Here is a 144,179-nt window from a genome sequence, read left to right as displayed (position 1 = left end):
TTCTTATTACCTTTATGTTCCAGAAGATAGATCCAGTGGTTTCAAACATTTTCACCAAAAGAAGTAACCTCTTCCAGATGCAGGTAGTTGAAATCTTCACCCTGTATGGCTAGGGATTGCAATGTTTTGGAGAACTCAGGGAGAAGCATGTGATAAGTTTGATCAGCTGATAGATTTGTAAGGTTCTGATTTGCTGTGATAACTTCCTGGTTTCCATGATCATGTGTTAAACCAGGACGTTATCACAGTCAATCAGAACCTTACAAATCTATCAGCTGATCAAACTGATCACATGCTTCTCTGTCATCGCCATCCCTATTTACAGCCTGTTATTCCTGCTGTCAATCTTGTCATCTAGGATACATTGTGGCCTCTACAGGGTGGTCCATTTATACGGACACATCTTAATATGGCTATTTATATGGAAACACCATTTTATGCAAATGGTGAAGTTAACAAACAAAACAACCACTATTGGTCTGACACTAACCCACATTGGATAGATCCCTCCAAGACTGTTGGAACAAAAAATTGATGGTATGGTGTGGTATATGAGGTGTATCCGTAGATAAGGTGTATACATATAAATGGACCACCCTGTATAATGCACTTGTTCAGCTGTCAAATGCTGGGTACACACGTTGCGATTTCCCGCTCAATCCGCGGGATCAATTGGATCGATTCGATTATTTCCAACATGTTCGATCGGGTTTCGATGGATACAGCCGTCGATTTTGCATACTTAATATGCAAAATCAACGGCTGTATCCATCGAAACCCGGTCGAACATGTTGGAAATAATCAAATTGATCCCGCGCATCGAGCGGAAAATCGCAACGTGTGTACCCAGCATAACAGACAGCTGGGCTCCGTATGCTGGTCAGGAGCATCTTTTTGAATTGCCATTGCGAGCACCTGTACCACATGACACTGTTCCATGTACTATATGAGCTGCATATTATATGGGGGATGGCCCAGAATGCAATGGCAGCACTAGTATTATTGCTCTCTGCAGTGTGTGGGCCGGCAATATATCCTTCTTTGATCAAATTGTATCAGAGTGGGATCTATCTGATAGGTGATCTGGTGGCAGATTGAGATGTGTATAGATACCTAAAGAGGAAGGTCTGCCCAAATGTAATTTCATTACAGCTAAGCAAGCTAACCCCTTAACAAACCTTCAGTGTAGATCAGATTTTCTTTAACCACTTGAGGACCCACCCTTTACCCCCCCTTAAGGACCAGCGCTGTTTTAGCTGATCTGTGCTGGGTGGGCTGTGCAGCCCCCAGCACAGATCAAACACCAGGCAGAGCGACCAGATCGCCCCCCTTTTTTCCCCACTAGGGGGATGATGTGCTGGGGGGGTCTGATCGCTCCTGCCTGCCTGGGTGTTGCGGGGGGGGGGGGGGCACCTCAAAGCCCCCCTCCGCGGCGAAATTCCCCCCCTCCCTCCCTTCCCCGGAGATCCGAGGCTGCACAAGAACGGATCTGTCCTGTGCAGCCTCTAACAGGCTCCTGCCTGTCATGTGACAGCGATCCCCGGCCGCTGATTGGCCGGGGATCGCTGATCCAGTACAACGCTGCTACTGTTAGCAGCGTTGTACGAATGAAGTGCATTTGACTATGGTGGGGATTAGACTGTGAGCTCCTCTAAGGCAGGGTTTCTCAACACGTGGTACGCGTACCCCTGGGGATACGCGAGACCACTGCTAGGGGTACGCACAGAGGCTTGTTAGTTGAGTCCGTCCATCTTGCTGCACTCTCACCACGTGTCCCAAGCAGCGCAACAAGCAAGCAGCCAGACCCGGTCTGTCTGTAGCCACCCTGCTTGATTGCGCAATGTACACGGTAAATTGCAGGCGGCAGCGCCGAGGGCAGGACGGCTGGGTCTGGAATGGCACACACAACACGTGGGTCTCGCTTGAAAGAGGAAGAAAAGTCTCGGTGGAGCAGCTGCAGGCTCCGTGCCCGATTCCTCTGTCTCACCGGAAGATCTAGTTTTTCGGCTACTAAGCTGGCAGCTGCGTGCTTATGGTAGCTGTGGCTGCCTGCAGTCACCTTTGCTGAACTCTGTCAGCATAGCGGAGATCGAGACCTGGTTTGCGTCCACACAGGGTGTCTTAACAGCGCCCAGCACTGTGCGTGATGTCTCTTCAGACGTGAGGATCGTCACCCCGTGCTGCCCTCCCTATCTGCTCACATTCCTGGGCTCTGCAGACAGTAGAAGAAGCTGCAGAGGAAACCTAGACTTTGGCTCCCACAGAACTAGGTGGGCACTGTGTGTGTGTGTGTGTGTGTGTGTGTGTGTGTGTGTGTGTGTGTGTGTGTGTGTGTGTCTTTGTCTGTCACTCAGGAGGGGTGTGTGTCTGTCTGTCTGTCTCACTCAGGAGGGGTGTGTATGTGCGTGTCTGTCTGTCACTCAGGAGGGGTGTGTCTGTGTTGTGTCAATCACTCAGGAGGGGTGTGTGTGTCTGTCACTCAGGAGGGTTGTGTGTGTGTGTGTGTGTGTGTGTGTGTCACTCAGGGTGTATGTCACTAAGGAGGGGTGTGTGTGGGTGTGGGTGTGTTTCTCTGTCACTCAGGAGGGATGTGTGTCTGTCACTCAGGAGGGGTATGTGTGTGTCTGTCACTCAGGAGGGTTGTGTGTGTGTCACTCAGGAGGGTTGTGTGTTTGTATGTCTAACTCAGGAGGGGTGTGGGTGTTACTCAGGAGGGGTGTGTGTGTGGGTGTCACTCAGGGTGTCTGTCACTAAGGAGGGGTGTGTGTGTGGGTGTGCTTTTCTGTCACTCAGGAGGGGTGTGTGTGTGTCACTCAGGAGGTGTGTGTGTGTGTGCGTGTGTGTGTGCGTGTGCGTGTGCGTGTGCGTGTGTGTGTGTGCGTGTGTGTGTGCGTGTGCGTGTGTGTGTGTAAATAGCGTATGTATGTGTATCTCTGTCTGTGTAAATTACCTGTGTTCTCATCCGCCTCCGCCAACTCGCCGGGGGTACTTTGCAAATATGGAGTAGAAGTAAGGGGTACTTGGATTAAAAAAGTTGAGAAACACTGCTCTAAGGGACAAGACTATATACTCTGGAAAGTGCAGCAGGACGTCAGGGTTCTATAAAAGCAATATAATAATATGCATTATATTTTATTTATTCCTCTTGAAATGTAAAATATGAAATGCTGTGAAACTTGTGCTTACACACATTGTAATGCATTTCTACCTGAACTGGGGTTTTCAGTGCAGTATTTATAATAATAAATACATCAGTAGCTTAAATCCTTATAAAGCGTATTATACATCGACTCTCAGGCTGCAAACTACAGCAGGATTTTCCTCAAGGCAACTGCTGATTCAAAGTGAGAGCTCACATTTATTGTAAAATATTAAGAAATAAATGTCACGTGTTCCTCTTAAAGGGAACCTAAACTAGAGGAATATGGTGGTTGCCATCTTCAGTCTCTAATAAACCATGGTTGGCCATGGAAGGTAAAAGGTAGAGCAGTGGGCATGAACCTCCACCTCCCTCTCCTACCAGGTCATACACTTTTTGACATTCTCTATCTATCTATCTATATATATAATTTAGTGGTAGTTTATTGAAGATTGTAAGCTCGCAAGGGCAGGGCTCTCCCTCCCCCTTTTGTGTCTTGGAAATCATCATACATTTTATTTATCATGTTACTTTTATCACTGCCATGACCAATTCTGTATTTTGTATATTTTTGTATTTTGTCACTAATTATGTATCTTGTACATTAGTGCACACCATTGTCTGTATTATTATGTACCCCATGTTTGTTTCTTACTTTGTACAGCACCACAGAATATGTTGGCGCTTTATAAATCCATTATAATAATAATAATTGAAGGATGATAAATTGGTGAACAGTGTTGGGGGGCCTTTTATTCAAGACTTTGCAAAGAGCTCAGAATAATACAGTTTGGATGGTCATAATAATGTATTCTTTTGTGTAGTGAGGGGGGTGGGGGCATAATAGTTTTATTATGATCTTGCACCAGCTTTCCCTAAAGAGGTTTTTTTGTGTCTTTTTGTGTATAGGTAATTTACCCCCAGGTAAAAGACTTTTACTTACCTGGAACTTCTTCCAACCCAGTAGTCTTTGAGGCCCCTCTGTGTCTTCAGTGTCCCCTATTTCATCGCTCAGATAAAACCTGGACCCATCTGGGTTGCAGCAACTGCGCACATGGGTTCCTTCATGTGTGGCTTCCTCGATCATGCCCCCATAGCTGGGATGCAACTGTACATGTGCAGTAGTATCAACCAAGCCAGGTCAGAGATTTTCATCAGGTCAGCAGCACAATGGAGGTGACCCTGAAGACACTGGGGGACCTAAAATACTACATATGGGGGCTGGAAGAAACCCAAAGGTAAGTAAAAGCCAATTTTTTTTTTACCTGATTCCGGTGGGATTAAAGAAATTGTGTTACACTTTGTTTCCTCACATCTCTTCTCTTAATCCCTCTGCATGATTCACTATGTGTCATTGGGACAGCTTTGTAGCTCCTACTTTGCACAGAATTATGAGCCAATGAGACAGTGAGAGAAAAAAATCTTTTACTTAAATCTCTGCACTATTGTCGTGGTTCTCAACAAGTTGCCTAAAATAAAATATTTAGCAACTTCAGACTGAAGTTGAATGATGATAGCTGATGACAGTCCATTACAAAGTGATTCGTAAATTGATGATATATGCTGTGTACTATGGATACATCTTAATATGGCCATTTATATGGATACACCATTTTATGTGAATGGTGAAGTTAACAAACGAAACCACCGCTATTGGTCTGGCACTAACCCACATTGGATAGATCCCTCCAAGACTGTACTATATATAGTACATTGCTGTACTATAGTGATGTAACCTTCTAAAAATGTGTTGAATTATTTTTGAATGGATAAACAATCTAAGTAATTTGGATTCAAAGTAGGCTTTTACGTTCAGCCTTCCAAACCACCCAAGAAAACTCAAGCAAACAAGTAGATCATCAATGGATGCATATGTTTGTATAGTAACGGTGGTGATGAATGAATGATAATACTGTAGCCATGTAATCATGAGCGCTTTTTGAACTCCTTTTAATCCCATGATTAATGAACTAATGAAAAGCAATCCCTTCTTAACCTAAACAAGAAAAACCCATGAGAATGGAAAAGGAATTGTAACTGACATTCCTTACATGACTTAAGTTCCTGTACCAAAGGAAGCTGTGGGTGATGATTGTATTAAAATGTCCATCCTGTTCCTGAAACTGTACTTGTAAGGAAGCTGGTTTCAAGCCATGCAGAGTGTCTAATTTTAAAGTTGTTAAATATTTCTTTTGTTCCTTAATGCTAGACTGTGGCGAGAGTTATGAATAGAAAATAAACAGTATTGTCACCCAAAAGTGCTACAAGTATAGGTTAAATTACTGGAAGTTGAGCCAATTCTTATTGCAGAGCACTGAAGATGCGATACAGCCTTTCATATGAGTCACATAGCTTCTTCTGTAATCCTTGCCCTCCCTACAACTACTTTTAGAAATAAAATTAAAAAACAACAAGACAAGTAGAGATCTCAATATTTAGAATTTTTGGACTTTTAACACTGCAGGGTACCTTGCAAGGGATGTGACAGAAAAGCCTCTTCTCCTCCCAAAGCGCCATTGTCTTTTTCAGGGACAAGCCCTTTACAAAATGGAAGTGGGGATATTTGAAAAGAAAGCTTATGGTGCTCTCTAGTCATCCTTTTTATAAGGGTTGACCATACCATCAAAGCCACCCAGAAGAACAAGTAGTTGTGATCATTTTCTGACCCACTTTTTATTAAACACAAAGGCCCATATGCAATTTACTTTTTCACCTGCGTTTTCTCATGGGTGATATTTTCACAACTTGTAAATGAAATGCTTTTTAAAACGCCAACAAGCAAACTAATATTAAATATTTTAATAAAACACATGTAACTGTTCTTAAAATCTCCCATTTCAACTTCTTGAAAACTCCTTTGGTGTTCCTTTCTGCTTCATCTGTGATTTTCTCATGTTATTGAAGAATTGGCAAGTCACCATTCACATTTGCCCTTTTACTTCCGTAACCTGATCAAGTTTGGAATAGGAATCCTTAGGGCCCTTTCACACCAGAGGGATTTTTCGGCATTTTAACGCCACAGCTGAAGTTGGCGTTTTGCTAGGTAAAAGAAAGTCCATAGACTTTCATTTTATCTTTCACATCTAACTCGGCGTTTTGAAGCGTTGCGTTTCAACGCTCCCAGGAGCTTTTTCAGGGCTGTTAACAGCCAAAGTTGGCTGTTGGCGTTTCAATGATAGTCAATGGAAAACGCCAACTTCAGCGTTTTCAAAGCCTTTTCAAAGCGTTTTACAGCTATCTTGTTCACTTATTTTTATAGAAGAAAAAAAAAAGGACGTTTTCATATGGGCTGTAAAACTCTTTCAAAAGGCTTTGAAAACGCTTTGAAAACGCTATGTATTGGCGTTAAGCAAAAGGCTGACTTTCAGCCTTTTCTACCGCAGCCTCTAGTGTGAAAGAGCCCTTAGTGTTATATTTTAATGTGGTGCTAAGGATTGCCATTGGTCGATTTATATGGACCAATTGGAACCTTGGGAAGAAATTAAAATCCATCAGATTAGTTTTCACCAGGATGCAGTGAATGCACACAGCGGTTCTTAAGCCAAGCAAGTTCAGAAATAAATTACAGATGAAGAATAGAGATGAAGAGGATAACATAAAGGATAATAAGTCTGTGATGTGACATGCAGGTCACAGCTTTCTTTCTTTTTTTTCCCTAAAAGCTGCAATCAGTATTGTTACTACTGCACAGGTTCTTAAATCAAACGGAGTCGGTGATTTCTCAATACAGAATACTGTACATTAGGGCCTGTACACACTGAAAAACGCAAGCAAAATCGCAAGCGCATGCGTTTTTAAAATCGCAAGTGCATGTAGTTTTAAAAACGTATCGTATGCGTTTTTGATGCGTTTGCGTTTTTCTTGTAATTGCTGATTGGCTAAAGAATCCTTTGTTTTTTTTCTAGTTTACATTTCATCAGGAATCAGGAAATTTCAGAGTCTTCTGGGATACTGACTTCTGAAAAACGCAGGCAAAAGCGCATGCGTTTTTAATGCGTTTTTCAAGCGCTGCACTTAAAAAAGCGCAGCAGGCACTGCGATTGCGTTTTTCTAAAAACGCATTGCACCAGTGTGTACAAGTCATCACGATTTTCATTATTTTTTAAAAGACCTTGCGATTTTAAAAACGCATGCGTTTTTAAAAACGCAGCGCAAGCGCAGCAGTGTGTACAGGCCCTTACATGTACTATTTAGAGCTGTTGATATGTAAGCCGCTGTTTTCAAGTGCTTTATTATGCAAAAATCTATGAAGTGTTCCAGTCTCAGTAATGTAAAGTCTCAGTTTGTAAACATAGTTATATATTTAATAAATGCAGGTAAAATCAAATATAAACAACTGTAGTTTTCCAGTCATTAAATAGTGATTGAGGGCAGCTTCATAAATTATAAGCAGCGTATATTTGGCACTTCTGCAGTCATTAGATTCAGCCGCAACCTCATATATAGCTAAGATTTGCACAATGCTTAACATACATATAATTAAATGGCACTGATTACTATATGTGAGAGATTCTCCACAAGACATTTTTCCAGCTTTACTTCAATGCATTGCCAGCGCAGTGTTTTGGAATATATATATATATATATATATATATATATATATATATATATATATATATATATATATATAATTAAAGCAAAGACTTAGCTTATGTATTTGAGTAATTCCTTCAGTCAACATAAGGGAGTACCCACCGTCCTCACAAGTGATTAAGGTTTGTTTTTTTTATTCCTTATTCTGTATACTAAAAGCAAGATCAAATTACAGCTAAGAATGGCTGTCATTTTGTCAGCAGGAAAGCCCCATTTTAAGGCGCATACACACGTATGATTTTATTCCCGATTATCATTCAAACCGCAATAGACTTCAATGGGGAGGCGAACTTTGAAAACTAGAAACACTTATGCTGGCCACAAAAGTGATGGAAAAGATGTTTCAAGGGGTCTAACATCTGAGTTTTTGCATGGATGAGTGGGATAGATGCCAAAAGTCCCAGGAAAAAATATGGATTTAACGCAAAGCAGCGTTTTAAGGGCAGAAATCACATTGAATGCTAATAAATTGCAGGCCTAAAGTGCTTTAAAACATCTTGCATGTGTATACATCAATTAGGGAGTGTAATTAGAGTACTGCTTCACACTGACACACTAAACTCACTGTGTAATGCCCCACAAACAGCTGTTTGTGTAGTGACAGCCTTGCTGGCCTGGTGCGCACCATGGTGAGAGTGCAGGGCGTGGCGATTTTCAAGCCCATATGGTCGCCGGGCTGTGGTAGCTCAATGAAAGAACAACAGTGACTGTCCAGCTGATCAAATTCGGTCTGTCCACAATGAAGCAACAACCTTATTATCTTGTCACACACAGACAGGTACCGGACAGGCACAGTGACACTGCGTGCGCTCACGTAGGTAGGTGGGTGCACTGAAGTGAACAACAGGTAGGTATATGCAATGATGGGTATTACAATGTGCACCTGTCACACACAGACAGGTACCGGACAGGCACAGTGACACAGCGTGCGCTTACGTAGGTAGGTGTGTGCACTGTGAACAACAGGTAGGTATATGCAGTGATGGGTATTACAATGTGCATCTGTCACACACAGACAGGTACTGGACAGGCACAGTGACACTGGATGCGCTCACGTAGGTAGGTGGGTGCACTGTGAACAACAGGTAGGTATAAGCAGTGATTGGTATTATAATGTGCACCTGGCACAGTAGTAATTATACCACCAAGGGGCCGAAGGCCAGCCGCGACTGACTGACAGGGCTGTATATAATGCAAGTGTGCCACACACACAAAAAAAAAAATAGATCACAAGAACAAGATTAGCTCTCAAAAGAGCTGTTGAGGGGTGCTTTTTTAGCAATAAGAATCAGCAAGGAACAAGTGAAGAAGTCTACAAGAGCCTAACTAAGCTTTCCCTATAGGTCTCTGCACAGCAGCTCTCCCTTCTCTAATTACTGCAGGCACACAAGTGAGTCCAATGCCTGACGCTGCCTGCCTTTTATAACGGGGGTGGGGCTCCAGGAGGGAGTGTAGCCTGATTGGCTACAATATGCCTGCTGACTGTGATGTAGAGGGTTAAAGTTGACCCTAATGATGCACTATGGGGGCGAACCGAACTTCTGGAAAAGTTTGCGTTCGTCCGTGAACCACAGAAATTCGCCGGAACCCGTTCGCCGGCAAACCGTTTGGGCCATCTCTAATTGTAAAATATGTTGGGTGTACACTACAGTATGTCTCATAGGGCTAGCCAGCCATCTGCCCAGAATCCCAGATAAAGATAGGACACATGGCTGTCCGAAACAGCAGTCTGTTGCTCTGGCTGTGCCAAGTATGTTATAACTACTAACGCTGAATTGATGTTCCACATAGAAATACCTTGCATGTATGCCTTTGTGATGAAGATGTTATTGTGAGCTCTAAAAAAAAGGAAGAGGTTTTATGCTATGAATCCAATGCAGTTTTAACTCGTACACGTATATGGAAAGCTTGCATGGTACATAGGCAGGGCCGGCCCTAGACTTTTTGCCGCCTGAGGCAAATTTAGGAGAAAATTGCTGGCGCCTCCCCCCCCCCCCCCCCCCGCCCGTCCGTGGGTGCGGGGGGGGGGGGTGGCCACCGAGCCGGAGGGGTAGCGGGCAGGTCGGGGGTATTGGGCCTAGCGGTGGGGAGGGGGGTTGGACCCCCCTCCCTCGCCCAGGTCCCCTGATCTGCGCTCCCCTCCAGCTGTAATTAGGAAGCAGCCGCTTGCAGATCGTAAGAGGCACGGGCGGGGAGGACTCACCTTATCCGTGTTCCATCGTGCGCTCCACTGATGTCACTTCCTGCATCGCCGTCCACTTACAATACAGTGGGCGGCGATGCAGGAAGTGATGTCAGTGGAGTGCTCGCTGGAACGCGGAAAAGGTGAGTCCTCCCCGCCCGTTGCCTCTTACGATCTACAAGCGGCTGCTTCCTAATTACAGCTGGAGGGGAGCGCAGATCGGGGGACCCAGGCGAGGGAGGGGGGTCTGACCCCCCTCCCCACCGCTAGGCCCAGGGGCAAACGCAGGATTTTTAAGGGGGGGGTTCCTGAAAGGTCCAGAAGCACGTATATCCCCGAGTGCTTCCGAATACAGGTGGCTCCATACTGCCCATGCACAAAAGTGCGCTGGCGTATTACGGAGCTGCCTATCTTTGGAAGTACTCAAGGACACGAGTGTTTCTGAGGGCTTCTGGTAGCAGCAAATTTGAACTGGGGACAGCGCTGGAACAACTCCCCGAGAGAGGAATGGGAGATAGACTTAGTTTGGACAATTCAGTGGAATATGCCACATAGTGTGACATAGCGCAAGCGATACCCATATGATGCAGGGATATATGCATCTGCGGAAGATGGCGGCGCTATATAAATACTAAATAATAATAATTTGCCTCACCAGGATTGCACTTTTATTTATCTTTCCTGTATGACAAGAACACACAGCCAGCTCTAGGGGAAGAGGGAAACAAAGGTGAATGAGGGAGGCTGGTGCACACCAAGAGTGCTTCTGAGCATTTTTCAAATCAACAGTGATTTGAAAAGTGCTTGGCTAATGTTACCCTATGAGGGTGTTCCCACAGCAGCGTTGTGATTTTTTCAAAATCGCAGGTATACTGCATGTAGCATGTTTTTGAGCAATTCATTCAAAAATCGCTCTGAAAATCACTTCACAAAATCACACTCACAAATTGCTAGTGATTGCTATTGTCATTTTGGCGTTGCACTAGCCCAGAGAGAGGAGTGGAGAAATTAAGAATAGCCTGAGATGGAGCAGAGAACTTTCCTGTATTGCAGTCCCACATCACACAGGCTACTTGCCTGTAATCGGACTCCTGTCCCTGTCAGTCTCTCACACAAGTCAGAAAGAAGCCCTCCTGGAGTCTAGGAACTGTCAAAAACTTTTCAGCTTGTTAAACACATTATCCACACATGCAGTCATTATAACAATGGGGAGAGACCAGACAGATGTTTGCCCACAGACCCTGAGTCCAGGCAAGCTCTGCATCATGCTGTGCATATTTACCAGCTTGCCTGCACTCTAATTTCATCATGCCTGACACTTCTGTGCTGTGGAGAGTCCAGGACTCCATAATCAACATTCTCTCACTGCAGGCTGCATCTTCTTGTGAGGGAAGCTCGGCTGCCTCTCTCATTCTATTAGCTGGAGGGAGGCACCAGAAGTAAGAAGGGAGGGAGCATGAGGCTGTTTATATTATGCGGGCTTCCCTGGCTGAATACACAGCTCAGTGTAGGGGGGAGGTTCCAGACACCCGGAATAGCCCCCTCAGTTCGCCAGTGCGGCCCAATACCCCCGACCTGCCCGCTACCCCTCCGGCTCGGCGGCCGGCCCCCCCGGGCGGGTGACGCCCCTCGAAGTTTGCCGCCTGAGGCAAATGTTTCACCCCGCCTCATGAGCGGGCCGGCCCTGTACATAGGGAAGCAGAAGCAGCACAGGGTGGGGGGTTTTGTGTAATATACTGCTTCCAATGCCTCAACCATTACCATGTATCCCATTATATATACAGTGGCTTGCAAAAGTATTCGGCCCCCTTGAAGTTTTCCACATTTTGTCACATTACTGCCACAAACATGATTCAATTTCATTGGAATTCCACGTGAAAGACCAATACAAAGTGGTGTACATGTGAGAAGTGGAATGAAAATCATACATTATTCCAAAAATGTTTTACAAATCAATAACTGCAAAGTGGGGTGTGCGTAATTATTCAGCCCCCTTGAGTCAATACTTTGTAGAACCACCTTTTGCTACAATTACAGCTGCCAATCTTTTAGGGTATGTCTCTACCAGCTTTTCACATCTAGAGACTGAATCCTTGCCCATTCTTCTTTGCAAAACAGCTCCAGCTCAGTCAGATTAGATGGACAGCGTTTGTGAACAGCAGTTTTCAGATCTTGCCACAGATTCTCGATTGGATTTAGATCTGGACTTTGACTGGGCCATTCTAACACATGGATATGTTTTGTTTTAAACCATTCCATTGTTGCCCTGGCTTTATGTTTAGGGTCGTTGTCCTGCTGGAAGGTGAACCTCTGCCCCGGTCTCAAGTCTTTTGCAGACTTCCAAGATTGCCCTGTATTTGGCTCCATCCATCTTCCTATCAACTTTGACCAGCTTCCCTGTTTCTGCTGAAGAGAAGCACCCCCAGAGCATGATGCTGCCACCACCATATTTGACAGTGGGGATGGTGTGTTCTGAGTGATCTGTAGTGTTAGTTTTCTGCCACACATAGGGCTTGATTCACAAAAGAGTGCTAACTGTTAGCATGGCCGTTTTCGCGCGAATTTTCGCATTGCGCACGACTGCGAATGTTTGCGCGAAACGATAACGTTTTTCGTGCGCAAATGCGAATTTTCGCGCGAAAACGATATCGATTTCGCGGTAAAATTCGCGTTTGCGCGCGAAAACATTATCGTTTCGCATGAAAATTCGCGATCGCGCGCAATGCGAAAATTCGCACGAAAACGGCCGTGCTAACAGTTAGCACCCTTTTGTGAATCAAGCCCATAGCGTTTTGCATTTTGGCCAAAAAGTTCCATTTTGGTCTCATCCGACCAGAGCACCTTCTTCCACATGGTTGCTGTGTCCCCCACATGGCTTGTGGCAAACTGCAAACAGGACTTCTTATGCTTTTCTGTTAACAATGGCTTTCTTCTTGTCACCCTTCCATAAGAGCCAACTTTGTGCAGTGCACAACTAATAGTTGTCCTATGGTAAGATTCCCCCACCTGAGCTTTAGATCTCTGCAGCTCATCCAGACTGAGTCACCATGGGCCTTTTGACTGCATTTCTGATTAGCGCTCTCCTTGTTCAGCCTGTGAGTTTAGGTGGACGGCCTTGTCTTGGTAGGTTTACAGTTGTGCCATACTCCTTTCATTTCTGAATAATCGCTTGAACAGTGCTCCGTGGGATGTTCAAGGCTTTGGAAATCTTTTTGTAGCCTAAGCCTGCTTTAAATTTCTCAATAACTTTATCCCTGACCTGTCTGGTGTGTTCTTTGGACTTCATGATGTTGTTGCTCCCTAGATCTTAGTACCAATACAGCTGCTCTGTGACAGAATCAGAGGTTGTCTGACATTAGATTACATATAGGTGAACTCTATTTAGTCATTAACACTCATCAGGCAATGTTTATGGGCAGTAAGTAATGTGGGTTCAGCGCTCAGGAAGACAGTCTCTGGTACGATCACTCGCAAAAACACATAGGGGGAGTATGCCAAACACCGCTCCCCCTCAAGTTGAATAAACTCACCGGATCCGCTGGCCAGATTGGGCCCGTCAGCGCATGTGGGGTATAGGCCACCCCTCAGCCACCTCGGCAACCTCAGCTGGGCACTTGTGATTCTGAGCAAGACACTGCTCTGTCCAGCGTTGAAGTAATAGTCCAGTGAATTGAACCTCAGGAGAAAGAAAGCGCTTCACATAGCGTAAAAGTATAGAGGAATTCCTGAGTTTATTAAAAAACAAGCCCCCTGATGAGTTACCATAGTAACGAAACGTGTTGGGCGGAGCTACGGAGCGGCGCGGCGTGTGACGTCATCGGACGCGGTGGTCGTCGGATACACGCTGATTACTATACGAGTGGCCCGCTGCAGGGGAAAGGCTGGGGCGGATTTTTTAACCGGCCATCACGCTAGCTGGAGCTGCGTGCTTTCCATCTCCAGCATATCCGCTTTACTCTGGACTGTATATTTTGTATGAAGCTATGTGCTGATGAATTGGCACTTTTAAGTTTTTTAATAAACTCAGGAATTCCTCTATACTTTTACGCTATGTGAAGCGCTTTCTTTCTTCTGAGGTTCAATTCACTGGACTATTACTTCAACGCTGGACAGAGCAGTGTCTTGCTCAGAATCACAAGGGCCCAGCTGAGGTTGCCGAGGTGGCTGAGGGGTGGCCTATACCCCACATGCGCTGACGGGCCCAATCTGGCCAGCGGATCCGGTGAGTTTATTCAACTTGAGGGGGAGCGGTGCTTGGCATACTCCCCCTATGTGTTTTTGCGAGTGATCGTACCAGAGACTGTCTTCCTGAGCGCTGAACCCACATTACTTACTATCCACGTTTGGCTTCCCACAGAAAGCAGGGAGCGCTCCACCTAATGAACTGGGTGTTTGATTAGTCTCATAAATTTTTAATAACTGTTTCTGGTTTACCTGTGCAGTTTTGACTCTATCTAGGCTGTGTTCGAGGCAGCCACGTCCAGTGAGCGCTATTATATGTTTGTAGCTATTTAATGTTTATGGGCAACTGACTGCACTCAGACCAAAAGGGGCGAATAATTACGCACACTCCACTTTGCAGTTATTGATTTGTAAAAAATGTTTGGAATCATGTATGATTTTTGTTCCACTTCTCACGTGTACACCACTTTGTATTGGTCTTTTACGTGAAATTCCAATAAAATTCATGTTTGTGGCAGTAATGTGACAAAATGTGGAAAACTTCAAGGGGGCCGAATACTTTTGCAAGCCACTGTATATATATATGGTTGATCATCTGTTTCTTTTGGTCTCTAAAGCCTTTCAGGATTTCTTTAAATGTAGGCAATTGTTGAAGCATTATAGCTACTCATAAATGGGTTTATTAAATAAACAAAGGTTGATGTAAAACATTCTAGGGCTAATTTATCAAGGCAGATGCCTTGAAATGTGGAGCAGCTATTCAGAATGAACAGTCATTTGTTAAATCAGTCCCTCTGTGCACAGATGGCAAGATTTATATATATGTAATACAAGCTGTACATTGCTTGTCATGCTCTTAAGGAGAATAGGAAGGAGTTACACAAGTAAGGCAATAGTTTACATATACATTGGTTACATAAACCATATATCAGTGTCTGTAAAAATGGGGTTATGCATTTATATTTAGTCATTAGGCAACAGTGCTTGACAGCCATGCATTATGCCACCATGCATGCACTGCTGAATGTATTACAATGTGAAGCTGTCTGAGCTCTGATTTGGGCTATGACTATGGGGGGCATTTTGTAAATTTGCGCTGTGGGATATATCTGTTGTATAGCACTTGTATATATGTATAGCACCATCTGAGGAAGCCTTGTTTAGGTGAAATGAGATTTAATTAGGGTTTTATGTACAGCACTATGCACTTTCCCTAATCAATATTACCTTCAAATATGTGGAGGCGCCAGAAGGATAAAAAAGTCAAATTTTAAAATGATAAAATGGTGGGAGGCAATGGTGGACTTGCCTACCCAGCAGAAAGCACAAACACTGATTCAGTGTAGTGTAAAATATAATTTAATTATTACTCCTCATAAAAAACAAACAATTTTTGCAACGCGTTTCACGGATCCCAAGTCCGCTTCCTCAGGCAAAGAAAAATATACACAGGCAGGAGCAACTAAAATGCAAACACAAAAAGATAAAAACAAAAGATCTATGTCATAGTCCGCAAGCAAAGGGAAGGAGAAAATCATCAATGTAAATCTTTGATCCAAAAATAGCAAATTCCTTTCTGTAACCATATTATCTAAGTAAAACCTTTAGATCCCATAGGGCAATGATGGCTACATATCCATAAATATAAATAAATACATCTACACACCATAGGGCAATGATGACTGCAAATCCATAATTGTAAATAAATACATCTATACACATATATATCCGTGCAGGGTCCCCATATGTACGAGCACAAAAAAAAAAAAAAAAAAAAAAAACATGCAAAAACAAAATGACATATGAAAAAACCTATGAGAGAAACATATACATATATTGCATGTGAGAACATGGAGTACTATGCATATCAGCACCCATGCGCGGGGCCCCCATATTAATTAGCATAACAGCATGAGTCCCATACATATGTGTACCCCATGCATGAGCCATGATGATCCCCTCATCATATGGGCAGTGGTCCCCCCTGTGTTCATGGGTGCGTGTCAACATGACCCCTCATCCGCATGCGCACCTGCATGCGGTGACAGGAATGTGATGGGATTCTGATAAGGAGCCCAGGGCGTTAGGGCGCACAATGAGCCCCTAGAAGAGGTGAATATACGCTCCTTCACCAGGATCTGGGGTTGTGGATGACTGGGGTGATCCATGGCGATGATGGCCCGTAAGGGAGATATAAGAAGGAGGGAGGATGTGATTGGACTTACCAGTATCTCTGTGCAGACACGAGTGGCGCCTCCGCTGTAATTTGGCGCCATTCTCACCTATGGATTTATATTCTCCATTGGTTGGGTGACAGATGACGTACTCCCAAGGGGCGGGGTATAGCGGGCTGTGAAGCACGCTATGTATTCCGCTGGTAGGACGTACGTCCTAGCGGAAATGCGTCATGTGTGGGCAAGGAGTCTATGACTCCATTTGTATTGTGGGCAGGCTGCGCTTCCCATGGATATAGTGTGGAGTTGTAGCACATAGGGGAGGAACTGGTCTATGGCCATCTATGTAGAGGGCGCTACTGACGAGGTTTACATGGTAGGGGAATATATCGCGGACATGTAGTAATTTTTGTGCGGGGGTCGGAGTCTCTGCTTTTACTCCATTGGGGCTAATGAGCTATTGGTCAAAAAGTAGCTCAGCATAGATATAGGGGAAGGAGGGAGGGTAGGAGATAATGATTATTGTTAAATTTTTAAAAAAAGTTATTATTAGAAAAACGTAGTGACCAGTGGGGGGGGGGGGGGGGGAGGGAAGAGTTCTTATGAACGTAAAATTGTGTAGTCACCTCATGAGTGACTGTCCATAATGCATATATCTTTTTACATCCATTACATGTAACACATACATGCTCCATTATCATATAAATGCCAATGTGCATGCGAGCAAATGGCCATACACCTCCCCATACATGCATATGCTGGTATTCGTACTAGGGAGCTCTATACTACCTCTAGTAGCTGATAATGCTAGATGGCAGTAGTGTGTTGCACCAGCCTGTTTATGGTTTTGTCTCACAGATGACAAGTTAGGACGCAAGAGAAGTATATACAATATATAAGAAGGTACAAATTAGGAATTGAAAAATATATGAACATACAAAAATATGTGAGCATATAGAAAAGCATATAAAAATGCATATAAAAACACATATAAAACCATATATATATATATATATATATATACACATACACATATATACACATATATATATATACATACATACATATACACATGTACACGTGTACACAAAACCATACACATATAATCAATATTACCTATTTGCCTCCCCTTGTGCAGTGGAGTGGGTAACCATACATTTTGAGGTGTCAGAAGTTAGTTGTGTGACGTTATCCCATGTCTGTACACCTTGGTCGCACCCATTGTAGCTAGTGTATGTCCGGCAACCCTTGGATGGGATAGCTACACCTCACTCGCAGTGTCAGGTGGAGGGGGATCAGCCAAGACCCTCATTACTTGAGGTTGCAGTCCCTATTTGAGGGCTTCACTGGGGACCGGCCAATACTCGTTTTAATATTATCTATTATAATAAAGTTAATAATACTTGCCTATAGGTGCCCATACACTCGTCAGATTGGCAGCAGATAGATAAGAAATGCATCTGATGATCTATCTGATGCGTTTTTAGAACATTTTTTACCAGGATAGAATTCCAATAGATTTCAGTTTGAAATCTATTGAAATTCGATCTGATGGCATTTTTTTGCCATCAGATTTCCATTAAGGCCAATGCAAACTGATAAGCAATCTCATCAGATCGACCTAAATTTTCCACCTTGCCAGTTCGATGGAAATCCATCGTAATCGATCAAAATCGGCCATCGATCGGTCGATTGGCCAACCGATTTGCAAACGATCAATCAATCGATCGATCGGCCAGAAAATCGGCTGAGTGTATGGGCCCCTTATTTGTACCTATAGGGCATGTCAGTCAGACAGTAGTGTTTGTGAAGCTGTCTAGAACTAAGGTAATTCTGTTTGACCCACGAGTAATGCAGTGAACTTATTAAGTTGTCTGATTCACTGATCTAATGATAAGAGAATGTGTTTCTGACATACAGTTATTATTGCACAGGAGCCACAAATGAGTAGATGTACCATTGGCTGGATAGCGTACCGGTTAAGGGCTCTGCTTCTGATAGAGGAGACCTAGGTTCAAACTTTGACTTTTCCTTTCAGAAAGCCAGCAATTATTCAGTAGGAGACTGTGAGAAAACGTGGAAACGCCACCGCGTGTGCTCAGAACAAGGCGGCTGATTCCGCATCTAACGCGGCGGTTTGCACACGTAGGCCTACATCTGCTAGTATGGCTGAACGCGGAGAAACCGCCGCATGCCCGGATAGCGGTGCGGCTGGTTCCGCGTCCAGCACGGTACACAACACATGTCTGGTGTGGCTGGGACTGATAGTCCACACAGGTTCAGAAGGAGAGGCAGAACTTTTATGACAGCCAGAAGGGAGTCAGCTGACCAAGCCGGTCAGCTGACGATTCAACCAGTTCCCATTGGTCCAGCACTTAGGGGAGGCACTGGAGAGCGCTGTGCTATATATACCGGGTGCTGGTCATTCACTGGTTGTCTACCGTTGTGATCACTACATGGAAGCACTCAGACCTTTTTGTCAGAATCTGTGTTATCATTCTGTTATACTTCAGACTAGTTCCAGGGTGTTGATGATCACGGACCTCACACCCAAGATTAGGGACTTGTGTTACCATTCTGTTATACTTCAGACTAGTTCCAGGGTGTTGATGATCACGGACCTCACACCCAAGATTAGGGACTTGTGTTACCATTCTGTTATACTTCAGACTAGTTCCAGGGTGTTGATGATCACGGACTTCACACCCAAGATTAGGGACTTGTGTTACCATTCTCTTATACTTCAGACTAGTTCCAGGGTGTTGATGATCACGGACCTCACACCCAAGATTAGGGACTTGTGTTATCATTCTGTTATATGTCAGACTAGTTCCAGGGTGTTGATGATCACGGAGCTCACACCCAAGACTAGGCATTGTTTATTTTCTTTTATGACTTACTGCTTTCCTGACCACTCTTCTGTTCACTGATTCGGCACTTCGCTATATCTGATACTCTGTTGCCAAACCCTGCGTGCCTTAGGATTACCGAATCAGCCCCCTGTCTTTGTACTTGTATGTCCGTGTGTTGCCGACCTGGCTTGCCCGACCTTGAGAACTATCTCCCCAGTTAAGAGATAGTTCACAGATCAGTCAGTGACATCCTCCTATTGGTGTCGCTCACGCTCTGGTCCTTCCTTCTCCCAGCCTGACTCCGCCCTGCGGGAGATTCTCAGGCTGCTGAGAGGTACTCGTTCTCTAGTGCAGTATTCCTTACTGCCTTTGTACCTGTCCTCCAGATATTGTCCTCAAAGTATTACTGTTGCACCAAACACTCATATCACTCAGGTGTCCAGAGGTTAGTAATATATCTGATTGTCGGTGATACTGCAGATCATCAATAATCAGGTATATATCTGTATTTTTGGTGATACTGCAGATCACCAAAAATCAGACCCTCTCTGCGTTACACCGATTGTTACAGAACGGCAGACCAAAATGCAAATGAACGCACTCACCAGCCGTCTGGGCACACTTACCACTTCGGGGAAAAACATCAATCAAGTGCTGGGCAGCCACCAGACGTTAATTGACGCTTTGTCTGGATCTATACAAACCCTCCAGACGGCTGTGAAGGAAGTGCGATCTCCTCTTAGCACAGACATACGTATGCCTGTACCTGAAAAATTTTCTGGTCACAGATCTGACTTCCGAAATTTTAGGAGTAGAGTGTTATCATACTTTGAGTTAAGACCTAATTCTTCAGGAACTATGGCCCAAAGGGTTACCTTTATTAAAACCTTGTTATCAGGCGATTCTCAGACCTGGGCGTATAGCCTTCCCATCAGTCACCAGGCCCTAACCTCTGTAGAGGAATTTTTTAAAGCTATGGCTATAATTTACGATGACCCGGACATTGCCTCGACTTCTGAGCGGAAGCTCAAACTTTTACGTCAAGGCAAGAGTCCGGTTGAAGATTATGCTGCTGAATTTAGGAGATGGTCAGTATCGGCCAGGTGGGACACATTTGCCCTTTTAGATTGTTTTTTATCAGGGTTGTCAGACGAGGTCTCCGATCTTATGTTAAGTCAGCCTGAATCTAAGTCCATCGATGAGGCCATTTAATCGGCCATCAGGATAGATCGCCGGCTGCGCTATCAGAGACAGACCCGGGGTAAAAACCACGTGAGAATGGTGTCCCACGCTGCACCCCCAGTGACTCCACCTCCACCCACTTCACCTCCACCGGAGCCAAAGCTTTGGTCGGTCAAAGTTGTCTCAAGTGGAGCGGAAACGCAGAATATCAGAGCAGCTCTGTCTTTATTGTGCAGAGAAGGGTCATAGAGTGCAGAATTGCCCTAAGAAGTCGGGAAACGCTACTGCCTAGGTGTAGTCGGGGGTAATACCCTAGGCATGCAATTTTTACCCCTAGATGATAAACGTTTGCTTCTTCCCTGTACTGTTTCGTGGGAAGATAGGTCTGAAGTCACTGAAGCCTTCATTGACTCGGGTTCAGCGGCTAATTTTATGGATTACGAATTTGCAAAAAAAAATTGGGTATTCCGGTCACCCCGGTAAAACCACAGATTCAGGTTACTGCAGTGGATGATTCCCCTCTGCAGGGAAACAGTCCTCTGTCACAGACTCCAGAAGTGGGAGTCACTATCGGGGTGTTGCATAGAGAGAATTTGTTTTTTTTTGTGTTACGAATGACAACCTCCACAATCATTCTTGGCATGCCTTGGTTACAACTTCACTCACCTCAGATTAATTGGGCCACTGGTCAGCTAACGAGCTGGTCTTCCCATTGTTTTCATCATTGTTTAGCGAAGGTAACCTTTGGTGAGACCAAGATTCACGTTGAAGGATTTCCAGATCAGTATTCTGAGTTTGCAGACGTATTTTGTCCTAAGTCGGCCGATAAACTTCCTCCACATCGCCCTTTCGATTGTCCTATTGATCTCCGGTCTGGTTGTATGCCCCCTAGAGGTCATCTCTACAATTTATCTGGGCCCGAAAAGTTGGCCATGCAGGAATATATCCGTGAAAACTTAGCTAAAGGGTTCATTCGCCCTTCCTGGTCGCCTGCTGGAGCAGGTTCCTTTTTTGTAAAGAAAAAGGACGGAGGCCTTCGGCCGTGCATTGATTATCGGGGCCTGAATAAAATCACAGTAAAAAATCGCTATCCATTGCCTTTGATAGACAATTTGTTTACTCAGGTCACCAATGCTAAGATTTTCTCAAAGTTGGATTTGCGGGGTGCATACAACCTGGTACGGATCAGAGAGGGCGATGAATGGAAGACGGCCTTTAACACACCCGATGGGTATTACGAGTACCTGGTGATGCCCTTCGGGTTGTGTAACGCCCTGGCCGTCTTTCAGGAGCTCATTAATGAGGTGTTCAGAGAGGTATTAGGCAAATTTGTCCTGGTATATTCGGATGATATACTAATCTTCTCAGCCAACCTCTCAGAGCATAGGGATCATGTCAGGTTTGTGTTGCGCAAGCTAAGACAAAACATGTTATATGCCAAGTTGGAGAAATGCATTTTTGAGGTAACATCTGTCACCTTTTTGGGGTACATAATTTCTACCTCGGGCCTTTCTATGGACCCTGCCAAGGTCTCTGCTGTTCTGGAGTGGCCTCAGCCGGTGGGACTGAAGGCTCTCCAGAGATTCTTAGGGTTCGCTAACTACTATAGAAGGTTCATAAAGGGGTACTCCACAGTCATCGCACCCCTCACCAGCCTCACAAAGAAAGGGGCAGATACTAACCACTGGTCCTCCGAAGCTCTTGCTGCTTTCTCCACCCTGAAGGAATTGTTTTGTACTGCACCCATTTTGAGACACGTCGACATCTCCTATCCCTTTATGGTGGAGGTAGATGCCTCAGAGGTTGGGGTAGGGGCTGTGCTGTCTCAGCTCTCTGGGTTGCAGGGAAGGTTACACCCATGTGCCTATTTCTCTCATAGAGTTTTACCCGCAGAGAAAAACTACGATATAGGCAACAGGGAGCTCTTAGCCATTAAACTGGCCTTTGAAGAATGGTGTCATTGGCTAGAAGGAGCAGAACATACGATTACAGTTTACACTGATCACAAAAATTTGGAATACATCGAGGGGGCTAAGAGATTGAGTCCCCGACAGGCTCGGTGGTCACTGTTTTTCTCGAGATTCAGATTTATAATTACGTATACTCCGGGTAGTAAAAACATTAAAGCAAATGCTTTATCCAGATGTTTTGAGCCAGAGACAGCACAGCCCTCAGACCCAGAGACTATTCTCCCACAGAAAGTGGTGTTGGCAGCCACAGAGACCTGGAGGAACTGGACTGAAACTTTAAGTCCCTTCCAGCAGGATGTCCCTGAAGGAAAGCCTGCAGGGGTCATGTTCGTACCGTTGCCATTTTGCCTCCAGATATTGCAGATGTTCCACTCCCACAAAAATGCTGGGCATCCTGGTGCCACCAGAACACAGGACCTTGTTGCTAGGTGTGCATGGTGGCCTTCCTTGGCAACTGACTGCAAGGAGTATGTGAGAGAATGTGCAGTGTGTGCAAGAAGTAAACCCTCCCGTCAGGCACCTGTGGGAACATTGCAGCCTTTACCCACCCCGAGTGAACCATGGACCCATTTGTCCATGGATTTTGTGGGCGAACTCCCGAAGTCTGAGGGCATGTCGGTCATTTGGGTGGTAGTCAACAGATTCAGTAAAATGGCCCATTTCGTGCCCCTAAAAGGACTCCCTTCGGCCCAGGAGTTGGCCGATCTCTTCATCCTGCATATCTTCCGGCTACATGGCATTCCGGAAAATATAGTGTCAGATCGGGGAGTCCAATTTGTTTCTAAATTTTGGAGGGCATTCTGTCATCAGTTGGGCATGGAACTTTCGTTTTCGTCGGGCTACCACCCACAGACCAATGGTCAGACCGAGAGAATGAATCAATCTCTGGAACAGTTTCTAAGGTGTTATGTTGCGGATGCACAGACTGATTGGATCAAGTTCTTGCCGTTTGCAGAATTTGCACACAATAATTTGAAAAGCTCTTCTTCTGGATTCTCTCCATTCCAGGTGGTAACAGGAAGGTTGCCTAGGTTCTCCCCATTGCCAGTAGCTTCTACTCCGTTTCCAGCTCTGGAGGCTTGGCAAAAGTCATTTAAAAACATTTGGGGAATTGTGAGAAAGAATCTATAGAAGGCTTTTCAGAGTCAGAAAGGACAAGCTGACAAGAAACGTTCCATAGAGTGGAAGTTTCGTCCAGGAGACTTGGTCTGGGTGTCCACGCGTCATTTGGCTCTAAAACAGCCTTCACCCAAGCTAGGACCCAGATTTGTGGGTCCTTTCCCAGTAACCAGGAAAATCAACAATGTTACTTATGCCATTGATCTTCCTGCCAGCATGCGTGGTGTGAGATCGTTCCATGTATCCCTGCTTAAGCCAGCAGTGCATGTAGATTCCACTCCTCCTCCCCCTGTGATGGTGGATGACCAACCTGAGTATGAAGTGGAAAAGATTTTAGACTCACGTATTGTACAGAACTTAGTACAGTATTTGGTTCACTGGAAGGGTTATGGCATTCAGGAAAGGACATGGGTACCTGATTGCCGCATGCATGCGGATGAATTAAAGAGGGAGTTCCACGCCCTACATCCTGAGAAACCGGGTAGGAGCTGTCCGGAGTCCACTCCTCAGGGGGGGGGAATACTGTGAGAAAACACGGAAAAGCCACCGCGTGTGCTCAGAACAAGGCGGCTGATTCTGCATCTAACGCGGCGGTTTGCACGCGTAGGCCTACATCTGCTAGTATGGCTGAACGCGGAGAAACCGCTGCATGCCCGGATAGCGGTGCGGCTGGTTCCGCGTCCAGCGCGGTACACAACACATGTCTGGTGTGGCTGGGACTGATAGTCCACACAGGTTCAGAAGGAAGCGCGCGCTGAGAGGCAGAACTTTTATGACAGCCAGAAGGGAGTCAGCTGACCAAGCCGGTCAGCTGACGATTCAACCAGTTCCCATTGGTCCAGCACTTAGGGGAGGCGCTGGAGAGCGCTGTGCTATATATACCGGGTGCTGGTCATTCACTGGTTGTCTGCCGTTGCGATCACTACGTGGAAGCACTCAGACCTTTTTGTCAGAATCTGTGTTATCATTCTGTTATACTTCAGACTAGTTCCAGGGTGTTGATGATCACGGACCTCACACCCAAGATTAGGGACTTGTGTTACCATTCTGTTATACTTCAGACTAGTTCCAGGGTGTTGATGATCACGGACCTCACACCCAAGATTAGGGACTTGTGTTATCATTCTGTTATATGTCAGACTAGTTCCAGGGTGTTGATGATCACGGAGCTCACACCCAAGACTAGGCATTGTTTATTATCTGTTATGACTTACTGCTTTCCTGACCACTCTTCTGTTCCCTGATTCGGTACTTCGCTAAATCTGATACTCTGTTGCCAAACCCTGCGTGCCTTAGGATTACCGAATCAGCCTCCTGTCTTTGTACTTTGTATGTCCGTGTGTTGCTGACCTGGCTAGCCCGACCTTGAGAACTATCTCCCTAGTTAAGAGATAGTTCACAGATCAGTCAGTGACATCCTCCTATTGGTGTCGCTCACGCTCTGGTCCTTCCTTCTCCCAGCCTGACTCCGCCCTGCGGGAGATTCTCAGGCTGCTGAGAGGTACTCGTTCTCTAGTACAGTATTCCTTACTGCCTTTGTACCTGTCCTCCAGATATTGTCCTCAAAGTATTACTGTTGCACCAAACACTCATATCACGCAGGTGTCCAGAGGTTAGTAATATATCTGATTGTCGGTGATACTGCAGATCATCAATAATCAGGTATATATCTGTATTTTTGGTGATACTGCAGATCACCAATAATCAGACCCTCTCTGCGTTACACCGATCGTTACAGAGACCTTTGGCAAGACTCCCTAACACTGTTACTGCCTACTGAGCGTGCCCTTGTGGCTGCAGCTCTGGCGCTTTGAGTCCACCAGGACCAGGAGAAAAGCACAATATAAATGTTCTGTCTGTATTTAGATGCTACCTTTCACCACATTAGGCTAACACTAGAGAAGATGTGTTCTTCCAGAGGAAATAGAACAATCTGAAGATAATGTTTAATTTATGTTGTGTTCTATGTATACTTTTTTTGAACCTGCAATTTTTTGGGGGTTATTTTTTTTCTTCAAAATAAAACAAGTATTAATTTGTATGCAAAACTTCCTCATATTTTTGGTAGTTTCTGAGATAAAAAAAATTACACAGTTATCACTGATGTTTCGCTTTAGGAAGAGTGTAAAGCACTTTGGCTCATATCCTATTAACTTTTCTCCAATTATATATTTTCAAACCATACACATAAAATACCTTTAAAGCTCCCAGTATGAAAGAAAATACTCAATAGATGTTTAATATTACTTTTTACCTACTTTTTAATACTTCTTCAATTGCTAAGTGCTAAAAAGTTATTTTTTTTAGAACTCAGGACAAAAAGTTCATTGGATAAGGGCCTTTGTGTGTGACTTAAAATTATTCCACCAACAGGAAGTGGTGCTCATTCATTCCAACTGGCAACCATTTGTACTCCAATAAACATTTGGATTTTTATCCAGGGGAGGGAAATGACACGCCCATATTGTTTCTCTCAGCTTTGTTTTGGGTTGAGAAAGGGCCTTGCTTGCTTTACAATTATGCTTTACACCTAACAGGCTAATCATTACTTACAAAGTAAGGAATTCACAGGCTTGACCAAAGAGCTTAGATAGTTGTTATAAAGGTCTCACTATTGTTGGCAAAGCTAATGTGTAGAAATCATTTTGATTTCATCACCTTTAGCAATGATGCACATGGTGCAACCCATACACAATGTGCTAGTTTGCACTGTAGATTGTTAATGATATATGACTTGGAAAGAGATCCTTTGAAGATGCAGATCATGGGCCATTCTATACCAACTATCTCACGACTTGACCTTATGTCCCCTGTATCTCCATCATCAGTTTGCATTGTCTCTGTCCCAGATCTGTGTGTTGCATTTAAGCACATCATACAGCAGATGGTGCAGAATACTCCCACACAGACCCATTGTTTTAAATGGGGCCATTCTAATCTCTACCTTTGCAGCACATAACACACTGCTGCACACATTTTTTTACGTACAATGGATGCTTTGTTGTTCCATCAAATAAATGGCATTTGAGCTGCAACAGACCTGCTATTGTGTTGGGTTACAACTTAAAGGGCAACTGAAGTGAGAGGTATATGGTGGCTGCCATATTTATTTTGTTTTAAGCAAAACCAGTTGCCTGGCTATCCTGCTGATCCTCTGCGTCTATTACTTTTAGCCATAGACCCTGACCAAGCATATGCAGATAAGGTGTTTCTGACATTATTGTCAGATCTGACAACATTAGCTGCATGATTATTCCTGGTGTGATTCAGACACTACTACAGCCAAATAGATCAGCAGGACTGCCAGGCAACTGGAATTGTTTGAAAGGAAATCAGTATGGCAGCCTCCATATACCTCTCACTTCAGTTGTCCTTTGATACACAAGCATAATGTAAGCTGTACCTAAATCTCTGTTCCTGTGCTTATCCTTGAGAAGAGGTCCAATCCTGTCAGATGACAGACCTACAGGGCTGTAAAACTGACCTTACACAACTCTGCCAGTATAATACTATTCAATCTGTCTATTATGTGGTATGACATTTTTTGTAAGCAACCTGTTCAATAAAAAGCCTCTTCAGGTCCCAGTGCATAAAATGCATCCCAAATAAGTGGTCCCAATTCCCACTGACTACGGCGAATTCCGCCATAAATTAAATTTCTGTTTTTGAAAACATGCAGGCAAAACAAAACTGGCTAATTATGTTTATCGCTAGTAACCAGTAGGGATGTACTACAGCGCTCCACAGGAACTGACACTGTTGTGAGCAGGACCAGATCTTTGTACATGGTGTAAGGCCTGGGACCCACTAGGAATCACTACAGCATGTTAAAGTCACTGCAGCTATATGTGCAGCGATTCCTAGGGCATTTGTGATGTCGATTACCTGACGTTTTGAAGCACTGTACATTAACATTTGCAATTTGCGAGTTGTTTTTTTTAAATAAAACTTTATTATACTTACCAGGCATCCTTTTTCTGTCCATAGCTCTGCCCCCTAAAGGAAGAGGTCATATGTGCTTCTCTATGACCAATCAGAGAAGCGCCTTTGACCTCTTTCTTTAGGGGGCAGAGCTACATATGTAAGAAAGAAATACAGAGACCCGATGAGTTTATTAAAGTTTTATTTAAAGCTAATCGCTTGGGCCCCCAAAGAGCTGCATAATTGCTTTGATAATCCATTTATGCAGCACTTATATACTTTGCATTGAGTGCTAACACGCTCAAAATGTTGCATGTCCTGCGATTGCGATTACCCCTAATCACAATCGCTCTAATGGGTTTCCCCTCACTCACGTTCATTGGCAAAGCATTTTTGGGAATCGCCTGGGATTGTCGGTAATCTCAAAACGCTGCCAAAAATGCCCTAGTGGGTTCCTACCCTTATGCTGGGAATACACGGTTCGTTTTTGCCTTCGTTTAAACCTTCGTTTCGATTGTGCCTTTTGTCCTTTTCGATCCCGAAATAATCGATCATACGGTTAATATCACCACCCACGGTTTCGTTTTTTTTCGATTCTGATGGTTTCGTTTTTCCAATGATCGAAGGCTGCAAAGAAACGAAACGAAAATCCCTTTTTACAGGGACGGACTAGCATAAACGAATATATAATCGATCTGAACAGCCATCAAGCCTACCAATGGCTCGATTAGATGGATAAAGAGAGATAATATCAAACATGTTCGATCACTAGTCGTTCGTTTTTGGGGTCTATTAATCGAAACTATAATGAGATTATGACTATTTTCACATACGTTTTCAACACTCGATTCGTTTACCGAACGAATCGAAGGTTTAAACGAAGGCAAAAACGAACCGTGTATTCCCAGCATTACACAGGATTAGTTAGTAGGTGCTACCGTATTGCCTTCTGGGACAGGCACAGTGTGAAAAAAAGTCTGGAGACAGTCTTTGTGGTTCACCAACACCATTGATTTATTTGTGCTGCACAGGCTCTTTATATTTACAATAAACAGGTGCCAAAAAATAAACAAGAATCATCTCTACTGCGTGCAAGCCTACTGTTTGTCTCCTCAAATAATTATAGAAAACACAGCACAAACCTCTGATACCTTTGTTTGTGCAGTCCACTACAACTTTAAGGATCCCAGAGCAGGACAGCTATTGTCTTGGCTAATTAGTATTTTATTATCTCCCGAGCACCATTCCAGAGGGAATTTGATAAAATGGCAGTACAGAGGAGAGAATCTGAAACGTAAACATCACTTACTTTCCCATACACTCTCCCCTTGCAACTGCCAAAAGAGCTAATCAGATTTTTAAACATGTTGATTAGTTACCAGTCAAGCTGACCGGCAACACTCTAGCCATCTAAAGGTGCCCATACACTCGTCAGATTGGCCGCAGATAGATAAGAAATGCATCTGATGATCTATCTGATGCATTTTTAGAACATTTTTTACCAGGATAGAATTCCAATAGATTTCAGTTTGAAATCTATTGAAATTCGATCTGATGGCATTTTTTTGCCATCAGATTTCCATTAAGGCCAATGCAAACTGATAAGCAATCTCATCAGATCGACCTAAATTTTCCATCCTGCCAGTTCGATGGAAATCCATCGAAATCGATCGAAATCGGCCGTCGATCGGTCGATTGGGCAACCGATTTTCAATCGATCAATCGATCGATCGATCGGGATCGATCGATCGGCCAGAAAATCGGCTGAGTGTATGGGCCCCTTAAATGTAACTAGTAATGTGAATTGGAAGTACAGATGTAAGTCCACCTGGAATGGTGGCCAAAGTAGCCTAACAAAACCTTGCCATTTTTATCACATCAGATATATGGGCGTTAAACACATCCCAAGTTTGCAGTGACTTTTTTTACTTTAAGGCTTCACATTGGCTGCTTTAGGCAGTGCATCCAGCCCCGTCAGCTGTTTCCACGCACCTGTTTGGCACTTGCAAGTACTTGGTATAGTGGGCAAGCATCTGTATTTGCATCAAGTCTGTAACTCTCAAATATGCCATCAGAAATGCCTCTCCTGCATGGCTTTCACAGTGATGGCTGACATCACTTCCCGTAAGGGGTAACTCCACATTAGTCAATGAAAATGCTCAGCACAGTACCAAAGCAGTCTCTACATCACTAGCTACCCACTACAGAGGTCTATAGTTATACATTGCAGGCTGGCAGCAAAGGGGCTATCGAGCTGGGGCCCGCGTGAGACTCAGGAAGAGGGGCTTGAGGTCAGCCATCCCCTCGGTACTGTGGCAAATGTCCGCTCTCTCCCTAACAAACTGGACGAACTGCGTCTCCTCTGCGGCAGGTGGGAGCTCGGGAGGAACACCCCAGTACTCTGCTTCACGGAGACTTGGCTACATGAGAACATCCCGGAGAACGCCCTAAACCTCCCAGGCTTCAGCCTCATACGGGGGGACCGGGACCCTTCCCTCTCTGGGAAGAAAAGAGGCGGTGGCATCTGCTTCTACGTCAGCTCCTCATGGTGCCCCACCAGTACTCGACAGGAAGTGCTCCCCAGACCTAGAGCTTCTTCTCGTGAACTGCAGGCCAGTATACTCACCACGGGAGTTCTCCTCCTATGTCCTTGTTGGAGTGTATATTCCCCCTAATGCCGACGCCAAATCTGCCTTGAATTCCCTCAGCGACACCATTTCGCAGTGGGAAATATCCCTCCCAGACTCGCTGTTCATAGTCATGGGGGACTTCAGCAGGGCAAACCTTCGACAAGAGCTGCCACGCTACCGCCAGCATGTTGCCTGCCCTACCAGAGGCCCGAACACCCTCAATCATTGTTACATGCCACTGAAGAATGCCTACAAAGCTATCCCTGGGGTGGCACTTGGCTCCTCCGACCACTGCCTTGTTCATCTCATCCCCACCTACAGAAGGCTCCTGGAATCAGCAAAACCGGTCGTGAAGTCCTCCAAGGTGTGGTCCAGCGAGGCCAAGCTTCACCTTCAAGCCTGCTTTGATTGCACAGACTGGGAATCCCTGGCAGCTCCAGACCTGGACGAGTGGGCGGACAACGTCACCTCTTACATCAGCTTCTGCGAGGCCTCCTGCGTCCCAACCAAATCCTTCAAGGTCTACCCGAATAACAAACCGTGGTTCTCCAACAAGCTACGGCTACTGTGGAAACGTAAGGAGGCGGCTCACAGGGTGGGAAACCAGGAGTAATTCAGGAAGGCGAGGAACGCTCTGAAGCGAGAGCTGATGGCCTCAAAGAAGGAGTTTGCTGAGAGGATGAAGCAGAACCTGCGCTCGAACAACTCACGAGCCGTATGGCAAGGGCTTAAGGCTGCCACCAACTACAAGCCTCCCCCGCAACATGCTACACCAAACCCCGAATTAGCTGAAGAACTAAGCAAATTCTACCGCAGGTTTGAAAGGCAGACCGAGCCTGGGGGGCAGCCACCACCTCCTCCTCCCCCAGCCCCCGCGCATAGCGACCCAAGTGAGGACTTACTCTCTCTGGAAGTGAGGGAGGCAGACGTTCGGCACCTCCTGCCCACGCTAAATGCCAGGAAAGCCTCGGGACCTGACGGCGTGTCCCCAGCCTGCCTCAAAACCTGTTCGGAGCAACTTGCCCCCATCCTATCTGCCATCTTCAGCAGGTCCCTGACAGAGGGCAAAGTCCCAGCCTGCTTCAAGAGTTCCACCATCATTCCAGTCCCTAAGAAACAGGGAATCTCCGACCTCAACAACTACAGGCCTGTAGCCCTGATGTCCGTCATCATGAAGTCCCTAGAGAGAGTGGTCTTATCCACCCTCAAGCTATCCACCTTGCCCCTACTAGACCCACTCCAGTTCGCCTACAGGGCAAATAGGTCCACTGATGATGCTCTAAACATCTGTTTGGAATACATCTACAACCATCTAGACAGGAGGGATGCTTATGCCAGAGTACTGCTACTAGACTTCAGCTCGGCATTTAACACTATATACCCACGCACCCTCCAGAATATCCTGACCACACTGGGGGTCCACTCCACCCTACGGCTATGGATCACCGACTTTCTTTCTAACAGATCACAAGTTGTCAGGCTGGGGGACATCTACTCACGGGTAGAGATAACAAGCACAAGGGCACCCCAGGGCTGTGTCCTGTCCCCGCTGCTCTTCTAGTTTACACAAATGATTGCAGATCCACGGCAGACTCTGTCAAAGTCATAAAATTTGTGGATGACACCACCATTGTTGGCCTCGTCACCAAGGACAACATCCGGGAGTACCAGCAGCAGGTGGAAAGACTATGCCACTGGTGTAAAGAGAACAGTCTGGTGCTCAACACGGCCAAAATCGTCGAACTTATAATTGACTTTAGGAAGTCGGCACCTACCCCACCTCCCATCTACATCAATGGCACCGAGTGGCCAGAGTGCCCTGTGCTCGCCTGCTGGACACTACCATCTCCAGTTGGAGAGCCAATATCACGCTAACCCAACGGAAAGCCCAGCAGAGACTCTACTTCCTCCGCCAACTGTGGAAGTTCGGCATGGCTCAGGAGATTCTAACATGCTTTTACACTGCCACCATTGAATCGATCCTCTGCTTCGCCATCTTGGTTTGGTATGTGGGAGCCACCGCCAGCGACAGGCACAAACTACAGAGGATCATTAGGTCGGCGGAGAGGATCATTGGGAGACCTCTGCCCCCACTTGACCACCTGTATGACACAAGACTGCAAGCTAGGGCATTGAGGATTGCAAGTGACCTCTCTCACCCAGGCCACTGTTTTTTCACCCCATTTCCACTGGGTCGGAGACTTCGGGCCATCCCCACCAAGACCACCAGACACAAGAACTCTTTCTTACCGATGGCCGTTAGCCTCCTGAACTCCCTGAACATTCTACCACCCTCTATCAGCGCCCTACCACCTACATAGGAGCGGCAGACTTTGGCTGTGTATATCTAATTGTTGATTGTATGTTGATTGTATATTCGTGTATGCTTATACTTGAGTATGAGATACTACTGTCATTCTAATGTTTTCCTGCCTTTCTTTCTATGTATTGCTTCATTGTGCCAAACCCAATTCCGGGCTTGACCCAGTCATGCTTGGCGAAATAAAACTGATTCTGATTCTGACATTTGCATGCTGTAAGTGTAACCCCTCCTTCCTGATCAATTTAAGTACAAGTGCCTAAAGGTCACAGGGTATGGAAATACAAAAAAGAGGAGGATATTGACAGACCGGGCCTCTACCTGCTACAAGGCACCTTAGCAGTTGTTATGGCTATTGCTTTGCCCCTATAATCAGCACTAGTTAGTCTGTTATCGTTTTGTATTTTTGCAAGCTATAATGTCCCACAATGTACACAAGCTTACTGAAAGCAATTAACATTTTTAGAGATCTAACTGCTCCACCTAGAGGCAGCATCTAGAAAAGCAAAGTAATAATATTTCTTTAACTTTCAAAAGCTTCTGGTAAATTAAGGTAGCTGACAAGAGCATGGTGCTCTAGTAGTCATAATATATTACTGGCATACTGGAATAATACAAAGCAAGATTAAAAAAAGAAAGGAAAAAAGCTGAAAAGAAAACAGAAGACAAAGTTACTGGACACGTTTTAAGTGTGTGCAATTAGAAGACAAATATTTTATTATTATTAGTTATTGCTCCAACATATTATGCAGCACTGGACAATAAATAAAGTTACAGACAATGATAATAGGGGTGACGGGCAATGCAATACAGGCACTACATGGGGCATATCAGAATATAGCAAAGACTGCTGGAAGGTGCATTAGGACGTGAGGTTTCAGATAAATGTATGCACTAACTCATGTTAGCCAGGATTTAGCAAAAAAAAAAAAAAAAAAAAGTTGTTACTGTTGTGTACCGTATATGTCACACAAAAATGTATCTACTAAACTGTCAGCAACCCAAACTATGTTTTGACATTACCCGGGCAATGGCTACAATCATTTATCACCTAACAGCTCACAATTCAAAAAATAAAAACCTGTCCAGTTGTGCTGGATCACTTTCGTTCTCTGGTGTTCTCCAACCTTAGTAAATCCCATCCATAGCTCTCAGCTGCCTCTTGTTTGCTGGGATGGTCTCTGTTATGGAACCATGTCCTCTTGTCTCTCTTTCTTCCATAATCTAATGTAAAGATTTTTGTAAATATATGTATTTTTCTGCTCAAAAGCAGTTCTTGTGAGTAGACATAATTCTCATTCTCTGAATTGAAGAATAACTTGAACAGAGGAATGAAATTGAATTTGGTGCATAATGTAATGGCTTTGTTGCTCTAATAGGATGATTTGCAACTCATTACAATGCAATAATATTATCTCTCCTTAAAGGGAAGGTTCAGGGAGGGTGGGGAAAAAATAAAAATCAATTTCCACTTACCTGGGGCTTCCTCCAGCCCGTGGCAGGCAGTAGGTGCCCTCGCCGCCGCTCCGCAGGCTCCCGGTGGTCTCCGGTGGCCGACCCGACCTGGCCAGGCCGGCTGCCAGGTCGGGCTCTTCTGCGCTCCAAGTCCTTGTACTTCTGCGTCCCATGCCGGTGCTCTGACGTCATCGGACGTCCGCCGGGCTGTACTGCGCATGCGCAGAACTACTAGGTAAGTGGAAATTGATTTTTATTTTTTCCCCACCCTCCCTGAACCTTCCCTTTAAAGAGTAACTGTCGCAAAAATCTTAAAATTTAAAACACATACAAATAAGAAGTACATTTTTTCCAGAGTAAAAAGAGATATAAATTACTTTTCTTCTATGTTGCTGTCACTTGCAGTAGGCAGTAGAAATCTGACAGAAGCGAAAGGTTTTTTGGATTAGTGTATCTCTTCTTGGGGAATTCTCAGCATGGCCTTTATTCTTTATAAAGACATTCCCTGAAAAAGATTTATACAAAGATGCTGGGCATCCGCCCTGCTTGCTGCACACTGTTTTGGCAGTTGGACGGAGCAACTGCCATTCACTAAGTGCTTTTAAAAATAAAGAAAACACTGAGAACCCCCCATGAGAAGATAGGCTAGTCCAAAATCTGTCGGTAATCTCGGAGCTCTACTACTTACTGTAAGTGACAGCAACATAGGAGAAAAGTAATTTATGGCTCATTTTACTCTGGAAGAAACATACTTCTTATTTGTATAGGTTTACATGTAATTAAAATTTAAAGATTTTCGCAACAGGAGTACCTAAAGTAAAAGAAATGTGTCCAATTTAACTTTACCGAGGCTTCTTCCTGCTCCCTGTAGTCTTTCGGGTCCCTCGCCTTTGGTCTGCTCAGTTACATTCTATAGCTGTGCCCCTCTTAAAGCTGGCCGACTGAGCCAGTCATGACCTACTGCACATGCGCATCCCCAGACGCATTCCTCGCCCCAGTGTTTGGGAGCATTCGGAGCAGTTGTAATGTTTGCAAACTGTGCAAGAACAGAATGCTCCTGGAAATTGGAGCACAATCAAGGAGTTGCACGGCCCAGGGTGGCACATGCAGCTTTTGGAGGACACAGCTGCTAAATGGTATAGAGCGGAACAATGGCAGTGACCAGAAGGACTATTGGGGGTTGGAAACAGTCCCAGGTAAGTTACTTCTTTCACTTTAGGTTACCTTTAAGTGATTCTCCACTTTAAAAGTGAACCCTGTCTTTGTGTTTAAAAGGGGGCAGGATTACCTCAAGCACTGCCTTCTTAAAGTATTGCAAAATGAAATGTGGCAATACTACCTCAGTAAAAGTACATACTTTTACATGAACTTTAGTGAAAACTGCATGAAAAACAATGTTTTATGTTATAGAGAAATAACTTTGCTAAAGCTTGAGAGGTATACCTGCATGTGGTGCCCCCTGCTGGTGATATAGTCTATGATTATGTACAACCGAACCTCTCACCTGTTTTTTGCTGAATCTATGCAATTCCTGCTAGATTTGGTACTACAGACAGGTGTATACCATTACACTTGATTGATTGGCTGACAGGCTGTCTGTAGTCTATATAAAATGGCAGATTGCTGGCTGGGAGTGAGCATTTGCTTCTCATTTTTAACTGGCGTTAGGATTACCTGATTCATGTAAAACAACCTGCACTAACCGGAGAATGTAGGACACAGCCTGTGCTTAGAAACAATGAGGATTTCTGCTACAAGGATCAGAGGGGAAAGTTCGAATGGACTATTGAGAGCAATATATCTCATAAGAAAGAACATCATTTACTCATATGACAGTTTTGATCCTGAAGAGAAAGCTGATGACACATCATAGAACAGTTGAGCCATCCATCATGTCTTTGTACAATCTCAAAGTAAAGGGGAGACAGTGCAAACCAGGGCAGCTGAAAGGATTTTTTTAAAGGGGTTCTTTGGCAAGTTAAAAAAAAACTGACACTTACCTGGGGCTTCTATCGGCCCCCTGCAGCTGTCATTTCCCGTGCCGTCCTCCTACGATCCTCCGTTGCCCCCGCAATCACCGGTCAATTATTCATCTAACAAGACGAGTAGTGCACGCTCTTGCTCGCGTCTACGGGAGCTTACTGCGCAGGCGCAGTACAAGGTTTTCTCATACTCCACCTGCGCAGTAAGCTCCCAGAGATGCTAGCGGGAGTGAGCAGCCGCAGTCGCATTAGATGAATAATTAGACTGGGACAGGCTGCGGGGAATGGATGATCGTAGGAGGACGGCACGGGAAATGACAGCTACAGGGGGCAGAAGCCCCAGGTGTCTGTTTGTTTTTTTAACATGCCACAGAATCCCTTTAAGGCAAAACTGCCTTTTTCTGTCCTCTTGTTGAGCCTATGGCTAATAGACATCAGTTCCCCACGTTTTAATTATTTAATCAAAAAGGGGACTGGGAGATACTGGTTTACATGAGCTTTAGGAAAAATTCCTACCGATAGGTGTGGGATCACATTTAAATAGCTCCTCCCAAAAGTTACCCCTATGATCAGACTTTCTCAGCCAGGCAATGTCCATACACAAGGTGGTCAGTAACAAGCCATCAGGAATATGTACAGTATATCTGTGCTGAACTGAGTATCATAAATTGACATTTTGCCTATAGTTACAAGTTGCTGCACTTTGCACATCATGATCCTGAAGACGGTTGAATAGCAAAACGGATGTTAGGCGGGCCCCCGCCTTTTTAATTGTGGAAACTTAGTACTGGACTATCCATATTTTTTTTCACAGGATCCTGAATAAACCTGCTGAGACAGTAACTGGACCCTCTACTTCCCTCACAGATTTGCTTTTAGAATATAATAGGGATACTAGACTTTAGATTATAACCCGATTTGGCAAAGCCCTCGTCCCCGTCTGCTCTTCTCCACCACCAAATGGACACAGTGGCCCATATGCAATTCACTTTTTCACCTGAGTTTTCTCCTAGGAGATAATGTTTCAACTTCTTTTTATAATAACTTTTCATCATTTTGCATTCAAAAAAGTACAAAAAAAATAGGTGAAAAAGTACTTACAAAATTATTTTGAGTATTTTCTTGCTTGCTGGTGGCTTAAAAGGCATTTTATGACAGGTTGTGAAAATATCACCTAGGAGAAAACTCAGGAGAAAAAGGTAATTGCTTATGGCCCAGTGACTGCTGCTAAAGTTATCCCTACATTGGCCTCAATTCACGAAGATCATGCTGGAGATAATAAGGCAAGAGAATATGTACCACCACACATCAATGGTATTTTCCGTGTTATTTCACTAAAGAAGCTTGCCTTGTTAAGGTGTAGAGATACTTTTTCACAGTGAGAGAGTTAACTTATCATTTCTGTCCTTAAGGTACCTCCTCTGTAGTTATTTTCACATGCAGTTAATTAACAGCCTGTCTTTAACTTTAGAATTCTGTAGTTATTTTATCCACTTCCCGACCGCCGTATTGACAAATGGCGGCCGGGAAGTGGACTCCGCAAGGACCGCCGTATAGACAAATGGCGGTGGTCCTTGTAGGGGCATGGGCGGAGCAATCACGTCATCCGTGACGCGATCCTCCGCCTCTGCCTGTCGCCGCTCACCCGCCGCAACATCCCGCCGGCCATACGGAAGCGCCGGCGGGATGTTAACCCGACGATCGCCGCATACAAAGTGTATAATACACTTTGTAATGTTTACAAAGTGTATTATACAGGCTGCCTCCTGCCCTGGTGGTCCCAGTGTCCGAGGGACCACCAGGGCAGGCTGCAGCCACCCTATGTCGCACCCAAGCACACTGATTTCTCCCCCCCCCCGCCCCAGATCGCCCACAGCTGCTAACCTGCCCCTTGCGGGCAATCTGATCCCCCACCCACACCAATAGATCGCCCGCAGATCCGACATCAGATCACCACCCAAGCGCAGTGTTTACATCTATTGTCTCCTCTAAACACCCACTAATTACCCATCAATCACCCCCTATCACCACCTGTCACTGTTACCCATCAGATCAGACCCCAATCTGCCCCTTGCCGGCACCCAATCACCCGCCTACACGCTCAGATTGCCCTCAGACCCCCCCTTATCAATTCGCCAGGGCATTATTTACATCTGTCCTTCCCTGTAATAAACCACTGATCACCCATCAATCACCCCCTGTCACTGCCACCCATCAATCACCCCCTGTCACTGCCACTCATCAATCAGCCCCTAACCTGCCCCTTGCGGGCAATCTGATCACCCACCCACACCAATAGTTCGCCCGCAGATCCGACGTCAGATCACCTCCCAAGTGCAGTGTTTATATCTGTTCTCTACCCTAAACACCCACTAATTACCCATCAATCACCCCCTGTCACTGCTACCTATCAGATTAGACCCCTATCTGCCCCTAGGGCACTCAATCACCCGCCCACACCCTCAGAATGCCCTCATGCCCCAGCCCTGATCACCTCGCCAGTGCATTGCTTGCATCTATTCCCCCCTCTAATCACACCTTGAGACACCCATCAATCACCTCCTGTCACCCCCTAGCACACCTACCCATCAGATCAGGCCCCAATTTGCCCCGTGTGGGCTCCTGATCACTAGGCCAAACCCTCAGATCCCCCTCAGACCCCCTTCCGATCACCTCCCCAGTGCATTGATTGCATCTATTTTCCCCTCTAACCACCCCCTGAGACACCCATCAATCACGTCCTGTCACCCCCTAGCACTCCTATCCATCAGATCAGGCCCAATACAACCTGTCATCTAAAAGGCCACCCTGCTTATGACCGGTTCCACAAAATTCGCCCCCTCATAGACCACCTGTCATCAAAATTTTCAGATGCTTATACCCCTGAACAGTCATTTTGAGACATTTGGTTTCCAGACTACTCACGGTTTTGGGCCCGTAAAATGCCAGGGCGGTATAGGAACCCCACAAACTGACCCCATTTTAGAAAAAAAGACACCCCAATGTATTCTGTTAGGTGTATGACGAGTTCATAGAAGATTTTATTTTTTGTCAAAAGTTAGCGGAAATTGATTTTTGGTTTTTTTTCACAAAGTGTCATTTTTCACTAACTTGTGACAAAAAATAAAATCTTCTATGAACTCGCCATACACCTAACGGAATACCTTGGGGTGTCTTCTTTCTAAAATGGGGTCACTTGTGGGGTTCCTATACTGCCCTGGCATTTTAGGGGCCCTAAACCGTAAGGAGTAGTCTAGAAAACAAATGCCTCAAAATGACCTGTGATTAGGACGTTGGGCCCCTTAGCACACCTAGGCTGCAAAAAAGTGTCACACATGTGGTATCGCCGTACTCAGGAGAAGTAGTATAATGTGTTTTGGGGTGTATTTTTACACATACCCATGCTGGGTGGGAGAAATCTCTCTGTAAATGGACAATTGTGTGTAAAAAAAAATCAAACAATTGTCATTTACAGAGATATTTCTCCCACCCAGCATGGGTATGTGTAAAAATACACCCCAAAACACATTATACTACTTCTCCTGAATACGACGGTACCACATATGTGGCACTTTTTTTGCACCCTAAGTACGCTAAGGGGCCCAAAGTCCAATGAGTACCTTTAGGATTTCACAGGTCATTTTGCGACATTGTTGGTTTCAAGACTACTCCTCATAGTTTAGGGCCCCTAAAATGCCAGGGCAGTATAGGAACCCCACAAATGACCCCATTCTAGAAAGAAGACACCCAAGGTATTCCGTTAGGAGTATGGTGAGTTCATAGAAGATTTTATATTTTGTCACAAGTTAGCGGAAAATGACACTTTGTGAAAAAAAAACAATTAAAATCAATTTCCGCTAACTTGTAACAAAAAAATAAAAACTTCTATGAACTCACCATACTCCTAACGGAATACCTTGGGGTGTCTTCTTTCTAAAATGGGGTCATTAGTGGGGTTCCTATACTGCCCTGGCATTTTAGGGGCCCTAAACCGTGAGGAGTAGTCTTGAAACAAAAATGACCAGTGAAATCCTAAAGGTACTCATTGGACTTTGGGCCCCTTAGCGCAGTTAGGGTGCAAAAAAGTGCCACACATGTGGTATCGCCGTACTCGGGAGAAGTAGTATAATGTGTTTTGGGGTGTATTTTTACACATACCCATGCTGGGTGGGAGAAATACCTCTGTAAATGACAATCTTTTGATTTTTTTACACACAATTGTCCATTTACAGAGTTATTTCTCCCACCCAGCATGGGTATGTGTAAAAATACACCCCAAAACACATTGTACTACTTCTCCCGAGTACGGCGATACCACATGTGTGGCACTTTTTTGCACCCTAACTGCGCTAAGGGGCCCAAAGTCCAATGAGTACCTGTAGGATTTCACAGGTCATTTTGAGAAATTTTGTTTCAAGACTACTCCTCACGGTTTAGGGCCCCTAAAATGCCAGGAAAGTATAGGAACCCCACAAATGACTCCATTTTAGAAAGAAGACACCCCAAGGTATTCTGTTAGTAGTACGGTGAGTTCATAGAAGATTTTATTTTTTGTCACAAGTTAGCGGAAATTGATTTTTATTGTTTTTTTTTTCACAAAGTGTCATTTTACGCTAACTTGTGACAAAAAATAAAATCTTCTATGAACTCACCGTACTACTAACGGAATACCCTGGGGTGTCTTCTTTCTAAAATGGGGTCATTTGTGGGGTTCCTATACTGTCCTGGCATTTTAGGGGCCCTAAACCGTGAGGAGTAGTCTTGAAACGAAATTTCTCAAAATGACCTGTGAAATCCTAAAGGTACTCATTGGACTTTGGGCCCCTTAGCGCAGTTAGGGTGCAAAAAAGTGCCACACATGTGGTATCGCCGTACTCGGGAGAAGTAGTACAATGTGTTTTGGGGTGTATTTTTACACATACCCATGCTGGGTGGGAGAAATAACTCTGTAAATGGACAATTGTGTGTAAAAAAAATCAAAAGATTGTCATTTACAGAGGTATTTCTCCCACCCAGCATGGGTATGTGTAAAAATACACCCCAAAACACAACATACTACTTTTCCTGAGTACGGAAATACCACATGTGTGGCACTTTTTTGCAGCCTAACTGCGCTAAGGGGCCCAATGTACAATGAGCACCTTTAGGCTTTACAGGGGTGCTTACAAATTAGCACCCCCCAAAATGCGAGGACAGTAAACACACCCCACAAATGACCCCATTTTGGAAAGTAGACACTTAAAGGTATTCAGAGAGGGGCATGGTGAGTCCGTGGCAGATTTCATTTTTTTTTGTCGCAAGTTAGAAGAAATGGAAACTTTTTTTTTTTGTCACAAAGTGTCATTTTCCGCTTACTTGTGACAAAAATTAATATCTTCTATGAACTCACTATGCCTCTCAGTGAATACTTTGGGATGTCTTCTTTCCAAAATGGGGTCATTTGGGGGGTATTTATACTATCCTGGAATTCTAGCCCCTCATGAAACATGTCAGGTGGTCAGAAAAGTCATAGATGCTTGAAAATGGGAAAATTCACTTTTTGCACCATAGTTTGTAAACGCTATAACTTTTACCCAAACCAATAAATATACACTGAATGGTTTTTTTTTATCAAAAACATGTTTGTCCACATTTTTCGCGCTGCATGTATACAGAAATTTTACTTTATTTGAAAGATTTCAGCACAGAAAGTTAAAAAAAATCATTTTTTTGCCAAAATTCATGTCTTTTTTGATGAATATAATAAAAAGTAAAAATCGCAGGAGCAATCAAATAGCACCAAAAGAAAGCTTTGTTAGTGACAAGAAAAGGAGCCAAAATTCATTTAGGTGGTAGGTTGTATAAGCGAGCAATAAACCGTGAAAGCTGCAGTGGTCTGAATGGAAAAAATGTGGCCGGTCCTTAAGCGGGGTAAAGCCCTAGGTCCTCAAGTGGTTAAGGATTAAAATGTTAACTTAAAGAGACTCCGTAACAAAAATTGCATCCTGTTTTTTATCATCCTACAAGTTCCAAAAGCTATTCTAATGTGTACTGGCTTACTGCAGCACTTTGTACTATCACAGTCTCTGTAATAAATCAACTTATCTCTCTCTTGTCAGACTTGTGAGCCTGTGTCTGGAAGGCTGCCAAGTTCTTCAGTGTTGTGGTTCTGCTATGAACTCCCCCTTCCAGGCCCCTCTATGCACACTGCCTGTGTGTTATTTAGGATTAGAGCAGCTTCTCTCTTCTCTCTTATCTTTTACAAGCTGGATAAATCGTCCTCTGAGCTGGCTGGGCTTTCACATAGTGAGGAATTACAGACAAGGGCAAAGCTGTTTGCAGGAAGAAAAGAGTAGCCTGAAACTTCAGTGCATGAGAGATGCAGGGGGAAAGAAACACACAAATGATCTCTTGAGATTCAAAAGGAATGCTGTATAGAGCCTGCTTGTGTATGGATGTATTTTCTATGTGTGGACATACTGTACATCAACCTACTTCCTGTTTTGGTGGCCATTTTGTTTGTTTATAAACAAACTTTTTAAAACTGTTTTTAACCACTTTTAATGCGGCGAGCAGCGGCGAAATTGTGACAGAGGGTAATAGGAGATGTCCCCTAACGCACTGGTATTTTTACTTTTGTGTGATTTTAACAATACAGATTCTCTTTAAGAGATCTCTCCCTAACTAGAAACAGCTCAGAAACGTTATTATAGACAGGAGACAAGCTTAGTGAATTGAGTCCATTGTTACACCACTATTTTATGTACCTGTAAATATAAACAAAGGAAGACAAATTGGTTGGCACTTATTGGTCAGCAGAAGAGGGGATGCAGGTATATTGCTGTGCTTGCTGCTAGAATCACCATAACTCAAAACAATAGAACCATAGATCCGGACACCAGCCCAACTTCAATAAAATCGATCCAAATTCTTATCTTTTCTTCTCAATTTCCATTCACTTCTATGAAAAATCGATCAGAAAAACAATTGAAAAATAAGATCGGACATGTCGAAAATTATCGACCCATCTATCTACTGAAAAACTTATGGTGTATTCCCAGCATAATGCTAGGTACACAACATACAATTTTCTGTTAGATTTACCTAGCAGATAGATTTTTTCCAACATGTTTGAAAAAATCTATCTGGCAGGTAAATCTGACAGATACTCTTAACAGAAAATTGTATGGTGTGTACCTAGCATAAGAATGAAAGTACGTGTGGCAATTAAAAACTAAATTATTAAATTATACACATACTGTATATACAATTCCAATAATGTAGGCAAACAAATATTATTTCTATTAAAAAAAAAAGCTAAAAGAAAAAATTAAACATCAAAAACCTTTCTCATATCGTGGAGTCTGAGAGCATACTGAAAATACAGATCTGGCTAATTTAGGCATAAACGAAAATATATACAGGGGCTTGAAAATGTATTCGGCCCCCTTGAAGTTTTTCCCATTTTGTCATATTACTGCCACAAACATGAATTAATTTTATTGGAATTCCACGTGAAAGACCAATACAAAGTGGTGTACATGTGAGAGGTGGAACGAAAATCATACATGATTCCAAACATTTTAAAAAACAACAACTGCAAAATGGGGTGTGCGTAATTATTCAGCCCCCTGAGTCAATACTTTGTAGAACCACCTTTTGCTGTAATTACTGCTGCCAGTCTTTTAGGGTATGTCTCTACCGGCTTTGCACATCTAGAGACTGAAATCCTTGCCCATTCTTGTTTGCAAAACAGCTCCAGCTTAGTCAGATTAGATGCATGGGCGTCCGCAGAAAATTTTCCAGGGGGGGGCAAAAAGTGGGGAGCAAAAAGCGCCGCAAATTTGGGTTGGTAGCTACGTCGCGCCAAAAAATGGGTGTGGTCATGAACCAGAATGTGGGTGTGGTCGTGGGTGGAGACAAGTTTACATGAACTATGCAATGGTGGGACATTAGATTAGGACAGTGGTGGCGAACCTTTTGGAGGTTGAGTGTCCAAACTGCAAAGTCACTTTACTATCACAAAGTGCCAACAGCAATTTAAACTAAATGCAAACGTTTTAACTCATACATGATCATTATGGAAAATTAAGTTGAATATAAACTGTGAAGATAAACAATTTCATCCATCGTACTCCTGAAAAAAATTATTCATTTTTTTTAGAACCTCCCAGTTTCATTTTCTGTTTTAAAAAGCGGAAAAAGTAGGTTTAATGCTATTGTCTCATATGATGATGATTCAGCTTTTTCCATAGTCTCGCAGTTAGCAATCATGTGACCCCCAACAAGACAAATTCAGCAATCATGAGCCCCCCCCCCCCCCCCCCCATCAAGACAAATTCAGCAATCATGAGGCCCCCAACATGACCAACTCAGCAATCATGAGGCCCCCAACAAGACAAATTCAGCAATCATGAGGCCCCCAACAAGACAAATTCAGCAATCATGAGGCCCCCAACAAGACAAATTCAGCAATCTTGAGGCCCCCAACAAATCATGAGGCCCCCAACAAGACAAAGTCAGTAACCATGAGGCCCACAACAAGACAAATTCAGCAGTCATGAGGCACATAAATAGACAGCTTTTCACATAAATAGGCAGAATGCCCCCTTAATATGTAGACACCTCTCACCTGGCAGCAGTTCCCCAAAATACACTCAATCTGACAGCAGTGGTTCCCCAAAAATAGGTAGCCCCAGGTCTATAGGTGTCCCCAGAATAGGTGGCCAGCGGTATAGATGTCCCCAGAACTGGTAGCCAGGGGTAGAGATGTCCCCAGAACAGGTAGCCAGGGGTATATGTGCCCAGTATATGTAGGCAGGGGTATAAGTGCCCAGTATATGTAGGCAGGGGTATATGTGCCCAGTATATGTAGGCAGGGGTATATGTCCCCAGTATATGTAGGCAGGGGTATATGTCCCAGTATATGTAGGCAGGGAGATATGTCCCAGTATATGTAGGCAGGGGTATATGTCCCAGTATATGTAGGCAGGGGGTATATGTCCCAGTATATGTAGCCAGGGGGATATGTCCCAGTATATGTAGGCAGGGGTATATGTCCCAGTATATGTAGGCAGGGGTATATGTCCCAGTATATGTAGGCAGGGGTATATGTCCCAGTATATGTAGGCAGGGGTATATGTCCCAGTATATGTAGGCAGGGGTATATGTCCCAGTATATGTAGGCAGGGGTATATGTCCCAGTATATGTAGCCAGGGGGATATGTCCCAGTATATGTAGGCAGGTGTATATGTCCCAGTATATGTAGCCAGGGGGATATGTCCCAGTATATGTAGCCAGGGGGATATGTCCCAGTATATGTAGGCAGGGGTATATGTCCCAGTATATGTAGGCAGGGGGTATATGTCCCAGTATATGTAGGCAGGGGTATATGTGCCCAGTATATGTAGGCAGGGGTATATGTCCCCAGTATATGTAGGCAGGGGTATATGTCCCAGTATATGTAGGCAGGGGTATATGTCCCAGTATATGTAGGCAGGGGTATATGTCCCAGTATATGTAGCCAGGGGGATATGTCCCAGTATATGTAGCCAGGGAGATATGTCCCAGTATATGTAGGCAGGGGGTATATGTCCCAGTATATGTAGGCAGGGGGTATATGTCCCAGTATATGTAGGCAGGGGGTATATGTCCCAGTATATGTAGCCAGGGGGATATGTCCCAGTATATGTAGGCAGGGGTATATGTCCCCAGAAAAAGTAGCCAGGGGTATATGTCCCAGTATATGTAGGCAGGGGTATATGTCCCAGTATATGTAGGCAGGGGCAGTGGCGGGACAAGGTCCTCCAGCACCCAAGGCTGAGACACCAAAGTGCGCCCCTCCATCCCTGCCACCCCAGCCGTCACACACTGATTGCTATTAGACTAAGAGGTGCCACAGGGCCCCCAACCTCCCCAACACCTTAATATCTAGTTATCTGGCTTGCAGTCACTGCTATGTATCCCCTTTTCTTATTTATTTCTGCTTCAAACACAATTAGGAATGACAGCTGAATGAATTGTGCGCCCCCTCCTTCACTGCGCCCTGAGGCTGGAGCCTCTCCAGCCTATGCCTCGGCCCGGCCCTGGGCAGGGGTATATGTCCCAGTATATGTAGGCAGGGGTATATGTCCCCAGAAAAAGTAGCCAGGGGTATATGTCCCAGTATATGTAGGCAGGGAGGGGTATATGTCCCATTATATGTAGGCAGGGGGTATATGTCCCAGTATATGTAGCCAGGGGGATATGTCCCAGTATATGTAGCCAGGGGGATATGTCCCAGTATATGTAGGCAGGGGTATATGTCCCAGTATATGTAGGCAGGGGGTATATGTCCCAGTATATGTAGCCAGGGGGATATGTCCCAGTATATGTAGGCAGGGGTATATGTCCCAGTATATGTAGGCAGGGGTATATGTCCCAGTATATGTAGGCAGGGGGTATATGTCCCAGTATATGTAGCCAGGGGGATATGTCCCAGTATATGTAGGCAGGGGTATATGTCCCAGTATATGTAGGCAGGGGTATATGTCCCAGTATATGTAGGCAGGGGTATATGTCCCAGTATATGTAGGCAGGGGTATATGTCCCAGTATATGTAGGCAGAGGTATATGTCCCAGCATATGTAGGCAGGGGGTATATGTCCCAGTATATGTAGCCAGGGGTATATGTCCCAGTATATGTAGCCAGGGGGATATGTCCCAGTATATGTAGGCAGGTGTATATGTCCCAGTATATGTAGGCAGGGGGTATATGTCCCAGTATATGTAGCCAGGGGGATATGTCCCAGTATATGTAGCCAGGGGTATATGTCCCCAGAAAAAGTGGCCATGTGTGCAGGAGGAGGGGAGCAGCGCAGGGAAGAGGGAGAGCTATGGGCACTCACCTTAGGGGGCTCTCCCTCCCTCTCTCGCTCTCCCCTCCGGAGTCCGGAATGAAGTGTGCAGCGGCTGGCAGCGGGTGGAACTTACCTCCTCTCGTCGCACGCGCCGGATGGATTAGCCGCTACTCTGGTCTGATCCAGACCAGAGTGCGGCACCAGAACTTCCGGCGCAGGAGAGAGACGAGGTAAGTTCCGCCTGCTGCCAGCCGCTGCACACTTCATTCCGGAGGGGACAGCGAGGGAGAGAGAGCCCCCTAAGGTGAGGGAAGGGGGGGGAGACGTCCGCCCTTCCCCACTGTGCCCATAGCTCTCTCTCTTCTCTGCGCCGTTCCCCTCCTGCTGGCTGCACGGGCACGCGGCCAGGGGGGCAGCGGGCGGCCAGGCTCGGGCAGATGCCCGGTTTTGCCGTATGTGCAGATGCCCATGATTAGATGGACAGCATTTGTGAACAGCAGTTTTCAGATCTTTCCACAGATTCTCAATTGGATTTAGATCTGTACTTTGATTGGGCCATTCTAACACATGGATATGTTTTGTTTTAAACCATTCCATTGTTGCCCTGGATTTATGTTTAGGGTCGTTGTCCTGCTGGAAGGTGAACCTCCGCCCCAGTCTCAAGTCTTTTGCAGACTCCAAGAAGTTTGTCCTGTATTTGGCTCCATCCATCTTCCCATCAACTCTGACCAGCTTCCCTGTCCCTGCTGAAGAGAAGCACCCCCAGAGCATGATGCGGCCACCACAATATTTGACAGTGAGGATGGTGTGTTCAGAGTGATGTGCAGTGTTAGTTTTCCACCACACATTGGGCTTGATTCACAAAGCGGTGCTAACCTACTTAGCACGTCTAAAGTCTTTAGACGCGCTAACCAGGGTGCTAAGTAGGTTAGCACCGGATTTCTCAATCAGATTGCGCGCTAACTTTGCGCGCGCAAAGTTTTACGCGCGCTAAGTCCCATAGGCTTTAATGGGCACTTCGCGCGGAGCGCCCTGCGCTCTGTGCAGTACGCGCGTAAAGTTTTACGCGCATAAGGTTTTGTGCGCGTAAAGTTTTATGCACGAAAAGCTTGTTTAGACGTGCTAAGGGGTTTTTCACAGGCGTGCTAACAGTTAGCACCGCTTTGTGAATCAAGCCCATAGCGTTTTGCATTTTGGCCAAAAAGTTCCATTTTGGTCTCATCTGACCAGAGCACCTTCTTCCACATGTTTGATGTGTGCCCCACATGGCTTTTGGCAAACTGCAAACAGGACTTCTTATTCTTTTCTGTTAACAATGGTTTTCTTCTTGCCACTCTTCCGTAAAGGCCAACTTTGTGCAGTGCACGACTAATAGTTGTCCTATGGACAGATTACCCCACCTGAGCTGTAGATCTCTGCAGCTCATCCAGAGTCACCATGGGCCTCTTGACTGCATTTCTGATCAGCGCTCTCCTTGTTCGACTTGTGAGTTTAGGTGGACGGCCTTGTCTTGGTAGGTTTACAGTTGTGCCATACTCCTTCCATTTCTGAATGATCGCTTGAACAGTGCTCCGTGGGATGTTCAAGGCTTTGGAAATCTTTTTGTATCCTAAGCCTGTTTTACATTTCTCAATAACTTTATCCCTGACCTGTCTGGTGTGTTCTTTGGACTTCATGGTGTTGTTGCTCCCAATATTCTCTTAGACAACCTCTGAGGCCGTCATAGAGCAGCTGTATTTGTACTGACATTAGATTACACACAGGTGCACTCTATTTAGTCATTAGCACTCATCAGGCAATGTCTATGGGCAACTGACTCCACTCAGACCAAAGGGGGCTGAATAATTATGCACGCCCCACTTTGCAGTTATTTATTTGTAAAAAATGTTTGGAATCATGTATGATTTTCGTTCCACTTCTCACGTGTACACCACTTTGTATTGGTCTTTCACATGGAATTCCAATAAAATTGATTCATGTTTATGACAGTAATATGACAAAATGTGGAAAACTTCAAGGAGGCCGAATACTTTTGCAAACCACTATATATATGACTAGTATTATTTCAAATCACAAGGCATAATTAACATATTTAACAGAAAAAAAATATTACGTAGCATTTTCCTTTTTGCACATGAATGACTTTCTTTAAATTGTTTGTTTTGAAGCTCAGTGCCACTGATAACCTTTACCTTATCCATTCTAGTACTAAATAAAAGGAACAACAAAGTCATATCATACATTTAATGGCTTCTGTGTGTTCTGTTATAGAGGTCACACCATCCTTTGATATAAGTTGTAAAGACCAGTGATCCACTTCACTAGCTAAATAGCCTAGTTTCCAAAACTCAAACACACCAGAGAAGCAGCAGAATCGGCCCTGCTGAATTAAATGATTTAAAAAATAGGAGAGTTAAAGGGTAAGTGAACATATGGTGAAAAGCACATTTATCCTTTTGGTCTGCCCTGCTGTGCTGAAAACTGTGGATGTTACACTGGCCTCATTTTTATAAAAAAACAAAAATAAAAAAGAAGAAGGACTTTAACAACTGGTTAAAATTGACTATATAAGTGGTAACAGTAAAAAAGGGCGCAGGTGGCTAGTGGACAAATCGGGCGCCGCCATTCACTACCATAATAAATATTGTTTACTGGGCGCGGAAGAGGAAAAAAGGGCGCCCGAGAATAATAATGTTTTCCAACGGCACCCGAAGATTTTTAATGTTTTATAACTGCTTGTGATGATTTACGTTTCCTATTTCAATAAAACATTATTTTAAATGTTATCCCTTACTGTTTGTAAAACATTATTATTCACAAAATAAAGCGACCAGTACGTAACGTAAATTGTAATATATTTTATCCCTTACTGTTTCTAAAACATTATTCTACACACAATACAGTGATCACTAAGGAGGGTCTTAGGTTTAGGCACCACCAGGGGGGTCTTAGGTTTAGGCACCATCAGGGGAGTCTTAGGTTTAGGCACCACCAGGGGGGTCTTAGGCTTAGGCACCACCAGGGGGGTCTTAGGTTTAGGCACCACCAGGGGGGTCTTAGGTTTAGGCACCACCAGGGGGGTCTTAGGTTTAGGCACCATCAGGGGAGTCTTAGGTTTAGGCACTACCAGGGGGGTCTTAGGTTTAGGCACCATCAGGGGAGTCTTAGGTTTAGGCACCACCAGGGGGGTCTTAGGTTTAGGCACCAATACGGGGGTCTAGGGGTTAGGGGTAGGTACAGGGAGGGTTACTTACTATTTTTTTTTTGTTAAACGTTATTATACATTTAACTTTTTAAATGGAAGATTAACGTTTTCACAATTGCCGATTTCATGCACATTATTTAATGATTTATAACTTGATAAAACATTATTGTTAAACGAAATATAGTACAATATTTTTTTAAACGTTATCCATGTTTATCGTTTAAAACCCAGCGCCCTTTTTCCCAGTGCCCCTTTTTAACGTACGCATATAAGTTGTTTTCCCAACACTATTTAAAGTTTTGGGAACTGAGGAAACCAGCTGCTATAGTTTTGAAAGTAAATAGCAGATTTAGGGGCGCACGTAGGCAAAGGCAGTCCAACCCCTTGCCTAGAGCGCCGTTCACTGTCAGGGTGCGGTGGCCGCTGGATCTTGTAGTGCGCCTGACACACACTCACTAATATAATGTCGGCATCCATTAAAACGCTGTCATAGGGGCACCTTCTCCCCCCCCCCCCCCACCAATAGATGCAGAGCAAATTTGCTCTGCCCCTCCTACCCCTTCCTTCTGGGCCAATTGAAAACTATGAGATGTTGCTCCGCCCCCCAACACAAGTTCGGGGTAGTAGCAGGTGCTGCTGAGCAAGGCATTGACTTGACCTGCTTTTGCTGCCTGGCTTGCCCACTTATTGAAATGGCAAGCAGGAGAAGAATGGGCTTGGGACATGATTCGCAGTGCAGCCCTGGCCAACTCGCCCTGCCTGAGTCACCAAGAGTGTGTGGAAAGTGTGCGTTCGGGGGTCCAGCGCTCATAGACTTTGAAAAGTTCTGCCAGAAGGAGGTTACCATCATATCAGCCGTTCAGTCTGCCCTGGAGAGAAGGAATGAGGTGCAGGATCTGGTAAGATACAGGCTGCAGGAAAGGCAATGGGGAGACAGAAGCAGCAGCAGCTGTATGTAGCAGAGTGACACAGTAAATAACACACGTGCACTACTGAAGTGCTTATGCTGTTCCCAGCTCCAGTCTGAGGCTCCTCTCACCTCTGATGTCCCCCCCCCCCCCCCTGTCGCCACCTACACATGACCTTGCAGCGTTCATACCTCACTGCATCTTACCTTAACTACCAACCTTAAATGGCTGAGGTTGTAGTCTAATGTTCCAACAGCAAACCTTATCTTACTCTAACTAATCACGACGCTACTACTCTTGACTGTTGGAACGATACAATTTTATTGTAACCGGCCACAGCAAAACATCATTATACAAACCAATATCATAAAATATAACATTCTTTTCTTACACATATGCATATTACATAACATCACAATATATGCAATAACAATACAACATATTAAATCACAATCAAAAAGTGCTTAAATCTTCATCCCTTTGCTAGTCAAGAACCGAGGGGCACTCCAACACACTCCTTTTAGCATGAAACCAACAACCCCCCAGCCGCAACCTTTTGGCTCGGGGGTTCTCTGAGCTTGCATGCTTCACCATCACCACCAGTAACCAAACAACCCAGGCTTCTCCAAGCCAGCGTAGCCCCTCGATCCAATCTGTATCCACCGCCCCTAGCAATCGGACCGCCCAGCTATGACAACCTGCAAAACAAGAACAAATTCCAATACCCACCCCTATTTAATAAACTATCTAACCCCCCCCCCCCCGAGAACGTGTGTACCCACTCCCGCAGGTGCCATGGATAGCGGCAGCTGCCTAGCAAAATAAAAAAGCCGCCTCCCCCCAACATAACAAACTATAACGCCTAAATGGCGGGTGGGTGGGCCGTTCACTCTCGCTGCCAGACTGAGGTAACGGACGTTACCTCCTCCCTCCCACTCCTAGCCTCCTAACACTCCACCCCCCTCCCCGCCTGTTCAAATTACCCAATCCTGGCCCCCTGACGTCAGCAGGTTCGAAGAACCCGCAATGGTCATGGTGTTGCTGTTAAAGGAACAGCACACCTCTTTCCAGCTCTTCCTCTCACAGACAGCAGCACATGCAGACTCTGCTGATGACAAGGCTCTGCCTCCTCCCTCCCTAGCTATCCAGCCTGCAGGGACGTTTGGGCAGGTATCTCACTATGCACCCTGCTGTACAGTTGCTGCTACTAAGGTATTGGGGATTATTGGGCAGAGCATGCGCTATGACTTTTTATGATATGTATTTTATTTATGTGAATGTGATTTGTTAACTGGCGGGGCTAAACCATAATTCCCTCTGATCCCCTCCCCCAGCAGTGGTTGTCATGTTGCCCCAGTTTACCCCACCCTCCCTGATCCACATGTTAAAATATTTAAGTACCCCTTAACTGAGACACCTGACAAATGAATGAAGCCCATGGTGGGCTAGATAACCGCTTCCTGAGAGTGCTGGTACTGCTTGTTGTTGTCGGGGTACCCTGTCCCTCCCCAGTGTCACTGCATGACAAACCTGTGCAGGTGCAGTTATGAACTGTGCGAACACAGCGAAAGCAAGCGCTTGTTCATGGGTGCTTTCTTTAACTGCACAGATGCAGTCTGAAACTCCTGCCTGCGCAGTTCCTAATCACTATGTGCCGCTCTGAGGAACTTCCTGGCAGTCCGTCCCTGTTCATGGCTCTGACTGAAAACAATTGAATGGAAGCTGAGTGTGGCATGTCCCATCTACTCCATGCTCCCTGAGAGTCAGCAATCCAGCATGGCTGTGTACTGCAGCTGCAACTGGGAGCGTTCTGGAAATGCATACTTCAAAAGCATCACTGAATGTTTCCGGCAGCAACTGTTGTGCACAGGCAGGTGGGAGAGCTCACATACAGGGAGAGTGGAGTGGACAGAGCGTTCTACACTCACTCACCTTCAGTCAGAGCTATGAATGAAGGGGGAAAGTAAAACAGTGCCAGGGACGTGAGCCCTTCCAAACTGTGCACTTTGGGAAAGTTCAAGAGGTGTTCTTAACTCCTTTTTTTGCCAATGTATATACTGTCAGTTATAATGATGTGCAGAATGTCCTCTTTTGATCTGTGGGGGACAAGTTGTCTGAATATTATCTATGGGACGGGGCATAATATATGCATTTGATTTGTGGGGGACTGCCTGCAACTAGTACAGAATGTTGCTGTCACACGGCTGTCCCCAGTACAGCGCTGCTGCAGATTGCAGCGCTGTACACATTTATTAGACGGAGGTTTTGCAGCGTGTCGCCAGCAGGCTGTTTACCTCTGAAGTGTTGGAGGGAAGGGACGCAGGCGGAGAGCGGCGCTATGGAGGAGGCGGGGTAGCGATGTCGCTAGCACAGCATTTGATTTATGGGGGCAGAGCACAGGGGGGAGACTGGGGGAAACAGTATAGCAACAGAGGCTGGGTATTATATGCAGACCCAGCCTGTGTGCTAATTGGATTCTTAGAACCCACCTAGGGTTCTTTTTAAGTATTAGCATACTGACATGTTAATGTTGTCGATGAGCAGATGTTTAATGCAAAACCAACTGTGCAGCTAATTCACCATTCTATTTAGCAAATATGCATTTTTACTAGTGATGAGGGATAGTCAACAAGATGCGCAATTATGCACATTTTTATATGAATTTATGCAGAAAACTGAACAATTGAATACCACCTCAAATTCCTTTGATTGGTCCATGCATTTTCATGCTGTATACATTTGCATAAAATATGCATAATTTTGCATTAACTCTGAACTATCTGCATCTCATTAACATTCATTACCAGTGAGAATGCACGGTTAGAGAGACACCTTATAGGCCTTATTTTTGTTCTACCTTTTTCATTCTCTCTAGCAACTCTAGCATTATCCAGAGGACAACCCCTAAAGGGAATCCATTCCCTTCCTACTTTGTTTAGCGCTCAGCACTGATTAACCCCCATGTCGGTGTCAATGAATAGTCATAAATGACCCATTGGCTATGGGGAAGCACCACTGCATAAATTACAGGTGAGAGTCTTTGGTAGAGGTCAACAAATACACAGTGGCCCTTATTCAATTTACTTTATCTTTTAGATTATCTACTAGGAAATATTTTTTTCTTCTGTTTCTAATAACTTTTCATCACTCAGCAATTCAACAAATACCAAAACATAGGGGGAAAAGTAGTGTCAAAATGATTTTGTTGATGTAACGATTGCGGAATCGTTTCCGTGGTCAGCGCACAAGATGCGCGCTGACACAGGGAAAATCCTCCACAAGCGTATAATTAAGGTAGGACCCAGGTTAGGTGCTATGCACCTGTAGAGGGCAATTCCCACCGGCAGATGGCGCTGTGGAGTGCAGACGAGCACAGCCTCTGCACGGCCACAGATGCCAGATGGGAATTGTATAGATTTAAAGCAATGCAGGGCTGAACAGCCCTTAAAGAGAAGAGCACAGAGACAGGATGAATGTGTGTCCACCAATCTAGTCACTACTCCGTGACGGCGAAAACACATCCGCAGAAACAAGAGTGGGAACGCAATCGCAAGAGATGCGATTGCCAGAAGTGACAGAAGACCGAATCAAGACAGAGCTCGAGAGGAGAAAAGGCACAGAAAACCACAATGAGAGATAAGGAAAACAACAAACGCTAGCTAAACGCGAACACCGCACTCATTCGCAACAGCGAACGTGTTTACGGCGCAGTCTCCGCACGTTAAGCACAACAGAGACAAGCACACCACCCTAACTAACCAATGACACACAAACACGAAAATAGAGAACGCGAGCGCTTGCTTAACGGTTACCTTAACGGTTACCTCACCGAGCCTACAGCAAGCGTTCGTATCAGACAAGACAGACAGACGAACGACAAACAGGAATAGGACAGATAAGATCCGCCGCTCTTCCGCCAGAGCGAGTGCGATCTGGGTTCAGGGACAGGACAGGAAAGATCCACTGCTCTTTCCACCAGAGCGAGTGTGAACCAAGTACTGAAACAGAGATAGCAGGATCCACTGCTCTTTCCACCAGAGTGAGTGTGAACCAAGTACAGAAACAGGCTAGCAGGATCCACTGCTCTTTCCGCCAGAGTGAGTGTGAACCAAGTACAGAATAGGTTTAGCAGGATCCACTGCAAGAGAGATAGTTGAGGTAGGTAGTAGCAACCGCTGCTCCAGCTTACACTCCAGGAACACAGATCAGAAGGATCCACAGCCGCTACCGCTAGAGGCTAGTGCGATCCAAACAAGACAGACAGATGAGGTAGCTAGTAGCAACTGCTGCTCCAGCTTACACTCCAAGAATACAGATCAGAAGGATCCACAGCCACTAACGCTAGATGCTAGTGCGATCCAAACAGATGAACAGAAGGGGCTACCAGTAGCAACCGCTGCTCTGGTTAGCACCCCCAGACAGATAGAACGATTTCCTGTCGACCACTGCTGGCGACAGGACAATTGCAGCAAAGAGGCAACACAGACAAAACAGATAAAGCAATCTAACTGCACTAGAGGAGCTGCCTAGTGCAGTCCCAAGAATTACTCTAAGATAAACTTTAGCAAACAAACAAGGCTGATACTCTAGAAGAGTTCATCGGTAATAAACCATGAAGGATGACCAGCAAAGGATTCTGGGAGAACCTAGCTTTTATACTGCCAGCCTTCAAAGGAGGCAGCTAGGCGATTTGCATAACAAATGTATGCAAATCCCTCAGCAGCAGAGCAGATCTGAAACTTGAAAAGAAAAGACAGGTCTCTCTTCCAGAGACCTGCAGCCCACAGACTAGAGGAATGGCCAAACAGCTGTTTGCCTGTGCAGCCAGCTGAGCGGATCATTACAGTTGATGGCTTAAAGGCATTTTGCTCCCTTATCTGGTCACTTTGGCCCATATGCAATTCACTTTTTCCCCTTACTTTTCTCCTAGGAGATAATTTTTCATCTTCTGTTTAAAAGAATTTTTCAGCACTTCACAGATGAAAATGTGCCAAAAAGAAGGTGAAACAGGACTATCAAAATTATTTTCAGTATTTTCTTGCTTGCAGGTAGTTTAAAAAGCATTTAATTAACAAGTTGTGAAAATATCACCACGAAGAAAAGTCAGGAGAAGTTAATTGCATATGAGCCCTTGTTCATAAAATGCCCTTTAAACCATTGGCAAGCAGGAAATTACTTAAAATATTTTATAGTACTTTTCACTTTCTTTTTGAACTACAAATTGCTGAAAATTAGTTTTAAAGAGAATATGAAAAATAATCTCCTAGGAGAAAACTCAGTTGAAAAAAGTTAATTGCATATGGGCCCAGCGTCCAGGTGAGAGATTAATAAGACTTAGGGGCCATAATGCAATTCACTTTTTCTCCTGAGTTTTCTCCTGAGTGATATTTTCAAACTTGTCAATAATATGCCTTTTAAACAACCAGCAAACAAACAAATAATCAAAATAATTTTGATAGTACTTTTTCATCTACTTTTTGGTACTGTTTTCATTGCAAAGTGCTGAAATAGTATTATAAATTGAAGATGATAAATGATCTCCTAGGAGAAAACTCAAGAGGAAATGTTAATTGCATATTTTGCTGTATGATCGACTGTTCGATTTGATAATTTCATTGAATTGAGATTGAATCGAGAGAGAAACAAGTGTGTTTCCGTATGCCCAATTAATGAAAAGTGGCTGATATCATGTCGAATCAACCAGCTTAGTTGATCAAGCAGGATGCAAGATATCAGTCGATCGCACAGGAATCGGTTACTGTTCAGTTCACATGTCCTTCGATCGACTCAGAATCAGTTTTTGCATTCAGGCCATTGGAGACACAACATTGGTCAGATCGATTAGTGAAGGTGAATCGCATAAGATATCGCTTGTAGTGTGTGGGTCACTAGTTGATTGACTTTCGATCAACCAGAAAGGAACTTTCAGATGTCACACCATTTCAGCAATTTAATATCTGCTTCATTGTAAAAGTTTGTGTACATTTGCTTCTGAATGAAGAATAAGGCAATAGATTTGCTGTTGTAATTCTCATTAATCACAATGTTAAGCTCCAACTTTTATACAGATTTTCTAAGTTCCAATTTATAGGTTTTAGCTAAAAGTAATTCTTTTTCATCTTAGTTAGCTTGTCTTACCATTAGAATTAACAGGTCTTCTAGCTGAGCAGGCTTTGCTTTATTACACCAGATGGTTCATCCACTCAGGCTTTGTTGGATGGTCATATTAACCTTCTGCCGCCAGTGGGCGTGGCCGCGGCGGCAGCCCCAGGACCGCCTAACGCCAATTGGCATAAAGTCCTGGGGCTCTGTTTTGCATGAGATCGCGCGCATGGTGCGCGCGCATCTCATGCTCGGAGGGCGGAGCTCCGCCCTGCCTTCAGTCTCCGAGCGGCTATTGCCGCTCGGGAGACTGTTAGACGGCGATCACGCCGTCTATTTACTAGGTGCAGCGCTGCAACGAGCAGCAGCGCTGCACTGGGGACAGCCGTGTGACACGGCTGTCCCCATGGGGGACAAGAGAGCGATCGGCTCTCATAGGCAGAAGCCTATGACAGCCGATCGCCATATTTGGCTGGCTGTGGGGAGGGAGGGAGGGAGGGAGGGAAGAAATTTAAAGAAACATGGGGTTTTTAGAGAAAAAAACAAACAATAATATTTATTTAAAAAAAAATAAACATGGGGGGAGCGATCAGACCCCACCAACAGAGAGCTCTGTTGGTGGGGAGAAAAGGGGGGGGGGAATCACTTCTGTGCTGAGTTGTGCGGCCCTGCAGCTTGGCTTTAAAGCTGCAGTGGCCAATTTTACTAAAAATGGCCTGGTCACTAGGGGGGTTTAGCCCTGCAGTCCTCAAGTGGTTAAGACTCTCATAGGGTTATCTCCCAGAGGCTTTTAGAAGATCAAGAGGTGAATATTTTTTCAGCGGTAGAAACAATGTCCTGTCAGTCTACACTGGTGATTGGATGAAGCTTATAGTCCACTTCCTAGTTGCCAGAGCAGCAGAGATTCTGTATACTCTGTACAGCATTTCTGCAGGATCGAACCCGTAGGGTTTTACCACTTCCAAATAGTATGTAAGCTTACCTACACAATCTGTTCATAGTATTCAAAAAAAGTTGTCCCGCTTACTACTAGGAAGTGGTAAAATTGGTTAATCAAAATTGGATGTATGTTCCAAGCTTTATGCCCCAGTAAAGACTATCTAGGCTGGCAAAGATCTTAACAGATCTTCTGAATATAGTGATTAAAACAATAATAATCAACCTCCATGTTGACTATGGCCTAGAAAAATGCCTTGTCCTAACTCTACATTCTTGTTTTCAGTTTTTCTCCTGGAGTTACAGATTACCCAGCAAGCTCCTGGTGAGCCAGAACTCCTAAGAGTGTGTCCTGTGAGCCTCCTACTCTTTAAGTGACAGCATGCAGTATCCTGACTACTGTCACTAATTTCTGAAAAGAAACAGAACGAAGAGTTCAGCTCATCATCAGGTTAGTACCCTTGAGGACAACAAGAGCTTTTATGAGTCAGCCTCGGGCCTGGACAGTGGACTATCTTGAAATACAGAAACTGCCATACTTGAACACTTTAAATGAGTAAAGAAAGACCTTTTTTAGCAGACCTTGGATTAGTGAAAAAATAAACTCTTCTATTGACACACTGAGACACAAGATGACAATCACTCAATCCAACCTTTGTCTGATTGAATGCCTGTGGTTCCCTGACCTAAGGAGATTTCTGACACACCAGTTGTAGGAATATTAACAATCGGGCAAACTAGAGAAACTTCAGCCCTGCCATTTGTTTTCACTCTCTAATTAACTAGTGTCAACAGCATCTGTTTTCTCACTGTTTTTCTTTCCTCTGTTGGCATGAATTTATATACTTCGTAATTATATGAAGATGTTTATGTCCTGAAGTGGCTTAGATTAGTTTTGTAGGTACTTATATATTATGTACTGGAGTCCCCTGCAATGCCCAATGAGCTATTTCCGAGCACTTAAACTAAGGAACACAATTACTACCGTTACTGAAATCCCTTTTACCTATAACCAGTCTGGAATAAAAAGAGGACTCTTACTTGATAATCACATACCTCATTTTTTTTTAGAGCTCTTTTAGAAATAATATTTAGCGCTCTTTTAGAAATAGCCATGTGTCCTATTATGTCCCCAAAACTTAATATGTTATACATAATTACAAGTGAAAGAGAAATATTACCACAACAAACCATAAAATACACATGATTGCCAGGCTAGAAAAAAAATGTAGTCCTCATGAGATTTGAAGAGGTCAGCAAAAAGCTGGGAAAAACTGGTGTAATACAGAGAAGGGAGTCATTAGCCACACACATTACGCTATAAATCCTGAGGAAAAAATATAAAACTGTCAAACTGCTGTAACTATTGCAATGAAACAAATAGCTTTATATACGTCTTTGTTTTCTTAATTAGCATAAGTGACATTTCTGCTAATTAAAAAGAAAAACAAAGGCTTTGAGCAAATTCAGCATGCAAGAACAATGTGTTCAGCTTTCACATTTACTTGGAAGCAAGGTCTGCACCAGGATTAAATGGAAAGCATGATTTCCTGCTAATCCTCCGAATTCCAGACTAAATACTGAATTTACTAACACCATCAAGCTGTGATCAGACCACTCACTAATTACTGCCTGGCCAGATGTGAACAGATCCAGCAATGTTTAAGCAGTGGATTATAATATTGTGTCAACTATTGCTCATGGGACAAGATTGTGCAGTAAAGGACTCTTTGCAATTTATTTCTGTGAAACACCATTCAGAATGATATGTTCTTCTGTGTTATTTTGCATTTTGAATGTAGATTGAGTATTATGCTACTCAAAATCAAAGGCAATGGGTTTGTACATTAGTCAAGGTAAATGTGTGTAGGAATAAAAGTAATAATAACCAAGAACAAGATAAATGGTGATCTTATTATTGAGACTGAATTATCTTAAAAATGACAATCAGGGAGGCCTTTATTTGCAGAGAGTCCCTGTAGGACAGACAATTGTTTTAGGAGCTCGTGTAGTTATTGAGGGAAACAGACAAGATTCAAGGGGTAAAAAACTAGGTCTCTGATTGACCATCCCTTTCCATATAAATGATAGCTAATCATAAGGTTTGTTTATGTCCTCATGCCCACCTCTAGAGTTAGAATTCATGATTCTGTCCATTGCACATCATTTCCAATTTACTGGACTAAGCCTTGCCATCTGTCCACTGCACATAATTTTCAATTTACTGGACTAAGCCTTGCCATCTGTCCACTGCACACCATTTTTATTTTACTTGAGTGCTCCTTACCTTATTTTCATATTAAATTGAGATTCACACGAATGGGGGATCCCTCCTTTCATTTGGACCCCCTCAATCAGATAAAATATATTTAAAAGCCTACTTAGTTCATTTCCATATGGCTGTTAGACTTCAATGGGCAGGCGAACTTTAAAAACTACAAACACTGTTTCTGCCCACAAAAGTGATGGAAAAGATGTTTCAAGGGGTCTAACACCTGGAGGGGGGCATGGCGGAGTGGGATACATGCCAAAAGTCCCTGGGAAAATTACGGATTTGACGCACAGCAGAGTTATAATCCCTAAAGGGCAGAAATTACATTGCATTCCTAAATTGGAGGCATAAAGTGCTTGAAAACATCTTGCGTGTGTAGACATGGATCAGCAGGTAGTGTAAGTAGTGTACTGCTTCACACTGACAGATCAAACTCACTGTGTAACGCTCCGCAAACAGCTGTGATGGCCGTGCTGGACTGGTGCGCACGATGGCGAGAGTGCAGGCGATGGCGGTTTTCAAGCCCAAATGGTCGGCCTGAGGTAGCTCAATGACAGAACCACAGTGACTGTCCAGCTGATCGAATTTGGTCTGTCCACAATGAAGCAATGACCTTATTATCTTGGGTGTGCCCCCCAACACACTTATATAGCCGGTCATTGCTTCATTGTGATACACAAGCCCCTTCAACGCGGCAAGGTAACGATCACGAAGGGGAATTGACACATGTACATGTCTTTTGTTTTGTTGTTGCAGCAGCAGTGCAGCCAGAAAAATTAGGCAGGCATGTACATGCACCAGAAAAATTATTATTGTTTTTGTTAGCGGCCACTGCTAGCAGCGGCCTTAAAAATTCAGGAATCCACCTGGAGTCCTGAACCCTGTTGCAGGAAGAGATGCTGTATGGGGACCGACTTAGTCTTGGGGCAGGCAGTCACTCGGCGTGCAGTCAGAGATGCTGTGTGTGGGGACTGACTTAGTCTTCAGGCAGGCAGTAGCCCTCCGGGATCCATGCCTCATTCATTTTAATAAAGGTGTGGTACTGAACACTTTTTTGACCTAGGAGACTTCTCTTCTCACTGACAATGCCTCCAGCTGCGCTGAAGGTTCTTTCTGACAGGACGCTTGAGGCAGGGAAGCCAGAAATTGGATGGCAAATTGTGACAGCTCTGGCCACAGGTCAAGCCTGCGCACCCAGTAGTCCAGGGGTTCATCGCTGCTCAGAGTTTCTATATCCACACTTAAGGCCAGGTAGTTGGCTACCTGCCGATCGAGGCATTGGTGGAGGGCGGTAGTTGGCTACCTGCCGGTCGAGGCGTTGGTGGAGGACGGATCCAGAAGGGCTAAGGCGAGGTGTTGCACTGAAGAATGTCCGCATGTCTGACATCACCATGAGATCGCTAGAGCGTCCTGTCCTTGCCTGCGTGGACATAGGAGGAGGAGGAAGATTACTGGCAGTGGCACCTTTATTCCGTTGTGCTGTGACATCACCCTTAAATGTACTGTAAAGCATACTTGCCAGCTTGTTGTGCAAGTGTTGCATCCTTTCTGCCTTCTGTAAATTTGGTAACATCTCCGCCACTTTGTGCTTATACTGAGGGTCTAGTAGCGTTGCCACCCAGTACAGGTCATTCCCCTTGAGTTTTTTTATACGGAGGTCCCTCAACAGGCTGGACAGCATGAAAGACCCCATCTGCATAAAGTTGGATGCCGACCTACTAGCCATCTCCTCTGGCTCTTCCTCAGTGATGTCAGGTAAGTTCTCTTCCTCCCCCAAGCCACGAACAATACCACGGGAAAGGTGAGCAGCACAAGCCCCCTGCGATGCCTGTTCTTCCGCCTCCTCCTAAAAAAAACCCCTTCCTCATCTGACTCCTCTTCCCCAGATGACTCCTCCTCTTCCTCCTCCTCCCCTCTCCTCTGCGCTGCCGCAGGTGTTGATGACAAATCTGGTTCTGCAGATGATTGTTCCCACTCTTCCTCCTCTTCTTGTTCACCCTCCTCTACAGCTTGATCCACCACTCTATGCACAGCACGCTCTAGGAAAAAAAACATATGGGATCAAGTCGCTGATGGCGCCTTTACTGCGACTGACCAGGTTTGTCACCTTCTCAAACGGATGCATGAGTACCTCAGCAAGAAAATCCCCAGCTCCCTAGAGCCTGCTCTAGCACCGTAGCTGTACAGATACTTGTTAACAGCTTTCTCCTGTTGTAGCAGGTGGTCAAACATGAGGAGCGTTGAATTCCAGAAAGTTGGGCTATCGCAAATCAAGCGCCTCACCGGCAAGTTGTTTCTCTGCTGAATATCGGCCAAGCGTGCCATGGCCGTGTAGGAACGCCTGAAATACCCACACACCTTCCTGGACTGCTTCAGGACCTTCTGTAAGCACACAAATCTTTGGATTATTATATTTAGCACATGTGCCATGCAGGGTACATTTGTCAACTTTCCCAAACTCAAAGCCAAAATGAGATTGCTGCCATTGTCACACACCACGTTGCCGATCTCCATTGTGTGCGGGGTCAGCCACTGATCCAACTGTTTGTTCAGAGCAGCCAGGAGAGCTGCTCCAGTGTGACTCTCGGCTTTGAGGCAAGACATGTCCAAGATGGCGTGACACCGCCGTACCTGGCATGCAGCGTAGGCCCTGGGTAGCACTGCCACTCAACCAAGGAGGAGGAGGATGACAGCGAAGAGGATGTAGCAGGAGGAGAAGGAGAGGAGGTGGCAGCAGGCCTGTCTACAAGCCGTGGAGGTGTCACAACTAGGTCCGCTGCACAGCAACGTACTCCCTGCTTGCCAGTAGTCACCAGGTTGACCCAATGTGCTATATAAGTAATGCACCTACCCTGACCGTGCTTTGCAGACCAGGCATCCATGGTCAGATGGACCCTTGACCCAACGCTGTGTGCCAGAGATAACACCATTTGCCTTTCAAAATCACAGTACAGTTTGGGTATCGCCTTTTTTGAGAAATAATTGCGGCCTGGTATTTTCCACTGTGGTGTCCCAATGGCCACAAATTTTCGGAAGGCTTCAGAGTCCACCAGCTGGTATAGTAACAGCTGGCAAGCTAACAGCTCTGCCAAGCCAGCTGTCAGATGCCGGGCAAGAGGGTGACTGGCAGACATTGGATTCTTACCACTCAAAGACTAGTACTAGTAACTAGTACTCTATTCAGCCAGTCAGTGTATACCTTTCACTGCATCTGTATGACTGCACATTGTATTATACCAGCAGTCAATACAATGTGTGACTGCACATTGTATTCTACCAGCAGTCAGTACCTTTCACTGCATCTGTGTGACTGCACATTGTATTATACCAGCAGTCAATACAATGTGTGACTGCACATTGTATTCTACCAGCAGTCAGTACCTTTCACTGCATCTGTGTGACTGCACATTGTATTAAACCACCAGTCACTGCATACCTTTCACTGCATCTGTGTGACTGCACATTCTATTATACCAGAAGTCAGTGTATACCTTTCACTGGCACTGCATCTGTGTGACTGCACATTGTATTACACCAGCAGTCTGTGTATACCTTTCACACTGCATCTGTGTGACTGCACATTGTATTATACCAGCAGTCAGTGTATACCTTTCACTGCATCTGTGTGACTGCACATTGTATTAGTCAAGTAACTGACAGTGCATATCTTTCACTTCATCCCCCCTAATATGGACAAAACAACAGGCAGAGCCAGAGGCAGGCCACCCGGCAGGTCTGTTCGAGGTCGTGCTGACGTGATTTCATGCGGCCCTCGTCCAAAGTACAGTGTTCAGAAGGCACGTGCCATCAACTCCCAAGATTGTCAGGACGTAGTTGACTATTTAACACAGAACACCTCATCTTCCTCAGCTTCCGCACGGAACCGTGACATAACTTCCTCCTCCTGCTCTGATTCTGTTACACCACTTAACACCCAGCCGGCAGCCACCAGTGCTATTACTAGCACCACATCCCCTCCATTTGACAGTTCGCAGGAGCTATTTGGTGAGGAATTAACTGATTCACAGCCATTATTGTTACAACAAGATGAAGGCGCTAAGCATGTTATACCACCTTATATGTCTGAGTTAGGCGTCAGTATAGACATAAGGTGTGAGGATGATGAAGTACCTGCTGTTGGTGCAGTTTTGGAGGTGTCTGATACAAGCGAAGCTGGGGAGGATGATTATGATGATGATGATGATGATGATGATGATATTGCGAGATGAACAGGGGGACAGTTCAGATGGGGAGTCAGAGAGGAGTAGGAGGATACGAGTTGCTGAAAGAATCAGGGGGAGCTTATCATCAGAAACAGCTAGTGGCAGTGTCCAGCGGCATGTATCGCCACCTATGGACAACCAGCCAACATGCCCTTCAAGGTCAGCTGCTGCCACCACCACCACAATGCCATCATCCCAGGGCTCAGTGGTGTAGAAATTTTTGTGTGTGTCTGCCTCAGATGAGAGCGATGCCATCTTTACTCTCTGCCACCAAAAATTGAGTCATGGAAAGACCAAGACCCGCGTAGGGACAACTGCCTTATGAAGGCACATGATGAAAAAGCACAAACTGCAATGGGATGACCACCTGAGGAAAAGCAGCACACAAAAGCCAAGCCACCCTCCGCCTCCTCTTCCTCCTTCAGCTGCAGCATCTTCAGCCACTTTATCCCTTGCACCTTCACAGCCACCCTCCTCCACTCCGCCTCTCACCTTGAGCGGTTCCTGCTCCTCTGCACACAGCAGCCAGGTGTCCGTTAAGAAAATCTTTTAGCGGAAGAAGCCAATGTCTGCCAGTCACCCCTTTGCCCAGTGTCTGACAGCTGGCTTGGCAGAACTGTTAGCTAGCCAGCTGTTACCATACCAGCTGGTGGACTCTGAGGCCTTCCGAAAATTTGTAGCGATTGGGACACCGCAGTGGAAGATACCAGGCCGCAAATATTTCTCAAAATAGGCGATACCCGAACTGTACTGTGATTTTGAAAGGCAAATGGTGTTATCTCTGGCACACAGCGTTGGGTCAAGGGTCCATCTGACCATGGATGCCTGGTCTGCAAAGCACGGTCAGGGTAGGTGCATTACTTATATAGCACATTGGGTCAACCTGGTGACTACTGGCAAGCAGGGAGTACGTGGCTGTGCAGCGGACCTAGTTGTGACACCTCCACAGCTTGCAGGCAGGCCTGCTGCCACCTCCTCTCCTTCTCCTCCTACTCCTCCTGCTACATCATATACGCTGTCGTCCTCCTCCTCGGCTGAGTGGCAGTGCTACTCTACTAGTGCTGCATTCTCCTCTCCAACTACACACCCCCAGCTCTCCAGGGCCTATGCTGCATGCCGGGTATGACGGTGTCACGCCATCTTGGACATGTCTTGCCTTAAAGCCGAGAGTCACACTGGAGCAGCTCTCCTGGCGGCTCAGAACAAACAGTTGGATCAGTGGCTGACACCGCATCAACTGGAGATCGGCAACGTGGTGTGTGACAACGGCAGCAATCTCATTTCAGCTTTGAGTTTGGGAAAGTTGACACATGTACTCTGCATGGCACATATGCTGAATCTAATAATCCAAAGATGTGTGTGTAAGTACCCAGGCTTACAGGAGGTCCTGAAGCAGTCCAGGAAGGTGTGTGGGCATTTCAGGCGTTCCTACACGGCCATGGCGCGCTTGGCCGATATTCAGCAGAGAAACAACTTGCCGGAGAGGTGCTTGATTTGCTATAGCCCGACTCGATGGAATTCAACACTCCTCATGTTTGACCGCCTGCTACAACAGGAGAAAGCCGTCAACAAGTATCTGTACAGCTACGGTGATAGAGCAGGCTCTGGGAAGCTGGGGATTTTTTGGCCAAGGTACTGGACACTCATGCGTAATGCCTGCAGGCTCATGCATCCGTTTGAGGAGGTGAAAAACCTGGTGAGTCGCAGTGAAGTCGCCATCAGCGACTTGATCCCATATGTTTTCTTCCTGGAGCGTGCCATGTGTAGAGTGGTGGATCAAGCTGTAGAGCAGCGTGAACAGGAAGAGGAGGAAGAGTTGTGGGAACCATCACGACCACAAGCAGGTTTGTCATCAACACCTGCAGCACAAAGGAGGGGGGAGGAGGAGTCGTCTAGGGAAGAGGAGTCAGATGAGGAAGGTGTTTTTTTGGAGGAGGAGGCAGAAGAACAACCGCAGCAGGCATCGCAGGGGGCTTGTGCTGCTCACCTTTCCCGTGGTATTTTTTGAGGCTGGGGGGGGGGGGGAGGAGAACTTACCTGACATCACTGAGGAAGAGCAAGAGGAGATGGCTAGTAGATCGGCATCCAACTTTGTGCAGATGGGGTCTTTCATGCTGTCCAGCCTGTTGAGGGACCCCTGTATAAAAAAAAACTCAAGGGGAAGGTCCTGTACTGGGTGGCAACGCTACTAGACCCTTTGTATAAGAACAAAGGGGCGGAGATGTTACCAAATTTACAGAAGGCAGAAAGGATGCAGCACTTGCCCAGCAAGCCGGCAAGTATGCTTTACAGTGCGTTTAAGGGTGATGTCACAGCACAACGGAATAAAGGTGTCACTGCCAGTAATCTTCCTCCTCCTCCCATGTCCACGCAGGCAAGGACAGGACGCTCTAGCGAATTCATGGTGATGTCGAACATGCGGACATTCTGTAGTCCAACGCCTCGCCTTAGCCCTTCTGGATCCACCCTCCACCAACGTCTCGCCTGGCAGGTAGCCAACTACCTGTGTGGATATAGACACTCTGAGCAGCGATGAACCCCTGGACTACTGGGTGCACAGGCTTGACCTGTGTCACAATTTGCCATCCAACTTCTGGCTTGCCCTGCCTCAAGCTTCCTGTCAGAAAGGACCTTCAGCGCAGCTGGAGGCATTGTCAGTGAGAAGAGAAGTCGCCTAGGTCAAAAAAGTGTTCAGTACCTCACCTTTGTCAAAATGAATGAGGCATGGATCCCGGAGGGCTACTGCCTGCCCCAAGACTAAGTCGGTCCCCATACAGCATCTCTGCCTGCAGGCTTGACTGCCTTCTCCGCCACCACCAACAGGGTCCAGGACTCCAGGTGGATTCCTGAATTTTTAAGGCTGCTGCTAGCAAAAAGAATAATAATTTTTCTGGTGCATGTACATGCCTGCCTAATTTTTCTGGCTGTACTGCGGCTGCAACAACAAAACAAAAGACATGTACATGTGTCATTTACCTTTCATGATCTTTACCTTGCGGCGGTGAAGGGGCTTGCATATCACAATGAAGCAATGACATATATGAGTGTGTTGGGGGGCACACCTGACCCAAGATAATAAGGGTGTTGCTTCATTGTGGACAGACCAAATTCGATCAGCTGGATGGTCACTGTTGTTCTGTCATTGAGCTACCTGAGCCCAACCATATGGGCTTGAAAACCGCCATCGCCTACACTCTCGCCATCGTGCGCACCAGTCCAGCATGGCCATCACTACACAAACAGCTGTTTGTGGTGCGTGAGTTTGGTCTGTCACTGTGAAGCAGTACACTACTTACACTACCCGCTGATCCATGTCTACACACGCAAGGGGCTTGATTCACAAAAGGGTGCTAACTGTTAGCACGGCCGTTTTCGCGCGAATTTTCGCATTGCGCGCGATCGCAAATTTTCGCGCGAAACGATAACGTTTTCGCGCGCAAACGCGAATTTTACTGCGAAATCGATATCGTTTTTGCGGTGCGCGAAAACATTATCGTTTCGCGCGAACATTCGCAGTCGCGCGCAATGCGAAAATTCGCGCGAAAACGGCCATGCTAACAGTTAGCACTCTTTTGTGAATCAAGCCCAAGATGTTTTCAAGCACTTTATGCCTCCAATTTAGGAATGCAATGTGATTTCTGCCCTTTAGGAATTATAACCCTGCTGTGCGTCAAATCCGTAATTTTCCCAGGGACTTTTGGCGTGTTTCCCACTTCGCCATGCCCCCCTCCAGGTGTTAGACCCCTTGAAACATCTTTTCCATCACTTTTGTGGCCAGAAGCAGTGTTTGTAGTTTTTAAAGTTCGCCTGCCCATTGAAGTTTATTGCGGTTCGCATGGTTCGCGCGGACGCAAACTTTTGTGGAAGTTCGCGTTCGAGGTTCACGAACCCAACGTTCACGAACTGGAGGTTCGAGCCATCTCTACTAGGAACATTTCCCCTTTACCATTGCTGCTCCATTTTGATATAAGCATATTATATTTTACTAGCGGACCCGCGGCGTAGCATACGCCGCATAAGAGGGTAGCGGGCAGGAAGGGGGTATTGGGCACAGTGGTGAGGAGGGGGGTTGGACTCCCCCACCCTCACCTGGGTCCCCCATCTGCGCTCCCCCTCCAGCTTAAGTGGCGAAGAGGGGGGTCGGACCCCACCTCCCTCACCTGGGTCCCCCATCTGCGCTCCCCCTCCAGCTTAAGCTCAGCAGCAGCTGCCGCCGCTATTAGTAAGAGGCAGCAGGCGGGGATGACTCACCTCTTCCACGTTCCAGCGTGCGTTCCTCTGTTGTCACTTCCTGCAATGCCGCCCACTGTATTGTAAGTGGACGGCATTGCAGGAAGTGAAGACAGTGGAACGCCTGCTGGAACGTGGAAGTGGTGAGTCATCCCCGCCCACTGCCTCTTACTAATAGCAGTGGCTGCTGCTGAACTTAAGCTAGAGGGGGAGTGCAGATGGGGGACCCAGGTGAGGGAGGGGGGTCCGACCCCCCTCCCCGCCGCTGTGCCCAATACCCCCTTCCTGCCCGATACCCCCTCCAGCTCGGCAGCAAGTCTAGGACCGCCCCTGGGGGCAAGGCACTACTTCTTCTTCTTGCTTTGACTGGCCCCTTCTTCTTGCTTGGACCGGCCCTGGGGGCAGGACGCAACTTCTTCTTCTTGCTTGAAGATTGAGGCACTTACTCTAATATAGATATATATATATATATATATATATATTATATATATATATATATAAACCAATCCACTCAGCTTAGCATTTGAAGGGTCACCTTCAGATAAGGCAAGATATACAATTCCTGCCTTATAATTATTAACGTTACATGATTCGATTAAGTGACATGCTGCTACAACATTATTCTAAGAGCCGCTGGTTTTTCAAGAAACCTGCCTTTTGCATACTGATCACATCCAGCAAACATTTCCTCATTCATACAGCCAGTAATTTGAAATAGGTTTTCAGATTTAAGTTATGATTGCAAATGGTCAGTGCGAACAGGCAGGCTTTTCCATCCGTCGGGATAAAAGTCATATTGGTTGTTTTATATTCTTATAGAATATATTCTCTTTTATCAGGTTTTTAGACATTTTAACATATGTTTGATCTTTTAATCCATTTTATGAAGTTTATGTTTTGTTAAAATTGATTGATTCTTATTTGTTTGATACACATAGCCAGATTGTAAAGGTTAAAAAAAAATACTTTCCCAGTCCATTTTGTATTTTCTCCGTGAAGCTTTTCACCTTCTGATCCTGCAATAAGCCTGCCATTAAAGCCTGCTATAATTTTCCCAACTTATTTTTGCAGTCAGAGTCAGCATATCTATGTTGACATTTTCAAAGTTTTCATACATTTTTCAAATAAATTCTGATATAGTTCAGTTAGTTCATAAAAACTGGTCATGAAGGAATTCAATTTGTGCTAGACTGCTAAATGATCTAACATTGCACTCTGGTTTGATAGGTTAACCACTTCCCCACCTTGGGGTAGAGTATCTATGTCCCTAAAAACCTCACCCCAGCGTCACTCAGCAGTGCACAGATTGCTGAATGGGAACATGTGTTCCCAAAACCAATGAATGAATGATCACTTCTGCAACAAGTAACAATGATCATTCATTGTAAACAAAACAAACGGTCTCTTCCTGCTAGCTTAGAATGCTGTGATTCAATGTTCTAAGTAGACAGGAGACTGTGTGGGGACATCTACTGGACAAAAAAATTACATTAAAAATATTACTAAATACAATTCCTATAACTATAATATGCTCATTAACCCCTTCTGCCTCCTCCCTCGCCCCCATATAACACACTTATAAAAAAAGAGCCAAAGTGACAGTATTTAAAAGACAATACTTAAATTGTTACCTTAGGGACTTTTTAAATATGTATCCATGAGGGTGTATTACTGCTATTTTTGCAAATAAGGGCTTCAAGGGGTTTGTCATTTTTCATTTAGGTTTATCTATTAAATGCCACTGCAAGGATAAATGGTGAACTAAATATGTTCACGTGTTCCATTCCTGTAGTAAAACTATGAATAAAGCCCATTGTTTAAAATTTTTCCTGTAAATTTTACTGTATAGACCTCTGCCTTTGTTTTCTCCATTGGTAGAAGTTACTATTTCTAAATAAGTGTGGACACCATCCATTGATGGGTCCATCTAAAAGATCCATGTTTTAAGAATGCATTATTTTTTGACTCCAAGATAAGATGATCTGGTAAGGCAGAAAATGTCCCATTTTTGGATTCTCACTGTCTTCCTCTAGGTGAAACAAAAATATCTAAAGGTCAATATGTTGCAGTTATTTTGTTACAAGACACCTCAACATAGCCCAACAAATTATTGGTTAATAACCAAAATAATGTTGCACATGAGATTCTCCCAAACTACATTTAGGACAGTAAAGACAAAAAGGAAAAAAGATTTGGGAGCCCCAATAGTGTATTATCGATGGTATGGAAGTTGGTAAATAGGTAGAAATAGGTATACTCACAAACACGGGTTGCCAAGGTAGGCAACCACTAATTGCGTATATGGGGAATTACTTCCCTCCCCACTCGGGCTAAGATGTTGCTCTCTGTAGATAGAAAAAAGGGTACTACCACCCATCCAGCAGGTGGATAATCAAATTGCTTTTAAAATGTACAGAGGCGCCAGTGAAGCATAAAATAGTTTAAAGAGAACCCGAGGTGGGAATTAGTGATGTTAATGGAGCACAGAGGCTGGTTGTGCGCACTATCACCAGCCTCTGTTGCCCTATGGTGTGCCCCTAGGACCCCCCTGCGCTCTGCTATCCCCAGCACCGTGCTAGCGACACACAGCGTGTCACCAACAGGCTGTTTACATGTGACTGTCTGTCAGCTCTGCTCCCCCGTAAGGCTATACCGTCGGGACAATTTTTGAGAGTTTTTATGAACTGTACCCATTATGAGGATTTTGTGAGACAATCTGAGGTACTGATTGATAGATTTGTGGAGAAAGGCTACGAGTATGATTTATTAGTACAACTACGAGATGAGATAGGTACAAAAAACAGAACGGAAATGATTAACCACTTCCCGACCGCCGTATGTACAATTGGCGGCCGGGAAGTGCACCCCGCAAGGACCGCCGTATTGACAATTGGCGGCGGTCCTTGTAGGGGCATGGGCGGAGCGATCGCGTCATCAGTGACGCGATCCTCCGCCTCCGCCTGGCGCCGCTCACCCGCCGCAACATCCCGCCGGCTATACGGAAGCGCCGGCGGGATGTTAACCCCGCGATCGCCGCATACAAAGTGTATAATACACTTTGTAATGTTTACAAAGTGTATTATACAGGCTGCCTCCTGCCCTGGTGGTCCCAGTGTCCGAGGGACCACCAGGGCAGGCTGCAGCCACCCTAGTCTGCACCAAGCACACTGATTTCCCCCCCCCCCCCCTGCCCCAGATCGCCCACAGCACCCATCAGACCCCCCCCTGCCCACCCCCCAGACCCCTGTTTGCACCCAATCACCCCCCTAATCACCCATCAATCACTCCCTGTCACTATCTGTCAACGCTATTTTTTTTTTTATCCCCCACCCTGCTCCCTGCCCCCTCCTGATCACCCCCCACCCCTCAGATTCTCCCCAGACCACCCCCCCTGTTTACTGTATGCATCTATCCCCCTGATCACCTGTCAATCACCTGTCAATCACCTGTCAATCACCTGTCAATCACCCATCAATCACCCGTCAATCACCCCCTGTCACTGCCACCCATCAGCCAGCCCCTAACCTGCCCCTTGCGGGCAATCTGATCACCCCCCCACACCAATAGATCGCCCGCAGATCCGACATCAGATCACCTCCCAAATCCATTGTTTACATCTATTCTCTCCTCTAAACACCCACTAATTACCCATCAATCACCCATCAATCACCCCCTATCACCACCTGTCACTTTTACCTATCAGATCAGACCCTAATCTGCCCCTTGCGGGCACCCAATCACCCGCCCACACACTCAGATTGCCCTTTGACCCCCCCTTATCAATTCACCAGTGCATTAATTACATCTGTTCTTCCCTGTAATAACCCACTGATCACCTGTCAATCACCTGCCAATCACCTATCACCCATCAATCACCCCCTGTCACCCCCTGTCACTGCCACCCATCAATCAGCCCCTAACCTGCCCCTTGCGGGCAATCTGATCACCCACCCACACCATTAGATCGCCCGCAAACCCGCCGTCAGATTACCTCCCAAATGTATTGTTTACATCTGTTATCTTCTCTAAACACCCACTAATTACCCATCAATCACCCCCTATCACCACCTGTCACTGTTACCTATCAGATCAGACCCTAATCTGCCCCTTGCGGGCACCCAATCACCCGCCCACACGCTCAGATTGCCCTCAGACACCCCCCCCCCCTTATCAATTCGCCAGTGCATTAATTACATCTGTCCTTCCCTGTAATAACCCACTGATCACCTGTCAATCACCTGCCAATCACCTATCACCCATCAATCACCCCGTCACTGCCACCCAACAATCAGCCCCTAACCTGCCCCTTGCGGGCAATCTGATCACCCACCCACACCAATAGATCGCCCGCAGATCCGACATCAGATCACCACCCAAGCGCAGTGTTTCCATCTATTCTCTCCTCTAAACACCCACTAATTACCCATCAATCACCCCCTATTCCGCTAACTTTTGACTTTTTTGTCAAAAGTTAGCGGAAAATGACACTTTGTGAAAAAACACAATTAAAATCAATTTCCGCTAACTTTTGACAAAAAAATAAAATCTTCTATGAACTCACTATACTCCTAACGGAATACCTTGGGGTGTCTTCTTTCTAAAATGGGGTCATTTGTGGGGTTCCTATACTGCCCTGGCATTTTAGGGGCCCTAAACCGTGAGGAGTAGTCTTGAAACGAAATTTCTCAAAATGACCTGTGAAATTCTAAAGGTACTCATTGAACTTTGGGCCCTTTAGCGCAGTTAGGGTGCAAAAAAGTGCCACACATGTGGTATCGCCGTACTCAGGAGAAGTAGTATAATGTGTTTTGTGGTGTATTTTTACACATACCCATGCTGAGTGGGAGAAAGATCTCTGTAAATGGACAATTGTGTGTAAAAAAAATTAACAAATTGTCATTTACAGAGATATTTCTCCCACCCAGCATGGGTATGTGTAAAAATACACCCCAAAACACATTTTACTACTTCTCCTGAGTACGGCAATACCACATGTGTGGCACTTTTTTGCACCCTAACTGCGCTAAGGGGTCCAAAGTCCAATGAGCACCTTCAGGCTTTACAGGGGTGCTTACAATTTAGCACCCCCCAAAATGTCAGGACAGTAAACACACCCCACAAATGACCCCATTTTGGAAAGTAGACACTTCAAGGTATTCAGAGAGGAGCATGGTGAGTCCGTGGCAGATTTCATTTTTTTTTGTCGCAAGTTAGAAGAAATGGAAACTTTTTTTTTTTTTTTTTTTTTCACAAAGTGTCATTTTCCGCTTACTTGTGACAAAAAATAATATCTTCTATGAACTCACTATGCCTCTCAGTGAATACTTTGGGATGTCTTCTTTCCAAAATGGGGTCATTTGGGGGGTATTTATACTATCCTGGAATTCTAGCCCCTCATGAAACATGACAGAGGGTCAGAAAAGTCAGAGATGCTTGAAAATGGGAAAATTCACTTTTTGCACCATAGTTTGTAAACGCTATAACTTTTACCCAAACCAATAAATATACACTGAATGGTTTTTTTTTTATCAAAATCATGTTTGTCCACATTTTTCGCGCTGCATGTATACAGAAATTTTACTTTATTTGAAAACTGTCAGCACAGAAAGTTAAAAAAATCATTTTTTTGCCAAAATTCATGTCTTTTTTGCTGAATATAATAAAAAGTAAAATTCGCAGGAGCAATCAAATAGCACTAAAAGAAAGCTTTATTAGTGACAAGAAAAGGAGCCAAAATTCATTTAGGTGGTAGGTTGTATGAGCGAGCAATAAACCGTGAAAGCTGCAGTGGTCTGAATGGAAAAAAAGTGGCCGGTCCTTAAGGGGTAGAAAGCCCTAGGTCCTCAAGTGGTTAAGGGATGTAGTGTACCAAAGGACAAGGGGGATAATTCATTTTTTTGTGCTTTCATTACTGATTTTAATTTGCAACATAAAGAAGTAAAGAAATTGGTGGATAAACATTGGCCTGTCTTGAAATTAGACCCTGATCTAACAGGGCTAATTATTGATAAATCCCAAGTCATCTTTAGAAAAGCACCCAATTTACAAAATCGGATTACCAGTAGTACCTTGTATAAGCAACCTGTATGTAAGCCCACCTTTCTGGAACTAGAGGGTTTCTATAAATGTAAAAAATGCTTTGGATGTCGCACCTGTATGAATCAACCTAGAAAAGTGACCAGCTTTACTAGTACCTACACGGGAGAAACATTTAAAATTAAACCCTTCCTGAACTGTAACAGTACATATATTGTATACTTATTGGAGTGCCCTTGTGGCCTCCAATATGTTGGAAAAACCGAGAGAGAATTCAAACGGAGACTTTATGAGCATGTATACAATATAAGGAAAGCAGAAATAGACCATTCAATCCCCAACCATTTCAAAAGTGCTCACAATAAAGATCCCTCTGTTCTAAAATATTGTATAATAGATCAACTGAAAGAAGACTGGAGGGGATCAAATAGGGACAGAGACTTATATAAATTAGAGACCAAATGGATCTTTACCCTGAAAACTATGCAACCACGGGGTTTGAATATTGATTTTAATATCAACTGTTTTATTGATAATTCATAGGTGCAATAACGACTTTGGACACTAGATGTCAGACTATTTATTTATATGGGAATTTGTGCAATAAGATATAAATTAATAGTATATTGAGGAATAAATGTATATTAGTTGCAAATTATGTTGTATATAACACTAACAGGTATGTAGTGTAACTATGTGTAGTTGTATTATGACATGAAGTGCGGAATCCGTATCCAGGATTTGTGATGATTTGTTCCGCGCATAATGAAGTACGAGTGAACGGGGATGTTATGACTACATCTCCCGACACTCTCTTGGGCTGGAGCTGGTAGCCAGCATAGTATCGCTATGGACACCCGCTCGTCCAATAGAAGCGCATTGAGGGAACGGGCTGTGACGTATGTAACTCCCAAGCACCCCTGCGCTAGAGTCAGATGACGCCTGCCCACCAATCAGGGCTGAGCGCACCAGGAAATTGAGACAGCCGGTGGATGTGCCCGCGGCGACTTCAATTACAATCAAAGGAGGTAATCTTTTATATATTTGCCCAGATAGCTCAGTCTCCAGTGTTCCCTGACGACGGCGAAAGGCCGAAACCGGTCGGAACGACAACTGGAGACTGGGTGGGCAATTGTACTAAGAGACCGTGAGACTACTTTTCTGTGTATCTATATACACTACATGCTTATTTCTACTAAGGGTCCCTGTCGAAAGGACCCCTAAAGTAAGATATTGTATATGTGGTATTATCTGAAGTTTATTAAAGTTTATTGCTTTTAATGCCAGTGAGTGACCTGTTGGTGATTTTAACCCTTGGTGATGGTCACTGTCTGAGAATACACACTGTGGTGTCTACGGATAACAGATAACAGTGTGATCGCCTAGCGCTGTGGATTTACATCTGGAGTTTCTTTTGATACCTATTGTGGATATGGTTATCCTGAGCAGCTGGTGAAAAAGATATATAGAGGAATTTTCAAGTTGGAGCAGCGCCTGTATTGCATCTTTTAAACGTAAACATATTTATCTAATTTAACTAATTAAAACATTATTTAAAGTTTTATCCCTTACTGTTTGTAAAACATTATTATTCACAAAATAAAGCGATCAGTACGTAACGTAAATTGCAATATATTTTTTGCAGCCACAATTAGTAAAACATTATTATCCACATAATAAAGGGGGGTCTTAGGTTTAGGCACCACCAGGGGGGTCTTAGGTTTAGGCACCACCAGGGGGGTCTTAGGTTTAGGCACCACCAGGGGGGGTCTTAGGCTTAGGCACCACCAGGGGGGTCTTAGGTTTAGGCACCACCAGGGGGGTCTAGGGGTTAGGGATAGGTACAGGGAGAGTTCTGTGTGAGAGTAGGCTTAGGTATAGTTTTAGTAAAATTTTTGTAATACTTACTAATGTTTTACAACACTTATTACGAACGTAGTTATATTTACTGTATATCATCGTTATAAAGAATATTTCCAGATTTTATTATAAAAACAAACCATAAATGAAGGTTATTCACAATAATATACAATTATAACAATTAAACATATATTATTGTTTTTTTAATAAACGTAATTATAAGTTTAACTTTTGACACAGGGAAGATTAAAGTTTTCACAATTGCCGATTTCATAAACATTATTTAATGATTTATACTTTTGTAAAACATTATTTGTAAACGAAATATAGCACACTATTTTTATAAACGCTATTAATGATTAATTATTAATTAGCGTTTACACCCCGCGCCCTTTTTGTCCGGGCGCCCTTTTTGTACGTATGCTACTACCAGTATTGTGTTGTGTATCTTATTGCTTATTAGCTGTATTGTTGTATCTATTGTCTATTACCTGTATTGTGCTGTCGGTCACCCCTGTTATCATTGTCTGTTTTCCTATGTATTGTACAGCGCTGCGTAATATGTTGGTGCTATATAAATCCAATAAATAATAATAATAGGAAGGTCCTCTGTATGCCTTCATTTATTATAGTTTTTTTTTTTTTTTTTTTTTTTTTGCATTCTTTTTCATTTTTCTTGCCGCCTTTTCTAAAAAATCGTTTGGTGAGATGTGATGAAATATAGCCCATTTTTAGACTGATGTTGACTGTAAATCAGTAGACTACATTTCTATGATCAATAAAAATTCTGATATTTGTTTGAATTAGATTTTTATCTGATTATCCTAAAAATGCATCATTGCTTCATATCAAGGTTCTAATTCCTAGAGGTAAATCAGAACATTGTAGCGTTAAAAATACGGGCGAACATGGTCTGAAAAAACAATATTTCCTATTTTAACATCTAGATTATCACGTAATAAGGAATGCTGAAGAAAAGTAATCTATCCTGGAACATGAATTATGTACTTTAGTGAGAATGATACAACCTCCTTCTCCCAGGTGTTCATTTCACTAGGTATCATTCCTTTGTAAAGACCAGAGTGAACACATTCTTTACTGATGTCATAACCCTTTGAGAGAAAGTATTGATCTGTTTAGATGTGTCTAAAGCTGGTCAAAAGCCACATGAAACCTTACATTTAATACTTTTACTGTTTTTTATTATTGGTTTATTGACTTCCTAATGAATGCTAGTTATCCTTTGGTGCCTATATATTGACCGTGGTTATTGTTGATTGTCTAGTCTACCTGCTATGATTAATTCCTTAATCATGTTTATGAACATCCTCCATAGCTATAGGTAATTTAGAGTTAATCAAGACTGAAATCCCCCTGGCCTTTCTATCTTTAGTGGGATTTAGAATCCAGCTGAATTGATGGATCCATTGTTTGAAAAGATGAAGTGATAATAAGGGTTTTTTCCCCTCTTACTCCCCCCCCCCTCCCCCTTCTCTATTACATTCCCTTTTTTTCCTTTCCTGGTAACTTAACTCTTCATTCACAACTCTTCTCTCTGCTCTATTTGGTCGAATGGTGGTTTCCTTGGTCCTTACTGCATGGACCAGGGAGTCAACTTGCAGTGTTCCCCAACCCTGTCCTCAAGGCCCACCAACAGTGCAATAATCAGCTCTCCTCAGACACTAATTACTCCACCTGTACATGTTGGTGGTTTTCTGCAAAATATGTTGGTGGGCCTCCAGGATAGGGTTGGGGAACTCTGACTTAAAGGACATTTGTAATGAGAGGAATATGCAGGCTACCATATTTACTTCCTTTTAACCTCCCTGGCGTTTTTTTTTCTATCATGTAGCTAGCCTAGCGCTAACTACATGATGCCCCCCCTCCCTTCGGCGCCCCTCCCACCCCTCCGATCGATGCCGGCACACTTGCCAATAAGGAAATCCCGTTCTGAACGGGATTGCCTTTAGGGCTTCCCCTGTCGCCATGGCGAAGATCGCAATGACGTCACCGACGTCATGACGTCAGAGGGAGTCCCGATTCACCCCTCAGCGCTGCCTGGCACTGATTGGCCAGGCTGCGCAAGGGGTCTCGGGGGGGGCCTCTAACGTGGCGGGTAGCAGCGAATCGTCGGCGAGTGGCGGCGATCGCGGTATACACGCAGCTAGCAAAGTGCTAGCTGCGTGTAAAAAAAATTACGCAAATGGAAAATCCTTCTGCGCGGCATAGCCCGAGCTCAACTCGGGCTTACCGCCAGGAAGGTTAAACAATACCCGTTGCCTGGATATCCTGCTGTTCCTCTGCCTCTATTACTTTTAGCCATAGACCCAGAACAAGCATACAGCAGATCAGGTGTTTCTGACATTATTGTCAGATCTGACAAGATGAGCTGTGTGCTTGTTTCTGGTGTAATACAAACACCACTGCAGCCAAAATAGATCAGCAGGACTACCAGGCAACTGGTATTGTTTAAAAAGAAATAAATATGGCAGCCTCCATATTCTTCTTACTTCAATTGTCATTTAAGTATATTCAGGCTCTCCCTATGTGTTTGGAATCATGCTTGGTTGAGATAAGTGATGGCAGAACACGTTTTTCGGCGAACAGTTCCAGGCGAACGGTTGCTGCTTGCCTGTTTGTGTGTAATGTAAACTATACAAGCTGTTTGTGACTTACTTATTCTTTACTAGGGAGGCATTTTTTTTACCTTTCAACCTGAAGTTACATGGGACAGGATGGCCAGTCGAATAGGATCACCACCTGGGCCAACCCCCCTCCCTATAAAAGGCACAAACCTGGCAGCCATTTTCACTTTGCCTGTAGTCAGTGTAGAGAGAGAAGCTGCTGGCTTCTGCTGCAGATTAAGAGGGACGGTTAGATAGGCTGTTTAATGTGACCCTGAGATGGGGCCAAGGGAATAAAATATACATATCTGGAGCTTTCTTCAGCCCCCTCTGGCCTGATCTCTCCCGTGCCATCCTCTTTTGACTTCCTGTTCACCTGCAATTGGCCCCTGAAAGTCCTCTGGTCTGGGACCAACAGCGCACATGTGGCCTGGCCATGTTCTGCGCCTGCGCATTACTACTGCACATGGACAGAACGTTTGCGGCAATGGTAGTTAGACGGGAGTGCGCCTGGTCAGACGGCGCATGCACCGACTGGCCACGACTTATGGAGTTTCCGGGGCCAGTGGTGGGCAAATGAGCAGTCAGAAGAGGATGGTGTGGAAGTATTTGGGCAGTAGAGGGCTGGAGGAAGCCCCAGGCAGCGGCGTACCTAGGGCATTTGACACCTGTTGCTGGGTATTAAAAGACACCCCCCAAAAAGGAAAGGAGCGAGTGCGGCATGCTAAGCGCGCCACGGTGGGTAATGCCAGGTACAGGTGCCCCCAGTATAGGTAGCATAGTTTCCACCCTGTAAAGTTGGCCTAGTATAGGTAGTAAAGTTGCCCACCAGTTTAGGTAGCTACTATAGTTGCCCCCAGTATAGGTAGTATAGTTGCCCCCAGTGTAGGTAGTATAGTTGCTCCAATGTAGGTAGTATAGTTGCCCCCAGTGTAGGTAGTATAGTTGCCCCAGTATAGCTAGAATAATTGCCCCAGTATAGCTAGTATAGTTGCCCCAGTATAGCTAGTAAGTTGCCCCCAGTGTAGGTAGAAAAGTTGCCCCCAGTATAGATAGTGTAGTTGCCCCCAGTATAGCTAGTATATTTGCCCCCAGTACAGGTGGAATAGTAGCCCCAGTACCAGTATAGTTGCCCCCAATGTAGGTAGAATAGTTGCCCCCAGTATAGATAGTATAGTTGCCTCAGTATAGCTAGTATAGTTGCCCCCGAAATAGATAATATAGTTGCCATCGGTATGGGGGAAGCTTGGAAGGAGGGCAGCAGGGACAGTGGTGGGGAGGGGGGCCAGACCCCCACCTCCCTCACCTGCATCCTCTCCTTCTTGCACTTCTCCCTCTAGATCAGCAGTGGCAGACAGGAGCGGCAGGAGAGGAATTACTCACCTGCTTCCTGCGTTCCAGGCGATAGCGCACAGCGTCATCATCACTTGACACTGGTCTCCGCTTTCTCTACCCTCACTGTGCTTCCACTAATCAGGAAGCACAGTGAGCAGTGGCGAAGGCAGAAACCAGTGTCACGTGACGATGACACTGCATGCCATTGCCTGGAACACAGGAAGCAGGTGAGTAATTCCTCTCTGCCCGCTTCCGCCTGCTCCTGTTGTTCGTCGCTAATCTAGAGGGGGGAAGCGCAAGAAGGAGGGGACCCAGGTGAGGGAGGTGGGGGTTCTGGCCCCCCTTCCCGCCGCTGTCCCTGCTGCCCCTCCTTCTTTTGCTGCTTTCCCCTCCTGCAACATGGCTTCTGTGGGAGACCTTGGTGACACCCCATCCCGTCTGTTACCCGGTGAGCTCCCCCCTCCTGAGCCTAATCAATGGCAGGAATGCCAATGGCCCCAGGTATGTATATTTTATTCCTGTGGCCCCATCTCAGGTACACTTTAAAGAGAAACTCCGACCAAGAATTGAACTTTATCCCAATCAGTAGCTGATACCCACTTTTACATGAAAAATATAATGATTTTCACAAACAGACCATCAGGGGGCGCTGTATGACTGATTTTGTGCTGAAACCCCTCCCACAAGAGGCTCTGGTACCGTACGGTACTCTGGGCAAACTGCCACAATGTAACAATGACACACACAGGAAATGGCTGTTTATAGCTGTCTGTTAAAGCCAGAACAGCTACATAATCTGCCCACAGTAACAATGTCACCATGTAATACATGTCAGAATGTGAATCTAGGAGAGGAAAGATTTTACAATGAGCAAACTCTGACTAAATCATGTATACATAATTATTGTAAAAATTAAGCAACTTTTTATATTAAATTATTTTCACTGGAGTTCCTCTTTAAGTGTATTTTGCTGCCATTACTATGTGTTCTAGTGCTTGTGTAGCTGCTTGTAGGTGATTTGCTCTGTGCAATTCACCACTATTTATCACTATAGTCCTTATAAGGACTGATCCTGACTGAGCTGTTATATTGTTGTTGTTGTTGTCCTAAACACTTCACATTGAGGGCTTGTTCACACCTATGGCTTTTTGTGCTTTTTCTAAGCGCTGGCGATTTTCAAAATCGCTTTGAAAGCGTTTGTGCAATGATTCCCTATGAGAGAGTTCACATCTTAGCGGTTCGTTCCCATTCCGCTCAGCAAAGCGCTGCCTGTACCATTTTTAGGGTGGTTTTGCTACAATGGAAGGTATAGGAAAAGCGCAAAATGCTCACAAAATTGCTTTGTGCTGCGATTGCGTTCGCGCTTTGATGAATAAATACATTGTATTTATTATTTTCAAGGTCAAAGAGTTCAAAAACAAATCGCTCTGCAAAAGCGCTTTGAAAAGAGCTGTACACAAAATCAAAGCGTGCAGGTAAGCGCCTAGAGGACAAAAAAAGTGCAAGAAATCGAAAATAGCTGGCGTCAGCGACTTTGATTTTAGATTTGAACAAAGCCTAAATGTGTATATTTCTTTGATGCTAATATTACCTCCTTCCATGTCACTATATGGTGCGGTGATCCCATAGCAGGCTCCCCTGTTGTGAGATCACCACACCACACAACTATAAAAGCAGCATGATATGGAAACTCCCTAGTGAAGGTGGGATCTTTAAAGTAAACCTGTAGGGGAAAAAAGTTTCCCTGGAGGGTACTCACCTTGGGAGGGGGAAGCCTCCTAATAAGGCTTTCCTGTCCTCCTCAGCCAACTGGATCCTGCGCTGCCCCCCCCCCCCACCCCCAACCACTGCAGAGCAAAAATATTTACATGTATCTCCTTACGCAGGCAAGTTCGATTGTGTCTGCTCTACTGCGCAGACCCAGACGGCTTGCGCCTGCACAATAGAGCTGACCCAATCTTGCTTGACTATTTCTGCCAGAGCCCAAGGGGAAGCTTATACTGCACCTGTATGAGGATCCCAACAAGCGGCAACTAGGGGATTTCCAAAGGAGCCAGCGCTGAATCCCCTCGGCTTCTCCTTTTCCTCCTCAGCATCTTTAGGATCTGGAGGCTCCCCCTTACTGAGTTAGGTACACAGGGGACACTTTAAATGGACAGTTCACAGCTGTTGCATCGTTAAAATTCAGAATGTTCTCTCTGCTCTAAAAGATAAGCAACAGCATAATAACCTTTAAACAACCTTTAAACAAAAACATTTCTTTGTTACAGCTGATAGGAATCTTAAAATAAATCTGCAGCATGTCTACTTCCTGCTTTCATAGAATCAGACATATTGTTAATACCCTCTGCTTCCAAATGAGCTTATCTGCCATCTCTGCTGTGGAAGTCATGTGACACAGAGGAGAGATCAAATTACGACTTGTGATTAGACACAAATGAGGGGGGGGGGGGGTTTAAACTGGCTAAACTCTCTAAAAAATACAGGGTGCATTTCACTATGTTTTCCTTCTGTCCTCTGAAAGAGTTCAGGTCCACTTTGAGTACCAATGTTATGCTGGGAGCCATCTGCTGGTGGACAATGGAAATATGTTCCTATATCTAGGCACAAGATACCACCTACAGTTGGAGCAGGGAGTTGCAGGGTTAGGTCAGCAGAGAGCCACCTACTGGTAAATAATAATCATCCAAAGTAAAAATATTACTGACAGGCAAAACAGGAAACATCAGGATTCCTAACAGGAAGATGCTGGTGCTTTATAAAAGACTATTATGGCTACTACTGCTAAAAATCATAACAATGGTAATGATATTGGAAAACATGGGAATCTCTTGTTTCTTTGAGGTTGTTTGTGCAATAACATACAGAGGTTACTTGCCTACTCCAATAGCTGCTGTGCGTCATCATCTAGACTGAAGCTTCAGTTACAACCTTTCACTAGCTGGTGAAATAGTTTATTATGGGGATTCACAGAACTTTATTGCTTGGATTTCTGTTTACAATGCAGTGTACAATTCAGTTTAGCAGAGATTCCATGTCTGTTTACAACACGAAGCTGCAAGTGGTGGAGGTACAGTGGCTACACTCAAGTCACTGATGAGCTCTTCATTTTTCTCTCCCTTTAAAACTATTTTTAGAAGCATACCAATTACATGTAAAGGACAAAATCTAACATCAATTTACTGCAGTATTAATCTTTAAAAGAGGAATTAGAAAAAAAAGGTTAACTCACAGCCAACTGCCTATTACACAGGTGCGCATGCATGCTTGTACCAATAAGATTATACGTTTTCTCCAACTAGCTGAATGTGATTGAAGTTTGCGAAACATCTGGTTTTGTGGCTCTTCACAGATAATCTACCTGTAACTGTTTAAAATAAATTTTATAGACATTTCTTTTGATGTACACTTTAAAAAGGATTTAAGGCTTCAATTACTGCAATAAAGAGAACATTAAAGACTGATTTGACTGATCTATTATGGGTAAAGCAATGCTTTAATTGGACCTTAAAACAAACACTGATTCTGCCACAAATAATTCCTGTGATGTGCATTTCTTTGATAATTTGGATTTATTTGGCAAACCTAAGACAATAGAGTAAATTCTCTGCTTAGATTTGAGTTTGTAGTTCCCAGTTTCTATGTTATTGTTTAGAAATCTCTGGTAAAATGTGTGCTGAGGACTTGCCTGCAGTGTACTATGCCTTGGTGTATTGTTTCATTACTATTACAAGCACAGATAGTGTAGAATTTCCTAGTCCTAGTTTCTAGCGCTGATCCTCAGCCAGTGATGCACAAGCCACATGTGGTTGTCAGATGCTATTGATGTTGCCTGGGGCAAGCTGTTAGCATTATCCTCAATTTTACCTCTCACAATCCCTAAAGACCTATGTAATAAAGTATGATCGATCAGAAAAATACAGTAACACACAGCCACTAGCTAGAAAGTTGCTTCTATTGCTCCATCTGGCCTGAATCAGACTGACTATATACAGATATAGGATGGCTATTGTTTAGTTTGGCCTCTTATGATCAGACTGGTAATTTCATTACAATGACTTCCCAAACAGTCACCTCCCCTTCCTCCTCTATATGTAGAAATGTGTAATAGGTGGGTATACACACTGGAGGCAGCACTCTCCTTTTCTGCTATAGTGCCTACTTAGCCCACAGGCTGTGCGCAAGCAAGACTAACAAGGTTGGCGCATGCCCCACCCCTATTCCCACTATTAATTATTCCCTCCTATTCAAGAAGCCTGAAATGTCCAAGCATTTATGTATATCTCCTCTTTTTTTCCAAGGAATAAGAAAAAAAAACCTGAAAGCAAATGTGTGGGAACTCGATCACAGCATGATTGTGTGTGCAATTGAGTTTCCTAATGGAAAAGGGCCCTGACACTAACAGCTGGTAGTTTATGCTGTCAGTGTTGTTATTATTAGGAAAAACTTTTTTTTTTTTTTGAGAAAAGATGGCAGCCACACTGACGCATCAAACTCCCACAATGTTGTACCTGCTGGGAAGGTATCCAGGAGATGTCAAAGTAATGTGACCTGCTTGTCATCTAAGTCCATATCCTCTGGATTTCCAGGACCCCGAGGTAATGGTATTAAATAACCTTTAACCTAAGGGTGTTATATTAGCCTATAATGGTTATGAGATCTATCCAAATACAAAAATATTTCTTTTTCTAAAAGGAGGAACTTAAAATAAAAAGTCACAGATTGCTTTAACCTCTAAAAGCATTATTATGTGTGATATCTTTCCTCCTAATATGTCTAAGCAAACATTTACGGATGCCTACCCTGTATGCTGCAGTGCGTTCCAATGTTTAGCTGTGTTTGTGTCCTTTGTAATAAAGTTTCTGTGCACGGTTTGGTGCCTTTCAGCCCAAGCTGTTTTCAGATTCTATTGCAGAGTCACGGATGAATGAGTTCTGTGAGAAATCGTATATTAGTCTGTACTGGGAATGCATCCTTGATAAGTAAATTGATATTTTCTACTTCAGAATCCCCCACTTTTGGAATACAGTTGGCTTTTGAACATGTTTGGTCATGCTCTTCATCTTCAAAATGACTGAATATTCTTTGCTTGATTTTTGATTTCCAGCCTTTCTTTTTTGTCATGCTAAAGTTAAAAGAAAAAAGGATTAGTAAATATATCTGTACCTTCTATAGAAATTAAAATTCAAACAGCGCTATGGTATGAAAAATGTTTTCTCCTCACAACTTATCAAGGAGACTGAATTGTTATGTTATAAAGAACCAATACAGAGAAAATGTATATTGCTTTTATTGGTAGAGCTTTGCTTGCAGAGTCATCCTTGCTGCACATTTCTGCAGATACAGTATATTGCACAACAGGCTCTACATCAAAGTGATCTCTGGTCTCGCAGTTCCACTGTATACAACCTTGGAACAGACTTACCAGGAGACTGCCCAAATCATAAACCTTGGAGAACACTCACCTGGAGACTGCCCAAATCATAAATCTTGGAGCAGACTTACTCGGATACTGCCCAAATCATAAACCATAGAGCAGACTTACCCGGAGACTGCCCAAATCATAAACCATGGAGCAGACTTATCCGGAGTCTGCCCAAATCATAAACCTTGGAGCAGACTTACCCAGAGTCGGCCCAAATCATAAACCTTGGAGCAGACTTACCCGGAGACTGCCCAAATCATAAACAATAGAGCAGACTTACTCGGAGACTGCCCAAATCATAAACCTTGGAGCAGACTTACTCGGAGTCTGCCCAAATCATAAACCTTGGAGCAGACTTACCTGGAGACTGCCCAAATCATAAACCTTGGAGAAGACCTACCACAAGATTGCACAAATCATAAACTTTGGAGCAGACTTACCTGGAGATTGTCCAAATCATAAACATTGGCAAAGACTTACCTGGAGACTGCCCAAATCATAAACCTTGAAGCAGGCTTACCCGGAGACTGCCCAAATCATAAAACTTCTAGTAGACTTACCGGGAGACTGCCCAAATCATTAACCTTGGAGCAGACTTACCCGGAGACTGCTCAAATCATTAACCTTGGAGGAGACTTACCCGGAGACTGCTCAAATCATAAACCTTGGAGAAGACTTACTTGGAGACTGCCCAAATTATAATCCTTGGAGTAGACTTACCCGGAGACTGCCCAAATCATTAACCTTGGGGAGGACACACCTGGAGACTGCCCAAATCATAAACCTTGGAGAAGACATACGTGCAGACTGCCCAAATCATAAACCTTGGAGCAGACTTACCCAGAGACTGCCCAAATCAAAAACCTTGGAGAAGACTTCCCAGAGACTGCCCAAATCATAAACCTTGAAGAAGACTTCCCAGAGACTGCCCAAATCATAAACCTTGGAGAAGACTTACTCGGAGACTGCCCAAATCATCCCTCTGGGTTCAATGTAAATAGTAATGCCGCCTGGTTCTTTCTGTGATACAGCAATAGGTGGTTTAATTATAAACTTTTAAATCTTTAACCTAGCCTTAACTGGCTATTTGGTCTAGGTGATAATTGTGAAAATGAACATTTTTGAAAGTACAGTATGTTTAATAAACAAAAAGAAAATAGGAAAAAACAAACACTTGCCTCTTCTTATCTAGGGGATGTGTGTCAACAACTGATCACTTAGTTTGGATTACTGAATGTGTGATTTCATCTTAAAGGAGTACTATCGATTGAAACGACTTTTTTTTTAATACTCTATATTAGTGTACACATTACCACTAGTGCTAGGGGCACTTTATTTATTCACCCAGGTCTCTCTCTCACTATCCCTGCTTAAAAATTCATTTCTCACACAGCTCATAGTAGTTTGGGTCACCCTGAGCTGCTTGGTTACTCTGTCACACAGCTCACAAATATATTTCACTGTGTCACTCACAGCATGCAGCAGACATGAGGAGAAATAGGCTGATCTGAGGTGGTAACAGGTAACTAAATGAGCTGGAATATTGCTGGAATATAACTAGCTATACCACGAGTCTGTGTTTACACTCAGACTGGCTGCCTGCTTGAGGCATTCACTCCAGGCTGCATCCACTTTACAAGCTGCTGAGAGGGGCAGACCACTGTCTACAATTAGCATTATTAGTATCTTTATCAGTAAAGAGAAGCAAAGATAATAAACACACATTGCTAGAATCTTTAACCCCTTACCACCATATCAACAAGATTCTTTCAGCAAGGTGATAATTAAACTATAAACTGAGGAGTTGATAGCATCTCCCCTTTGCAGAGACATGGTCTAGCCCTCTGGGAGCTCAGTATTTAGATACATTTGTATCCAACACTGACGCCAAAACTGACGGAGGATTTTACAGCTGAGAGGAACAGCTGTGTGAGGAATCAAATTGCTCCTAGTACTTGCCCTAATGTGTGCTACAACATACAGCATTTAAAAATAAATGCATACATCGATAGTATTCCTTTAATGTGCGTCACAGAGACTTTGTAGCCCTATTTGTACACAAAGAGTGTAAAGGTGGCCATACACTGGTCGATTTGCCATCAGATCGACCAACAGATAGATCCCTCTCTGATCAAATCTGATCAGAGAGGGATCGTATGGCTGCCTTTACTGCAAACAGATTGTGAATCAATTTCAGCATGAAATCGATTCACCATCTGTGAAGCTGCCGCTGCCCCCCGGGCCCCCGCATACATTACCTGATCCGGAAGGCGCGAGTCCCCTGGTCTCCGCTGTGGGCTCCAGCTTCACTGTACTCCCTGTCCGAGGAAGTTTAAACAGTAGAGGGCGCTCTACTGTTTAAACTTCCTGCCGGGACAGGAAGAAGTGAAGCCTGCCAGACTCGGAGCCCAGCGCGGAGAAGAAGCAGCGGTGACAGCGGGGACTCGCGTTGGCCGGATCAGGTAATGTATTGCCACTAGCTTCGGTCGTCGGGCATTCAAACGCCGCTATCTATGCACTACCGACCCGCCGGCGATCGAGCGAAATCTTCTGCAGATTGACGGGAACGATCGATCTCGGACGGAAATCGATCGTTCGGTCAGCGTTTGCGCAATGATTTCACAGACGATTCGATCACAGTGATCGAATCGGCTGTATATCGGCAGAAAATTGGTAAGTGTATGGGCCCCTTAAGAGTTGTTGCAACAATCATGCCAAAAGACACATCTGTACTTATAGAAAGTTATTTGTGGGAATCTCTAACTGAGCTTTACGAATGGTACAGATTGTACATACTTATAACTACATTTGTACAGATTGTACATTTGTATAACTACCAACAATGTTAATGTTGTCTCTGGGACTGATGATGTAAAGCAAGTTGTCTCTTTGATCATCTAGTATGTGTGGTGATATATTGAGGTGCTGATGATATTAGGGAGTACAGGAACATATCTCTGTCATTTTTCTGTCTGCTATATCTCACATGTGTATTCTGCTTTGAAGCGATGGTCATCTGGCTGTACTACATTTGCATCTAAAGAGGACTTCAGTGAATGGAGCTTGGGTGATCAGACAATGGCAGAAGTGAAGTGTTGAAGTCATTGACACTTGAAACGTTTACACTCCTGTTGAGGAAGGCTGCTAAAGCATTGTCAAGAACTCTTGAGGAAGAGCCTCCTGTGTGTTAAACACTATTTCGTTGTGAGGAAATTAAATTATTGGTGGAGGTGCAAACTATATCCTTATCTTTGATCAGCTAGGAAATACGGTCAAGGGGTTGTCACCTGTAACTTGGACTAGGGAAATCTTTTCATGTATGTAGGCTATAGTACATTTTTCACATGTGGATCTCTGGAAATCTCATTATGACTGAGGATGTAATTAAATCTAGTCCCCCCCCCCCCCCCCCCGTCCACACAGGCTTACAGCCTCGAGGCGAATATTTCATTATAAAAACCGGGGGACAGATACCTCAAATCAGTCCCCTCCTGGCGGTAGCTGCGGCTGGTCTCCTGGCCCAAGCTACTGGACTCCTGGTCTAACCAGAATTGTGTCCGTCCACAAAAGTCCAAGGTTCTTCTATCTGGATCCCTGTATTTTGGTAAGCAAATTGCTTGGTGTGTATTTTTGTAACTCTTACTTTTGTAACTTTTTATTTTGTTTTTTGTAATCTTTTGTATATATTAAGTTCTGCATTGTTCCACGTTTTTTATGGAATATTAAATCGTTATTTAATAAGCCTGACTTCTGCTGTACTAAACTAACACTCATAGCCTAGAAGAGACTGAAGTGTAACCGTGTATAAGTTTCATGCCTAATTGTACGCTTGAGCAACACTACCGTATGAGATTGTAATTGCATTGTGTGTATGAGGCACTTCTGCGCTCGACAGCCGAGTGGGAAGTCTAACAGTATCGTTCGGAACGACTGTTAGTGGTTTTGCTGCACGACAGTGTAACTTGCATTACAAATCAGTGCCTGATTGTGCTGTGTTACTGTACAACTGTACTGTGTGTGTGGGTGCGTGGCGTTCCCGTATTCGGCCTAAGCGCAAAGCTGACCCAAATACGAAAATGCAGAGTGCGCGTTGAGCCCTCGACAGCTGAGTGGACGTGTCTAGCAATGGCTAGTGGTGGCAGTGGGAAGTGTTTGAGGGGTCCCAGCCTGGTTTGTAGCTTAAATAAGGCTGTTCCCCGCTTAATCTGGTCAAACCCACAGTCGGGAACCGTATACGCAGGCGTGCCGCGGGCCGGTTCCTGACAGTATGCATTGCCAAATAAGGACAAACATGCAGCTTTCTGAATGAGTAAAGTGGGTCAGGGACCTTTTCTGGCACCCCAGGGCAGAATTAAGATACTTGGCATTTAATTTTGTCTTGTCCTGATGATTATGGTTACAGACACCGGGAAAAACACTTGATTGAAAAACTTATAAAGAACTGCCTTCTCTCGGCCCAAGCTTATTTACATCAATTACATTAAAGTGGGAAACTGTCATATGGTCTGACAAATCAAACTTTAAAAGCTTTTGGAAATCATGGAGGGCATGATCTACAGGTTAAAGAGGAGTAGGACAATCTAGCCTATGTGCACACAATTCAACCATCTGTGATGGTATTGGGGGCACATGGCATGGGCAGTTTGTGCATCTGAGAAGGCACTATTGCCATAGCATAATGCAGCGGTAATGGGTTAACAGGCAGTGCTCCCCCAGCATTAGTAATGGGACCATTTCTGTGTGTTACTTGTGCACAGTTACTTTACCATAGCAATTCTTGGCGCCAATGGGTTAGCAGGCGGTGCTTTTCTGGCTTTAGTAACATTTAAATTGCTGTGCATTGCCTGTGCATGGCAACTTTACCGCATCAGGTTCATAAGGCATCCAGCCCATAGCACTATATGTACCTATGTTTATCTCATCAGGCCACATGTCAGTTCAGATAGTGTTTAAAGGAGCGCTATAGGGAAAAAACTAAGCTGTTAAAATGTGACAGATCTGACAGGTTTTGGACTAGTCAATCTCCTCATGTGGGATTCTTTGAGGTTTTTTGTTTGTTTTCAAAACCATTTCCTGGACAGCAGTTTCTGAGCCTACCTGCCAAAATAGTAAGTTACCAGCCAAGCCTTCCCAACTTGCTTGCACAAGTACTGAGAACCTCCCATGAGGAATGGACGAGTCTAGTAAGTCAGATTTTAACTGCTTACTTTTTTTCATTATAGTGGTCCTTTAATTTAAAATCAGGCAGAAAAATGGGTGGGTGGTTAGGGTATTATTAAAAACTTTGTTAGGTTGGGGGGGGGGGGGGGGGGGTAAGGAAAGTGTAGGAAGGGGCTGCAGATGTACTGATATGCAAATTATTACATAAAACAGGAATGTACTCACAAACAAAATCCTCTTTGAAATATTTCTAATAGAACTGTTGACATTGAAAAGGTTACATGAAGAATTCCAATAACCAGAAATATATTATACGATTTTATCTCAGCAAATAGCATTAAATTGTATGCAATTTACATATCCAATTCTCATAATGGAGAGATTATGTTTTCAGATCTCACACACAACATGATTACACAAAGTTGACAATCCACATATTGTACCATAAGAGGTTTATGCAGTTTAATCAAGTAGATGTCATGATCTTATGGGGAATCATCAGCCAAAGATTCACAAAGCCAGAAACAGTAATTGCAGTAGTAAATGTAAATAAGCATCTGTATAAACCATAAATTTGGAGCAAAAGGATCAAAGAGGTCAAAGGAGCTATGCAAGCATCTCATTTTCATAAATTACATCAGAAACGTATACTTAAACCAATGTGACAAGCATACAGAGCAGCAGAAAAATGATTGGGCAGCACCAATGTTTTCTGAAAATGCATTCTTCTTTTTCAGGCTGTGCTAACTGTGACCACATTGTTATTTACAAGTCCACCTGTCAGTAGAGAGAAGCAAGAAATGGATGGAGAAAATGAGATAGAGAGAGATGCTCTTATTCAGTTCACTTATTCTCCAAATCGTCATCATCTGTTTAAAATAACTTTTCAGCAGTCTGCATTTGAAAAAGTATCAAGTAGTAGGAGGAATACCACCATTATAATTATTATAAGTATTTTCTTACTTGGCTTAAGTGGTCTGAAAGTCAGCGTTTCTACTTCGCTCTAAAAGATTCCTTACAGCTTTAAAGCTACTATCCCAGAAAAAAATTCTAGCAGAGCATCACTGAAATGGTTAAACAAAGCACTTTCTCCTGCTATCCAGCTTCAAATTCTCATACAAACTGGAGATAACAGTTTCTTTTTTACTTGTTAAACACACATGTATCAACACTGGAATGTAAACAAACACTCTATGAGAAACTCTCTCAGCTTCAGGCACACACAGTGTTCAGAATAGCTCATTAGAAGATTGTAATATACTGTATAATAAAAAGCAGTTATAATAAAAAAAAAAACAATAAAATGCAATGGCAGCTTTCAGGGCAGGAAAAACTACAGTTTGGAAACTTGTAATTTGTAAACAGACAATATTATGTGTGCACAAAGGTAAATATGATAACTGTATGAGTAATAAAAAGTAGGAAAACACATTTTTATTGAATATTATGTCAGAGTTTCAGACCACTTTAAAAGGCATTTTATCGATTACCGGTAGGTGTAAAAATGCCACCTAGGAGAAAAATCCAACTGTATGTGACTGTAAATAAGCATACATTTTATTTTAATTGTGTAATTTTCTGGGGTTCAACTCTGTGAACCCCTAAAATACACAGTTTGTAACAGTCACCCTGAGTGAAAATACACAGGGAATCAAAAGAAGATAATTTTTTATGGGGTGGACACTGCACACAGTATAACACAACTGATATGTTGCTGACTTGTACAGTAAATATATACTGTAAGTACTACCGTATTTTCCGGGCTCTAAGACGCTCCTGACCATAAGACGCACCTAGGTTTAGAGGACAAAAACCAGGGGAAAAATATATACTAAACCTAGTGTATCCATGGTGAAGGGGCATTGTAACGATCGGTGTAACACAGAGAGGATCTGATTACCGTGATCTGCAGTATCACCGAGAATACAGATATATACTCGATTATTGATGATCTGCAGTATCACCGATAATCAGATATATCTCTAACCTCTGGACACCTGAGTAATACGAGTGTTTGGTGCAACAGTAATACTTTGAGAAGGACACCCGTAATGAGGGTGCTAGGCAGTATGAGATACTGCTAGAGATCAGATTCCTTCCACAGGTCTGATGCTCCCCAAGGGACGGAGCCAGACTGAGAGTGGGAAGGACCAGAGTGTGAGCGACACCAAAGGTGGAGTGTCACTGACAGGTCTGTGAACTATCTCCCAACAGGGAAGATAGTTCTCGAGGTCGGACAGGCCGGGTCGTAACACACAGACAGATAAAGTACAGAGACAGGAGACAGATGCAGAATCCTAAGGCTAGCAGAGTTTGGCAACAGAGTAACAGAATGACAAAGGTACAAAATCAGAGATCAGAAGAATGGTCAGGAAAGCAGAAGGTTATAACAGATAATCAACAATGCCTAGACTTGGGTGTGAGCTCCGAGATCCTCCACACCCCTGGAACTAGTCTAGATTAAATAATAATACAGATGGTACAGAATTCCTAGACTAAGGTGTGAGTTCCTTGGTCATCAACACCTTGGAAACTGGTCTAGATAATAACACAAATAATAACAGAATTCCTAAACTAAGGTGTGAGCTCCTTGATCATCAACACCTAGGAAACTGGTCTAATATACACAGATACTGACAAGGTCTGAATGCTACCACATAGTGATCGCAACGCCAGACACCAGAGAAATGACCAGCACCCAGTATATATACACCAGCGCTCTCCTGCGCCTCCCCTAAGTGCTGGACCAATGAAAACAAATAGAATCGTCAGCTGACCGGCCTGGTCAGCTGACACCCTTCTGGCTGCCATAAATGCTCTGCCTCTCTGCGCGCGCGCGCGTCCTTCTGAACCTGTGTGGACTATCAGTCCCAGCCACACCAGACATGTGTTGTACTGCTTCCGTAGTTTTGGACGCGGAATCCGCCGCACTGCTGTCCGAGCATGTGGCGTTTTCTCCGCATTCAGCAGTACTGACAGAAGTAGGCCTATGCGTGCAAACTGCCGTGTCGGACGCGGAATCCGCCGCCCTGTTCACTGAGCATGCTGCGGTTTCTCCGTGCTCTGTCAAGGCAGGTCTCTGCGCGCAAGCTGCCATGTTGGACGCGGAATCAGCCGCCTTACTCTGAGTACTTGCGGCGGCTTTTCCACGTTTTCTCACAGTACCCCCCCCCCCCCCCTGAGGAGTGGACTCCGGACAGCTCCTACCCGGTTTCTCAGGATAAAGAGCGTGGAATTCCCTTCTTAATTTGTCCGCATGCATGCGACACTCAGGTACCCATGTTCTCTCCTCAATACCATATCCTTTCCAGTGAACTAGATACTGCACTAAGTTCTGTACAACACGTGAGTCTAAAATCTTTTCTACTTCGTACTCAGGTTGGTCGTCCACCATCACAGGAGGAGGAGGAGTGGCACCCACATGGACTGCTGGCTTAAGCAGGGACACATGAAAAGATCTTACACCACGCATGCTGGCAGGAAGATCAATGGCATAAGTAACATTGTTGATCTTCCTGGTTACAGCAAAAGGGCCCACAAACCTGGGACCTAACTTGGGCGAGGGTTGTTTCAGGGTCAAATGACGTGTGGACACCCAGACCAGGTCTCCTGGTCGGAACTTCCACTCTAAGGATCGTTTCTTGTCAGCTTGACCTTTCTGACTTTGAAAAGCCTTCTCCAAATTCTTTTTCACGATTCCCCAAATGGCTTTAAATGATTTTTGCCAAGCCTCCAGAGCTGGAAACGGAGTGGAAGCTACTGGTAATGGGGAGAATTTGGGCAACTTTCCAGTTACCACCTGAAACGGAGAAAACCCAGAAGAAGAGCTTTTCAAATTATTGTGCGCAAATTCTGCATATGGCAAGAACTTAACCCAATCATTTTGCGCCTCCGCAACATAACACCTTAAAAACTGTTCCAATGACTGATTAACCCTCTCCGTCTGACCATTGGTCTGTGGGTGGTAGCCCGACGAAAATGACAGTTCCATGCCCATTTGATGACAAAATGCCCTCCAAAATCTAGAAACAAATTGGACTCCCCGATCTGACACTATGTTTTCCGGAATGCCATGTAGTCGGAAAACGTGGATGATGAAAAGATCGGCCAACTCCTGGGCCGAGGTGAGTCCTTTCAAGGGCACAAAATGGGCCATTTTGCTGAAACGGTCGACTACCACCCAAATGACCGACATGCCTTCAGACCTCGGAAGCTCACCCATAAAATCCATGGACAGATGGGTCCACGGTTCACTCGGGGTGGGCAAAGGCTGCAACGTTCCCACAGGTGCCAGACGGGAGGGTTTGCTTTTTGCACACACTGCACACTCTCTAACATACTCCTTGCAGTCCGTTGCCAGAGAAGGCCACCAAGCACACCTAGAAACCAAGTCTTGTGTTCTGGAGGCCCCTGGATGTCAAGCATTTTTGTGCGAGTGGAACATCTTCAAAATCTGGAGATGAAATGGCAGTGGTACAAATATAACCCCTTCAGGCTTTCCCTCAGGGACATCCTGCTGGAAGGGACTTAAAGTCTCCGTCCAGTCTTTCCAAGGCTCTGTGGCTCCCAGCACTACTTTCTGTGGGACAGTGGTCTCTGGGTCTGAGGGCTGTGCTGTCTCTGGCTCAAAACATCTGGACAAGGCATACACCTTAATGTTTTTACTACCCGGAGTGTACGTATTTACAAATCTAAATCTTGAAAAAAACAGTGACCACCAAGCCTGACGGGGACTCAATCTCTTAGCCCCCTCAATGTATTCCAGATTTTTGTGATAAGTGTAGACTGTAATCGTATGTTCTGCTCCTTCTAGCCAATGACGCCATTCTTTAAAGGCCAACTTAATGGCTAGGAGCTCCCTGTTGCCTATATCGTAGTTTTTCTCTGCTGGTGAAAACCTCCAAGAGAAATAGGCACACGGGTGTAATCTTCCCTGCAGCCCAGAGCGTTGAGACAGCACAGCCCCTACCCCGACTTCTGAGGCGTCAACCTCTACAATAAATGGATAAGAGGTGTCTACATGTCTCAAAATGGGTGCAGAGCAAAACAGTTCTTTCAAAGTGGAGAAAGCAGCCAGAGCTTCGGGGAACCAGTGGTTGGTATCTGCCCCTTTCTTAGCAAGACTGGTGAGGGGTGCTACGACTGTGGAGTACCCCTTTATGAACCTTCTATAGTAATTAGCAAACCCTAAAAATCTCTGGAGAGATTTGAGTCCTACTGGCTGAGGCCATTCCAGGACAGCAGAGACTTTGGCAGGGTCCATAGAAAGGCCCGAGGTGGAAATTATGTATCCCAGAAAAGCAACAGATGTCACCTCAAAAATGCATTTCTCCAATTTAGCATAAAGTCTGTTTTGTCTAAGCTTGTGCAGCACGAATTTGACATGAGCCCTGTGCTCAGAGAGGTTGTCTGAGAAGATTAGTATATCGTCCAGGTATATTAGGACAAATTTACCCAACACCTCCCTGAAAACCTCATTGATGAGTTCCTGAAAGATGGCCGGGGCGTTACACAACCCGAAGGGCATCACCAGGTACTCGTTATGCCCGTCGGGTGTGTTAAAGGCCGTCTTCCATTCATCGCCCTCTCTGATCCGCACCAGATTGTATGCACCCCGCAAATCCAACTTCGAAAAAATCTTAGCATTGGTGACCTGAGTGAATAAATCGTCTATCAAAGGTAATGGATAGCGATTTTTAACCGTGATCTTATTCAGTCCCCGGTAATCAATGCATGGCCGAAGGCCTCCGTCTTTTTTCTTCACAAAAAAGAAACCTGCTCCGGCAGGCGACCAGGAAGGGCGAATGAATCCCTTAGCTACGTTTTCACGGATGTACTCCTGCATGGCCACCTTTTCTGGCCCAACAAATTGTAGAGATGACCTCTAGGGGGCATACAACCCGATCGGAGATCAATGGGGCAATCGAAAGGGCGATGTGGAGGTAGTTTATCGGCAGCTTTGAGACAAAACACGTCCGAAAACTCAGCATACTGTTCTGGAACTCCCTCCACATGAATCCTGGTCTGGCCTAAGGTCACCTTCCCTAAACAATGACGAAAACAATGGGCTGACCAGCTCGTTAGCTGACCGGTAGCCCAATTTATCAGAGGGGAGTGAAGGTGTAACCACGGCATACCCAGGATGACTGTGGAGGTTGTCATGCGCAAAACAAAAAACTGCAATTTCTCTCTATGCAGCACCCCTATAGTGACTTCCACCTCTGGTGTCTGGGACAGAGGATGGTTACGCTGCAGGGGGGAATCATCCACTGCCATAACCTGGAGAGGTGGTTTTACCGGGGTGAGCGGAATACCCAATTTCTTAGCAAATTCGTAATCCATAAAATTAGCCGCTGAGCCTGAATCAATGAAGGCCTCAGAGACTTCAGATTTATCATCCCAGGTAATCATACAAGGGAGAAGTAACCGCTTATCCTCTAGGGGTAAGAGCTGTACGCCTAGGGTATTATCCCCTACTACTCCTAGGCAGTAGCGTTTCCCGACTTCTTAGGGCAATTTCGTACTCTATGACCCCCCTCTGCACAATAAAGACACAATTGCTCAGAAATCCTGCGTCTCCGCTCCACTTGAGACAGTCTTGACCGACCACTCTGCATTGGCTCGGGTGGAGGTGAAACGGGAGGAGATGAAGTCACAGGAGGCGCAGCGTAGGACACCATTTTAACATTGTTTCTACCCAGGGTCTGCTTTTGATAGCGTAATCTGCGATCTATCCTGATAGTCGATGAAATGGCCTCATTGACGGTTTTAGGTTCAGGCTGACTTAACATAAGATCAGAGACCTCATCTGATAACCCTGATAAGAAACAGTCTAACAGGGCATAGGTGTCCCACCTGGCTGAAACTGACCACCTCCTAAATTCAGCAGCATACTCCTCGACCGGACTCTTGCCTTGACGCAACAACTTGAGCTTACGCTCAGAAGTCGAGGCAATGTCTGGATCGTCGTAAATTACGGCCATAGCCTTAAAAAAATCATCTATGGAGGTTAAGGCTAAATCTCCAGCGGGCAAACTGTACGCCCATGTCTGGGAATCGCCTGATAACAAAGTCTTAATAAATGTGACCCTTTGGGTCATGGTTCCTGAAGATCTATGTCTTAACTCAAAGTATGACAACACTCTACTCCTAAAATTTCGAAAGTCAGATCTGTGACCAGAAAATTTTTCAGGTACAGGCATACGTATGTCTGTGCTAGGAGGGGATCGCACTTCATCTACAGCTGTCTGGAGGGTTCGTACGGATACAGGCAGTGCGTCTATTAAAGTCTAATGGCCACCCAGCACTTGGTTGATGTTATCCACTGAAGTGGCAAGTTTGCCCAGACGGCTGTGTGCGTCCATTTGTTTTTTGGTCTGGCGTTCTGTAACGATCGGTGTAACACAGAGAGGATCTGATTACCGGTGATCTGCAGTATCACCGAGAATACAGATATATACCCAATTATTGATGATCTGCAGTATCACCGATAATTAGATATATCTCTAACCTCTGGACACCTGAGTAATATGAGTGTTTGGTGCAACAGTAATACTTTGAGAAGGACACCCGTAATGAGGGTGCTAGGCAGTATGAGATACTGCTAGAGATCAGATTCCTTCCACAGGTCTGATGCTCCCCAAGGGACGGAGCCAGACTGAGAGTGGGAAGGACCAGAGTGTGAGTGACACCAAAGGTGGAGTGTCACTGACAGGTCTGTGAACTATCTCCCAACAGTGCACTAGTAGGGTCTGGAGCGGCACACCTTTCCGTATTGTATAAGGGTGCTGAACCTTAGATGCAAAGCAACATCAGATGATATTCCGGCTTTTCCAGTAAGCCAAAAAGTTGATTTATTTCAACATAATGTATCAACACTATGTATGACAATTGTTCCGGGGCCACGCAGGGTCCCCTTCCTCAGATAAGTGCACTTATCTGAGGAAGGGGACCCTGCGTGGTCCCGAAACAATTGTCATACATAGTGTTGACACATTGGGCTTGATTCACAAAGCGGTGCAAAGTGTTTGCACGCTGGTGAAAAGGCCCTTATCACGCCTAAACTCACTTTAGGCATGATAAGAAGAAACTCGCGCGAAGTTACCGCGCGCGCAGCACCCGACGCTTCGCGCGAAGCTCCCATTAAACCCTATGGGACTTTGCGCGTACGCGCGGTAACTTCGCGCGAAGAGCAGGAAAAAGCGGTGATAACTCAGTGGTGAAAAGGTCATCCCGCCTAAAGTCTTTTAGGCGTGATAACTGGGTTATCACCGCTTTGTGAATCAAGCCCACTATGTTGAAATAAATCAACTTTTTGGCTTACTGGAAAAGCTGGTGTGCGAACCTACTCTTGGACCTTTTGGACTATCTCCCAACAGGGAAGATAGTTCTCGAGGTCAGACAGGCCGGGTCGTAACACACAGACAGATAAAGTACAGAGACAGGAGACAGATGCAGAATCCTAAGGCTAGCAGAGTTTGGCAACAGAGTAACAGAATGACAAAGGTACAAAATCAGAGATCAGAAGAATGGTCAGGAAAGCAGAAGGTCATAACAGATAATCAACAATGCCTAGACTTGGGTGTGAGCTCCGAGATCCTCCACACCCCTGGAACTAGTCTAGATTAAATAATAATACAGATGGTACAGAATTCCTAGACTAAGGTGTGAGTTCCTTGATCATCAACACCTAGGAAACTGATCTAATATACACAGATACTGACAAGGTCTGAGTGCTACCACATAGTGATCGCAACGCCAGACACCAGAGAAATGACCAGCACCCAGTATATATACACCAGCGCTCTCCTGCGCCTCCCCTAAGTACTGGACCAATGAAAACAAATAGAATCGTCAGCTGACCGGCCTGGTCAGCTGACACCCTTCTGGCTGTCATAATAGCTCTGCCTCTCTGCGCGCGCGCGCATCCTTCTGAACCTGTGTGGACTATCAGTCCCAGCCACACCAGACATGTGTTGTAATGCTTCCGTAGTTTTGGACGCGGAATCCGCCGCACTGCTGTCCGAGCATGTGGCGTTTTCTCCGCATTCAGCAGTACTGACAGAAGTAGGCCTATGCGTGCAAACTGTTGCGTCGGACGCGGAATCCTCCGCCCTGTTCACTGGGCATGCGGCGGTTTCTCCGTGCTCTGTCAAGGCAGCGAACGCAGGTCTCTGCGCGCAAGCTGCCATGTTGGACGCGGAATCAGCCGCCTTACTCTGAGTACTTGCGGCGGCTTTTCCGCGTTTTCTCACAGGCATCTTGTAGATTATGCCACCTTTCTATCTCATGGCCCCTTGTACCTCTTGTGTCTTCCTGTATCCTCCTCTGTCCCAGTTGTGTCCTCATGTGTCCCCCATGTGTCCTCCTCTGTCTTTGTGTCCTCTTCTATGCCCCTTTGTGTCCCCCTCTATGTCCCTTTGTTCTCCTCTGCATGGGTACTGTACAGGGAGCCCCTGACATTGCGGTGTGTTGGAGGTTTGTATTGGCAGGCATTCACAGGCAGTCAGGAACTCCCTGTATTTGGACTATAAGATGCAGTGACTTTTTTCCTCCACTTTTGGGGGAGAAAAAGTGAGTCTTATAGTCCAAAAATACAGTAAATTAGCGCACAATATGCCTGATGAACAAAATTGTGGCAATACTGCCATGCGCAGACAGTGCACGGCAATATTACTCTTACTTCCGCCAACAACCATTGTTACGGTAACGAGCATTACTAACGGACTGTAGCAAAGGTTGAGTTACTCGTGCAACGTGGATCATGCTAATAGCGTAATTCATGGTACTAGCTGCTAGAAGTAAGGGTAATATTGCCATGCACTGTCTGTGCACAGCAGTATTACTGCAATTTTTTGCATCAGGCCCATCAAATCCTAATAATTACAGTTCTAAGTGGATACAATACAGCTATATGTGACCCTGCAGTAGAACACTAGCTTGTTGTAAGCAGTAACTAAATCCACACCGTTCTACTCATCTAAATCAGTATATCCTAATTATCATAGTTCGACAACTAGGTAACAAGTTATGTGACCTGTAGTAGTAGTGCACTACCTTGTTGTAAGTAGTAAGTACACACAGTCCTACTTATCTAAATCAGCATACAATAAATCCTAATGTCACACAGTTCTAAGGGAGTACAATACTGCTAGGTAACAAGGTATGGGACCAGCAGGGTAACAGGAAATATGGGCGCTGGAGGCACTGGGGAAGTATGAGCACTGCCATAGATACTTATGGCTATAAGAGGACATTTGGGCGCCGGTCACCACCTGATAAAATAACTAGAGTTGTCGCGAACCTCCGATTTTGGTTCACGAACCTTGAACTCGAACATGCGAAAAAAGTTTGCGAACATGTGAACTTTTCTAACTGCCATAGACTTCAATGGGCAGGTGAACTTTCAAAACTACAAACACTAATTGTGGCCACTAAATTGATGGAAAAGATGTTTCAAGGGGTCTAACACCTGTAGGGGGGCATGGCGGAGTGGGATGCACGCCAAAAGTCCTGGGAAGAAAATCTGGATTTGATGCACAGCAGGGTTTAAGGGCAGAAATCACATTTTATTGCTAAATTTAAGGCCTAAAGTGCTTTAAAACATCTTGCATGTGTATACATCAATCAGGTAGTGTAATTAGTGTACTGCTTCACACTGACAGACTATACTCACTGTGTAACGCACCGCAAACAGCTGTTTGTGTAGTGACGGCTGTGCTGGACTGGTGCGCACCATGGCGAGAGTGCAGGCGATGGCGGTTTTCAAGACCATATGGTCGGGCTGAGGCAGCTGAATGACAGAACAACAATGACTGAGTCCACAATGAAGCAACGACCTCATTATCTATCTTTCAGGTGTGCCCCCTAGTGTTGGGCGAACAGTGTTCGCCACTGTTCGGGTTCTGCAGAACATCACCCTGTTCGGGTGATGTTCGAGTTCGGCCGAACACCTGACGGTGCTCGGCCAAACCGTTCGACCATATGGCCGAACTAAGAGCGCATGGCCGAACGTTCCCCGAACGTTCGGCTAGCGCTGTGATTGGCCGAACGGGTCACGTGGTTCGGACCCGAACGCGCTCTGATTGGCCGAACTGTCACGTGGTTCGGGTAAATAAATACCCGAACCACGTCATATCTCCGCCATTTGTCTGTGGGTTTAGCTTTGGGTAGGCAGGCAGGGTAGTTCGCGCTCCAGCCACGCTAGCCAGGGTCCCCCCTGTCATTGTGTCACTGCTGGGAACAGTAGTACACCGCTTGCTCAGCCACACTATATAGCATTCTGTTTACTGCCACTCTGTGTACCTCGCTCAGCCACACTATATAGCATTCTGTTTACTGCCACTCTGTGTCTGCTGGGAATAGTAGTACACCGCTTGCTCAGCCACACTATATAGCATTCTGTTTACTGCCACTCTGTGTACCTCGCTCAGCCACACTATATAGCATTCTGTTTACTGCCACTCTGTGTCTGCTGGGAATAGTGGTACACCGCTCGCTCAGCCACACTATATAGCATTCTGTTCACTGTTCTGTGTCTGCTGGGAATAGTGGTACACCGCTCGCTCAGCCACACTATATAGCATTCTGTTTACTGTTCTGTGTCTGCTGGGAATAGTGGTACACCGCTCGCTCATCCACACTATATAGCATTCTGTTCACTGTTCTGTGTCTGCTGGGAATAGTGGTACACCGCTCGCTCAGCCACACTATATAGCATTCTGTTCACTGTTCTGTGTCTGCTGGGAATAGTGGTACACCGCTCGCTCAGCCACACTATATAGCATTCTGTTCACTGTTCTGTGTCTGCTGGGAATAGTGGTACACCGCTCGCTCAGCCACACTATATAGCATTCTGTTTACTGTTCTGTGTCTGCTGGGAATAGTGGTACACCGCTCGCTCAGCCACACTATATAGCATTCTGTTTACTGTTCTTTGTCTGCTGGGAATAGTGGTACACCGCTCGCTCAGCCACACTATATAGCATTCTGTTTACTGTTCTGTGTCTGCTGGGAACAGTAGTACACCGCTCGCTCAGCCAGAGTATATAGCATTGTGTTTACTGCCACTCTGTGTACACCGCTCAGCCAGACTATATACCATTGTTTACTGACACTCTGTGTACACCGCTCAGCCAGACTATATACCATTGTTTACTGACACTCTGTGTACACCGCTCAGCCAGACTATATACCATTGTTTACTGACACTCTGTGTACACCGCTCAGCCAGACTATATACCATTGTTTACTGCCACTCTGATTCTGCTGGGAACAGTAGTACACCGCTCGCTCAGCAAGACTATATACCATTGTTTACTGACACTATATAGCAGACTATATAGCATTGTGTGTACACCGCTCAGCCAGACTATATACCATTGTTTACTGACACTCTGTGTACACCGCTCAGCCAGACTATATACCATTGTTTACTGCCACTCTGATTCTGCTGGGAACAGTAGTACACCGCTCGCTCAGCCAGACTATATACCATTGTTTACTGACACTCTGTGTACACCGCTCAGCCAGACTATATACCATTGTTTACTGCCACTCTGATTCTGCTGGGAACAGTAGTACACCGCTCGCTCAGCCAGACTATATAGCATTGTGTTTACTGCCACTCTGTGTACACCGCTCAGCCACACTATATAGCATTGCGTACTCTGCCAGTCAGTGTGTATATTGCTGGGATCAGTAATACTCCACTCACCGTCAACCACTATATGAGCTCAACATGAGTTCCCCAGAGACCTCCGCTGTGAGCAGCACTCCCAACAACAGCAACAGCCAACGCCCCACGCAAGCTATAACATCCACCCCAGCAGCCAGTGGTCAGCAGCAGCCCTCCCCGGAGGAGAACGTTGTGTCCATCAGTCCGTCGCCAGAGCGATTAATGAGGGCTGCCATTGAGGAGATGATGGGGCCTGATGTGGAGGAGGAGGTCTGGCTCAGGCCAGCATCCCAAGTTAATGTTGAGGACGATGAGGGGTCTGTGTCTGGGGATGTTGGGGTGGCAGAGGTGGTGGGTGGGTCAGACTCAGGAGAAGAGTTGTATGATGAGGATGATGATCGGGACCATCTGTATGTGCCTCAGAGTCCGACCCCGGAAAACATGTTGTATCGTGTGTTTAGGTACTAAAATCTGCGTTCCCTCCCAGTAGTGTTGGGCGAACAGTGTTTGCCACTGTTCGGGTTCTGCAGAACATCACCCTGTTCGGGGTGACTATATAGCAGACTATATAGCATTGTGTTTAATGCCACTCTGTGTACACGGCTCAGCCACACTATATAGCATTGTGTTTACTTCCACTCTGTGTCTGCTGGGAACAGTAGTACACCGCTCACCCGCCACTGTATAGCATTGTGCTCTGTGTCACTGCTGACAATAGTGGTACACCGCTCACCCACCACTGTATAGCATTTCTGTACTGCCACTGTACTGCTGCCAGTCAGCGTGTACTTTAAGGATAAGTGAAATGAGGAAGAAATCCGGTGAAAGAGGGAGGGGCAAGGGAAGAGGTGTTTCCCCTGACGGTTCACGTACAGGCCACAGGGGAGCACCCAAGAAAACCCACTCAATACTGCCCATGTTGTCCAGGACAACAACCCTCACAGATCCAAAAGAACAGGACCAGATAATTACTTGGATGACCTCTCAAGCGTCCAGCAGTGGGTTAAGCAGCACCAGCACATCACGCACGAGGTCCGAGTCCTCAGCCAGTTAAAGTCTGGGCTTTCTTTGAAGACTGCACTGAGGATGTTACCATGGCGATTTGCAAGGTGTGCAAGACCCGCCTGAGCAGGGGGAAAAGTATTAACAACCTCTCCACCACCAGCATGAGCCGCCACATTCTATCCAAACATCCCACTCTGTGGGCAAACGCGGCAGGACAGGGTACCACCAGCAACACTGCCTCCCTTGGGTTCACCAGACTCACCACCAGACCCGCCTCAGCAGCAGCAGTAGCCCAGCCATTGCGTGGTTCACAACATTCACAAACATCAGACGATGCTGACACTGTCACTTTCCGGACTAGTGCTCTTGAGGTCTCCCAGTGTTCATCAAACACAACAACCAACAGCCCTTCGGTGTGCAGCGCTACGGTTGAGTTGTCTGTCTCTGAGATGTTTGAGCACAAGAGGAAATTGCCAGCAAATGACCCCCGGGCCGTGGCAGTAACAGCCAGCCAGCATAGCCAAGCTTCTGGCCTGCGAAATGCTGCCATATCGAGTGGTGGAGACAAACAGCTTCAAGGGCATGATGTCAGTGGCCATCCCACGTTACGTGGTTCCCAGCCGCTACCACTTTGCGCGCTCTGCAGTGCCTGAGTTGCATGAGCACGTGGTCAGCTAAATAACCCGAAGCTTGAAGAATGCCGTTGCCTGCAAGGTTCACCTCACCACTGACACCTGGACGAGTGCGTTCGGCCAGGGTCGATACATCTCCCTTACCGCGCACTGGGTGAACCTTGTGGAGCCTGGCAGCGATTCCTCACCTGCTACGGCGCGGGTGTTGCCCACGCCGCAAACAGCTGGATAACAACAGCAGCACCTACCTCTCTGACTCCTTCTCCTCCAACGCATCTCAAAGCTGTACCTCATCCGGAAATGCTAACCCAGCACCAGCAGCAGTAGGATCGTGGAAGCAGTGCAGCACAGCTGTTGGCATGCGTCAGCAAGCGTTGCTGAAGCTGATCTGCCTTGGGGATAAGCAGCACACAGGGGAGGAAATTTGGAGGGGAATAAAGGAACAGACGGATTTGTGGCTGGCACCGCTGGACCTGAAACCGGGCATGAAGCTAGACACCTGGCACGAACTGGCAATGTACGCAATAGAGGTGCTGGCTTGCCCGGCAGCCAGCGTTATGTCGGAACGCTGTTTCAGTGCTGCCGGAGGCATCATCACAGATCGGCGTATCCGCCTCTCCACAGAAAATGCAGACCGTCTGACTCAAATTAAAATGAATCAATCCTGGATTGGAAACGACTACGCAACACTCCTGGACCCCAACCAAGTAACATGACCGATGAACATCTGGGATGGTTTAGCGTTTCCGGTCCCTGTTTATTGAACCTCTCATCTGTATTACATTTATGACTGCATGGCGGCAAAAAGCATTGCTGCTATATCCGCACGCTTTTTGTCCTCATGCAAGGCCTGGGTTGTTGTGTCTCACAAAGCGTGGCCTTCTCCTCCTGCGCCTCCTCCTGTTCCATCACGTGTGCTGCTGCTGCTGCTGCTGCTGCTGGGTTACCGTTGCCGGTCCCTGTTTATGGAACCTCTTATCTTTATTACATTTATGACTACATGGCGGTACAAAGCATGCTATCCGCACGCTTTTTGTCCTCATGCAAGGCCTGGGTTGTTGTGTCTCACAAAGCGTGGCCTTCTCCTCCTGCGCCTCCTCCTGTTCCATCACGTGTGCTGCTGCTGCTGCTGCTGCTGGGTTAGCGTTGCCGCGTGGTCCCTGTTTATTGAACCTCTTATCTTTATTACATTTATGACTACATGGCGGTACAAAGCATGCTATCCGCACGCTTTTTGTCCTCATGCAAGGCCTGGGTTGTTGTGTCTCACAAAGCGTGGCCTTCTCCTCCTGCGCCTCCTCCTGTTCCATCACGTGTGCTGCTGCTGCTGCTGCTGCTGGGTTAGCGTTGCCGCGTGGTCCCTGTTTATTGAACCTCTTATCTTTATTACATTTATGACTACATGGCGGTACAAAGCATGCTATCCGCACGCTTTTTGTCCTCATGCAAGGCCTGGGTTGTTGTGTCTCACAAAGCGTGGCCTTCTCCTCCTGCGCCTCCTCCTGTTCCATCACGTGTGCTGCTGCTGCTGCTGCTGCTGGGTTAGCGTTGCCGCGTGGTCCCTGTTTATTGAACCTCTTATCTTTATTACATTTATGACTACATGGCGGTACAAAGCATGCTATCCGCACGCTTTTTGTCCTCATGCAAGGCCTGGGTTGTTGTGTCTCACAAAGCGTGGCCTTCTCCTCCTGCGCCTCCTCCTGTTCCATCACGTGTGCTGCTGCTGGGTTAGCGTTGCCGCGTGGTCCCTGTTTATTGAACCACTTATCTTTATTACATTTATGACTGCATGGTGGTACAAAGCATGCTATCCGCACGCTTCTTGTCCTCATGCAAGGCCTGGGTTGTTGTGTCTCAAAGCGTGGCCTTCTCCTCCTGCGCCACCCTCCTCCTGTTCCATCACGTGTGCTGCTGCTGGATTAGCATTACCGGTCCCTTTTCCTGGAACCTCTTATATGTATTACATTTATGACTGCATGCCGACAAAAAGCATGTTACCTGTGCAAAGAAAACAGACATTTCCCGCATTTAAAAGACAGTTTTCCCTTTGAAACTTTAAAATCGATTTTCTCAAAAACTATAAGCTCTTTTTGCTAAATTTTTTTTTCCTCTTGTACCCACTCCCAAGGTGCACATACCCTGTAAATTTGGGGTATGTAGCATGTAAGGAGGCTTTACAAACCACAAAAGTTCGGGTCCCCATTGACTTCCATTATGTTCGGAGTTCGGGTCGAACACCCGAACATCGCGGCCATGTTCGGGCCTGTTCGGCCCGAACCCGAACATCTAGATGTTCGCCCAACACTAGTGCCCCCCAATCCCAACACACTCATTTAGCCGATCATTGCTTCATTGTGATACGCAAGCCCCTTTACCACGGCAAGGTAACGATCACGAAGGGGAATTGACACGTGTACATGCCTTTTGTTTTGTTGTTGCAGCCACAGTGCAGCCAAAAAAATTAGGCAGGCATGTACACACACAAGAAAACCTTATTATAGTGGCTGCTGCTAGCAGCAACCTTAAAAATTCAGGAATCCACCTGGAGTCCTGGACCCTGTTGGTGGTGGCGGAGAAGGCAGTCACATGGCGTGCAGGCAGAGATGCTGTGTGTGGGGACTGACTTAGTCTGCGGGCAGGCAGTAGCCCTTCGGGATCCATGCCTCATTCATTTTGTTAAAGGTGAGGTACTGAACACTTTTATGACCTAGGCGACTTCTCTTCTCACTGACAATGCCTCCAGCTGCGCTGAAGGTCCTTTCTGACAGGACACTTGAGGCAGGGCAAGACAGAAGTTGGATGGCAAATTGTGACAGCTCTGGCCACAGGTCAAGCCTGCGTACCCTGTAGTCCAGGGGTTAATCGCTGCTCAGAGTGTCTACATCCACACTTAAGGCCAAGTAGTCGGCAACCTGTCAGTCGAGGCGTTGGTGGAGGGTAGATCCGGAATGGCTAAGGCGAGGCATTGGAGTAAAGAATGTCCGCATGTCCAACATCACCATGAGATCGCTAGAGCGTCCTGTCCTTGCCTGTGCGGACATTGGAGGAGGAGGAAGATTACTGGCAGTGACACCTTTATTCCGTTGTGCTGTGACATCACCTTTGAACAGCACTGTAAAGCATAGTTGCCAGCCTGTTCTGCAAGTGCTGCATCCTTTCTGCCTTCTGGTGATTTGGAAACATCTCCGCCACTTTGTGCTTATACCGAGGTCCTAATAGTGTTGCCACCCAGTAATGGTAATTTCCCTTAAAGTGAACCAGAGACAAAGCATCCTCATGTATTTTACCATATATATCAGTGGGGACATTAGAGAAAACACCTACCCTGCTCTCTGTTTCATTATTTACTGTTCACATTGCTTCTTATCAGCCATGATAAAATCCCTGACGGAGCATTTAGTTTGGCTTTGCTATAATGACTCAGCTATAATGATTCCTGAGCAGAGCCACAAGGGGGCAGGCTTGGGCCTGAAAAGTCAGCACAGAAGACAGACTCAGCTATAAAGATTCCAGAACAAAGCTAGACTGAATGCTCAGTCTGGGATTTTATCTGGGCTGATAAGAAGCAATCTGAACAGTAAATAATGAAATAAAGAGCAGGGTAGGTGTTTTCTCTAATGTTCCCACTGATATATATGGTAAAATACATGAGTGTGCTTCGTCTCTGGTTCCCCTTAAGTTTTTTTTTATACGGGGGTCCCTCAACAGGCTGGACAGCATGAAAGACGCCATCCCCACAAAGTCGGATCCCGCCGTACAAGCCATCTGAGCAGCACAAGCACCCTGCCTCCTCCTCAAATAAACCACCTCCTCCTCAAATAAACCACCTTTCTCATGTGACTCCTCTTCCCCAGATGGCTCCTCCTTCTCCTCCCCCCTCCTCTGTGATGCTGCAGGTGTTGATGATGCCACAGGTGATGTTTCCAAAACTCTTCCTCCTCCTCCTGTTCCTGATCATGCTCCTCTACAGCTTCATCCACCTCTCTACGCACGGCACGCTCCAGGAAGAAAGCATATGGGATCAAGTCGCTGGTTCACTGCGACTCAACAGGTTTGTCACCTCCTCAAACGGATGCATGAGCCTGCAGGCATTACGCATGAGTGTCCAGTACTTTGGCCATAACATCCACAGCTCCCCAGAGCATGTCCTTTCACTGTAATTGTACAGATACTGTTTGACGGCTTTCTCCTGTTGTAGCAGGCAGTCAAACATCAGGAGCATTGAATTCCAGCGAGTCAGGCTATCACAAATCAGGTGTCTCACCGGCAAGTTGTTTCTCCGCTGAATATCGGCCAAGCGTGCCATGGCCGTGTAGGATCACCTGAAATGCCCACACACCTTCCTGGACTGCTTCAGGACCTCCTGTAAGCCTGGGTACTTACACACAAATCTTTGGATTATTAGAGTCAGCACATGTGCCATGCAGGGTACATGTGTCAACTTTCTCAAACTCAAAGCCGAAATGAGATTGCTGCCGTTGATGCGGGGTCAGCCACTGATCCACCAGTTTATTCAGAGCAGCCAGGAGAGCTGCTCCCGTGTGACTCTCGGCTTTAAGGCAAAACATGTCCAAGATGGCGTGACACCATTATACCTGGCATGCAGCATAGGCCCTGGGGAGCTGGGGGTGTGTAGTTGGAGAGGAGATCACAGCACCAGTAGAGTAGCACTGCCACTCAGCCGAGGAGGAGGACAACAGTGAAGAGGATGTAGCAGGAGGAGTAGGAGGAGAAGGAGAGGAGGTGGCAGCAGGCCTGCCTGCGAGCCGTGGAGGTGTCACAACTAGGTCCGCTGCACAGCCACGTACTCCCTACTTGTTGCCAGCGGTCACCAGGTTGACCCAATGTGCTGTATAGGTAATGTACCTGCCCTGACTGTGCTTTGCAGACCAGGCATCCGTGGTCAGATGGACCCTTGACCCAACGCTGTGTGCCAGAGATGACACCACTTGCCTTTCAACATCATGGTACAGTTTGGGTATCACGTTTTGAAAAAAAGTAATTGCGGCCTGGTAGCTTCCACTGTGGTGTCCCAATTGCCACAAATTTTCGGAAGGCCTCAGAGTCCACCAGCCGGTATGGTAACAGCAGGCGAGATAACAGTTCCGCAAAGCCAGCTGTCAGACGCCGGGCAAGGGGGTGACTGGCAGACATTGGCTTCTTCCGCTCAAAGATTTCCTTCACAGACACCTGGCTGCTGCTGTGGGCAGAGGAGCAGGAAGCGCTCAAGGTGAGAGGCGGAGTGGAGGAGGGTGGCTGTGAAGGTGCAAGGGATAAAGCAACGGAAGAAGATGCTGCACCTGAAAGAGGAAGAGGAGGCAGAGGGTGGCTTTGCCTTTGTTTGCTGCTTTTCCTCAGGTGGTCTTCCCATTGCCGTTTGTGCTTTTTCACCATGTGCCTTCATAAGGCAGTTGTCCCTACGCGGGTCATGGTCTTTCCACAACTCAATCTTTGATCGCAGATAGTACAGAAGGCTTTGCTCTAATCTGAGGCAGACACTCAAAAAAACCCTCCACTCCGCTGAGCCCTGGAATGATGGCACTTTGGTGTTGGTATCAGCAGCTGACCTTGAAGAGCATGTTGGCTGGCTGTCCATAGGTGGTTATACATGCCGCCAGACACTGCCACCAGCTGTTTCTGATGATGACGAGCTCCCCTTGCTTCTTTCAGCAACTCGTCTCCTCCTACTCCTCTCTGACCACCCTCTGAACTGTCCCCCTGTTCATCTTGTCAATTAGGATCCCACGTGACATCCATGGCAGTATCATCATCATCATCATCATTATCCTCCACAGCTTTGCTTGTATCAGACACCTCCAAAACTGCACCAACAACAGGTACTTCAACCTTACACCTTAGATCCATACTGGCGCCTAACTCAGACATATGAGGTGGTGGTGTAACATGCTTAGCGCCGTCATCTTGTAACAAGAATGGCTGTGAATCAGTTAATTCCCCACCAAATAACTCCTGCGAAGTGTCAAATGGGGTAGATGTGGTGCTAGTAGTAGCAGTGGTGGCTGCAGAGGAAGATACTGTATATCACAGTTTCGTGCGGAAGCTGAGGAAGATGAGGTGTTCTGTGTTAAATAGTCAACTACGTCCTGGCAATCTTGGGAGTTAATGGCACATGCCTTCTGAACACTGTACTTTGGTCCAGGGCCACACAAAATCACGCCACCTTGACCTCGAACAGACCTGCTGGGTAGCTTGCCTCTGGCTCTGCCTCTGCATGTTGTTTTGTCCATATTGGGGGGATGAAGTGAAAGGTATGCACTGACTTGACTAATACAATGTGCGGTTACACAGGTGCAGTGAAAAGGTGACTGCTGGTACAACAATGTGCGGTTACACAGTTTCAGTGAAAAGGTTGCAGTGACTGCTGGTACAACAATGTGTGGTAACACAGGTGCAGTGAAAAGATTGCAGTGACTGCTGGTACAACAATGTGCGGTAACACAGGTGCAGTGAAAAGGTGACTGCTGGTACAACAATGTGCGGTTACACAGGTGCAGTGAAAAGGTGACTGCTAGTACAACAATGTGCGGTTACACAGGTGCAGTGAAAAGGTTGCAGCAACTACTGGTACAACAATGTGCGGTTACACAGGTGCAGTGAACAGGTATGCAGTGACTGGTATATAAAACTGCGTGCTGTTACACAGGTGCAGTGAAAGGTATGCAGGGACTGGTATTACAAATGTGCAGCTGTCACACACACAGGTACAGTGAACAGGTATGCAGTGACTGGCATATAACACTGCATGCTGTCATGCAGGTGCAGTGAGCAGGTATGCAGTGACTGGTATCAATACAATGTGCAGCTGTCACACGCACAGGTGCAGTGAACAGTTATGCAGTGACTGGTATATAACACTGCGTGCTGTCACGTAGGTACAGTGAACATGAACAGGTAAGCACGGTCAGATTGGTATTACAAGTGTGCAGCTGTCACACACACAGGTGCAGTGAACAGTTATGCAGTGACTGCTGGAATATAACACTGCCTGCTGTCACGCAGGTGCAGTGAACATGAACAGGTATGCACGGTCGGACTAGTATTACAAATGTGCAGCTGTCACACACAGGTGCAGTGAAAAGGTAGGCACTGAATGTGCTGGGCCTTGCACAGTATAGCAATTAGCAAGAGCCAGCTGCGACACACAGGGCTGTATAATGCAGTGTCAGTGGCACACTGCACAAGAACATTAGCTCTGAAAAGAGCTCTTTTTGTGGTGCTTTTCAACAACAAATATCAGTTAGGAGCAAGCTACAAGAGCCTAACTAAGCTTTCCCTATCTCTGCAGCAGATTCCTCTCCCTTCTCTCACTACTGCAGCAACACTGAGTGAAATAATGGACGACACAGCTGTCGAGGAGGGAGTGCAGCCTGATTGGCTGTCATGTGTCTGCTGACTGTGATGTAGAGGGTCAAAGTTTAGCCCATTGATGTAGTATAGGGGCGGGTCGAGCTCACCATAAAGTTCACGTTTCGATGCGAACGCGAACTACCGATGTTCGCGCGAGTAAGTTTGCGGCCAAACCGTTTGGGACAACTCTGCATCTGCTATTTATAGCTGCAGTTTACCTAATGGGTGGCCCTGGTAACCACTATTTTATCAGATGCTTGTAGCTGCAACTAGTATGGGTGTCTATGGCGCCAGCCAAACTTCCTCGGCACCTGATATTTATCGCTTTTTGGCAGGTTGCGGCACAGAGGCAGGAGTTAAAGTTAGGCATAAGTGTGTGTGGGGGGGGGGGGGGGGGCGGGGGGGGAGTCGCTTGGTTAGAGTTAGGCATTTAGGGTTAGGCATCAGTAGGGAATGGGATAGGCATCAGTAGGGGGATGGTTAGGATTAGACATCAGTGGGGATTGGTTAGGGTTAGGCATCGGTAGAGGGAGGGCTTGTGTGAGAATAGGGTTAGGTTTAGCAATAATAAAATATCTGTAAAATTTACTGACATTTCACTATCAGAATTAGCTATGCCCAATAGTAGAATATCAGTAATTACACTAATATTTTACTAGCATTTATCACTGGCACCCTTATTTCCCTCATTTTGCAAAAAGATAGACTTTAAACACTGTTATTACAGCAACTGTGATGTAGGATGGGATGCTTTCTGTATGTGATTTTAACTATTATTATTATCATCAGTAATGCTATAGTACCAGCACTCTTCTGCAGTGCATGACAGGAAACATCAAATCATTTGTATCACTAAATGTCCCTCCGCAGGGCTCAACAATTATGTATTTTTTTTCTAATAATTACTCAAAATCTGTATCTCCATTCTTGATCTAGAGACATATTAATAATGCAGCGATTAATGAATGGAAGTCAGCTAGGTCATTCCATAACCCTGCCAACCAGTGGAAACATGTACAACATGAAAGGCTTCGTGGGAAATCTATCACATACATTTCAACCCTAATCCGTTATGGATGTATCAGCTCATTAAATTTAAATCACCATCTTATCCACAGGGGGCATGGAAGGATTAAACAAGGAACACAATTAACAATGTTAATGTAACAAGGCAAAGCAGTGATCAAGAATGCAGAAATAATAACAATAAAAAAACAACAACAGGTTACTGAGGCCTTCAGACTGAGTTAGTAAATTGATGAACTGCACTTTTCAGATACAATGACCCCTAAAACTACAATAATAAAACTAATGGTGTATTGCTGAGCCATAGTTTCTACAATATTAATGTGCATGTATAACAAAAAAACTCATACAGTTATGAATAAATACCGGTACATCACACGAGTCAGTTAAACTGCTTTCTGGCTTATAACAGTAAAACCTCCAATAAGTTGTTATTAATAGCAAAATGTAAAGCAAGATTAAGTGCAGCAATTACAGACTGAATTTTACCAATAAACCATGATTCCCAAAAAGGAAAAAATCCTGCCTGCAGGTATGCCAGCTCTTCAACTTCACAGAGAGAAAATGTCTGGACAGTGCAATGAGGAATCCATTACCGCACTCATAAAGTAGAGTCATTTAAACATGTCAAGGTGAATTGCAATAAAACTGTTAAGTCTTTCACAGGAGAATAGCCGTGCTTCCATAAAAGAGCCCCTTTAAGTGCTCAGAAGAGGAGAGGAGACCATTAAACATATCCCCCAGCTTGAAGAAATCTCCCCAACAACGGCTAGTTCCTCCGAAAATAGTTACTTAAAAAATGGTTTATGTGTAAGGCCTCGTTTACACGATACACATTGTAAAATCCATGCAAAAACCCATGCAAAATTGTTAACGTATTCATTATTTTGTGTGCGTTTTGGTAAGAATATTCTACACAGCGCATACCCTACCATGAACTTTGCTGAATGGAAGTGCCCACCATTGCCCATCGCTAAAGATGGATCGAACCTCCGATTTTCGGTTCACAAACCTCGAAGGCGAACTTCCGCAAAACTTTGCGAACCGCAATAGACTTCAATAGGCAGGCGAACTTTGAAAATTACAAACATTTATGCTGGCCACAAAAGTGATGGAAAAGATGTTTTAAGGGGTCTAACACCTGGAGGGGGGCATGGCGGAGTGGGATACACGCCGGATTTTACGCACAGCAGCGTTTTAAGGGCAGAAATCATATTTTATTGCTAAATTAGAGGCCTAAAGTGCTTTAAAACATCTTGCATGTGTATACATCAATCAGGGAGTGTAATTAGTGTACTGCTTCACACTGACAGACCAAACTCACTGTGTAACGCACCGCAAACAGCTCTTTGTGTAGTGATGACCATGCTGGACTGGTGTGCACCATGGCGAGATTGCTCTTCCTCAGTTATGTCAGGTTAGGTAATGTCTGACTGCTTTATCAACTTTCGATGGTTCTTTCTTTACCACTGTTAAAGCTTACATCTATTTTTTTTAAATTACTTTTTCTGCTGGCTGTTCAGTACCTTTAACGAGAATCTGTTATGGAGGGCAAGTCTGCCATTCATTCAACTGTGTGACTGATAAACTTTCCATATTACTTTCTCAGTACCATGGTGACCACGGGTAATGGCCGGGGAATCAGGGTTCGATTCCGGTTTGGAGTGGGAGCCTGAGAAACGGCTACCACCACACATCCAAGGAAGGACCCAAATGTGCCGTATAAGTAATGTACCCTCCCTGACCGTGCTTTGCAGACCAGGCATCCGTGGTCAGATGGACCCTTGACACGATGCCATGTGCCAGAGATGACACCACTTGCTTTTTAACATCACGGTACAGTTTGAGTTTCGCCTTTTTAGAAAAATAATTGCGGCCTGGTATCTTCTACTGCGGTGACCCAATCGCCACAAATTTTCGGAAGGCCTCAGAGCCCACCAGCTGGTATGGTAACAGCTGGAGAGTTAACAGTTCTGCCAAAGCCAGCTATCAGACACCGGGCAAGGGGGTGACTGGCAGACATTGGCTTCTTCCGCTCAAAGATTTCCTTAACCTGGCTGCTGCTGTGGGCAAAGGAGCAGGAACGACTACCACCACACATCCAAGGAAGGTAGCAGGTCCCGACTCAGGGAGGTAGTGACGAAAAATAACAATACAGGAGGACTCTTTCGAGGCCCTGCTGTATATGAGACGAATGAATGTTAAATCCTTTAACGACAATCTGTTATGGAGGGCAAGTCTGCCATCCATTCAAGTGAAAGGTATGCACTGACTGCCAGGTATAATACAATGTGCAGTCACAGATGCAGTGAAAGGTATGCACTGATTGGTATAATAATACAATGTGCAGTGAAACAGATGCAGTGAAAGGTAAGACGGGTCTACACGGAGCGATCCGGCGGCTCAATTAGCCGCCGGATCGACTCTGCCGCATCCCCGCGCGTACCCGCTCGTCCGTGCGTGCTTTGGATTCGATCCCCCCTCATCCCCGCCGGCGCCGCTTATCTTCCGCTCGATTCCCCACTATTGTTCGCTCGCGGGAAACGAGCGGGGACTCGGCCATGGCGAGATCGGACCTGTCGGATCTTATCAATCGAGCCGCATCAGCGGCTCGATTCAAAAGACACATAGTGCCGTGTAGACCCAGCTGTATGCAGTGACTGGTATTACAATACAATATACACAGGTATGCACGGACTGGTATATAAAACAGCTTGCGGTTACACAGGTGCAGTGAACAGGTATGCAGTTACTGGTATTACAAATGTGCAGCTGTCACACACACAGGTACCCTGAACAGGTATGCAGTGACTGGTATATAATATAACAATAAGTATCAGCAAGGAGCAAGCTAACAAGCCTAACAAGAGCCTAACTAAGCTTTCCCTATGTCTACAGCAGGTTCCTCTCCCTTCTCTAATTACTGCAGCCACACGAGTGAGGGAAATGGCCGACGCTGCCTGCCTTTTATAAGGGGGGGGGGAAGTGTAGCCGGATTGGCTGTCATGTGTCTGCTGACTGTGATGTAGAGGGTCAAAGATGAGCCTAATGATGTAGTATAGGAGGCGGGTTGGACTCGCATATAGTTCGCGGTTCAACGCGAACAACTGATGTTCATGCGTTCGCGTTTGCATGCGAACCGTTCGGGCCATCTCTACCCATCGCTCTTCCAGTGTGTTGTATTGTCCACATTAATAAAGCACATGACCTGCGGGCCTCAGTAACACACACTTCTATTGGGAGTCAAAGATTGGAAAGAGGGTCCATCAAACCTCCAATGTAAAATCCAATTTGTGATACCAATCCAGACTCGACCAATTCAAGCCAGGAGATACTCCAAAATATTATTGTTTATTTACAGCGGTTATACAGCATAAACAGACTAGCACGACATTTCGGGCTCTCTGCCCGAAATGTTGTGCCAGTCTGTTTATGCTGTATAACCACTGTAAATAAACAATAATATTTTGGAGTATCTCCTGGCTTGGATTGGTCGAGTCTGGATTTGTATCACAAATTGGTATTGTCCACATTGCCATGTGATATTGGTGAAAGAATAAGCAGGTATTGACCTAGTGACACTTGGCATTTGGCAGCTTAGTGAGGGAGGAAGAGGTGGACATAGTTTTTGAGTCTGAGTCTCACTCCATAAACAGTTAACGCAAGTTCGCTTTAAAGCTTAACTCCATGTAAAAATGTTTAAAGGTTTGGATAGGAAAAGAAAGAGATGGAACTTCTGCCAAGTAATTCAGTGCTGCCTGTGCCCGCAATGGAGAGAATTCCACTTATTTCCTATTACTCTCATAGGTGTTACAAAGGACAGAAGTGAGGGAATTTCTTAAAACAGACCTCAAGGACAGCTTTGTACTTTCTTCCCTTTGAGTAAGCAGTCTTGTTCAGCATTTATTCTAGGAACTGGACTCTTTTCACTACAGCAGACCCTCCCTTCCATGTGAAGCCCTCCTTGTACAAAAAGAAGGCACCATGTGAAGAACCTCATATTTCATGTGTAGTCCCTTTTCATATGCAGAACCCCCTCATGTGCAGTAACCCACTCTTCTTTCAACAACAGCTCCACTTACATATGCAGATGTGCACTGACTCCACCCTCTTACAAGTGCAGATTCCTCTGTGTATGTTTCCTTCTTCCTCTGCAACCAGGTTTTCTATGAGCAAACTCTATGAGAATAGTATTGCGGAGAGTAGTACTGGGGAAAGTACTACTGGGAAGAGTAGTTTTGGTGGGAATGGTATTGGGGGAGTACTGCTGGGGAGAGTACTACTGGGGACAGTAGTACTGGTGTGAATGGTATTGATTAGTGCTGGGAAGTGTAGTTTTGGTGGGAATTGTATTGGGGAGAGTACTACTGGGGACAGTAGTATTGATCAGAATGGTTTTGGGGAGAGTAGTGCTGGGAACTGGGAAGAGTAGTTTTGGTGGGAATGGTATTGATGGGAGTACTGCTGGGGAGAGTACTATTGGGGCAGTAGTATTGGTGATAATGGTATTGGGGAGAGTTCTGCTGGGGAGAGTACTACTGGGGAGTAGTATTGGTGAGAATGGTATTAGGGAGAGTAGTGCTGGGAAGAGTAGTTTTGGTGGAAATGGTATTGGGGAGAGTACTAATGGGGACAGAAGTATTAGTGAGAATTGTATTGGGGAGAGTAGTGCTGGGAAGAGTAGTTTTGGTGGGAATGGTATTGGGGAGAGTACTACTGGGGACAGTAGTATTGGTGAGAATGGTATTGGGGAGAGTAGTGCTGGGAAGAGTAGTTTTGGTGGGAATGGTATTGGGCAGAGTACTACTGGGGACAGTAGTATTGGTGAGAATGGTATTGGGGAGAGTAGTGCTGGGAAGAGTAGTTTTGGTGGGAATGGTATTAGGGGGAGTACTGCTGGGGAGAGTACTACTGGGGGCAGTAGTATTGGTGAGAATGGTATTGGGGAGAGTTCTGGGGAGAGTTCTGCTGGGGAGAGTACTACTGGGGAGTAGTATTGGTGAGAATGGTATTAGAGAGTGTAGTGCAAGGAAGAGTAGTTTTGGTGGGAATGGTATTGGGGGAGTACTGCTGGGGAGAGTACTACTGGGGGCAGTAGTATTGGTGAGAATTGTATTGGGAAGAGTTCTGGGGAGAGTACTACTGGGGAGTAGTATTGGTGAGAATGGTATTAGGGAGAGTAGTGCAAGGAAGAGTTGTTTTGGTGGGGATGGTATTGGGGAGAGTACTACTGGGGACAGTTGTACTGGTGAGAATGGTATTGGGGGGAGTACTTCTGGGAGAGTAGTTTTCGTTATTTGTTCTGAGGGTGGCCTTTCCTGAAAAACTGTCTTTCACAAATCGATACCATTTCTGTAGCCATACCACCTAACCAAACTATATTCATATTTTTTTTTTGTTAATTTAATCCACTTGAAATCCTGTTCTGTGTATCCCCTCTCTGCTTTTATTTGGTACAAATAATTTGTATGCTTCTAGCTAACTAATCTCTTCCAAATCTACCGTGTTCCAAAATGATGTTGCTTGTCATGGTCTGTTTCTGCTACTTGCTATGCTGGTAACTACATTACATGCTAATTTGCTCTGAAATTATTTACTGGATTTCAGCTCCAACTGGCTATTTCTTTTCCAGTGAGGAAAGACTTTCTGAAATGTGATGTCTGATGTTATAGTCATTCTGAGACCTTGAAATTATGGTTAAAACTTTTGGCTAAATGTGAAGTTGTATTTCCCATAATGGACCTATGGATATTATCTGTACTTTACCTGTCTCCACAACATCACTGGACAGTGGATGTGGGAGAAGGTACATCCAGCAACAGGACTGATGTAGCCCACAGATAAGAATAACAAGCAGCCCCGTTTAAAGCCACAGACATTACAGGGCGTGGCTTGGAGTGCAGTGCTGGGGAAAGGCGCAGTAAATTACTGTCAGTGCAGTGAAAACATATTTTCCCTGTCCTGAGAGACAGTGGTAAGGGTCTGGAGAGAAAAAGCTTTCTGCTCTCTTGTTCAATGGTTTCTTGCCTAAGGTGGCAAAATGGCTAGAAACAGCATCACAAGACTCTCTACAGCTCAGGTGATCATCTCTTTTAGCTCCGGATTGCTGCGCTGTAAAACCTAGAGCATTGCAGAATAGTACATTAAGGATGGAGAGTGTGTGTCACCCTGTAGTGTTCATTTTTCCATTCAATTAATAATATTGCATTATGGGCCTCAGAGATCCTACATTATTATAACTGTTTACATGGGCATAGCTAGCAGGGGGCAGCAAAGTGTATTTTCACCACCTACACAAAAAATAATACAAATTTGCAACATTTCTTTTATGTATCTAGGGCCCAGATTATGTAGTGATTTAAGTGTCAGTAGGCCGATCTTGAATAGGATCCTCCACTTAGTTAGCCAGTGAAGGGAGTGCAGGACTGGTGTAATGTGGCAGTGACGGGGTTGGTTGGGTAACAGTCTGGCAGCAGTATTCTGTATCAGCTGTAGGCGGTACAAGTCCTTTTTTGGAAGGCCGGTGTAGAGAGCATTACTATAGTCCAGTCAGGATGTAATGAAGGCATGAACTAAGGTTGGCAGATCTTCTGGGAGGATGAGGAGCTTGATTTTTGCAATGTTCTTCAAGTGAAAATAGGATGATTTCACCACAGCAGAGATGTGAGTTCTGAGGTTTAAATCCCCATCAATTAAAACTCCCAGGCTACGCACATGCTCAGAGCTGTGTAGATCTGTGCCTCCTATTACCAGTGGTAAAGACTGCGACTGAAATTGTTTTGTTGTCATGCACTGCCCTCCGATCAGAAGGACTTCAGTTTTATCAACATTTAGTCTCAGCCAGCTGTCACTCATCCATTGCTGTAGTTCCGCTAAGCAGGCGTTTATAGTTTTAGTTGGGTCTGTCACACCAGGCTTGAAGGAAAAATATAGTTGGGTGTTGTCAGCATAGCAGTGGTATGTTAGGCCATGTTTTTGGATTCGTTTTTCAAGCGTTAACATGTAAATTGTGAAAAGCAGGGGAGAAAGGATTGAGCCCTGGGGCACCCCATACTTAACCACTTTACCCCCGGCGGTACGAATTTCTCCGCCCCTTTTTTCCCTCCTAAAAAACCAGGGACGCAGAAATCCGTACCTTCCGCGCTCCCGCCGCTGTCCGTGCTACCGCCGCTCGTGCGCGCACACCTGCCGCTCGTGCACGCCGCCGCCCGCTTGCCCGGAGATCAATGAATGGGAAAATCCATTCCCGTTCGTTGATCTAGCCCCCGCAATGATCTGCTGCTTCTTTCAGAAACAGCGCGATCATTGTGAGTCTCCCAGCCTCCTACTGCTTCCTGTAAGCGTCCTTCCGGTCGCTTACAGGTCGCATGTAAACATACTCACTGTGGCCATCTTGTGTCCAAATAGTAAACTACACCCTAATGCATTTTACACGTACAAATAAATTGTTTTACATAATAAATTAACTCATTACCTCCCACACTCCCCAATTTTTTTTTTTTGTAATTTAAAAAAAAAAAATATATACAATAAAAAAAAACATAAATAGTTACCTTAGGGACTGAACTGTTTAAATATTTATGTCAAGAGGGTATAACACTGTTACTTTATAAACTACGGGCTTGTAATTAGGGATGGACGCAAAACTGAAAAAAATGCACCTTTATTTCCAAATAAAATATTGGGGCCAAACATTGTGATAGGGACATAATTTAAACGGTTTTATAATCGGGAATAATGGGCAAATAAATTTCATGGGTTTTAATTACAGTAGCATGCATTATTTAAAAACTATAATGGCCGAAAACTGAAAATAATAATTTTTTTCCTATTTTCCCCATTAAAACACATTTAGAATAAAATAATTCTTGGCATAATGTCCCACCTAAAGAAAGCCTAAACAAGATATAGTTCATTTCATTGCAATAAGTAATAATAAAGTTATAGACGAATGAATGGACGGAGCGCTGAAAGGTGAAAATTGCTCTGGTGGTCAGGGGGTAAAACCCCTCAGTGGTGAAGTGGTTAAGTGGTACAGAGGTGGACAGGAATGGCCCCATAGACACCTTTTGGGTTCTGCCACTCAAGAAGAATTGGAACCACTGGAGAACTATGCCAATACCGCAACATTCCTATAGCCTACTTATCAAGCTGTCATCTATAAGAGATGTAATTCTTCTCTTTGCAATGCTTTCCAAATCCTGCAGTCCACTATTGCCTTAACGCCAACTTCCTCCCAAAGGTTAAAGCAGAACACCATGCAAAAAGTTTTGTTTAGGATGTAGGAGGAAACCAAAGCACCAGGAGGAAACCCACACAGACAGATAGAATACAAAACTCCATACAGACAGTGTCCTGTGTGAGATATGATCCTGGGACTGTATAGCTCCAAGGCTAAACAATATCCGCTACATACCATACTGCCTGTTATATGTTATATTCCAATGTCAGACTTTTTATGCCTGATTAACTAAGGCTGCAGAGCAAACATTGAACAACATACCGGTAAGTGCTCCACAAACCTTGCCTGGATTTATTTGGTTAAAAGGTGGCAGGAAAAGCATGAGCCATAGCAGGGTCACTTATGTTCACCAGTGCTCTGCATTTTTCTCCAATCTTTCATAACACCATAAAATCACATATATAATTGCTACACTAGCCATCTCATTTCAGTCTGCGACCAGCTGTGATTTTGTAGACATGACAAATTCCCCAGTAACCACTGTCCAAAATGGGCTGTGCTAAAACTAGGATGTATAAAGGTCAACTGAAGTGAGAGTGATATGGAAGCTGCCATATTCATTTCCTTTGAAGCAATACCAGCTGCCTGGCTGTCCTGCTAATCCTCTGCCTCTAATACATTTATCCATAGACCCTGAACAAGCATATGCAGAACAGTTGTTTCTGACATCATTGTCAGATCTCACAAGATTAGCTACATGCTTATTTCTGGTGTCAATCAGGCACTACTGCAGCCAAATAGATCAGAAAGGCTTGTTTTAGGGAAATAAATATGGCAGCTTCTATATTTTTCTCACTTCAGACGCACTTTACTGGGAAAAAATAGTGTGTGTGTGTGTTTGTGTGGGGAAGAGATAAAAAAATTAGCCTACACATCATCATCTTTACTACTGGCAGACAAGAAAGAAAACTAGACAGCACCAACTGCCATTATCTATAACCACACCTATTAACAATGTGATAGGCTAAAAGGTCGTTGCTTTTTATAGATATACATTTGCAGGGCCGGGCCGAGGCAGAGGCGAGAGAAGCTCCAGCCTCAGGGCGCAGTGTAGGAGGGGGTGCACAACTCACCCAGCTATCTTTCCCCTATTGTGTTTGAAGCAGAGAAATAAGAAAAGGGGATAAATGGCCGTGACTCCAAGCCAGATAACTAGAGATTAAGGTGTTGGGGGCCCTGAGGTGCCTCTTAGTCTAATAGCAATCAGTGTGTGACAGCTGGGGTGGGAGGGATGGAGGGGCGCACTTTGGTGTCTCAGCCTTGGGTGCTAGAGGACCTTGTCCAAGCGCTGTACATTTGCACCGAGGGAGATTCCCACAATGCAAGAGGGTTTACAGAAAGGAAACTGTCATGACCATGATCACAACATCACACTGCGGGAGGGGTTTCACCACAGTATCAGCCCCCCTCCCGATGATCTAGAAAAGGTAAAGATTTCTCATGGGAAAGGAGGTATCAGCTACTGATTGGGATGAAGTTCAACACTGGGTTAATGTTCCCCTTTAAGAAGTGCTATTCTAGTATTTATGAATAATTATTTATAAAAATGTACACAGTGCTGTTGCCAACAGAAACCAGATAGGTATTTGTTATATTTTCCTTTCTACTATATTATGAGTAATAACTACAGCTTTCCTTCTTACTTTTTTTTTTTTTAGCTCAGCCACAGTGTGTTTTAATTCGTTTTAATGAACTACCTCAACTGCTCATGTTTCCTGGAAAATTACTCTGGTCTTCATAATGGAAAGATAAATAGTAGTAAATTCTTATATATACACAATTCACATACCAATAAGACTGCATTATCTCAGTTGGACAGTAGATGGCACTGCATCCCCTATTTTGCATGCTTAATAGCCATAAATGCATATTACATGGATGAGCGCACAACACTTCCACACAGCATTTTTTATACTTAGTAAAACACTGGAACGTTTAAATTTACAAATAGTTTCCTATCATTTACAAAGCGCCCATTTAAACAGTAATTTAAAGAAGTAATGGATCTTACTTCTAGTCCACACTATTGCATGCAACAAGAATGTGTAATTATTAAGCTCATCTGCCATCATCTCTCTTCTCTTTCCCCACTCCATCACATCACATTTGTATAGGAGAGCAGGATGTTTGGCCATGGGTCCTCTGTGTGCTCATCAGATACCAGGAGATGGGAGAGCTTTGCAAAGGTTTCAAATTCCTTTGAGTTATTTACAAAGGTGAGCATAAGATGCAGACAGATATTTCAGGATGGGCTAGTGACCTGTCTGACATAACAATGCACATACCTCCCAACCTTCCAAGATAGGAAGGACAGACCCTTTCTTTCTTCCAAAAGACACAGCTCTAGTTACTGTATATCAGGAACAGATCAAGACAAGACACATAACATTTATATTGTGCTTTTCCCCTGGTGGACTCAAAGCGCCAGAGCTGCAGCCGTTAGGACGCGGCTCTATAGGCAGTAGCAGTGTTAGGGAGACTTGTCCAAGGTCTCCTACTGAATAGGTTCTGGCTTACTGAACAGGAAGAACCCTGGTCTCCTGTGTCAGAGGCAGAGCCCTCAATCATTACACCATCCAGATCACAAATAAAAACATTGGTTCCCATTAATGGTACAATATGATTGAATTGTACAGAAAACAGCATAATGTTTGGTGAAAATCGATGTGAAATGATTAAATGATTCTTTGGTCGATTGGAATTAAAAATTCCTTTCGTCCAAAAGTTGGATTTTATGATCGTATCTGAAGAGAGAAAATGCCCTAATCGACCTGTTTATGGGAACAATCAATATTACCTTCTTATTACTTTTGATTGTAAAAAGTGCATTGAAAGTTCGCATCTGATTAAAAAATTGTACCATTAATAGGCACTTTAAAGGAGAACTCCACCTAGTGCTATTTGGACCTGTAGGTGGAAGTGAGTACTGGCTGTAGTCACTTTGTCATACTGGTCAGGTGGCCGCCATTTTGACCTAACGTTGTGATGACCAATGGCTGTTGAACTCTTTTGCACATCTTGAGCCTCAAGCCAGCAGGGTTGCTCGTAAACTACGCCAGCGCGAATCTACGCATCGTAGTACGCAACTACGCATCGTAGTTCGTAGGCGAAGTTTAAGAACTACACTTACGCATTTCCGCGTAGTCGTAGTCCCGCTATGCGTAGCTTCGCCCGCTACGCGTAGTTGACGTATGTATTGCGAAGTCAACTACGCGTGCGGTAACTGCATTTATATGGGTCATTGCGCATGCGCAGAAATTTTATTACCCTTTATACGCATACAATTCCACATTGGATGTTGGAATGTATGCTTAAATTAGTTTGTGTATGCGCATAGTTAGCAGATTATTGCGGAAATTTTTCCGCATAAGGGCATAAGCAGTCGCATCAACTACGCTACGCAATACGTGAAGCTTGCGTATTTTAATACGTAGTCTACGGTATGCTAACGTAGCGAAGAGGCTGATTTCGTTGCCGTAGATTGCGAAGCGTATTTGCGTAAAAATACGCGTAGTTCCAGCGTAGCGAAGTTGGCTGCCTACGACCATCCCTGCAAGCCAGGAGTGCTTGTAAAATGTTGTATTTATTGATAGCCACCTGATAAGTGAATATGATTTGCATTGTCACCAAATGACACTGGGTTCAGTTTTTCTTTACCTAGTTTCACCTCTTTCACAGCCCATCCCTAAAAGAGAGCTGTAGTCCAACCCCCTCCCCCTTATACTGGTAGGTTCCTTAACTATCAGGATTAAGTGATACCTTATTGGGAATAGGAACCCAAGTAGATAAGCAGAAAAAAAGTCTCCTGCACTTTCTATAAACAGGAGTGCTGAGCATGACATTGTAAAAGACCTCAAGTTTTGGTGTACTTAAATGGAAATGTAATCCTACGTGAGTTTAGCAAATAAAATAATGCTAAATGTTGTTTTTTCCTAAGAATCTCAGCATTGCTTGTCTTACGTGGTGGTGTCAAATGTATTCAGCTGTTTTACCTTACCTGACATCATGGGCAGACTTATTGGTAGAGAAGCTTCACCTCACTTCCACCTACCTAAGGCTCATCTGAATACCACATTAAGCCATTACAGAGTATATAGATTCTGATCCTCTATTCTGTGACTACCTTCTTCACAGGGAGAGGCTTCACTCCTCCCCAATTTGAAAAGCTACACTACCTCCCCTTTTCCAGCCTTAACAATGACAGTGACTAGTGGTCTCTGCTATGGAGCTGACAGCTGTAAGTCAATCTTTATTTACACTAGAGGAGAAGATCAGCTGGAACCACAAGGGACAATGTTCACATCTCTGTGTTTTAAGGGATCACATTATTCTGACTCACTGCATGCAGGCTTTGAATTAAAATCTATGCCCAGTCTCCATTGCAGTTTACACACATTATACATGTATTAAACAATGTGCACAGTGAGAATCCAGCCTTACTCCTTTGTTGCTAGGTTGCTAAGATTTGCACATGTATATTTTGCATTACATCATTAAACACTGTCTTCTAAAAGATTTTAGCTTTCATCTGTTGAGATACAGTATTTTAATTAGAAGTTCAAACTATGCAATGCAGGCATTCAAAGGTTGGACATAAAGTTTTGTATGTTTCTACCACTTTTACAATAGATAAACATATTTATTTCTACAGTTCTGTGCTTACATAAAGAGAAGATCGAGAGACAAGAGACTTTGTTCCCTGAGAGGCTCTGTTGGGAGCAATACACTGGTAATAGTCTCGCTAGTGAAGAATTACTGAACATTACGGATGTTTTTCAATTCCTTTCATATTTTGAACACTCTGCTGTACTGTATTGTATTATGATATTGTGGAGATGTAATGGTATACAGTAAACAGATTGCTTTGACAGTTTGAACAGTTCTTTTGCAAATATTATACATTCAAATTTTCTTCCTATTTAAATAAAAAAAAACCAGATAAACAAACAGAACTATAGAAACAAATGACGGTGTCAGGTTAGGCATAAGCATCATATGATTGTCATCCAATCTAGAGAATAATTCAGATCAGAATATGATCTTATGTTTATGGGCTGTTTTTGCCAGACTTGCCGGAGGGCTGTCGGTGTGGTGTGAGTCCAAGGTCTAAACCTAGGAAGGGACCCAGGGCAACACATATGACTGACTTCCCAAGAAGAAAGGACTACTGTTTATAAATGCTTGTCGACAAGATGGATTTAATCTCTATAACAGTACTGTGTGTAATCAGAAAAGCAGACTTGCACAAGATTGCTGATGAAATCTCTCATGGTCACACTGTCTGTAAATGATGAATTTTCAAACAGAGAATGTCCACATGCCGGGCTGGCAGTCTCCCTTGTGGGAGCCATGGCTAACACGGTACAACACTTTACTGCTTCCCTTGTGGGAGAACCTGTCAGTCTGTTGTTGGCTTACCGTTGGCCAGATTGGACAGGAAACAATGTGAATGTGTTAGCGGGAGCTTTTAGGGATTCCGGTGGACATTTTGAAAAGCACAGTATCCTGGCTGGTTGCTGGTAGTGTAGGTTGGAGGCAGACATAGGCATTTTAATAGTAAAGGTGATACTGGTATAGGCAATTAGAACAATGAAGGTATATAAACAAATTGAGCAAAGCTTCGGAAACACACTTTCCCAGTCAGATCTGTGTACCCGATTCTGCTGATGCAACAAGTGAAATGTGAACATTTGCCTCAGGGCTCAAGAAAAAACAAGAACATATAGAATGACCAAAAGAGTCAACAAATACCATAAACATAACGGATACATTAAAAGCACTACATTATAGTGTAAGTGTGCAGTTGTATAGAGTTACAGTACACAGTTTGAGCCAGTCAGTGCTGCAGGCTACGACTTATGGATTCTAACATGTACACCTCTGTGATAGGCATTCCAACCATTGGCGAAACATTACCCCTCTCAACCCCTGCCCCGGGGGCTTTGGGTGCCCCTCCTACTCCCATCCACATGCAAAGTACCGTAGGAAGCGTTATATGGACCTGCCTCCAGCACTGCAAATCTCCGTGCATCACAGCAGCACCACTCTCTGTCACCTTTCCCTGAGCTCCAGATCACGGTGAATGGCAGCAGAGAGGGTGTGCTGCACAGAAGAGACCTGCAGCACTGGAAGCAGGTACTATTACATTGACTTACATGTTCCAGTGCTGCAGGTCTCCTCCATACATCACAGCAAACTCTCACACCTGTGAGTCATGTGATTGGGAGCTCGGCAAAGGGCAGAAGAGAGTGCTACTGCTGTGATGCATGGAGATCTGCGGCATTGGAACCAGGTAAATATACTCTGCATGGTGGTGTTGGTTGGGGGGTGGCGGGGATGTTTGTTTACTGTCTGCCTGCCTGGTCCCTTAAGCCGGGGGGAGGTGGGGGGCTATAGACCTAGGGGGCCCCATGCAATCTTTTTTTGCAGGGAGCCCCATGCATGGTAGTTGCGCTTCTGATTTCCCCCAAATATCTTGGTAACTTTTCAACTGTAAAAGAAACGTTTACACTGGTAGCAGCATACTTGCTCAGCTGTCAGCAATCTCATCATTTCAGAATCAAATACCATCTTGAACACTATTTGCATCAGGCTAAAAACATTTCCTCCAGGTGCCATGGCTTCCTCCTATAACCCAGAGCATACTGGTAGGATTATTGGCTCCCTTCCCCTTGTGGCAAGGGCTATAGCTTGTGGGTCTACTGGCCTGGGTACAGTTAGTGTTATTAATGACTGGATGTACTCTGAAAGTGTCCCAGTAAATTTGCCAGCATTATAATGATTCATAACACTCATCTAGCCTTTTACAATCCCACATCAGTCGTCTCAGTCATCTATCTATGGATGACTACTGAGCAACACCACTGTTGTGGAGAAAAGGCACGGGACAAGATTTCAAGCAATTTTGATCATTTTCACAAATGCCAAAAGAAAATGAATGCACTGCATGCACTCACACTATGATAAACATAAATGAGGCGATTCATTTAAAATTGGTAACCAAAAAAATCTTTCCAGTCCAATTGTGTAATGATCCGCTCAGCTGCCTGCGCAGGCAGGCAGCTTTTTGACCACTGTTCAGGTCTGCATTTTGCAGGTCTCTGGAAGAGAGACCTTTAGTCAGTTTTGCAGCTTGCTGCTGCTGGGGAATTTGCATACGTTGGTCATGCAAATTTCCTAGCCACATCCTCTGGAGGTTTGTACTATAAATACCATGTGATATCACAGACCTTCGCTGGTCATAAGGGTTTGTCCTGTGAAACACTCCTGGAGTGTCAGCCTTGCTCATTGTTTAAAGATTAGCTTAGAGTAATTCCTGGGACTGCACTAGGCAGGTTCCCTAGTGCAGTTAGGTTTGCATATCTGTTTGTTTGTCTGTTGCGATTGTCCTGTCCCAGCGGTGGTCGACAGGAAATCGCTCTGTGTGTCTGGGTGCTAACCGGAACAGCGGTTGTTACTGGTAGCCCCTTCTGATCTGTCTTGCCTGGATCACACACGCCTTGCGCTAGTGCTGTGGATCCTTCTGGTCTGCAACTCTCGTGCTGTACTTGGATCGCACTTGCTCTGGCGGAAAGAGCAGTGGATCCAGCTCGCTCTTTATCTATACTTGGATCGCACTCGCTCTGGCGGAAAGAGCAGTGGATCGTATCTCTCACTTATTCCTGTTTTCGTGTATCTGTCTTGTCTGATAAGAACGCTTGCTGGAGGCTCGGTGAGGTAACCGTTAAGCAAGCGCTCGCGTTCTTTGTTTTGTGTTTGTCTGTCGGTGGTTAGTTAGGCGTGCTTGTCTCTGTTGTGCTTAACACGCAGAGACCGCACGGTAAAACACATTCGCTGTTGCGAAGGAGTGCGGTGTTCGCGTTTAGTTAGCGTTTGTTATTTTCCTTATCTTCTCATTGTATGATTTGCTGTGCCTTTGCTACTCTCATGCTCTACCTTGCTGTAGCCTTGTGTCACCTCTCTCGCGATTGCGTTCCTACTTCATATCTGCTGTTGTGTATGCACCGTCGCGGGTTGGCGACTAGATTGGTGCACACACATACAACCTGTCCCTTTGCTCATTCTCATTCGCAATCGCTTCTCAGACGATTGCGTTCTCACTCGGTTTCCTCTGTTGTGTGTCCACTGTCGCAGGTTGGCGACTAGATTGGTGCACACACATACATTCCTCTTCTGTGCTTATTCTGTCTTGTGTCGCTGTTAGCAATCAGCATCTCTTGCGATTGCCTTCTCACTTTGTCTTCATGGTTGTGTGTTCATCGTCGCAGGGTGGCGACTAGATTGGTGGACACACATACCCTCTGTTGCTTTGATCTCTCTCTTTCAGGGCTATCTTGCCCTGCGTTTCTTCCCTTCGTGCAATTCCTGTCTTGCGTCTGTGGCAGGGCAGAGGAGCTGTTCCTCTGCACTCCACAGCTCCACCTGCCGACAGGAATTTCCCTCTACAGGTGCATTGCACCTTTTGCTGGGTTCCCTCAAATTATACACTTGTGGAGGATTTCCGCAGTGTCAGCGCACGTCTTGTGCGCTGATCACGGAGAGAATTCCACAATCGTTACAAATTGCTTCTTCTTTTTGAGGAAAGATATCTGGCACCATGAGTTCACCCAGTTATACTGACCCACAACCGCCTGGATTGTACATGTGTTGACTAAAAGGCACCTATAACCCCTCCCCTGCTAAAACACTGTTTGATTTGGAACACTCCATGAGCTCAATTCAAAGAAAATGTTATATATTTGAGTTTTCTCTTTCTGCACCGTATCAGAATGGTTATACATTCAAACACAACATTTAGAAGAGCCAGCTATTTTATTTCCAGCCGAGGGGTGAAGATAAATTAATTAACTGCTGTGTGAGGTCACAGTGATATTATAAAAACATTTCATATGCTCTGATTCAATCCAGATTGGATTTTTGTCCAACCCTTTATAGAGTGAGCTTCAGCCTGTAGTAATATATTGTAGCTTCCCCTTCCTCCCTCACTGAGCTGCTTCCATTGACCATCTATCACCATCTTTAGTCATGTGATAGTGGTGATAGGATTCAAGAGCACCAGTCCAGTGACAGTTGGCCTGTGGGAGCAGCTTAGTGAGGGAGGAAAGGGTGGGCACAATTTACAATTCCAGTGTCCATAAACAGTTGGACACACTTTCAATTTAATATTGGTATATTTTAAAACATCTCCAAAATAATTAGGGCAGATTTATCAAAACTAGTGAAAAAATAAAGAAAAACATCAAAATTGGTTCAACAATGGAGCACTTGCTCGGAGAAATCTATTACATTTTAATAAATCTGCCTTTTTTCTGAATTGAGCCCATCATGCTTATCTGGTGGACAGAGGGTAGAACTAAAAAATGTAAATGTCTCTATTAAATATAATTTTGCCTTTTCTAACATAGCTTATTTAGTAAGAGTGTTTTTTGGTCCCATTGAGTCCCAATATCATTGTGGTTCTAGGCCACCATGAGCTATTTGGGTACTCTGTGCCACCTAAATGGCTGTTACAATTCAGAACTTATGGAATGTTCCACTTCACACAAGGGAAAGTGATTAAATGTAATTACCTCATATTGTAAGAATACATTGAAGTAACATTCTGTGAGGTAATTGCTAATTAGCTTTCAGTCATGGGCAGCCCAGATGCTGAATGCTCTGAGAAGTCTCAGGGTGACCAGTCAGACAATAGAGACTCTGCTGCCTCCACAGAGCTACAAACTCTGCCTGGCTTTTAAGGCTGGACTAAATGACACTACAGAGCTCTTCCATTGGGTCCAATGTGAGTAATATACAGGGATAACAGACAGTATAAAGGTGGCCATACACTGGTCGATGTGCCATTAGATCGACCAGCTGACAGATCCCTATCTGATCGAATCTGATCAGATAGGGATCGTATGGCTGCCTTTACTGCAAACAGATTGTGAATCGATTTCAGCCTGAAACCGATCACAATCTGTTCAGCTGCTCCTGCCGCCTGTCCCCCCCCCGTATACATTACCTGAGGCTGGCTCCCGGGCATCTTCTCCGCACTGCACCGCACCGCTGTTCTTGCTCCATCCCGGCGCTTCCTGTGTTACTCCGTGACCAGGAAGTTCAAATAGAGCGCCCTCTATTTCAACTTCCTGGTCACCGGAGTGACACAGGAAGTATAAGCGTACACTGGGACATGCGGAAATGCGGTGCAGCGAGGAGAAGAGGACCCCGGAGCCAGCTTCAGGTAATGTATACATGCTCGGATCGGGCCCGAATCGTACGCCGCAAGCGACGCGCTCCTACCGCCGGGCGATCGAGGGTAATTTCCCGCACGGCGCGATCGACGGTCCGATCCGATTTCGGGAGGGAATCGGATCGGCGGGTGCGTTTAGCGCAAGCGATTGGCAGCAGATCCGATCCCAGGATCGGATCTGCTGTCGAAACGGCCGTGAATCGAGCCAGTGTATGGCCTGCTTTAGGCAGTTAGCATCTTACCATAGCTATCTAATGTTGCTATTTTTTAATCGGTTTCTAAATCTCCAGGCTTACCATATGTTCTGGAAGTTTACCATTGGCCTGCGGATATATTATGTGCACTGCTATTTTTACCTCTCAGCTGCTCTACCTTTGGGTGAACTCCTACAGGCAAAGTATTGGAAAATAAAGGTAAAAAAAGTCAAAATGTCTGATTTCCAGTAAGTTCCACAACATGACAGAATTAACTAGTAAGTCAGATGTTCAGATTGCCACGTGGATAGGCATCATTTCAGTTGCTGTAATTGTGCCATGCAGGGCATACCTGTAACACCACTGAACATTTCAAAGCATCACAAACTCCTCGTTTTTGGTTTGCTTCAGTCCATGTCACTTTTTTTTATCCCTTTTCACAATATCATTTGAGAGGTACAGACTAACCAGCAAGCTCATGGTGACCCAGAACTCATTGGAGTGTGTAAGGGACTACAATGGTCCTAAAAGCCCCCTTACTAAGATGTTAAAAAAAACAAAAGTTTGCTTTCCTAAAACAGAAAGAATTTGCGATAATTCAGGTTGGAGTGAGCTTGAGATGTCTCCCAGAGCACCACTGCTGAATATATGCAAATTAACCATTGTACCCTTAGAAGCTAAACACACCTCCAGAACCGCTGGAATGCAATGATGTGTCAGCTTGTTAATTTGTACAGAGCCATAATATTCCAACATGCATCCAGACTGTTTCGGATTGTTTGATCCTCATCAGTGCATGGCATGGATTAATTTGGCTCTATGGTGTAGGGCTTGTAAATCCGAGAGGTACAGACTAACCAGCAAGCTCATGGTGACCCAGAACTCATTGGAGTGTGTAAGGGACTACAATGGTCCTAAAAGCTAAATTAACAATTTTTTCACCAATAAATGTTTAGTGAAAACACTCTACACATTTGCCATGCATGCGTTTTATGTAGAAAGCCACCTACGCCCTTGTTTATTTTGTTCAGTTGAACGTTCCCAGGTGACTTTGCCAACCATGTGAAGTTATAAACTGTAAGTGACCATCCAAGACAAGACTATCAATAATAAGATCAAAGAAAGACTTCTTAAAGTGGCACTATTGCTAAAATCCTCTTTTTTAATCCTTTTAGCATACATATTAGTTGATGGAGGACTGATTTTGCACATTATGCATTCTTATTTGAAAGTATTTGTTTGCAGGCAGTAAACATTTAGATACATGTAGTCACGTCAACAGTTGTACCTTTCCGACGCCAAGCTAGTTCATACCATTCTGCAATATGGAGGCATCTTGTAGTGGTTTGGGAGTTGTCGTTATATTGTACCCCTCTGGCCATTTCAGTTCGGTTTTCCCACCTTGTAACCGCTCTACAGAGCAGTTACTGAGCACAGCAGCCGACGTAAAGTGATGGTCGCAGCCTCCTCCGTGCAGGGTGCGACATTACTCAGAGTGGCTGCGTGTAGTTACGCTGCCCGGCCGCCTAGGACCCCTTTCCCTATGCTGGCAATGAAACGGACACCTATTATTGTCCATTTCTATGGTAACCATGTCCGGCTTTCCTATCTGCGCAATCTAGCAGCGGCATCAAAGAGCACACACACACACAAGCGCTACAGCTGTGTGTTGCTCTGTGTGGTGTATTTTTTCCTAAAACCTTTTTTGAATGCCTGCAAAACTGTTGTAAAGGTGTTTGTGTTGAGGAATCAGGTAGATATTTGTTTATGTATTATCCGGTTTTTATATAAAAAAAAAAAAACAACTATTTTGTATAAATATACATATATGATATCTATATACTTATATATCATATATGTATATTTACCAAGGACCATATATGTATATATATAAATTATTTGATTGATAATTGGTAGAATTATCTAATGGTGGGTCTCATGTAGTGCCTAGCACAGTAGCAGCAATTTTTGAATTGTATTAATCACAAATTTCCATGTCAGCTTTTACTTTCTGACATAATTATCATATGGTGTGTGTATATTTTTCTAAGTATACAACAATTTTCCAATAAAGTGCAGTTTTTGAGCAGCATATACTGGTTGTAGTTGTGCTTTTTCTGTTTGCTTGTCCCTTAAAAGGACAACTGTAGTGAGAGGAATATGGAGGCTGCCATATTTATTTCCTTTTAAACAATACCAGTTGCCTGGAAGCCCTGCTGATTTAATTGGCTGCGGAAGTGTCTGAATAACACCAGAAACAAGCATTCAGCTAATCTTGTCAGCTCTTACCATAATGTCAGAAACACCTGATCTTCTGCATGCTTGTTCAGGGTCTATGGCTAAAAGTATTAGAGGCAGAGAATCAGCAGGGCTGCCAGGCAACTGGCATTGCTTAAAGCGGATCCGAGATGAAAAACTAACTATAACAAGTAACTTGTCTATATATCTTATCTAAAGTTTAGATAGTTTACACAGCAAATCTATCTGCAAACAGCTTTAATAGAATATGATTATTTTTTCCTGTGATACAATGACAGCAGCCATGTTGTTTCTAAACATTACACAGAGGCAGGCTTATCTGCATCTTGAGCAAAAAAACCTAATCCCCTCTCCTCCTCCCTCCTCCCCTCTGCCTCTGAAATCTCTGGCTAGTAATACCTCCCCCTCCTCCTGCCCAGACTGAGCTCCCATGAGCCCTTGCTACTGTCTGAAAGTGCCTTGGCTCTCTGAAAACCTGTGGGCGTGGCTTGTTTAGTTTATAGGGAATTCGAGTATTAAAACAAAAACAAAAAAGTATTAAGCTTGAGGAATGCCCTATAAACAATAGGAAAGGAACACAATTATGCAATGAGTAAAAGTTAATCTCGGATCCAGGAAATAAATATGGCAGCCTCCATATCCCTCTCCCTACAGTTGTCCTTTAAATCTACTTGGGCTTCCACTATTAGCTTTAGTCAGGGCAGGCTGGCACAAGCTACTGAGCACAGCTTTGTGTATGACGGCACGTATACTTTAAAGCGCCAATGAACCAACAACAATCATGAATCATTAATGTAGGCATGTGGTCCAGGACTGCTTCCAGCTCAGTGTAAATTCTAAGTGTAAACATTTTATGTACTCTATATAACAAGGCATAAACAGGACACAGACTGCTTGCAAAACACTCAGTAGTCATAAAGTCTGCCTATTACTCCAACTACTAATGTATGTATATTACATATTTCTATTGTGCTGTATTTCTGAAGAGAAATGTGATCGGCTCACGTTACCTGATAATTATGAGTAATATTGACATAGCAGGGACAGTGGGAACGGTTTCCAGCGAGCATAAATGCAGTTTAAACAACTGTAATCTCCTAATGGATATGCTTCAGCTGCTTTCCTTTCAGAAACATGAACCCGTTTCGATGCAGTCATTTATCTGTTTTAACACCTTTAAACCATAAATGACCTGGAACCTGGGAAAACAACGTGCAGAACTTTCAAGCCTCTATCTAGATACATCTGTCAATAAACAAACCGGATGATACATACTTTCCATAAATGGAAAACTGCATCTATACTAACATACACATTTTTTATTACAAAAATAAAAAAATAAGTATGAGAATAAACATATGGACTTTTTTGGAATATAAAGTAAGGAAACGTGTCCTGTAGTAAGTTTATTTATAAAAATGAAAGAATTCCACATTTCAGTCCAACTGTTGTTCATTGCTTTACTAAAATATTTCCACAAGCTGAGCTGTTGGTGGTGTGAAGTTACTAAAAATGACTCTGTGAAGCAAGCTCATAGTGCAAAGCGCAAATTGAAAGCACGCTACATTGTTTGCGATAGATATTAAATTATTTTTCAGAAATTCTTAAGGAATTTATGTTGAAAATGTGATCAGTTTATTGAGGTCATTCATTTGTAAGTCTCTGAGTGGCTGGTTGCACCCATGTGATGTGATCATGTCTGACCTCTTCCTGTTTTAGCCTACACAGGAAGTAGATGTAAAAAATGATTATGTGATAGAGACCAGTGAGTCAGAGACATAAAGTACACACCTCATCCAGGGAAAAGTTTACCCATAATCTTTGAGGCCCCTCAGTTTCATTTGGATCCCCTCCATTGTGTTGCTTTGACTCCACATTAAAGGTCCGACCCGGTGAGGTTCAGCTGCGGCGCATAGTTTGCGCTGTCCATGCACCTCCTTGGTCGCGCTCCTGTCACGCGCAGATCACAAAAGATTTTGACTGCACGGCCTCCTGGCCGCAATAGCAGCATAGGGGGCGATATACAGGCTGGGAACGCGAAGAACTCGCGTTCCCATGCCTGTCGGCCGGTGACGGCGAAACCGGAAGTCGTCGCCGGCGGGTCCAGAAGCATCGGACCGGAGCTGCGAGGGCACCGATCGTCTGCAGGGGGCTGAGGGAAGCCCCAGGTGAGTTAATCGCATTTTTTTTTTTACTTTAGGTTATCTTTAAATCTATAGACATGTATGGAACTGATAGGTGGCCCCTTTGTTCTCTCAGATAGTACTGTCCCCCCAGTGCCACATCCCCTGCTCGGTGATGGACTCTCAGGTCTCTCCCCAATAGTCGTACCCCTGTGCCTCTGCAGAGTACTCAAGGCAGTGGAGCTAGCTCACGTGTCTGGTGGGAAAATGGAAGGGATTAGATTGGAAGCTCCTCTGAGGGACAGTTATTGACATGAATTGTACAATTGTATGCTGTGAAGTGCTGCAGAAAATCTAAATGCATTATGTTATCAATAATAATAATAATAATAATAATAATAATAATAATGTTGATTAGTCACCTGCTTCTCCATGAATTGTGCTGAGAATTTCTGTAGAATAAATTGGTCATCTCTAGTATTCAGTTCTATGTGTGAGAAGAAGATTATATACTGTTGAAAGCCGCGTGAAAGATGTCAGCGCTACTGCTACATAAATACTAAAAAATAATAATATGTCAGCGTTCTGACGTTTTCTCTATGCAGACAGCTTTTCACAAAGGAAGGCTGCGGAAACAAAGCTAATGATAACATATGATTATTGCTCTCTGAAAACTGTATGCCAAAATAATCAGCAGTTTCTGCACTGCAGTACAGACGGCTAAGGTCAAGGTGTAAAACACAAGGTATGAGCTGCTTTGCTTCCAAGTGTGAGCCACTCCTCACATTATAGAACTAATAGAGAAGTCTGGGAGGTGAAGGAGGTTAAACAAAGTTCAGAAGCACAGTGAAGTAAACCTACAATTTATGTTCATTTCTAGTATGTAGTCACTGTAAAGCCCAGTTCAGGCACAGATTTGTTTTATGTGCATTCAATAGAAAATTCTTGTATATGAATTATGCATATAAAACAAGTTCTGCAAAATAAAAAAGGCAAGTATCCTAGGCACCATTTCACAGATCTGCTTCTCAGCAGCAACCTACAACTGCCTGCTCATTCCAAGTCAGTCTGAAACAAATCCCCTTTAGGGCCCTTTTCCACTAGCAATCGCTAGCGTTCACGCTGAACGCTAGCGATTGCTGAATCGCAATTAGCGGCGATTCCCCGACGTTCGCGGCCGCGATTTTGCTATGCTATGCACTGCATAGCAAAATCGCGGCAAATATCGCTCCGCCGCGCGTTCGCGTTCCCGTCAAAAACGAATCGCGGTAGTGGAAATGACCTACCGCGATTCCTATGTTAAAAAGCAAACCGTAGCGATTGTAAAATCGCTAGCGGTTTGCGTTTTTGCGATTCAGCCAGCGCAAACGCGCTGGTGGAACGGGCCCTTAGAGTCATGGGGATGCAGCAGCAGTATGCATGAAAAAAGGGCGCACTGAAAAAAGGGCTTGGCTTGATAAGGAAATGGCGCCGGTGGATAACGAAATCTGATAACGATAAACATCGTTGTCAAACTTGGTTAACGATAAATACCATTGTAATTACAGACGGGAAATAATAATGAAAAGATATTACCGTTAAAAATCGTTACGTAATTTAACAATACAGCTAAAGTTGCCTAACCCTAATTACCCCCCGGTGGTGCCTAACACTAACCACCCCCCCTGGCGGTGCCTAACCCTAACCACCACCCCTTGTGTTGCCTAAAACTAACCGCCGCCTGGGGGGTGCCTAACCCTAACCACTCTCCCTAGTGTTGCCTAATTCTAACCATTCCCTCTGCAGAAACACCCTTTTACACATAGAAACGATAATATCTTTGATAACATAAAATCTGTACATATAAACAAAATAATATTACAAAAACTATAAAGTTGCAAGCTTCTAAAACGATAACTACTTCAAAAACTATAATATTCTAATGTTATTAACGATATTTTTTGCGGCACCCTTTTTTCGCCCTATTAACAATAATTTAATTAAAGTCTATGTCAACGCCCTTTTCATCCACCCTTGTCCTGCGCCCTTTTTTCCTCCTACCGGAATGCAGGAAATAGAGCACAGGCTCAAGGTTTCTGAGGGGGAGATGAGAGTGAATCGGTGCTGCAGATATTTCCCTGTTTTATTTTTGCAAAAACAGCAATTTTTTTACCAGAACTTTTTATGCATTACTAGTTTTAAAGAAGAACTGTAGTGGTACATAGCAGAATGCAGTAAATTATTCAGGATACCCACTTTCTATGTTAAAAATCCTGGGTTCAGCATCAAAAAACATTTCCTATAGCTACATATTATTGTATTAAGGCTGTTTATTATGTGGAATCCCCCCCCCCCCCCACCCAAGCATTCTGGGAGACCAGAGATATGTTCTACTGGCTTCAGAACTCTAAGTAAACAAGCATTCCACAGTACTAAAGATGTTGCCACTGTGATGAATTTCAAAAAGTAATTCAGGGAGAGGAACATTTTTACAGTGGGCAAGCACTGGCTACATAATTTATAAATTAGTACAGTATTGTAAAAAATAAGCAATGTTATGCATTTTGTTATATTGACTACTGTTCATTATAAAGGGAACTAAGCATAATTTTTAACTCCAAGGGCAGCTCAAAAGAAAATTAAAAATGCATACTAAAAATAAAATTAAATTATGGGCAGAATCCTTCTACTTCCTGTACTTGTACTTCCTCTGTCTGCTGTTCAGATGCTGGACAGCAAGCAACCAAAGATGGAAGGGAGATAAGAACTCACCTAATTAGACTCAGTTACCCACAAACTTTGATCAAACAAACCCATTAAGCATTGGACTGTGCTTTAAACAGATTACCTTAGTCACACTTGATGAATTTCATACCAACCCTGGCAGTTCACACCAACAATGGCAGTGAAAGGGGAGCAGGGGGGTTAACTTCTCAAACATGGCAGCCCTTTGAGCTATTTGAAACCAGCAGCTACTTAGATCCCTTGAGCCCAATAGAAGCTCCAATAGAGTTAGCTTGTTTGAGATAAGTGCATGACTTTTGACCTCATTTAGAAGAACTTTTTGTGCTGCAAATTCTTGGAATGTTTTGATCTCTCTCTGCTAGCAGAAAATATAGAAACTGAAAGCAGATGTCCTCTGTTATTGTTTCACACTGCCACCTAATGACAAGTGGTCATAAATACACATTAGAGCAGTACTAATTAGAAGTAAGGAAATGTAACAAGGAAGAAATAAAGAAATGTGCTAAAATAAATTGGCCTGGAGCACTTGCACACCTCTAAATAAATTGGCTCTTAAAGGGTTACATAATGTTCTATTTCTATTGAATTCCTTAAAAATAACTTTGGAGAAGCTCTTTTAATCCTCCTGTACAAGATTGGATTTTCAACATTTATTTTACGCATTTACATGGTGCCGATACATATTCTGCAGCACATTATGGAAGTCACTGAACCATTCACATCACACAGTGTCTGTCACAAAGGTTCACAGTCTAATGCCATTACCATAGTCCGAGGCTCTGGTTTATGGATTGTGGAAAAACAGAGCATCCAGCTAAAACCATTTCAAGAAAATACAAACTCCATGCTGAGGGTTGTCACTGGAGAGATATGACCCCAAACTCAACATTTTTCTTTAATAATATATTCATAATACTGTGCATTTAGTATAGAAAATCTTGCAGTAGGTACATGCACCTGATTGCGATAGCACAAACTCACCAACATTTCAGTAACCCTCACTATGATCTGATATAACCAAAGTGAGTACTGCCAGTTGTGCCCCATATTAGCAGTAGAGTTGGGCCGAACCTCCGATTTTAGGTTCGCGAACCGGGTTCGCGAACTTTCGCGGAACGTTCGGTTCGCGTTAAAGTTCGCGAACCGCAATAGACTTCAATGGGGATGCGAACTTTGAAAAAAAAAAATAATTATGCTGGCCACAAAAGTGATGGAAAAGATGTTTCAAGGGGTCTAACACCTGGAGGGGGGCATGGCGGAGTGGGATACACGCCAAAAGTCCCCGGGAAAAATCTGGATTTGACGCAAAGCAGCGTTTTAAGGGCAGAAATCACATTGAATGCTAAATGACAGGCCTAAAGTGCTTTAAAACATCTTGCATGTGTATACATCAATCAGGTAGTGTAATTAAGGTACTGCTTCACACTGACACACCAAACTCACCGTGTAACGCACCGCAAACAGCTGTTTGTACTAGTGACGGCCGTGCTGGACTGGTGCGCACCATGGCGAGAGTGCAGGTTTTTGTGGCTTTACAGCCCATATGGTCGGCCTGGCTGATGTAGCTGAATGACAGAACAGTGACTGTCCAGCTGATCAAATTTGGTCTGACCACAATGAAGCAACGACCTTATTATCTTTTGTGTGCCCCCCGAGACACTCATCTAGGCGCCGGTCATTGCTTCATTGTGATACGCAAGCCCCTTCACCACGGCAAGGTAATGATCACGAAGGGGAATGGGCGCATGTACATGCCTTTTCTTTTGTTGTTGCAGCTGCCCTCAGTGCAGCCAGAAAAATTAGGCAGTCATGTACACGCACCATAAAAATTATTACAGCGGCCGCTGCTAGCAGCGGCCTAAAAAATTCAGCAATCCGCCTGGAGTCCCGGACCCTGTTGGTGGTGGCGGAGAAGGTAGTGAAGCGGCCTGCAGGCAGACATGCTGTGTGGAGGGACTGGGAGCGACTTAGTCTTTTTGGGGCAGGCCAGGCAGCCAGTCACACGGCGTGCAGGCAGAGATGCTGTGTGTGCGGGGACTGACTTAGTCTTGGGGCGGGCAGCAGCCCTCCGGGATCCATGCCTCATTCATTTTGATAAAGGTGAGGTACTTAACACTTTTGTGACTTAGGCGACTTCTCTTCTCTGTGACAATGCCTCCAGCTGCGCTGAAGGTCCTCTCTGACAGGACGCTTGCGGCAGGGCAGGAGAGAAGTTGGATGGCAAATTGGGACAGCTCTGGCCACAGGTCAAGCCTGCGCACCCAGTAGTTCAAGGGTTCCTCATCGCTGTTCACAGCAGTGTCTACATCCACACTTAAGGCCAGGTAGTCGGCTACCTGCCGGTCGAGGCGTTGGTGGAGGGTGGATCCGGAAGGGCTACGGCGAGGCGTTGGACTAAAGAACGTCCGCATGTCCGACATCACCATGAGATCGCTGGAGCGTCCTGTCTTTGACTGCGTGGACACGGGAGGAGGATTAGTGGCAGTGGTACCTTGCTGGCGTTGTGCCGTCACATCACCCTTAAAGGCATTGTAAAGCATAGTTGACAGCTGGTTCTGCATATGCTGCATCCTTTCCACCTTCCGGTGAGTTGGTAACAGGTCCGCCACTTTGTGCCTGTACCGAGGGTCTAGTAGTGTGGCCACCCAGTACAGCTCATTCCCCTTGAGGTTTTTTATACGGGGGTCCCTCAACAGGCAGGACAGCATAAAAGACGACATCTGCACAAAGTCGGATCCAGTACCCTCCATCTCCTCTTGCTCTTCCTCAGTGACGTCAGGTAAGTCAACCTCCTCCCCCCAGCCGCGAACAATACCACGGGAAGGTTGAGCAGCACAAGCCCCCTGCGACGCCTGCTGCGGTTGTTGTCCTGCCGCTGTCCCCTCCTCCTCCTCCTCCCCCAAAGAAACACCTTGCTCATCATCCTCTGAGTCTGACTCGTCTTCTGCACACGACCTCTCTTCTTCCTCCTCCTCCCCCCTCTGTGCTGCCGCAGGTGTTGAGGAAACAGCTGGGTCTGATGAAAATTGGTCCCATGCCTGTTCCTGCCGTAACGGTTCCTGGTCACGCTCATTCGCAGCTTCATCCGCCACTCTACGCACAGCACGCTCCAAGAAGTACGCGTAGGGAATTAAGTCGCTGATGGTGCCCTCACTGCGGCTCACCAGGTTGGTCACCTCCTCAAACGGCCGCATGAGCCTGCATGCATTTTTCATCAGTGTCCAGTTGTCGGGCCAGAACATCCCCATCTTCCCAGACTGTTTCGTTCTACTCCAGTTGTAGAGGTACTGGGTGACGGCTTTCTTCTGTTCTAGCAGGCGGGAGAACATGAGCAGGGTCGAGTTCCATCGAGTGGGGCTATCGCAAATGAGGCGTCTCACCGGCATGTTGTTTTTACGCTGAATTTCTGCAAATCGTGCCATGGCTGTGTAAGAGCGCCTCAAATGCCCACAGAACTTCCTGGCCTGCTTCAGGACATCCGCTAAGCCAGGGTACTTTGCCACAAATCTTTGAACCACTAGATTCATGACATGTGCCATGCAGGGTATGTGTGTCAGCTTCCCCATATGCAAAGCGGCAAGCAGATTGCTGCCGTTGTCGCACACCACGTTGCCTATCTCCAGGTGGTGCGGGGTCAGCCACTCATCCACCTGTTTCTTAAGAGCAGCCAGGAGAGCTGCTCCAGTGTGACTCTCCGCTTTGAGACAAGCCATGTCTAAGATGGCGTGACACCGTCGTACCTGGCATGCAGCATAGGCCCTGCGGAGCTGGGGCTGTGTAGCTGGAGAGGAGAACTGCCACTCAGCCAAGGAGGAGGAGGAGGACAGCGAAGAGCATGTAGCAGGAGGAGAGGAGGTGGCAGGAGGCCTGCCTGCAAGCCGTGGAGGTGTCACAATTTGGTCCGCCGCTTTCTGCTTGCCATCGTTCACCACCAGGTTCACCCAATGGGCTGTGTAGGTAATGTAGCGGCCCTGCCCGTGCTTGGCAGACCAGCCATCCGTGGTCAGGTGTACCCTTGACCCAACGCTCTTCGCAAGAGATGACACCACTTGCCTCTCAACTTCACGGTGCAGTTGGGGTATGGCCTTTCTCGAAAAATAAGTGCGGCCTGGCATCTTCCACTGCGGTGTTCCGATGGCCACAAATTTACGGAAGGCCTCAGAGTCCACCAGCCGGTATGGTAACAGCTGGCGAGCTAACAGTTCCGCCACGCCAGCTGTCAGACGCCGGGCAAGGGGGTGACTGGCCAAAAGTGGCTTCTTCCGCTCAAACATTTCCTTCACGGACACCTGACTGCTGCTGTGGGCAGAGGAGCAGGAACCGCTCAAGGGCAGAGGCGGAGTGGAGGAGGGTGCCTGTGAAGGTGCAAAGGAGAAAGCGGCAGAAGCAGATGATGCACCTGAAGGAGGAAGAGGAGAAGGAGGGTGACTTTTCTTTTGTGTGCTGCTGCTGCTTTTGCTCAGGTGGCCATCCCATTGCTGTTTGTGCCTTTTCTCCAGGTGCCTTCGTAAGGCACTTGTCCCTACGTGAGTGTTGGCCTTTCCACGGCTCAATTTTTGTTGGCAGAGCGAACAGATGGCTTTGGTCCGATCTGAGGCACACACATTAAAAAATTTCCACACCGCTGAGCCACCCTGGGATGTGGGCACTATGGGGACCTCAGCAGCTGATGCTGAAGGGCAAGTTGGCTGGCTGTACATAGGTGGCGATACATGGTGCCGGACTCTGCCACCAGCTGTTTCTGACGAAGAGCTGCCCCAGCTTCTTTCAGCAACTTCTCTCCTCCTACTACTCTCTGACTCCCCCTCTGAACTGTCCCCCTCTTCATCTCCTCTATTGGGAACATACAGAGGATCCCTAT

At 45.0% G+C, this 144,179-nt stretch overlaps 1 long non-coding RNA gene across 1 annotated transcript; it reads right to left on the bottom strand.

Moving 5' to 3' along the window:
- Positions 1-42,456: 42,456 nt before the first annotated feature.
- LOC137570654 (uncharacterized) lies at positions 42,457-133,585 on the bottom strand. The gene is made up of 5 exons (XR_011031126.1): positions 133,501-133,585; positions 85,053-85,375; positions 83,483-83,617; positions 82,257-82,453; positions 42,457-42,641 (listed from the first exon to the last, which is right to left on the bottom strand). It is a non-coding gene; the product is annotated as an uncharacterized lncRNA (long non-coding RNA).
- Between the last annotated feature and the right edge of the window lie 10,594 nt (positions 133,586-144,179).

The sequence above is a fragment of the Hyperolius riggenbachi genome, chromosome 4, assembly GCF_040937935.1.
Source record: "Hyperolius riggenbachi isolate aHypRig1 chromosome 4, aHypRig1.pri, whole genome shotgun sequence".
In the NCBI taxonomy this organism is placed as follows: domain Eukaryota; kingdom Metazoa; phylum Chordata; class Amphibia; order Anura; family Hyperoliidae; genus Hyperolius; species Hyperolius riggenbachi.
Note: the sequence above shows the minus strand (reverse complement) of the source record. Positions and strands in the feature narration are given on the sequence as shown.